Here is a 142,262-nt window from a genome sequence, read left to right on the forward strand (position 1 = left end):
TTAAACACATCATGATAAAAATTCATTAAAATCAATAGCAGTCAAATTTTAATAATATTTTATTTTTTTAATTGGTGAATTATATTACAAGTTATGGATCGATAATGATGGATGTATCACTTAGTAAGTCATTGAAATTATAAAAGAAGAAATTTTTAACATGATATGTTGGATGGAGAAAAACTTGCCGGATAAATTAAAGACGATAAGGAAAACAATAGTTTTATCCCACAATACTAGTTATGGATGATTAATGATAATAAATTTGTCATTTTATAAGTTCGTGAAACCATGAAATAAGATATCTTCAATATGATGTTTAATTTCTCTTAAAAGAACGACGACACCTTATCATAGTTTTAAAAAAAAATTTTAAAATATGTAGATAAAAAAAAAGGGTCATGATTTTTTTAAATATTTAAAAGACATTAAAAATATATGTGATAATCAAAAGTCCATTTCAAACCATTACAACATTTGTCAATTCCATATTCATTTTCACTCCTAAAAGAGTAGACAGGAAGGACATATAGAATCAAATACACAAGGATAAAAATGGACTTCAATAAATATTTCCATAGATGAAAAGAAACATTTCATATGAAACAAATGGATAAAAACTTTAAAATGTCTGTTTTTCTAAAAGAAATATTTTAAGTGATTTTGGAAAACTTTTCATTATTTATATAAAAAATAAATAAAATTGAAGGGTGAGAGTATTAGAATGAATATTGAATTCAAATGTGGGCTGAGTAGTAATCAGAGTTGAATATTGACGAGAGAAAACATCTAAACACAACTGAAATTGATGGGAAATCGAGATGTGATTTCCTTTCAATACATGCATCATCAAAACATACATCCAAACACCTCTCAAAATATTCAGAGAATCACTAACAAAACAAAGAATCCAGCTTCAACATTGGATTCACCAAAAAACACAGACAATTTACATGATTTTCTCTCTTTTTTTTTCTTTTTCATTGTGATTTGATGCGGTCAAGGCTCTCAGAAACCGTTCTCATCCTCGGCCGCAGCTCCGGGTCCAGCTCTGTGCAGTTGAGAGCAACATGGAATGCAGATAAAACTTGTTTCTTGGCATATACCTCATGCAACAGTGCTGGGTCTATGATCTCAGACAATGGCCGTTCATCCCGAAAAACCTTCCTCACAAGGCTTTCCAATCCTTTACCATCGTTCTCAGGTCCGGCGTCTGGTAGCCGAGCAGTTAGAACCTCCATAAGGACGATGCCAAAGGAGTAGACATCACATTTCTGGGTGAACCTGGTGCCGGAGACACGAGCCTCGGGTGCTAAGTAGGCGATAGAGTTGGCTGAAGCTTTAGAGCCCAGTACAGAGTTGGTGCTGACTTGGTGTGAGTTCTGCTTCTTGGAGGAGGCTCCTGAGACTAGTCGGGTGAGCCCAAAACCAGAGACGTAAGGTTGAAGATGATCGTCAAGAAGGATTTTGGATGATTTTATGTTCCCATGGACGTATTTCCGAGGGCTGCATTCATGGATGTGCATTAGACCCCTTGCAGCGCCTTGAGCAATCTTCAACCTTGCTGCCCATGACAAGGGTGGCAATGTATTGGAAGGCCCACCTGCAACAACATTTAAGCACCATAACAGAGAAAATGACTCATTAGTGATGGAAAAATGCAGTTTAATATAATGGGATTTATGCAAATTTCATATTTCTGTGGGCAAACAGGGGAACAAACATGCATAAAACCTTGATAAAACCAGAACAATGTCCTGTCCCACTCGTAGACCTCAATGGGACAAACTTGATTGCTAGTGAAAAACCATGGATGATGTTCACAGTATGGCCCATTTAATAAAATCAGGTAGATCGGCAGAGGTCTAACGTTCAGTATGAAGCTGGAATTAATTCGTTCTCTAATGAAAATAATGGAAAGATAGAAAAAAAAAAGTTTCTGAGTGAAATCAGAATTGAGTTGTTACTGAGAGAATGAAGACAAAGAACTCTGTAAGGTTTGCAGCAAGTTGTTCAGAAGACGACAACAAAATGAAAACATGTACCACATTTGATATCAGGGTATCACCATAAAGCAGAAATAGACAAGAAGGATCAATCACAAAAGGCAGAAGAAAATGGCAAAACCGACATTGTCACCATCTATTGAAATGAACTTTTTTGGTATCATCCCATGCAAAAGAAAATCAAAGAAAATGAAGCCATTTCATGAAATCCTAAAAAATTGTTGATCATATGTTAAGTAAATCAGACCTATCAAAACCCAAGCACGATGCCTGTTTACACCTGAATCAGATGTCACTATTTTGGCCTTTTAATTTTATGAGTCAAGCCCTAATCAAGCACATGAGGGATTTGAAAAAAACCGGTGGTTTAGGAGTAAAAAAAGCTTATGATAACTCATTATCACATCTGCATTACTAACCTTTTGGGTTCTTTTTCTAGAAAAAGAAAAAGCCAATCATGTTTGGTCCCACCTCACACATGAGAATGAGTGGAGCTAGTGATTTATTCAGAAGACAAAATGAAGGTGTCTGATGACATTATGACAATCATCTTGGAAATCTCGGATTCTAACCTAACGTTTAAAATAGATCATAGAAAAATGGATAATGTATATGAGTGGTGTTGATGGCACGGTGTCAAAGTACTTAAGCTTATCATTTGAGGTTGTTTTTGAGCCACCCACATGATTCAGTCCATGACACGTATCCCAAGCCTGATGTGCTTGAGCTTGTTTGGTCACCATCAAGATGCTTTCTTGGGGCATAGAAGAACAAAGGGAAAATGCCACAAAGATCAGAACTCATTCAATGGTACTGTGTCAATAAAGACAAGAAAAACCAGAACAATAATAACCGAGTCATAGACTGCAAATATCTGAAAAAATTGCAGGCAAATTAATTCAGCTGCACAAACATTTCCGAGATTTGTAATCTAAAAGTTGAAAACATATGCTCTATTCACCATCACCATAAACTAAAATTGCATAATTCAAATCATGCATTTATTTTATTTATTTTTATTTTCCACAATATCATCAAATCCTTCAAATAGACTAGGCATCAATACCATAACTACCATCATCCAATCTTACTGTTATTATTATTAATCCTTGTTATATGATTGCTATTTATGATTTTTTTCACGAAGCTACATAACTTAATTTTTTTCTTTTTTGGGTCAAAAACTTAATTCATATAACATAATAAACAACAAAACTCTTCTGGTTTAAAAATATAGAACTATTAATTCCATAAAAAATAAATGAAGAATACAAACAATTAATATTTGCTAAAAATTCAAAAGTAAAAATTATGTGCAGCGGTTTTAAATTGTACTGGCCAGTTAAGTAGGACCCACCGAGTCCCCACCATTATTCAAAATAAATAGAATGACAGCATATATTAAGAAAAGGAGGGAGTGGGGGCTATGTTACTGTGCAGCAAACACATTTTGGCTATGTTTGTTAAGGAAAATTCATAATGAAAAATACAAAAGAAAACCAAATAAAATTCCTCAAAAATTTATATATTTTAAAATTATTTGATTTTTACATAATGGAGAGAAATAAGTGAAATGAGTTTGAAGAAACATATAAAAATAATTTATTAAGGTTAAACCTATTTGTTTTTCTTTACTTCTTCTTTCCTTCTACTTTTCCTCTATATTTTCTTTCCCTTGCATTTTTCCTCAACTTTTGCGGGAACCAAACATAGCCCAAGGCATCATAATATTGTGGGGGGGAAGACATAAATAAAGTTAAGCATAATGGGATTTATGTAAATTTTGTATTTGTGAGGCAAACAATAAAACAAAACAAGCTTGATTGCGACTGAAAATCCATGGATGGTGTGAACAGGGCCCATTTACTTAAATCAGATGTTCAATCAGAAGTAGAAAATTCAGCATAAAGCAGGTATTAATGTGTTCTTCAAAGAAATAGTGGAAGGATAGATATATAACCATTTCTCAGGGTGAAATCAGAACAGAGCTATTACTGAGAAAGAGGAGAAATCACAGTGTAAGGCTTGAGGCAAGGAGACCACAAAGATGAAAAACATGTGCAGCATTTAATATCAGGGTATCACCATAAAGCAGAAATAGAAAAGAAGGATCAATGACAAAAGGCAGAAAATGGCAAAAACAGACATTGTCACCATCTATTGAAATTAACTTTTCCGGTATGTTGATTCTCATCCCATGCAAGAGAAAATCAAAGAAAAACACGTGAGTATAATAGCTATCAGATGATGAATAAATGGTCAAGAAGGGTATGATGCCATCAAAGTAAATGCAACCATTTCATGAAACCCTAAAATTAGATTGTAAGTTAAGTAAAATGAATAATTCAAATGCTACGACAACAAACCTAACTATACCCAAGCAGGATGCCTAACTAACCTAATTCTTAGAGTCGAGCTCTAATCAAGCCCCTGAGGGATGCTCAAAGAAAAGGTGGTTTAAGGGTAAAGAAAGCTTATGATAACTCATCATCATGTTTGCATTACCAACCTTTTGGGTTCTTTTTCTAGCAAAATAAAATGCCAATCATGCTCTGTCCCACCTTACACATAAGAATGAGTGGAGATCTTGGATTCCATCCTAACACTCAAAAAAGATCTCAGTAAAACAGATAATGTGAATGACTGGAGTCAATGGTACTGTATCAAGGTACTTAAGCTTATATCATTGGAGGTTGTTTTTGGACCGCTCACATGATTCAGTACATGATAGACATCTCGAGCTCAATTCACCTGAGCTAGTTCGGTCACCATCAAAATACTTTCTTGGGGCATAGAAAACCAAAAAAGGAAAATGCAACAAAAATCAGAACTCATTCAATGGTACTCAGTCAATAAAGATGAGACAAACAAGAGCAGTAACAACCAAGTCATACACCTATAGTCTCTGAAAAACTTGCAGGCAACTTAATTCAATCTCACAAACATTTACAAATTTTGTAACCTGCAAGTCCAAAAATTACGATTTATTGTAGTTGCATATAAACTAAAAGTGCATAATTCAAAGGAAAATTCTATGGTTCGAAGAGAGGGATGAGACACGAGATGTGACACCACTTGATTGGTGGGCGTTTTAGGTAGCATAAAAAAGGTACCTTCCATGACCCTAATTCAAATTTGCTTTTTATTTTATTTGTTTCCATTTTTTACTTTTATTTTCCATCATATCATCAAATCCTTCAAATAAACTAGGCATCGATAACATAAGTACCATCATCCGACCTTATGTCGTGGTTGTTAATTCTTCTCACATTTTAAAAATAGAAAATATTAAATACTAAAAATATTAGAAACGTTACCTAAAATCACGAGCTAAGGGGTTTAAGAATATCGTATTCACATGGCATAATAAACAATTAATTACTAAAAATTCAAAAGTAAAAATTAGGTGCAGTAGTTTAAGAGTTGGAAGGCCCGTGTTGAGTGGGACCCATGGAATCCCGCCATTATTCAAAATAAATGGGTTACATTCAAATTTCATATGGTATAAGTATAACAATAATAACTGAATATATATTTAAGAAATGAATGGAGTGATGGAAATGTTACCGTGCAGCGCGGTATGTAGGCTACCGTTGCGGATGAAATCAGAGACTAGTAGTTTCTCATCGTTTGCGTAGTAATAAGCTCTCAATCGTACGATGTTTTGGTGGTGGACCCTTGCAATGGCCTCCACTTCGGATTCAAAGTCCTTGAGGCGCCACGTGCCGTCGCCTTCGCTGAGGCGCCTCACAGCAACAACTGTGGGCGATGCACCTGATACCCTCCCGGCCACCACCCTGTACACTATCCCACTCCTGCTTTTTCCCACCACGTACGCTGATGCCCTCAACAAATCTTCTAATTCCAATCCAAACCCCTCATCGACCACCACGAATTTACCTTTTTGCCCTTCATCTTCCACCTCCTTCGCCAATTTTTCTCTTCCTATTTTACCCTCACCTGAGCTCCGTTTTTTCCGGAACAGCCACACCGATACCGATACCACACCAACCACGACCGAAATGCCCGAAATTAGCGGTACGGCCACCGACCCGCCTCCTATTTTTTGTCTTTCTTCGCCTTCATCGGCGGCGCCATTTGGAAAACTAGGGTTAGGTTTTCTGGGGTTTTCTGGGTTTACAAAGATTTTGGGGTTTGAAGCCTCTGGGCATGGAGTTTGCAGAGGAAAGCCGCAGAGACTCGGGTTTCCAGAGAAAGCTGTGGGACCCTGATTCAAAAGAGACCCGATCTGTGGAATCTTTCCAGTGAGGTTGTTGTGCCGGAGATCCAAGCTGACCATCAAAGGAATCTTCCCATACGAAGCGGGCACCTCGCCGGAAAACCGGTTGTGTGACAGATTCAAACTTCCGGCGAGGTTCTCCAGCTCGGCTAGCTCTTCAGGGAGTGACCCATTGAGGAGATTCGAAGAAAGATCCAAGTGCACTAGGTATTTGAGGGCTTTGACTTGGGTCGGGAGTGGACCAGAGAGAGAGTTGTGAGAGAGGTCTAGAGAGAGAAGAGTGGTGGCATTGAAGAGCCGAGAAGGAATGGGTTTAGAGAAGTTGTTATTAGCCAGACTAAGCTGGCGAAGATTGACCAGAGCTCCGAGCTCAGACGGAATGTAGCCGGTGAAGCTTCTGTTGGGAAGAAAAACCCCGGTGACTCGGCCGTGAGTGCAGGAGATCCCACCCCAGTGACACGGAACCAAGTCAGACTCGGACCATGTGTCAAGGACTCCAGTTGGATCGCTGACAATGGCCGCTTTCAATGCGAGAAGGGAGAGGCCATCAGAGTTGAGAGAAGAAGAAAGACAAGTGAAGAAGATAAGAAAAGAAGCAAGCCCAAGTTCAGCTCTGAACAACAACATTTTGGATAATGCCACTGATTCTTCAGCTTTGCTTAGGCTGCGAACATATCTCTCGGCAAAATAAACAGTAGACAGTTGAGACGAAGAAGAAGAAGACGACGACGGGGTTCGAGCTTTGCTCCGTGGGTTGTTTTCAAGGTGGCGAATACGAAGTTTTGAATTTTATGACCAAATTGCCCTCCTTTGCAATTTTAGAACTTTGATTGATTTTATATTAATATATATACAGTAATGTAGTTGGAGTTGAATTTAAATTCCGTACATTTTCAATGTATAAAAAGTATTTAAAAAGGAAAAAAAAAACGCAAAGAGCAGCTTTTCTCATCTGCAAAGTGGGGTGGTAGGGACTTTTTAGTAATTCAAAAGGAAAGTGTAACGTTATATAGAAAAAAAGAAGCAGGGACATTTTAGTAATCTAGTGCGGTGTCAGAAATCATTAGACAGGACATGTACTAGTGAGTCAACTTTTCAGGTTCCACCAACAAGGGACGATTAGGTAAATATACCCTGAGAGTCCTCGGATTCAAATTCATGACAAGGGTAAAGGGTTGCCTAGTTTTTGTATTACAAAAATTTATTGGAAGAGAAGCAGCTTTGAGTGAAAATTTTAATTTTTAACCTAATTTAAAAATAAAATAAAATTAGAAAAACAATATTTAAACATTTTTTCAAATTTAATTTCCATCTTTTTAAAAATAAAATTATAAAATAATTACGGAAATGGAACGTTAATGATTTCATGATTCAACGTTCTTCCCATTTTTATTTCTATTTCCTATCGTTAGTTGGTCACCGAGTTACCAACCAAGCAAGCATACGGGTCTAAGGATGGCAACGGGGCGCCCCCCTCCCAACCACGTCCCGTTTATTTAAAGCAATTCCCATCCCCGTCCCATTTAAAAAATTAAACGGGGCGGGGCGGTGCGGGCAGGTATGCTACATTCCCATACCCGCCCCGTTTATTTTTAATGTCAAATCAAAAACTCTTTTGACAAGTTAAGCTTACCTTCCTTGCAAGATAGGTTCTCAAATTTTATTATTTGTGGGCCCCAGATATTCAGCGTATTGCTAATGGAGATCGCTCTCCAATCTTGTCTTCTCACCCCATCTCTGAGTTCCTTACCAGGTTTGATTCTAGCCTCTGTGGTCTTAATATAAATGTATCTGTTGTGTGACTGTGTAAGTGAATGTTTTTTCATTGTTGGGGGTTTGAATCTGCAGTTCTGGGACTTCTGCTGGCGAGAGGAAGCTTATGCCAACGATTCATGAAGAGTGAGATCGTCGTCGCCAGAAGCTTATGCCAACACTATTTTATTATATATATAATTTTAATTTTATATATAATCGGGGCGGGGCAGAGCAATACCCGAACCCGCCCCGGGTTTAAAAAAAATCCCAAATCCGTCCCATACCCATTTAGAAAAATAATATCCCGCCCCATTAGGGACGGGGCGGGGCGGGACGGGTACCCGAAATGACCCGTCCCATTGCCATTCCTATACGGGTCTAAGAAACTCTAAAGGAGGCGACAAATCAAAACCCACATTTTATATTGCTACTATTATCATAATATCATATGCCAAGCGCTAGTGTTGTCGAGTACAGAACAGTCCATGGATCCCAAGCCTGACATGGGGACGGCAGTTTTTGAATTTTAGAAGGCCGTGCATTATGGGATTTCTTTAATACACTGCAACGAAACATACAAGAGTTGTCCACATATGTGTATAGGGTTTTTTTTTTTTTTTAAATTACATTTTAATTATAAAAGTAACCCGGGCAAAAAAAACTCAAACACCAAGATTTCTCATCCAAATATCTAGATAAAATGCTTCTTTTAATGCTAAAATAAATAAAATTAGAAATAATTACTTTTTTATGTTCAATTTTACATTTGGAAGTTGTGTCTTAAAAAATAAGCATAGATTTTGATATTTAAAAAAACATAATTGATAAAAGACTACTTCTCACCTTGGATTCGACCAAAATCAATGGTCTCGTAACTCTATTATAAACATATACGAGTCGACAATAATTTTAGGAACCATGTTTAACCTAAAATGTGTTATTGAAAAATAAATAAATATTTAATAAAATTTTAAAAATCTAAAAAGTCAATTCACCTAGATATAGCTTCTTTTTTTTTTTTCAACATCTTTTTCATGTTTTCGATTTGTTCTTAAAATATATATATTTTTTTTTAAATCTCAATTTACATAAAAAAGCATCATTTTATCAAAATAAATTCTCTTTAATCCAAAATTTATCAAACACATTTTAAAAACTTAAAAACTACTTTTAATAAAGCTTTAAAAGTGCAAAAAGCATATTTAACATTTTTTACCTTTTATACAGATCCATAGGGCGCCTGTATGTTTTTGTTTTCAAAAATTTATCTTTTGAGATCAGACCAAATATGCCATTAAGTTTCTCGAAACTTTAAATCCTGTTCCTGTGTTTGATTATGCCCAAAATTAATGCATATTTATATAACAACCTTGAAAACAAACCAAACATGCCCTAAGATTCGCGTTGCTTTTAATCCGGTTCCTTTGTTTGATTATGTTAATAATTAATGTATATTCTTATAATAACCTTATAAATAATATTTTATTTACAAATATCATTTTAAATAGAGAAGAAAACAAAATAAAGTTGTCTTGACTTTCCCTTCCATCTTTTTTCTCTTGGAAATTCTGAAGCAGGTGGAATGAAACACCAATAACAAAATTGTCGTTTTAAGGAGGTGGTCACAAGAAGAATATGGAAAGAAAGGCACACATCGATTACTTTTTGAGAGTGGGGGAGAGGAGGGGCACTGCTCCAAAGACACAGGGACAAGGGAAATTTTTTCTCTTCCAATGGGTATGGGGGGGCTACCCTAACAGCTGTTTCTTTTCATTTATGGTGTAGGGGCATTTGGCCTACCCTCTGCAAAACATAGGCCATTTGGGGTGAGGCCCCCTCAACTAGTAGTCTGCAAAGACCGAAAATATGTAAAGACATGGAGAGAGACCCTTAACAACCAACGCTCGTCATATCTTTCTGGACTTGGGGTGGTCCTAACTCCAAATAACGCCACACCTAACTGGAGAGAGAGCATTCAGTGTATGATTCCATGGCTGACACCATAGCAATCCATTATCAACAGTTGGCGGCTGTAAGATTACTATGCACTTCAATGTAGAAGTAATTGCAGTTGAAAGAGTCCCACGCCCAATATCAATTAATTGATATGGGCCACGACCCCACTGCCATGAACAAGAATAGGTTTATGCTAAAACTCTGGTTTCAGATATCAATCTTTCACGAGAACCCCATAACAACCAATGCCCTGTTTCAACGGCAAATTCACTTGCTTTGTCAAAAGTTTCATGTTAAAAAGAGGAAATGAACAGTCTGCAATCGTGATTCCTCCATTCATGATGGAGAAGATTCTGACTCTTATTTAAATAAAATAAAATAGGGTCTTTTGAACCAGGAATTCACCAACTTAATTTCACTCAAACTTATATCATGAAAAAAAATATGGAGGTTACAAACATGTAAGGTACTCATACCTTTCCTTTATGTTGATTATTGGTACAGTTAATCACTCTGCCATTCTGATGGTGGTACCAACGCTAAAGTCTCGATTTAGCCCCCTTCTTTCCAGGAATTTGCAAAGATTCATAATGGCCAAAGCCATGATAAAGGACCCTAATAGGATTTTCCTTGCCATATTCCTGTCCATACTCTGCAATGGCTATTAGGCCACCAGAATCCTTATCATACATGTAGACTGTGATCGGCATCCTGCAGTTATCAGAACCTCAGGTTCATGTCAGTTTAATGTCCTCAATTTTATAATATTTTTTTTAAAGGGGCTGGATGCCCCTAAATAAGCAAAACCAAAGGAAAGCACTGGGAAGATGATTGCACTCCGACACTGAATGAGATGCACTAGGATGGCAAGCAAACAAGACCGAAGGAACTGAGATCAATACTTATTCATGAGGCAAGTGTTACTTTCATGTGGATAAATATTTTTTCACAGTTTTTTAGACCAAACAAGTGCATTTCAATTGTAAAACCAAAAGAAAAAAAAATAAAAGATGAAAAATACACACACAGAGACATTCAGGAGAGGGTGAAAGCAAACAAGAGGGAGAAAGGGACTCACTGGAGAACATGTGAAGCCATGAATAATTCAGGTTCACCTCCCCATACATGCGGTTTCCTCATTTGTGAAACATAAGTATCAAAATCACCTTCAATAAACCTGTCCACATTGTTAAGTTAGCAAATAAAAAGTCAATCTGCAAGAATTTTCCCATCAGTTGAAATGGGATCACTGTCAGCTTCTTTTCTAAATAAGACGGATGTCATATACTCCATAGGAACAGCCACAGACCATAAGCCAGATTTCATGTGTATATCTGATTTGTTTGTCCTATACATGGAAACAGCCAGCAAGATTGGCAGCCTAAAGCTATTAGTCATGACCAAGGATAAAAATATTGATAATTACGAATATATTGATACTTGGATTTTACGGATATAACGAGGATATATTGGCGGATATTTTGATACAAGATATCGGTGGACAAAAAATTGATCAAAACTTATAAAAATGTAAGAAAAAACTCTTAGAAATGAAATTAGAAATATAATAGACATTTTAAAGTTGTTTTGTTGAAGAAATTGATACATGTATGATATGATTTGCGATATTAAATTTAATTATATTGTGTCTGTCAATAAGAAATGTGAATTTTGTAAGTAAACACTCATTATGAAGCTAAATTATTGCAAATGTACTAATTATGTGATTCAAATGTAATACTATGCTAAGTTAATTTTCTTACATTTATTGAAAATATACTAATTAATTGTAAAAATGTACTAATTTAATTCAATGTTATATTAATTTAAAAATGTACTAAGTTAATTTATAATCAATGGGCTATTATTACACTTGAATATCAAAATAAAATAAAATAATTGTAAATGTACTAATTAAATGATTCAAATGTATTTATAATTTTTATTTAAAAATATTGGTACATTTTGACATAAAATATTTGTATTTAAAAATATTAATTTTATTTATGATTTTATATTTGTCTTATATTTAATTAGTATACAAAATAGATTATAAGATAATTAAAATTAATTTATTTATAATAATTTTATTTTAATTAATTTATAAAATATATTATAATATATACAAATATACGTATAATAATCATATATATAAACAATTCTAAGTACATATATACCATAAAATAAGTTTGGCTTAATGACATAACTCATCCGTTTTAAGCTTAAGCACTTGAGTTTAAGTCCTTATCTTGTATGAGATTTTTTATTGCGTCAATAAGAGCATAAGGTGCTGCCTTATACAACACTTGGCCACAATAGATGGGTGGGTTGGGCCTAAGTCTATCTTTGGCCTATACTAAACTTAAAAATTTACATCTATTAAGTTGTTAGGCTTCATCCATCTTTTGGCCCATTAGAGAAGATTAAAAAGTTTGGGTATTAGACATCACCCTTTTTTTCACTGATATATCACTAATACATCTCCAAAGATATATCGGAAATTTTGGCGATTTTTTTCCATCTATGACTAATTTTTTACTTGTATTGCCAATATATCCAAAATCACTAATATATTGTTGATATTTACCGATACTTTCGTCAGCCGATATATTTTACCTATATATCGTATCCATCCTCTTTGATACACAATATATCCCGATATTGTCATCCTTGGTCATGATGAAGTCATCCACAAGAGTCAATAACTCATGGATTCTAGTTAGCTGAGGATACATGTGAAAATAAGAATACAATTCAGCTTTACTGATTCACCTACACAATCTCATTCTTTAAAATTTTAGATTGAAGAAAATATTTCTTGATGGATTCTTGTTAGCTGAAGAGGTATATCAAAACCGGAATACAGGAATAGCTTTAATGATTCATCTACACAAATCTCATTCTTTAAAATTTTAAATAGAATAAACTATTTCTTTTGGTGATAATATATTCAAATAGCAATAAAATCAAGAGCAGAATACACATTCCTCAGAATTACAAAACTAATCAAAACTTACCATTCTGTCTCAGATCTTCTTCTGATAAACTCATCCACAACCTGACAAACCCAGCAGTTCAAAGAAATCAGGAAACTCAAAAGAGTTACAAATCATGTCAAAGACAAGCTTATCATTAACCCCATAACATATGTATACAAGTTGTTACTTGACTGATTTGAAAGGGCTTGCATCAAAGAGATGGGTTTCATATTAAAAATTAGTAGAAGTTTTTAGTTGCTGATGCTTTTAAGACAAAAGAAACACAATTTGCCACACCAAATTCATAGAGGCCCACCTTGCCATCTTGACACACCAATCACCATGCCTAGGAAGAAAACTATGTTGTCCAAAAAACTAAGCCTTGAAAGAAAACTATGTTTTCCTATCTATAACAAAAAGAGAATGGAAAAAAAAAACAAAACAAAAAATTCCAAGACATGTATGAAAGAGCATGGAAAACATACCTCAGCTCGTAGTTCATCAGCCAATTCTCTTTGACAGCTTGCACTTGGAGCTGGTTTTCCAGACCGCAAACAAGCTCCATGAACAACAGAGCGAAATAAGCATCTCCCATCTCCGGGTATGCCTGCACAGAATGGAATTATCTACATCAGAACACATCCCATTGAGATAAAATCAAAATGCATAAATAGTTCTAAATAAAGGAAATTATAAAAGAAACAGAGTCAGACAACCATGGAATATAAAGACCAGCTATGTATTTCTCACCAGTAATGGAATAGTCAGTATAGACTTTCTTTCCATGTGAATTGGTATAACATTCACCTTTCTTATCCTCCTTTTTCTGGGCTGATTCAGCATGTACTGGTTCAGAACTTGAATAACAAACCAACAGTGCAAACATTAATCCAGCGGAGGCACATCCTTGTGGCCAAGACACTGATCCCACATTACATTTGATTTTAGGAAGAACTCCTTGTTTTGGCACCAAAAGCCTCACATTCATATTTTGGCATGTCAATGAAATATTAAGGCTTCTCTTTGAAGGTCCTCTGGAACCAATCAAACTTTTAACTGTTAGTGAACGTGAGCTCCCCCTTCGCTTGGAGAGGCCAGAATAAAAACAGCTCCCCTGGAATGTATGAAAGGCAGTAATGGATGAACAAGAGAATGTCTCAGAGACAGACATGAAGGTATTTTTTGGTTTGGAATGCCCTGTGTAAAAATAGAAACTAAAAGAACTGGATGGTCCTTGAGATACCAAACTACAGATATGGCTGCTCATTTGTCTCTGAACACACCCACTCAGCCGGACAATATTCCTCGCACAAGTGCTGATGGGATAGCAATTTATCATGTTGTCATAGCAAGTTACAAGTATAATGCACAGTCCCTTCAATGGCTAAACCAACTCAAGCATGGCCCTGAAAAAACGATACTTCTACATCAGTGTTAACTGCCTCATAAAATCATCCTCTATCTATAAGTAGAGGTACTTTCCCCCCAACCCCCCCATTTCATCTATATATAGAGCTTCTAAAATGGATAGTCACATATGCATCCGACAGACATGAACTTGCAAGAATAAACAAATTCTCATGAAATAACCTCCGATATATAGCTAGTAGATACTATTCATAACAACAGTATGTTGGGAGTTGATACTCCTTTGTATGATAAAGGAAGCCGCTGAGTCATGTCATCCTATAAAATTTCTTTTATGAATGCTAAACATAAGGAAAACTATGCAGGAAGTCATAGAGATTCCTTTGTGATAATGCACTCTCAGAAAAAGCTAAGCATTTAACCACAGAAATACACCTTTTAGATCTTGATTGAAGCTTGTGTCAGTTAGATAGCCTCAGATAACGGGGGGCAAACATTGAAAAAAACAATAACTCATTGCCCAGCTTTTAGATCAAGCAAACAGTGACATTTTTTCCCCGATCAAGAAAACCTACAGCAGAAAAAAGGACATGCCAATTTTCCCAGAATGAATCAGATTGGTCTTAGACTGGAATTTATTTCAGAAACATTGGTAATTTCAGCAACACCGAGTATTTTTTGCAGTGGCAGAAACATGCGAAGGATGTGTCAATGTTCACCGGATATTGAAATGTTGCCCGAAAACGAAAAAAAGGCCTTGCAAAAAAAAAAAAAAAAAAATTCTGGAGAACCAAAACAATAAAATTGAATAAGAAGAAATGCGGGACAAAAAAAAACTAAACCTGTTGAAATCAATGGCGAGAGGAGAGAGAGAGAGCGATGTGAATTGGTTGAATAAATTTAGGATTGTAAAAAGAGGAAAGAGAGAATCGAGAAGAGAAAAGAAGGGTCTAGAAGGAAAGAATACCTGAGAAAGCTTCACCGTTGAGAAGAAATGGATATTGATTTTAGGGTTTATTTGGAAAGCTTCTTTTTTCCTCTTCTTGAATCTTCATCTTTGTCGATCAAGACTCGTGATAATTGCTACACACTCTCATGTCAGGCACAAAGAGTGTGTCGTATTTGTCAACCTTCCCTCTCCATTTCTATTTCTGTCGCTACAACTTAAAACGGAGAAAGATTACTCCGTCTGTACTCTGCAGGGAGTTAGGGACAAAGCAAATCACCGACCCACCCTTACGGAATTATTAGATTAGAAGCCGGCCTTTTCTCCGTTTTTTTGTATCTTTCAGTGCAAATATCTCTATCTTATAAAACATTTTTTTTTTTTGAAAATTTATTATTAAATGTATTTTATGTATTGTTTTCATTTTTCTATATTTTAGAAAACAAAAAACATTTTTCATTTTCAACACCAAACAAGTTAAGTTTTTTTTTTTTAATCGAAAAACAGAGAATAAACAAAGTTTATAACATTTGGTTGTCCATTTTTGAAAGCAAATTACTAATTTTATTTGGAAATCAAGTTGCTCTTCGGCTATGAGAACCCATTGATTTCATATGGGCTTGGCCTAACAGGAGATAGATTTTGACCTATCATAATGTTGATAAAGATAATGCCTTGGGGTTTCAACAGCGCCAGCGAGAACCAATTCGACTAATACATGTTTTAAATGTCAGTGGAGGCAACACTGGATGGGTTTGATGAGCCAAATTAAGGTGGAAAGCTTAAATACAAGTGATTGATGAACAACATATATACAACATATATATAATATAGGAGTCACTCATCTGCTTTCCAGAGCAAATTAGCTAACCAAGACTTATTCTGATGAGAAGACCAGCTCCTGAAAGACCTTCCCCCTGTGCTCAAAATTTCTGAATTCATCAAAGCTTGCACAACCTGGACTGAGAACAACTGCATCCCCTACATTAATAACAAAAGAGGTGATGAGCTTGATGTTATTTTCCTTTTAACAAATCACCGTTCCTAAAGTGCGTGCAGTGCAGGATCTTTGAACATGTTTAGGTATTGTTTTTGGAATTCCATTACCCAACTACAATAACAGCCACAGAATCCTAGCAAAAGCGACTCCATGATATTTCCCTATGGAACAATTGAACCCAAGGAAACTAGGTGGTGTTTGTTTTTTTGGGTTTTTGCTGAAAACAATTTAATTTTAGAATTTACGTTGTTTGTTTTTCTACTTTTTCTTAACTTATTATAAACTTTTTACTAAATAGAAAAAACCAAAATATGTAACTTTTTCTAAATAGAAAAAATAACATATTGATTTTTTTTACTTTTTAATACTTAATAGAAATAAAATACTGCAAAAACAAACAACCTAATATTTAACACTATTAAGCATTATAGTTCTATTTAGAATTAAGTAAAAAAACAAACACCACCCCTCACCAAAGTATCAAAGAGAAAAAGTTGAATCCTAATAAAATACATATCCTCATAAACTACATGATTATGCTTTTATTGAAGAAGACACAAACCATATCTTGCCACACTCCTAGCACAGTTGACAGCATCCTCCAGATTAGCAGCTTCAAAACAAGGAATGCTAAGACCATCATCAGATAGTGTCTTCTGTATCAGAGGTCCGGAAAATCCAAACTGGGGAGCATTATGCAAAGATATCATCATTCTTTCACGTAATGTAGTAACTAAGTAAAAATTAATAAACCAGCACCCATACTAGTTCAGTTTCCACAAAGATGAGGGAAAAAGAAAAAAGATGGCATACAGTGATTACACATCGATGATACTTTAGTGGTTCCACCAGCTGCTCAAAACCATTAGATTCTTGTGAATTTGAAACCTGCAAAATAAAAAATAAACTTAGTAGTTTGTATCTACTGCTACTGTTGGCCCTGTACCATCACATTTTATAGTTTTATGAATTTAATGTTTCACTTCTAATAAAAACCAGGATAAATTACAGAAACCTTCCATGGGGTTTCTGACAATAACAAAGACCTGGCATTTTCCTGACAAGAAACAAAAACATTCCCTCCCTTTATGGTGCTTCATTGACAAGCAACCATCCCTCCACATCAGCAGTTGGAAACTGCTGCCAACATCTCCCTCTAACGTCTGTAAAATGTTAAAATCACCATTTAGGATTCATTGTCTTTCTATGGACTCCACATTTCTAAATTTCCCCTCCAGTAAACTGCTTCTTGTGTAAATCAAAGACACTCTTCCAACATAGCTCTAATGCCAACAGAAAGGAAAAAAAAAAAGAAAAAAGGAACTGCTCTACAGGGTAAAAACTACAATATATTTGAGTTGTACACAAGGTTTAATGATTCAATATTGGACCCACCTATCAATGCTGTCAGCAGATTTCAAAGGAACATATGGCTATATAGGGGGGATATGAATTACCAATAAATAAATGATGAGGGAGTTTTAATGAGAACTCAAGTGTTTTACAAATTGAGTCATTTTCACATTAATTTTGCAAGCAACTTCTTTTTTATTGGGAACAAACAAACCAATCATTTTAGAGAAAATGAATACTAAAGAACAAGAAGGATGAGTTATCATGCATAAAGAAGAAGAACATCAAAACACGGCAAGGATAAGGAGAGGTTTTTGCAAGTAACTCATGAATTAAAAAAACCAAAGCAAGATAAATAGCTGTATTTTTCTTTCTACAAGATAATAATCATCTTTTCAAGGTTGTGTTAGGATTCAAACCACACACAACAGAATTCTATTAGCAATGGAGGAAAGAGCCAACAATCAAGAAAATTGCATTGATAAAAAAAATTACAAAGATTGGGTAGCAGACATTCGAGAGGTCTGCAAACTCTCCCCACAGTCTCACTTAACAACCTTTTTCCTGCCTCCTCTATTTTTCCTTTTTCTTTTTTTTTATTCTCAATCCTCACTAACTCAGCCCCAAAGATCCCAATGCAGTCTAACAGAATCCAGCTCAGCACAACTAACAAAAAGCAACCAAATTACACTAAAAAGGATAAAGGTTGTTCATTGATTATTTTTGGCTCGCCTAGTGAAACGCACTGGAGGTCTATTAGGTTGATGATCTGGGATTCATTCTTTACGACTCTGAACAGTTTAACTCTTAGTTATAGAAAACACCGTTTAGAAGTAGATATGAAGCACTCATAAATAAATAAATAAAAAGAAGCTAGTAAAGTAATCTTCCTCACAAGACCATTTTAGCCATGTCACATAATCAGCAGCAATAATAAAACACAAGGGGAAAATTGCTTTCATTGGCCATATTCCAGATTTCTTTCAAACGTGAGACAAACCACATGTGCATCTACACGCATATTTCCACCACTTAAGCTTATCAACCATATGATAACAATCATGTCAATAACTCGTCATTTGGGTGTGAGACAGTTCTTTTCTGATGTGCCTATGATTATTTCGAGATCCAAAAGAAAGTAATAGACTCCAGAGATTGATATCCAAGTAGATATCGTGGGCATTCATACACTTAAAGGAAGCGAACAGAGAATTGGGTTGCCTGTACAAAAAAGAAGAAAAGAAAGAAAGAAAGAAAAAGACAAAGTAACCTTTGCAAGACCACCAAGTAGAATCACAGATTTTTGCTCCTTCAGACCCAATAGTCCTGTGTATGTTGCTTCAACATTTGTTGCCTTGCTGTCATCTATCCAGGTAACTCCATAGGAATCCTTGTGTACTGCAGAATGATACTCAAAATCAGAACATTTGAATCCAAATGATAGAATATCTAATTATGGAAATTAATAAAAAAATGCTGGTGCACAAAAAATAAAAAATAAAAAAAAACGACTGAACCATCAATGCAAATAAAAAACAGAACTACTCAAAGTTTGATTAGAAAATAAAACTTTTCAAGGAGATATGCATGGATGTTCCGTGGTTTTTAAGGTCATTCCCCTTAACGTGTTACAACTAGATTGGCTAGCAGTGTGTAGTTCCAACGGGATGGTCTAGCCAAGAGAGCTTGCTCGTAGTTTTCACAGTGTAGTTTCTTGTTCTTTTATTGTGTTGTTTAGTTTTATCTTTGGAGGGAGGATTCCTCATCCTTCTTTTGTACTTCTTTTTCTATCAATATATATAATTGTTGTTTCCTATCAAAAAAAATATGCATGGATGTTCAATGACAACAAGATTCAAAGATATTTTTGTCCATTTTTCATTTTTCATTTTTTATTTTGTGCTATGTGACTGCGTATCTAATTTTCTGCAGGGAAAACCACTTTGACCAGTTAACATATGATAAAGATCCCAAATTCAATGCAAATAATTTAAAATTGTGCTTTCAAATCAAGAAAAAATCCACAAGTAGCATTTTCACAAATCAAATATTCAGAAACTTCCTTTTAAGAGGAGGTTATAGATGTAGATTTCTATCAAATTGATTTTGCACATTTCAGATTAGTTAGACACCCAACAACAATACATATTCTGATTTCGCAGAAAAGGAGGTATATCTAACAGGTTCAACACAGACCAGTCTGCAATTTGCTTGAAGTATTTCCCATAAATTACATTCCAAATCAATATATTGTAATGCTGTCAATTCTCCCAACTAGACAATTCTTGAACAGGGAATCATGCCCTATAGATGATAACAGTGTAAAGCAACTGTTTTTTGAAATTGTCAATATAATGTAATGGTACGAGTAGGTCCAAAGGATCTTTCTTTTTGAAAACTACCTTAGTAAGTTTCATATTTATGCAAGAGTAATCCTTGCAATTAATCACAACCATGAGAATTTCTACTCAGGAAATTGCAGACTTGCAAACACAAAATAATAAATAAAAAGAGAGAGAGAGAGAGAGAGAGAGAGAGAGTCCTATTTGCATAATCAAGTGCAGATTTGATTGTTTCTATTCTAACAGTAAACATTCAGATATTACACTACAGAAACCATCAAACACATGGTTCTGTAAGGATCTCTCAAAAGAAAAAGAAGATGGTACAATATGACCAATAAGATGACCATCCATTTCCACTTACCAATTTGCATCCTATGAGGTGGCACCCTCAGTTTTTCAATAGTTGAACTGATGGCTTCAGTATCAATTCCCATATCCAGTCCAAGAACAGATAATGCAGCCACTGCAGCATTGTAATAATTGTGTGTCCCCATCACATTCAAAGCACCCAATTTAAGCTCTGATACAACACCAATAGCAGGAACTCGTAAACTGGCAACCTTTTCCTCCTTATCAACCTTGAGCACATAAGAAACTAATGTCAATGCCACATATGATGAATAAAACAATCCAAAGTGAAGATACATGATGAAGAAAATTCCTTTTCGATCACAAACTTAAAAAAATGGATTCCCAAACATATATAGACACATTGCCCATGTCGATGGGTGCAGGAATCAAGTTTAAATATGCCAATTTGGGTCATTTCTAGCGTCAAAATAGTAAGCATCAAAGAGTTTGATGTTCCATCATGAAATTGGATTGATATCTTAGATGGCAACCCCTCTTATTGGGACTCCATATTTTTGTTTTGATAGGCTGTTCTCTTTCTTAAATATTTACTTGCAAAACTACTAAGCTGGAAACATGCCATTTTTAGAGATTTGAGTACTCAAATCCAAGATTTTCCTAATATATATTAGAACTGAGACATTTCTTACTTTGACACCTGGAAAGGCTCCTATCCAAGCTAGGTTAACTTCATTCACAAGTTCCTCCATTGCTTCATTCAAGAGCTTGTTACCTAGACAAATTATATAATTGGCAGTTATAAATAAACTTTCTGTAAGTTACAGAAAAGAATGAGAACCAACAAGATTTAAGAAACTAACAAAAGAAACCACATGCTAAAAACAAAGGTATGCTAACTGTCAAAACCATGAAGGTTGTTCTTAGCACCCTCTGCTTAAATATTCACTCATGGGATTCAAAATTGCCAGCCTCATTTATGAATGTAGTCATATGCACTAGTACACAAGATTCGTGCTTCACATTCCTTAAGAATACATTCAGAAATTGTATTAAGATCAATCTAATTTAACTGAAGGAAAACTTATGTTCTATAAATGAGGGAGGGTGTGTAGACAATAGAGATCTAATTAACAATTTAAATAGTGTACTATTTTAAATCGAAAATACCAAAAGGTAGAATTCCCAGCTTGCTGTTGGTCATGTGAGAAAGTAAGCGACACTTGGTGATTGCATAGTTCTTCATTGTTTTGTGCCTTTCTAGATGATCAGATGTGAGGTTTAAAACCACAGCAACCTGAAAATATGCTCATAAAATTAATAAATAGGAAATAAAAACAAAAAACAAAGCCAATATGATGGTGCTTGGGAGGTTGTAATGCAATATCCTAGAACCCACTCACTGAAGGGCAGAAGTGCTTGTTAGGAACTTCCAGTTGATAACTGCTAACCTCCACAACTGCAACCTGGAAATTTGCTGTAACATCAGTTTAGCAAGTAACTATCTTGACCTTCAGAAAAGTAGATCAAACCTTCAAGAAGCAACTAAATCATAAACTAAACACTTTGTGGATGGTGACATGCAAAAAATCATGGCATAAATACAATCGGCTGGAAAGAAACTGTCAACCAAAACAATCAAATTACCTGAAATACAGGTTTTGGAGAAGGACACGTCAAACATTGGATAGCAGCCTCCGAGAGTGGAATCCCAAGGTTCCCCCCAACAAATACCTCAATGCCTAAATGACTAAGCATCTGGTCAAAACAACAGAAAAATGACTAAGATTTTTTTCTTTGATAAGTGAGCACAAATTATATTAAAGGGCAAGAAGCCACAAAGCATATAGGGAGTATACAACATAGCCAAACCCAAAAACAAAAGAAACAAGCAGCCTCACCGGCCCTTAAGTAGCCGCTAGCCACTCCAAAAAGACTAAAAGCGAAGAGGACTCCTCTCCCATGTACACTCTAGCCCAACTCCACAAGTTATAAACAAAAGAATTTTTGAGTTTTTGTATATCCAAAGAACCCCCCCTAAAAGTTAATCTATTTCTTTCCTTCCATACATCCAAAAAATACACAACGGGATGGAATACCAAATTTTTTTCCTCTTTCTCCCCACAAAAGGGCTCCTCCAACTAAGTAACACCTCTTTAACCGTCTCTGGGAACACCCAATGAACCCTAAACAAGGCAAGGACAATTTCCCAGAGGACCACAGTGTAAAAGAATGTGATTTGCATTTTCCTCTTCACAACCACACAAAAAACAGCAATTAGGAAACCGCCATCCTCATTTTTTAAGCCTATCAAAGGTGAGGATCTTCCCCCACGTGGCCTCCCAAGCAAAAAAGGCAGCTTTAGTTGGGACCTTGTCCACCCAAATGCATCTAACCGGGAAGGCGAGGGTATTGGGAGCAACTAGCAAATTGTAAGCATGTCTGACTCCAAAGGTGCCTTGACCCCCACCTTTCCATACCACTGAGTCCTCTTCTTGGGAGATCTTGAAGTTCCTCAGCATATTAAACAAAGCTCCTATTAAATCCAGCTCCCAATCATTAGAATCTCTAGCAAATCTGAGATTCCAGCCCCCTTGACCGAGGCTAGAGTCCCACACCTCATTAACCGTTGCATTCCTATGCACCACCAAGGCAAATAACTGAGGAAAAATTCTGGACAGTGCGTCGTTACCACACCAGTGATCAGTCCAGAATTTTACCTTAGTCCCTTACCCACCCTTAAATATTATGTTATCCCAACACCAATTTGCCTCCTTCAAAATCTCCTTCCACACCCCCACTACTCCAAATGCCCCACAAGCTTCATTAGTCCGCCAGCCAAAGCCTTCTTGACCATACTTCACCCCGATCATTTTCTTCCAAATGATGTCTTTTTCAAAAGCAAACCTCCATATCCACTTGCCCAGCAAGGCTTTGTTAAGGAGATCAATCTTCTGTATACCTAGACCTCCTTTCTCCTTTTGAGTACACACCACCTCCCAATTGATTAGGTGGATTTTCCTTTCCATTCTTCCCCCTCCCCAAAGAAAGTCTCTTTGTAATTTTTCAAGCCTTCTTGCCACTATCTTGGACATTCGAAAAAGGGACAATTGATAAATAGGAATGCTGGCCAAAGTGCTCTTGATGAGGGTAATTCTCCCGCTCTTAGAAATGTATTGTCTTTTCCAAATGGCTAATCTTCTCCTCATTCTTTCTTCCACCCCATCCCACATAGATATGGCCTTGTGGTGGGCTCCAAGGGGCAACCCCAGATAAACTGAAGGAAGAGCCCCCACTTTGCACCCAAGCTCCACTACCATTTCCTCAATTTCTTCTACCTCCCCAATAGGAATTAATTCACTTTTAGCTAGGTTTATTCTTAGCCCAGAAGCCGCCTCAAACCAAGCCAAAATCCAACTTAAAGAGGTTAGATACTCTTTCCTTGCTTCACAAAAGATGATTGTGTCATCAACAAAGAGTAGATGAGAGACATCCATCTCCATCCTCCCTCTCCCCCGAAGACTACAACCTAAGATGAAACCCCTAACAACAGCCCTTCTTATGAGTGCACTTAGCACTTCCATACCCAGGACAAAGAGATAAGGAGATAGAGGATCTCCTTGACGCAGCCCCTTGGAACTTGAGAAAAAGCCTGTTGGCACCCCATTGACTAGGATAGAAAATTTGGCAGTTGAAATGCACCACCAAATCCACTTCATCCACCGAGACCCAAAACCCATCTTGTGCAAGACTTTAATGAGAAAATTCCAATTAATGCTATCGTAGGCTTTTTCAATGTCCAGTTTGCAAATTAGCCCTTTCTCCTTATGCTTATTCCAGAAGTCGATCACCTCATTAGCTATAAGCGAGGCATCCAAGATCTGTCTGCCCCTCACAAAGGCATTCTGGTCCACAGAAACCACCTTTCCTAGGACCTTCTTCAGCCTATTCGCCAACACCTTGGCCAAGAGTTTATACAGTCCCCCTAAAAGGCTGATAGGCCGAAAGTCCCCAAGGTCCTCAGCCCTCCCTTTCTTTGGAATTAGGATCAAGAAAGTGGTATTGAGGCTTTTGGCAAAAGATCTTTGCTCATAAAACTCCTTAAACAGATCCACAATCTCCTCCTTCACAAAGTCCCAATAAAATTGCCAAAAGGTCACTGTAAACCCATCCGGTCCAGGAGCTTTGTCACCCTTCATTTCCAACAAGGCAGAGTGGATCTCTTCCTTAGTGAATGGCAACTCCAAGACTTCAGCTTCACTGAAAAATGACTAAGATATTGTCATCAATTAATTCCTATAGCAGTGAGGTGAGTTTAGAACCAACAGAAAAAACTAAGTTACAGGAACAACAAAATTGTTTCAAGACTCTTTTTTATAGATACAAAACCAAGATGAATATATCCATTTTTACAAATATATCGATAATTTCATTTTACAGATATAGGGATATATTAGGAAATATTGGTGGAAATTTTGACAAAAAAATTGATGGGACAAAAATTGATCATGGAAATGTCGGCAGAAACTCCAAAAAATGATAGAATAAGCAAAAATACGATATAATTTGTCATATTCGACAATAATATCATATGCGCTTATAAGAGAGTACATTAAATATTTGATTACATTAAATGTCAACAATCTCATCTTGTTAAAGATAATATTGGTACAAAAGACATAAAGTTTCAATAATGCTGATTGTATGTATGAACGTACAATGCAGAGGTATCTTGAGTTCTACCCACTACCTCTCCGTGGATGGGAAACTAAAGATTCTCCCATGTATTTGTTTCAAATCCTCCTTGTATTTGATATGGAATGTGGTATGACATTTTTGTAGAAGGAGGATTGTTAAAAATATCATAATCTTTATTAGTTGAATTTGAATCTATCGAATATTTTTTAGGAGGTTGATCATAACCCATAGTATAAGATGGATAGATATTGGCTAAAATTGTTGGTCACATTTGATGAGTCACTGAATTAAAATTGTATAGATGGAAATGTTCATAAAAAAAAATCAATGGAATACAAATTGATCAAAACTCATGGAAATGTTAGAGAAAGTTCCAAAAAAATAATAAAATAAGGAAGAATATATACATGTTGAAGTTTTTATTGAAGTGTAATTGACATATATTTGTGGTATTCGACAATAACATCATGTGCGATGATAATAAATATAAATTTTGCAAGTGTACACTCAAGTTAATGTACATTAAATACTTGATTTCATTAAATGTCAAATAATTTATACATATTATATTGTAATGAACCTAATGGTCTTTTAGTACCAAAATGAAGTTTGATGTGATTCCATTGCATTGTTAGATGAAGGAATCTCATCTTGTCGGAAGCAATATTGGTACAAAGACATAGGGTTTCGATAATATTAATTGTAAATACAAACATATCATGCATAGGGTATAAAGTCCCACCCTCTACCTCTCCATGGATGGGAAACTTGAGGTTCTCCCATATGTTTATTTCAAATCCTCCTTGTATTTGGTATGAAATGTGGTATGACATTTGTGTGAATACAGGATAATTAACATACCATAATTTTCATCAGTTAAACTTAAACCTATCAAATAATTTTGAAGAGACTTACTATAACCCATTTGATGAGTTATTGAATCAAGTCTTTATACTCATTGACTCAAAACTGGCTAAAAATGAGTCATCATTATATGGTGTTATCCTTCATTGTCTTCCTCTATATGGCTTTCCAATAGCTCCAATGCCTAGAGCGACTCTTCTAAAGTATGGTCTTTGTCTTGTGTATATAGTATGTGAAATCATCTTCACAAGTGAATGAGCTTAATGGATGTTTACTTTGGTGTTGTTGTTCAATATCATCATTTCTAGCATTATCATCATCTCAATCGTTTATTCTCTCCCCTCTTAAGACATCATTCTCGAGCATGTGTCGCAATTCATAAATCAAGATTTCTAACGTCATCATCAAGTGTAGAGAGTTGATTTGAAACAACTAGATGAATGGGCATAACACAAGTTAAGTCATACGACAATTGGACAAAAGGTCGAAAAACTAATATTTAACCATCCTTATTGGGACAAAATGGCAAAGCTAGTGTCACTATATGAGTCATTGTACTCCATTTTTCAAATCATGGATTCAAAAGTTGTTCCCATAATGCCATTTGTCTACGAGTTAATTTGAGTGATAAAAAAAAACCTTGATTGGATGTTACAAATCATCAAAGACCGTTAAAATAAAACACTCAAACATCCACTTCATGCGACAAGTAACTAAGAACTATCCATTTTTAAAGGTTGTTAGTTTTTAATGTATTAATTTTATTTTACAAAATATTAATTCTATTTAACTATTATAGTATACTTTCTCAATCCAAGGTTTCAATATAAACTTAGAGTTGGTAGCAATCCCGACCTACTTGAAGTAACCCATGAGGTTTTTGCCAAATTAGACCCTACAGTCGAAGCCCTTGATCAATTTGGAAATGAGGTAAATTAATAGGGTTATAATACAAAGTTGTTTAAATTACAATTTCATTTGATAGTGACATATTGAATAGGTAGTTTATATTCTTTTGGGATGCAAAGAGAGGATTTGATGATCAAGTAACGATTGCATCGAGGTTAGAAATGGTTCCCAATGAGCATTATTTATTAATAGAAATATGATTTCACTATCATATCATTGTAGATTTAGAACATAAGTATTCATATCATTTATTTGGTGGCAGTTGAATGGTGGTTCATGTATGAAAACTAGACCTTTACATTGAGGAAGTTGACTAGCAAGGTTCTATCACAAACCACATCATCTTCAGCTTGTGAGACGAATTGGAGCACATTCACTTTAATCCACACAAAACAAAAAAATTGTCTTGCTTACCCCAGACTACAACAATTAGTTTTTAATTTCTATAACATTAAACTAAATATGCAATATGAAGGAAGAAAATGATAAAGTTGTCAAGAAAGATTACCTTGATTTGCTTTACATTTCGGTTGAGAAAAATGAAGAAGAGGAAAATCAATTGTTCCAATGGGTCAAGCAAAGACACTTGGGTGATGATGTTAAAAATCCCGATCCACAAATTGCCACACATACTCGAGAATGAAGTGTTGATGTTCAAAGGGTGTTATTCAAATAAGTTTATGGTGAGAGTTGCAATAAAGACACAAAAGTTTCATTTTAGTGGGCAATCAATTCCCATCCTCTCATTGTCTCCACTGATATTAGACATAATAGACCTAGTCCTATTATTTTTTTTTTTGTTCTAGTTATGATGCTTCAAGAGGAAAGGGAACCAACAATATAGATGATGATAATGTTGGAAATGGAGGGGATATTTAACAACAACACGAAAGTAAACATCCATTAAGTTCATTCACTTGTGAAGATAATTTCACACACTGTATACAAGTTGAAGACCATGACTCTAGAAAAGCCGGTACATGCATTGGAGTTATTGGAAAGCCATATAAAGGGAGACAACGAAGGATGACACCATATAATGAGGACTCGTTTTCAGCTAATTTTGAGTCAATGAGTATAGAGACTTAATTCAATGACTCATCAAATGCAACCAATATTTACTCCCTTTATATAATGAGGTATGGTAAGTCCCTTTATACAATAAGGTATGGTAAGTCTCCTCAAAATCATTTGATAGGTTCAAGTTCAATTGATGAAAACTATGATATGTTAACTATTCTCCTTCTACACGAATGTCATACCACACTTCATGTCAAATAGAAAGAGTATCTAAAACAAACACATTGGAGAACCTCAAGTTTCCCATCCATGGAGAGGTAATGGGTTGGACTAAAGATACCTATGCATCACATGCTTGTACTTACAATCAATATTATCGAAACTCCACGTCCTTGTACCAATATTGTTTCTAACAAAATGAGATTCCTTCATCTAACAATGCGATGAAACCACATCAATCTTCATTTTGATACCAAAGGACCATTAGGTTCATTACATTATAATATGTATAAATTATTTGACATTTAATGAAATCAAGTATTTAATGTACATTAGCGTTGAGTGTACACTTACAAAATTTATATTTATTATCATCCCACATGATATCATTGTTGAATATCACAAATTCATACATATGTCAATTACACTTCAAAAACAACTTCAACATGTATATATTCTTGCTTATTCAATTTTTATTTTTTTCTCTAACATTTCCATGAGTTTTGATCAATTTATGTTCCATCGATTTATTTTTTGTTAAAATTTCCATCAATATTTTCTAATATATCCATCAAATTAAAGTACTGATATATCTATAAATATTGATATATTCATCCTCGCTCCAAACTAAGTACAAAATAATTCATCATCTCTAGTAAGTGATCATATCAACAAAACCATGCCTGCTTTAATTCGATTTGTTTTTTTTAAGGCAAAGATAGAATATGTTAAAAGCGCCAAACAAAAGGGTGCACAGAAGTGTACGCATGGTATACGAAGTCCCCAAAAGGCCAAACAAGCCTACTTTACTTCAATTCATACTCATTATATTACACAAAAAGATATATTCAGTAAACTAATAGGTCATTTCCTCTCCTTTTTTTCATTTAACAAGGAACCAATTCTTATCCTACGTTGGATGGATTGGGGTTTCAACTACTCAAAATTGAAAAACATGACAATTTAAAACTAAAATGAAATATGTTGAAGAATTAAAATAATAAAATAAATTACAAGACCTGTCCAGAAAAAGTAGCAACAGTAGATTTTCCATTTGTTCCAGTCACTGCTAATATCTTAATACTTCTTGGAAGAATTTCTGCAGCAAAATCCAACTCAGACAGTACTCTCTTCCCCTTCCATTAAACAACAATAAACACATCATACATAGCTATTCAAAAAAAAATCCTAATACCATGCAGAAACATTAGAATAGTAAGTAAAAAAAAATTCCAACCCATTCCTTCTATATCATGCAGGACGTAGGAATGATGTTTTTCCTTCTCTAATGAATAAATATCAAACAACAATATAAACTTACTGACTGCAACAAGAAGGAAAGTCCATGACTTTCCAAGGGAACTCCTGGTGAAACAACAACCATATCAGCATCCTTGAGAAGCTTTGTGTCGAAGTGTCCAAGAACGGTTTTCAAATGACCATGCTTTTCAAACAGGGGATTGAGCTGCAACCATGAAGTATTTCCACCATTTAGATGCATATGCGACAGAATGTTAGGAGAACCATGATTGAAACATAAGTGCATAAGTGGAATCATAACATAGACCTCTAACAAACTCAAATTCTCATTCTGGTCAATAGCTATAACTGAAGCACCTCTAGCAAGAGCAAGCTTTGTTGCAGCTCTACCAGATTTTCCCAAACCTATAACCTGCAATTTACATAAGATATTTTAATCACTTTGCACGGGTGTATATCCAACAAGAACATTACGAATACAAACGCAATAGAAAAAATCAATGACTAGGGGCATATAAACCGGATGCTTTGTCAAAAATACGTCCTTTGATCTCTAGGTTTTAAATAATAAGATGAATGATGCTTCCAGTTGCCATAGAAGCTTTGGATAGTCAGAAAAGATTCCAAATCTACATTGCTTTAAGGTGTTGATGCTGCTCTGCCAATTATATTCTACATATTGCTTGGTAGGATTTTTGTACAATAAAATGCTTGAAGATAAATAAGAAAGAGAAGCAGAGAAACATGCTCATGGCGATGGGATAGGTGATTTTCAGTTTTCCATCATATACAAAGAGCCTGGGAAATCTTTCATGACGACACAGCAATTAGACAATTAGGAATTTTCTTTCTCCGGTTCTCTCAGCAATCAAACATAGAAACATACTCAAATATCGCATTAGGTGATCTTTTCCACCAAATGTAATGGAGCCTAGATGACCTTTCATTTTAAGGCAACAGATATATGGCAGAAAGAGAAGCAGAAAAAAGTGCCCACTGCCTTTTCCATTCGTATGAGACACAAGAAGACTTAGCCAAGTCCATCTTTCCCTGAAAGATGGACGTCTTACTTTTCTCAGGTTTTCTCATCGCTTTTCTCAATAAACAAACAGCTGAAAAAAGGATCAAGAAAGAGAAACAGAGAAAGCCCTTACAACATGGTTTTGGATTTTCCGCTCGAAATTTGTTGAATAGTTCAAAATTGTCTTTCCTTATATTGGCCTCTGGAGAAACAGATGAATTAAATGATCTTCTATTTACAATCCGGACTTTTATTTTTGTTTTTTTTTGGCTTCTGAGCGAAGAAAAAAAATTGAAATACATTGAACAAAGACGAGCAAAGAAAGGTAAGCCCAAGGAAATGCTGAGCCAGATGATCTTTCCTGAGATATCAGAGCAACTATGCCATGAGAAAAAAATTATTCACTTTCTCAGTGACCAAACACAACCTAAGAGGGAAAATTTTTTGAAAAATGTTCAAGAAAACTGATGATCTACCTCTCACAAATCGATCCACCAAATGTAATGGAGCCTAGATGACCTTTCATTTTAAGGCAACAGATATATGGCAGAAAGAGAAGCAGAAAAAAGTGCCCACTGCCTTTTCCATTCGTATGAGACACGAGAAGACTTAGCCAAGTCCATCTTTCCCTGAAAGATGGACGTCTTACTTTTCTCAGGTTTTCTCATCGCTTTCCTCAATAAACAAACAGCTGAAAAAGGGATCAAGAAAGAGAAACAGGGAAAGCGCTTACAACATGGTTTTGGATTTTCCGCTCGAAATTTGTTGAATAGTTCAAAATTGTCTTTCCTTATATTGGCCTCTGGAGAAACAGATGAATTAAATGATCTTCTCTTTACAATCCGGATTTTTATTTTATTTTATTTTATTTTTTTGCTTCTGAGCGAAGAAAAAAAATTGAAATACATTGAACAAAGACGAGCAAAGAAAGGTAAGCCCAAGGAAATGCTGAGCCAGATGATCTTTCCTGAGATATCAGAGCAACTATGCCATGAGAAAAAAGATTATTCACTTTCTCAGTGACCAAACACAACCTAAGAGGGAAATTTTTTTGAAAAATGTTCAAGAAAACTGATGATCTACCTCTCACAAATCGAACAGACAATGAATTGCGTTTTCTCGACAACCTAATGAAAATGTTAAAGTTCCCCTTTCTTCTATTACGTTTTATCGGCGACCAAATAGAAGAAAATCAGAGAACAAAGCTCACGGCAATGGATTATGTAATCTTCAGTTTGCAATAGAACAAAAGAAAATATTAAAAAGAAAAAGAAAAAGACGAAATATATAGAAGAAAGAGAAGCAGATAAGCACTCACGGCAACCGATTTGCCTTTAAGGTCGAATGTGGAAGCACAGCATTGAACCGTCCTCGGTATCGTCTTCTCTGAGTGATGAGATTTGAAAATTAGGGTTTGGTTTTTATGAGAAGGAAATCGAATCTTCATGGCGTGGAGCGTTAGATAGCCGTTGCTAGTCAGCGTGCGCAGAAACCTTTATAAGACAAATTTGGAAGAATTTATAGTAAGGTTTTCGATGTAAAAATCGAATTTATTTAATTTGAAAGCGTTTAAGATCATTAAACACGTTAGTAACCTAGCTATGCATTGTTATTATTAAAGTGTACCGAGGAGAACATTTGGCTAACAATAATTAATACGGAAATATGTTTGTGTATTTAATAATTAAAAAAACACTTCTTTTACCAAAAGGTAACAATTATAATCATCAAATAAAGAAAATAATCTATGATTTGATACTATTATATGAACAATTTAAAGAATGTATGAAACTTGTTATTGCGCTTTGACAAAATAAAACTTTCATAAAAATACATTAAAATCAAGGAAATTTTAACTTAAAAAAATAAAAAATAATTCCATAAAAATCGAAAAGAGGGAGACACCGAAAAAAAAGAAGAAGATAACGACACATTTCTTTATATAAAAAGCAAGTAAAAGAGTTTCATGCGAAAAATAATGTAAAAATATATATATATATATCACGAAGTAATGAATTTTAATTAAAAATTAATATTTTTATTTTTAAGTATTTAGGGTATATTCGGTAATTATTTTTAAAAATAAATTTTTATTATTTATAATAAAAAATCTGAAAAATTCGTTTGAAAATAATTAAAAAAAATGTTTCTTTATTTTTTATTATTAAAAACATAAAAAAAAAAATTTTAAAAACATATTTTTATTATTTTTACTAACAATTTCAAATAATAATTATATAAATATTTAAAATAATTAAAAATAAAACAATATGTATACAAATTATTTTAAAATATATTAAAAACATATATTATAAATATCTTAGATTTTTAAATAGATTTTTATTCTATAAAACATCATATTCAAAACCTATTTTTAAAAATTATATTTTACAAGCGTATTTAAAAATAATTACCAATCAAACTCATACTTTATATTTTAGCTTTTAAAAAATGATTTAATTTTAATTATATCATTTGATTTAATTGTTAACGGGCACGAAAACAACATTTTGTTTCAAAAAATGAATGAAAATCCGACTTAATCAACATCATATCATTAATTTGATTGCCGCAGTAATTAAACACAATGTACTTTAATCACAGGAATTGTCGTTATTATAATAAAATTATAATTACCAACATAGAAAAAAAAATGGAAAGAGAAAAAAATAAATAAATAAAAAAGGTGGGTCCAAGCCGTGGTGCGCAAAGGGGCCGGTACTTTCTGACTAAGGATCTGATGGCATGTTCCATTCCATTGAGAGGAACTAAACCGAACGAAACTCCCCTCCGGAATAAGTTTCGAGTCCACCAATCGTAAAAACCCTAATCAGACCTCAAACTTCCGAGAAATTGGATGTTACTTCACTGTTAATCATGTCTTGGGAGCTGATTCTATGGATAATCTTTTTCTTCATCAACATAGCCCTTCTCGGTTCAACTTTCTATCAGGTAAATCTCTAAACCCTAACAACTAACTCACGGTTTACCCATTCACATTCCCTCTGTTAGGTTTCCGAGAAAACTCGGGAAAATAAATATTGGCGGAAATGAATTGTTTGTTTTCCTTTTTACGGTATTTATTATTTTGTTTTCCTCTGGTTTCTCGGCGACCAAACAAACGAAAACATAAGGTTTGATTTGAATTCATTTGAGGAGATTGGTATGGAGAAACAGACTAGGTTTGTTGTGAGTCATTTTTTGTAGTTTTTCTTGAAATTTGTGAATGGTTTCCGCAGATTTTATGCTTATCCGATTTGGAGGCTGATTATATGAACCCTTACGAATCATCATCTCGCATTAATTCCATTGTTGTTCCTGACTTTATACTGCAAGGAGTATTGTGCATACTTTTCCTCTTAACCTGGCATTGGTTCCTGTTCCTGATTTCGGTTCCTATCACTTGCTATAATGCGATGCTGTAAGTATCCATATGGTCAATCTATAAATGATGGTTTCTATATATTTTCTTCTTTTGTGGCTGGCAGTTCTTAGTATAATGCCCATGACATGGTTTTATCATTACTGGTCTCTTAGCAAAAATCATGACTCCTGTTAACTGTATGATATCAACTTGGCTATTAAGTCAATTATTATGAATGGATTTAATAATCTTGGTTTTAAGTTAAAAATAATAGAAAAGTATACTCACAAAGAGAGTTCAGCTCCTGAGTACGTCACTGCTCTGCATTATGCTAATTCTCCTTAAGTCCAATGAATCTAATGTGCCATTGACTTCATTTAGATAGACAAATATATATACTATATTTAACTTCTTTTCTTCATGCTAATATCTATCTTAATTTTATGACATTCTTGGAGCTATCAGATCATTGGACTATTGCTTGATGCATATGGAATTATGCACACACAATCATCCATATGGCAAGGACCACAAAAAACTAGAGTCTGCAAAAAAATATTCTGCATTAAAGGATTCATCATCTACTGTTTTTCAAATTTGAGTGGTAAAATTAATTGAATGCTTGACAAAACCTGTGCAATAAAATGTGGAAAGAATAAATCAAACTCCCAAATATGCCATGCGTAATTGTTCAACCAGAAGCCTTTTCTTTTCTTTTTTTTTTTCTTTTTTCACATTGAGCACATTCAAAGGATCAAAGGAAGTTCATAATCCACTCAGATAACATGAAAGAACATAAAGCTGAAATCATTTTTTTTATTTATAGGAAAAGGAATGTTTTATTAAAAGAGTGGCTAGCAAAAGGAGATACAAACTGCATATACGAGAAAAGAAGTAATTAAAAAGCACCAAAATGGCGAAAAAAAGAAGAAATGAAAAAAAGAGACAGACAAAGGGCTGGAACATGTCGCCCGCACTCATACCAGGAATGAAATTTGAAAAAAGAAAAAAGGTCTAAACCCCCTAAAGAACTCTTAGAGCCGACATATAGAGCTTTGAGGAAAGCCTCTTTTTAGCCACGTATTAGAATGCTCCTCTTCATTTAAAATTCAGCCCCTGTGTTCTTTTTCTCTAAATGCACCAAACAAACAAGGAGGGACAGATCTCCATATTTTCCTCCATCACTTGCCCATGCCTCACCCATTCAACGTGAACAGAAGCTCCCTGACCGATTGCAGGAACACCTAGGGATTCCCAAACCAAAGGAGCAATAGGTCTCACAACAATTGAGTTGTTTCACTGTGTATGAGAATATGATTTGCAGACTCTTCCATGTCCTTGCACAGATAAGACTGAGATATTTTCAGGGGAAGTAATTAGGATAGAATACTAAAAAAAAGTAATTAGATACTGGAGAACAAGATCCTTTTGGCAAATGGTAACATAACTTTTTGGCTGCTGACAGCTACATTATGTAAATGATTTCAGCTGAAAAATGGTGAGCTGATACAGAACCTCGTGATGAATGTGCAAATAATGCTCCCATATCAGATTGAAACTGATATTAATTTTTAATGACCGAGGATAGATGAAGTGGAGAAGGGAAGATATTGAAATAACTTTTCCATACCAAGGCATATGCTTTTTTCAGTTGATAGATCCAAAGTTTCAGTTTAGGTTTGTCTTTGCACATTGTGTGTGCATGTTGGAATTGAAATATTAGTTTATTGTCACAATTTTCTCTTTTGATGTTTCAGGTTTATGAAACGGCAGCATCTTATTGACGTAACTGAAGTTTTTAGAACTCTTAGTGCCGAGAAGAAGTACAGGGTTGCCAAGCTTGCCTTTTACCTATTTCTCTTTATCATTGTCATTATCAGGTTTGTTATCTCCACTTAGTAGGTTAATAAAAAATTTCTTTTATTTCTACATTTATTTTTGTTTTTGTGCTGGATTTTACATTCTACTCATTTTGTTTTGTCTAACGGAAGGTTTTCCCTGCTGTTTGGGTATAGAATCCTTGCTGCAGGCTCATTGTCACTCTACCAATCTGAAGAAGAATTAGACATCCGCTCCTCTTTTCTAGAGTTCTAGATACTTTAGTAGTACATATTCACCTGTATATTTTACTCACTTTGAACACTTCAATTAGGTTTGGCTATTTAAAAAGTCTACTGGAGTAGTTTACAGACCTAAAGAATTCACCATGTTTTTCTGATTGTGGCAAATATAAAAAATACTTTACCCGAGACTTAATTTTTGTACTGATAGTTGTTTGTTATTCCCATAAGTAACTTTCACACTGGTTATTTAAGTCATGACCCTATTTGTGGAATCAAACTCCACATATTATTTATAATATCTGTGTTTTCATCTTTTTCTTTTTTGTGTCTTGTATTTTTCTAGACTTTTTGTGGATTGAATTGGTATCATTCAAACCTGGGACTTGCAATCAAAATGTGGATATTCATAGTTTCAGGGGATTGAACTAATATTTGTGGGTTTTCCTTGGAAGAAGGAACTTTTGACTTGTCAATCTATAGATATTCCTTTTTCATAGGAAAAGAGCAAAATAAGTTTACTGGAGTGCCAAAATCACGGAATTCAAGTCATGGGTAAACCATGTAAGAACAAAAACACCTATGTGGGGAGCCAAAGCCAAACAGTCTAGAATCCAGAATGCCTACTTCCCCTTAGACTCGATTGCTTTGTATACAAAGAGTGGAGAACAATCCCATTGAGCTATAGCATAGGAGTCCCCAGGCCCTAAAAGATTTCCTATTCCTCTCTCAAAATGCACCAAACCTTACAATGTAGATGTCTCATGCTTTCTTCCTTTCCCCTCAAATGAATCTGTCATGCCATGACCTTATTAAGTCTCCTGAACTTTCCAGGGTATCATCACTGTAATTATGGCACAGAAAATTGATGAGATCTTGGCTACTGGTGAATCACCAAGTGGTTGGCTGTCTCCTCATTTGATTTTACACAAAGAGAACCAATTTGTGTGAATACATCCTCTCTTAGCTGATAATCAAAATCCTCTCCTCCCATATGTAAAAGCCCATTTTGAGGGAACCCAATATCTGTAAGAATGTATCATGGTTCTCCTATTCCCAGCCGCAAAATTAGATTTAATCGAGAAACACCCATCTTTAATAGCATGGGTTGGTTATCTGTGAATTTGCTAAGCTTTCCTAAGTTTGTTTTCTAATATGTAGGTACCATAGATATTGAAGATTGGCACATTCCTGCAGATTAAGATCTAATTGAGAAACACTTATCTTTAGTAATGTGGATTAGTTATTAAAATCTGTGAATTAACCAACCTTGTGTGAGTTAGTTCATTTTCTAATTTATAGATACCAACAATATTGAAGAGTGATCTTGCATTTGTGGACTTTTCTCTCTCGCTCCCTCTCTTTCTGTCATGCTGATAATGAACTCTATTGCAGGCTTGTAATATGTATTTTCAACTCTGTAATTGATGAAGAAGATGCAGTGCATATATTTTGATTACCCACTGCGTGGCAGTGTTATTGCCTCTTATTTGTAAGTTTGCTTTTTATACTTCTGATCCCGGGAATTCTGTTATTTTGTTTCTCTAAAAATTTCATGGAGACAAATGCTCTAAAAAGCTTGCCAGCTGAAATGAATTCCATTTCCCACTCTTCATGTTGGTGTACCTCTTTGATTGTTCTGATATCTGAAGGGTTCCCATGGATTTTTAGATTTCTGGGCATTTCGTAGAATGGAACTGTTGAAGGAGCGGAGAAGTGCCTATATCCATTTCGGAATCAGACAAGATGACCCATTCTTCATACATCATCTAATATTTTGTTGGCTTCACTGATTTATATTTATTACCTATATAATGCTTCCATGTTCTGTGCGCTATGTGCTTCGTTTTCTGAGTCATATTCCTTTGTTCAGCTTATGATGCATGCTCTCCCCTCCCACGCACAGGTGGCGGGCTCAATGTCTGCATAAATGGCTTCACCATTCTAGGATGGTTTTACTAGACTTCATTAGCCAAGTGGCATTTCATACCTGATAAAAAAATAAAAATACACAAAAAATGTCAGGAAAAGAACATCAAGGTTTAGTTAAAGCGGTGGTGCAGCTTAGCATGATCAATGATTAATGCCATTTTGGAATAATTCTGCTTTGAACCAGTGGCCAGTTAGTTATGTGACCTAATCTGCGCTTTGCCTGTTTTACCACTTTTGCACTATAATTTGGCGTAGATGTCTAGCATTCCGGATTGCTGCTGTCTCTATATGTATGTATACTCACACACGGGTGCGTGCGTGTGTTCTGCACAATGTGTCATTTGACTCATTTATATTGTGAGGGTTGCACATAAGTTTCAAACCATTTGCCATTTTCTTGATTTATTTTTCCTTTTAGTTTTTCCTGTGTTCTAATATTTTTTAAATTAAAGTTGAACTGATCACCCATCTCTACGAAGTAGGGCTGCAATTTGAGTGGGTTGATGGTTAATCCTAGTCCAATCAGAATTAAGAAATAATTAATTAGAACCTAATTCTATCTAACCTTCAATTGTGAAGTTCTCAATCCAAGTTCATATAATCCTATTTATTTAAGTTTGGGTTGAGTCGGAGAAGTCGGTTTGGACTTGAGTTGATTGGGATAAACTCAAGTTAGTCAAGTTGATTGGGTTACATGGTTCAAAATTGTCTATCTGGTTTTTAAATTTTTTTATATATTTATATGAAAATTTAAATAATAAATAGGAATAAATTTCAAAACAACAATATATATATTATAAATGTGATGAAAACATTAAATTGTGTTCAAGGTAGGTTCAGTTGTTTATAAATCTTAGTTTAGTTGTCTATAAATAGTAAGTTGGAGTCTAATTTAAATTAATTTCGAGTTGAAAAAATCTAATCCAAGTTAAATCTAGAATTGAAAATGATTGCATTGACTCGCTCAACTGTGGGGTGCAAGTTGCACCCCTACCACAAAACATATTATTTTCATTGTTTGTATCCCTGGTGTGATCCATCCAAGCATTTGAGCGACACATTATTTGTTGAAGTTTCTCATCTCTTGGAGGGTTCAAAGTTTTAGGGATTTTGGGACCATTCGAGAATGTTTTCTGAAAATTTGTTTTTAGTAACTGCTTTGAAAGTTGGAAAAATAAAAAAATAACTTTTTGTTTCTGAAAATAAGGGCGTTTGGCTATTTTATTTTGAAATTTGTTCAAGTGTGTTTAAAATAATTTTTCTAAAAAATTTATAAATTCAATTTAAATTAATATTAAATGAAATAAAAATTGTATTTTGTTGTTGAAAAAAAATATGTCATTTAGTAGATATTACAAAATATGAATATAAAAAAAATATATAATTGATTTTTAATGAATTATAATATTTTAAAATTAATAAGGGTTAATAATATCCTATTTAAAACGAATTCAAGTAGAGTTCACCCTTTTCTTTTTACATAAACATGCAACCAATTCAAGTAATTTGAGCTACACATTTATTATTCAATTGCTAACACATATATCGGATGAATTTTGATTTAAGAGTTTATGATATTAATTAAGTTTGGTGTTGTTTGGATATGCTTTTTGTTTTTATTTCTACAAACTTGTCTTCTATTTTTAAAATCAGAAAAATGATGACTTTTATATATATATAAATGTAAAAACTTTAAGATAAGAGTTTTTAGAAATTATTTTAAACAAATCAAAGGTATGAAAGTTTTTTAGTCATTTTAAATTTTAAAAATTTTAAAAGACAAATGGACCATGACAAGGTAAGGTGGGTCTATTGTCAAGCCCATAATCGAATATACTCGGCCCAGCCTGGCCTCTCAACTCCTACACCCACGTATGTTTTGATATTTTCAATGGATCCATCCTGAAAATGAAAGTCCTTACAAAAGGGGGCCACTCTATCACTCTTGGGGTGGACTCCGCTGACAGCTAGTCAGTCCCGACATACTATAGACAGCTTGACAGCAGCTTGTCTTTCTTTGTCCTATCAAAAAGTTTCCAATAATTGATTATTGGGCCCATCGTCGACGATTATGGGCCTTCCAATTGGTATAACAACTCCTTTCATTGCGGGCCCAACTCTCTGATTCCAAAGCCTTTTAACCACTTGACGTGTCTTCCTCCCTGCAATTGGCCCGTGACCCCATTACCAATGCGTAGGGTCATTTTCGGTCCTGGACAAGACTGGAGTTGTTTTCTTGTTTCTCTGACTGGGCCCCAGGTGTCCTACCACCACCACCATCAACCTCTGTTCTTATGGGCCTACTTCTCCGATGGGTCATTCTCAGCCAGGCCCATCGCTTCGGACAATCTCTGACGCTCCCATTGTACCAGTTACACTGGGGCCATTGCGCTTATGAAAGTTAATAAGGCATTCTGCCTCTTTAGACACTCGTTAACTTAGAAAAGCTACGAGTAGGATTTTATTTTATTTTTTATTTTTTATTTGTCTTGTTTTCATTTTCAAATCCTAGAAGTTAACATTTGAACGTTGAGTGATATTCTTAATATCGCAAATTCTACAAAGTCAAAGTAATGACGTTACTATAAAAAAAATCTAAAATATGTTTATAATAATTAAGTGGTTTTTGATTTGATAAATGAATATTGATGGAAGTGTGAGTGTGTGAGACCATTTTTTAAACATTTATGAAGGCAAGGGTGATTAGCTGGTTTCCAACCATTGTATTTGCTATTATCGGACAATGTCGGATTGTTGTCCAAATATTTTTAGTCATACCTTAGTTGTTGCCGTCACATTCAATCTTCTTTTTATTATTGGGCCTTGCGCCCCATTTTTTTAGTGTTGCTGTTCAATTACACTCCCTTTTGCCTCCCTACTGCCTTTATATGCTTCTAATATAAAATTTTCCTTCCATCCAAACAAAATCAAAACGTTCGTTTTTCAAACAATGTCTCTTGTACCACTATTTTACTTCCGTTATATAGTATTATATACGCTATCAAGTTAAATATTCAAACTTTAAATTTTTTAAAAATGTTAGTTATGACTTATGATAAGTCATGGATTTGAGCTCCATCCAAGAATCTCTTCATTATTTTAGGTTATATTTAACTTTTGAAAAATACTAAAAAAAGTAAAAAACATATATATTAAATAAATTTATTTTCTCTTATTTAGTTATCATATAAAAAATATAATTAAAATTATTTACAAATTTATATAAATAAGTTAAAATAAATAAAAATAATTTATTGACTTTGATTTTATTTTGGTTTTTTTTTTATTTATAATTTTTTCTTTTTATTTTATTTTTCTTATATTTTCTCTCAAACTTGATAAGAATCAAACATAACTTTAAGTTATTTTTTCAATTTCTCCAAAGAAATAAAATTAATAAATGTTCATAAATTTGTACAAAGATATTATTAGTTTTGTATAATTTTAAAAATTATTAAATAAGATATAACTTTTATAATTATCTTAAAATAGAGTGTATTTATATTTTATCAAAATTAATTATTGAAATATTAATAGATGGCAAGTAAAAGACTAAAAAACAAAAAACAAAAATTGTGAAATTTGATTGATTTTATGTATTAGTAAGGGTCTATTTGGAACCGTAATTGAAAATATATTTATGCTTTTTAACCTAAAAATACAATTAGCAAATTCTTTATTGAAAATCATTTTAAGTAAAAGAATATATATATATTTTTAAAATATATTTTTAAAAATTATTGAAAGTTATTTTTACCGAAAACTTTGAAAAAGTGGCCAAAAGATTTTCAAGATCCAGTGGCCAACCAAACCCTTTAGGATGTGGATGGATTCGATGGAATGAGGATTGTGTAAAAGCCATACGAATTCTCAAACCAGAGTCCAGAAAACAGAAACTGGGCCCATGAAGAATAGGGACCCACTTGAAGTTGACAGATGGGCCCCATATGTTAACGGCGCCTGGGCCTGGCGTCTTTGATTGTTGTAGAGGGGTCGCTCCAGAAATTAAAAAACAGAGTTAAAAATCCTCCAACTCAGCTAATGGGCCATTGGCATGTGAGTGGCACGCTCTCAAAAGGCCCACTGACATGGACGTTATCTGGCCCATTTATCAGGCTTTTCTGATTTCCAAATTTTCATTATTATATTATATTTTATAATATCCTGTTGTCCATGCTCCATAGTCACCATAGAAACTTCCCAAAATCACAAAAATGTACTTTTTATGATTAAAATATTCTTAGGATAATATTTCGACTTTTATTGTTGCCAAAAAATAGAAAATATAAATAAATTTTCAATAAAAATCAAATATAAATGATAAATATATTTGATAGTTTGGATTTTAATTTCTCTTTTTTTTTCAAAAAAAATAAAAAATAAAACATATATTTGAATTTTATATAATAAAATATATACAAAAGTCTATCAATATTTTTTAAACATTTGCTTATTGATTTTTGACCATTTTTGTGTTCTCTAGAAGTATTAAAAATAATAATAAAAATATATTTTTCTATATTTGATTTTACTATGAAAAATATGAAAGAAATTTAGATATAAAAAAAAAATTTAATTATATATTTTGAAATTATTTAATTTTTATAATAATTTTTTTAAAATAAGTTAATGAGTTTAAAGAAATTAATTAACTTTAATTCTTTTAACATTAGATTATTCTTTCTATTCAATTTTTTTTCAAAACCAAACATAACCTATATTAGTTGTAAGAAAGAAGTTTTGTGTTTTTTTATATCAAAAAATCAAAAATTTTATTATCAAAATAATATTAAATTTTTGTTTTTTTTATTTATATACTATTTAAAATATTTTTTCTAATAATATTTTTAATAGTCTTATCGATAACACTATTATCTCCAAACAAACCTAAGAGTACAATTAAAACCAAGCCTTAATGATTTAATTTAACCTTTTTCTTAGTCCATCAAACATATTAACACTTTGTCCTACTTTATAGGCCTTAATTATTTAATTTAACTTCTTCTTTTTTGTAATTCCAACTAATATACTAGAATTTTGTCCTATTTTATAGCCAAGCTAATAAAAAATAACTAAGACATAATATTTTATGACTCATACAAAAGAAATAAAGCAAACCTTATTTGAGATTTTGTCTTGTTATTAGAAACAATATTAATTAAAATCCACATTATATATATAAGGGAAAAGGGATTTGTAACGGGTTTGACTAGGTGGCTAAGGTATCCATCGATACTTTTTAAGTATCATACAAAAAACGCGTCACTAATTAGATAATGTTGTTAGTATTTTAATGTCCTACTTATTTGTATTTTTATACTATAATCTCATTGAATTGTGTGAACTTCACATCGTCAATGGGGGAGTAACGTGTGAACTTCAATTTGGGGGGCAAAATAAGACCAAAATGCTCTTATAGTTTAGTGGTAACCTATTAATTAGTAATAATTATTTATAAAAAAATAAAAAATAAAAAATAAAAGGGGGCACTCCCACCCTCACCCCCCAAGCATAGTTTGGCTTCACTCTTGACTTCACCACACGCATTCAATGAATCAAAAGTTGGGTTTGGTAGGTATCTTAGCATTTTCCTTATCATAAGATAGTCATTCAATTTCTATGGAAGTAGTATTATTCATGCATGGAATGAGTATGGATAAGGGACATTTTCCTAACTACGAGTTTGATATAATTGTGGGACTCTCAAGTGAAGTCATTGTCGTACCCAAAGAAAATTACACGAAAGATGGGATGAGGTGGAGAGCTAGGGTTTTCCAGGACATGAGTAAAATTTCCAGGCATTAAAAGAGGGACGAACGACAGCTGGCAGAAAATAAACTGATGTGACCACATCAGCACATTAGCTGTAGAAGGAGCAACCAACAACAATAAATAAATAAAAATAATACTAATAATGTTGATGTCCACTGTCCTCGTTGTTGTTCATTTTGTGGTGGACCTTATGGAAAAATTCAATAAATAATTATATATATATATATATATATATATAAATAATAGATGTGACAAAATATATGTTGTCACTTGTCATGCAACTGGACATGTCATTTCCAGCAATCTTGTACAACCAAATTGGCCACACAATGTCTATTCCTCACTTTTCCTTTTATCCTTTCTATTGTGCCATGGCCCCCCCTCCATCTAAATGTCATCCAGTGTGGTTATTGGCTTCTTAGGATTCTAACATTCCTCTCCAACTCCCCAAATTATCAATTTTAATACATCATCATCATTGACTCCGTTTTAAAGTAATTTAATAAAAAATATTTTTTTTTATATTTAAATATTAAAAACGTTTTCTAAAATCACTCAAATACACTATTTTTTGTTTATAATTTTTTTTTTTTTTAAAAAAAAAAATTACAACCCATTTATTAAAAATGATCTTAAAAGGATAAAAGTGCTTTTATCCTAAAAATTGCATTGTTTATACCCTGTTTGTACTTTAGAAAGGTCATGTGTTTGGTATATATCGTGGTCAAAGGAAGTTTTAAATTTTATATTTTTGAATAAAATTTTATGCCAGCGATAAAAATGTATTAAACAAAAAAACATTTTTTTTGAAAAAAATTACTCCTAAATAAGTTCTAAAATTGAGATGAAGATGCAAGTTATACCTTTTAAATTAAATAGATTTATAAGCCATTTGAAGGTGATTTTAAGAAGGCAGAAGGGTTTTTAATGTTTATAATTTATTCATTTATTTTAGAAATTAGGTATATGTCAAACTTTTAAAAATCATTTAAAAGGTATAAAGAATCATAATGAATAATTTCCTATAAAAGGCATTTTAAGTAGAAATGTTTTTTCTATAAATATTTGTAAGAGAGTTACCAATCAAGTTGTTGTCATCCTATAAGTGATTTTTTTTAAAGAAAAATGTTTTATAAATATCATTAAATATTTTATTTTTCATTAAAAAACACTTTTTAAACTAAATGTGTTTTTTAAAAACATTCAAATAGGCTTTAATAGGTTATTCTTTTTTTAAAAAAACTTTAACAAAAATATCATTAAAGCATTCTTTTTTAATATGTTTAAATATTTATACTATGTTTTGCTTTAGAAAAACACTAAGAAAATTTTTAAAATATTGAGAAAAATGATTTCATTTGGGTTTATTTAAAAAAATAATAATAATAATTATGATTAAAACTAGTTAAAAAAAATCATTTTTCAAATTATTTGGACTTAATATATGAGTGATTTTGAAAATGATTGAAAGCGCTTTCTAATTCTCACAAAATTTGATGTTTCAAATAATCATAGGATATAATCAATTGAAGTGATTTTTAGATAATAATTAGAGGATGATAGATAATTTTTTTTTCTTTTGTTATAATTTATTCTCAAATTAAGAGTGTTTCTGAATGTTACTTTAAAAATATTTTAAATTTTTTTAATACTTGAATGATAAAAAATTTCAAATGTTAGATAAATTAAAAAATTATTTATTAGATAGAATTTAAAACATTTTTAATGAAAGCGTTTTAATTAAAATAATTTCTAAATGGATTTAATATTTATATATAAAAAATTAAAATAAGTGAAATAAATTATGAATAATATATAAAAATTATATACTGATTTCATTTTTTTTAATTTTTTTAATTTACTCTCTATTTATTACTTCCTACTATTCCTCAAAATTTTCAAAAGCCTTGGTGACGTTCTTTATTTTTTTCTGGGGCTGGGTGCGTAGTGGGGGTTTATGAGCGGGAATCTTTATGGTCATTTCATGATGGAAAGCCACTGTCAAGCTGCCGGCTTCTGCTTCCTCTGCCTTGTTGGTCCCCTATTCTTTTCTCTTCATGGTGAAGTTTTTGCTTTACCATTACTACTCCCACTCTCTATTAAGGGCACTGGTGACCCCATTGCGTTGTCCCAGGGCATGTATCCAAGGAAAAAATGCAAGAGAAATAAATAAATAAAAAATTAAAAATAAAGAAAATAAATATATTATACTCCAAATTTATTTAATTTTATTTTAACTATTTAATATACAAATTATATAATTTAAAAATATATAAATGTGTAACTAATTTCAATTTTATTTGATTTATTTTTTGTATTTTTATAATCAAGCATGGGAAAAATATTTTTCTTGATATTTTTTTATTTCTTTAATACTTTTTAGGAATCAGATATAACTGAAAGGGTTTTTTGTATGAGTAGCATAAATTTCAAAAAAAAAAAAACTTATAATATTAAAAATAATTCTAAAATTATCATGCCCTTAGATTTCAAATCAAACTCATAATTTTAAAATATAGATTAATGTAAACATGAATTTATCTTTTCAAAAAATGAAAGTCATCATTTTAAATGTAAAAAATTTTAAAGTAAAAAGATGAATTCAATATAAAATGTCAATTCAAAATAGAGTTGATTGTAAAATAGTTAATTCTTTTGAAAATGTGGGGTTTAATATAAAAATAAAGGTATAATATTTTTATATTTAATTTTTAGGCAACTATTTTTAATAGTATTTTTAAAACAACATTTTTTAAATAAAAAAAAAAAAGGGAAACTAATGGGTTCCCTTAAAAGCCCTTTTTAAAATTAAAAAAGAAATTGAAAAAAAGAAGAGAAGATTCACAGTGCATTATTTGGGCTTAAAGTTAAAGCAACCCATTAATAAAAGCACCTTGTGGGGTTGGCAAGTGTCCCTAAGTTGAGTCCAATGTGTAGGACAGTGCCCTAATAGGAAAAATATGTTTGAATTCCAATAATAATACTAATAATAATAATAACAATAATGCTGCATGTTCACCTGTGTTAAATGAAAAATATCCATTATTGTGGAACATGGAAGTGAAAAAATATTTTCTTTTTAAACAATTTTTTTGTTACTCCCTATTTTGCTAAAAATAAAAGGCCCGCCAAACTGTTTTTTAAAGTAATTTTTTATTGTTATCTAAAATAAATAAAATTTAAAAAAAAAGGCGTTTGACAGCTAGAAAATTTAAATGGATATTTTGTAAGATATTTTCAAATAATATTTTTTTAGTTTTTTAACTTATTTTTTTAATCATTATTTTAAATAATAATTATAAAAATAAAATATTACATATAAAAATTATTTTTATAAAATATTTTAAATTTATTTTTTAAAAATAAAATCCTATTTTCAACTTTTTTTTCATGTAAGGTATTATGTACTTATTTACACTTCTTTTTTTTAAATCCCATTTTTATAATAATTATAAAAAAAAAAACAGTTTTGTGAATGCCCCATTCAATGATGCCACACTTCTAATGATGCCTTGCTAGACGCTTGAATCACATTTTCCTCCAATGCATAGAGACACCTCCCTTCTTAGTTCATCTGGCTAGCACTTGCTGAAGTTGATCCTTAATGATAGAACCAGTTGATGAGAATTCTATAAAGCATGGGTTATTAGAGGTAAGTTGTCTAATGGATAACAAATTTTTCTTAATTTCTAAAACAACCAATAATTTTTTAAGTTTTAGATTTCTATATTTAGTTTTTAGTCTAGCTTCACCAATATGTGATATTTCTTAAAGCTTCTCCATTTCCAACAGAAATTGCACCATGTCCTTTATATGGAATTACGTGGGACATCTTACCTGGTCATTTGTTACATGGGTTGTTGCTCTCGAGTCCACATAAAAATCAGTATCCTTATCTTCTTCATTTAGAATCATAGCAACCAAAGCTTGAGGAATCTCTTCTTTTATTTGTTTAGTGAAAAAAATGATTTTTAGAAAAAACTTGGAATCGTCATTTATTTTTATTTTATTTTAAAGAAAAAATAAAATAAGAAATAAAACCATAAGTGTGACTCATTATTTGGAAAATAAAGTTTATGAAAAGTCAAAGTAGGATTTGGGGTCAGGTTAATTATTAGAAGATATAACGAAAGACCGGAAGCACCTTCTAAGTCCTTAAAAATAGATCTCTATTAAATAAAGTTAGACAAATATGACAATTAATTAGGAGATGAATGAATATTAAAATGATCATAAATAAAAAACAAGTCATAATAACAAATAAATAAACAAAGTGAGAATGAAAACATACATTGGTAGTAGGTAATAAAACGCTATCACGGAACAATATTAGTGCATAATAATAAATGTAAAATATTTCACACAAAATCAAATAATATTAATCATACAATTCACTTGAATTATTTTTAAAAGAAATATTATGAATGTTGAGCCCACTAAAGTCCAATTAATTTTGCATGAATTAATCCCACAAATTTCAACTTTTTATTTCAAAACAATGTTCAAACTGATCCTAAAATTTTCGTCATACAGTGATAACCACCGTTAATGTGTTTAATTACCTTGTTAGCCAATACCTTACGCGTTACAACATCCAAATGAGTTTTAAAAAAAAAAAATTTAACGGTAAGGGCATTTGTGGAAACAAGCCCTAAGCAGACGGGAATCGCACAAGAGTGACACGTGTCCAATTCAGACCAAATATGCGTCGGATCACCATAAGAAAAAGGAAGTATATATATACATATAGGACCGTGACAATCTGTAAAATTAGAATTTCACCCCGTATCCAGCTAACCATATAGAATACAGTACGAAAGTTGAGAATATTAATGAAAAAAGTAAAGGGAAAAATAAGAGGCTATAAATGCAAAGAAAAAGACGCGTCACGTAGTGGGATTAAAAACCGTGTCGGGGTTGGATGGCGTCCGGTCCCCGCCCTTCCCGGACCCAAACATTAATATACGCCCTTGGTTTCCCGACATACGGTCCATTTGCACCATCATTTCAACCTTTTTTTTTTTTTTTTTTAATAAATAAAAAATTAAAATTAGTTTGAATTTTTAATAATATTTTATTTTGGAAGTACGAAATATTATAAAAATTTTAATCAACATAATAATTTAATTTATATTTTTAAAAACTCTGATAAAATGAATATTTTTTACTTAAATTTTAAAAGATTTAATTAACGTTTTAAAAAACAAATCATACTTTTTATCAAACTAATGATCCAATGTGTACTTACCAATAAAGGAAAAGTTTTATTCTTAATTTTTATATTTTAAAATATTTTCAATGTGTGATTATACTTTGAAATATTATAGTTTTTCTCAATCTATTTGCTGGAGTGAGTTTAAAAGTTCGAAAAAAAATACAAATAAAGGAAAAAAAAAATCAAAAAGTAAGGAAAATATGAAAATTTTGAAGGAAAAATTATTATATTTATTATTGGTTTAGATATTTTTTTTTAAATAAAAAATAGTAATAAGTTTCGTATTAAACACAAAAAAAAAATTAGAGTCTTATATTAAAAATATTATATTTTTAAAAACTATTTAAAAAATTGAATATAAAAAAATTTACAACTTTAAAATTTTTAAAAAATAATTTATATTTTTTTTACAAAATATTTTAATTTTATATAGAAGTTTTTTTTTTCAAAACTTTCTTAATTTTTATTTAAGAAAAATGAAGAGAAACATCTTTTTGCATTTTCTCATATATATATATATATATATACATTTTTTTGTAATAATTGGGATTTTCGTTTTCTTATCATGGCCCATATCTTTTATTTTTTTTTTGGATGTGGGGGAGAATATGCTTCATTTCTTGGCAATCGAATGCTACTAAAATACAGAATTAGGAGTGTTTGTATAATTGAATTCCATGCAAACAAAATATAACATATTACAAATTAAGAATATAATACTATGTTGGTAACCGCTTTAAAAAATAATTTTTAAAAATGGTTTTTTAAAATTGTATGATATTTTATAGAACAAATGTCTATATGAAAACCAAAAATATTTTTATATTTAATTATTTTATATGTTTGTATAATTATTTTTTAAAATGATATTAAAAAATAATAATAAAAAGTTTTCTAAAAATATACCGTTTTTAATTTTTAAGAATATAAAATAAAAAATAATTTATGATTATGAAACATATTTTCTTGTTTTAAAAAAAATATATATAAAACTGTTTTAAAAAATAATTATGAAACAAATCCTAATTTTTATTTATTTTTTACTATTTTCTTTAATTTATATATTAAATGATTAAAATATTAAACATTAAATTTACTAAATACAACCATAACAACGAAACATAGTTCATATTCAATCTATAATATAAAATAATAATACTTTTGGTTATTTTTTTATTTTTATAATTTTAACACCAAAAACATAAATTATTAACAACATTTTCTATGTTTTTATTATTTTAAAAATAAGGAATGAAGGGCACAAAAAGAGATACTTCATTCATCACTTCAATGATTTTTTTCTTCTTTTCTTTCTAATAATTGATAGTAAGAAATGTAAACTTTGGTGTGCTAATTTTCTTCTCCCTTTTTCGAAAATTGCCCCTAAAATTCATGAAAAATCCTTACCAAATTTTGATACAATATTGATTAAAATAAATGAAAAATGTTAGTTTATTTGATTTTTTATTTATAAAATGGTAAATATCATTTTTTATCGTTTCCCAGATGAGAAGAAAACTACCCTACCGAGGAAAAATGGCACCAATTATTTTATCTCGGGAAACAAACGGAAAGTAGAATAAAAATATAATATAGTTCTCTCTATAAAACACACACCTTCTCGCTCCCTCTCTCTCAAAATTTGTATAATTAAACAGGCACCGAAGCAACGTTGCTTTCTCCTTACTTCAAATGGCTGAGAAGTAATATGAGAGAGAAAGAGAGATACATAGATAGAGGAAGACTCACAGGCATTTAGAGTAAACAATTCTAGAGAGAAGGACAAGAAGAGGATTTGGGAGTTCTTTGATATCTGTTCTTCATCTCTGCAACAAATTTGGATTGGAATTGAGTCTGCAACTCTTGAACTTGGTTAGGGTTTTGGAGTGGGGTAGTTCTAGAACGGTGTTGGAGTTGAATTATAGTGATTGACTTAAGTGGGTTTTGGGAGAATTGAGGTGGGTTTGGTTTAGTTTTGGTTGGAGTGGTTCGATATAGAGCGATTTGGACTTGTTATGGAGCGAATTGCAGGAACCGGAGGTAGATCCGGGAGTACCGGAGGCGAGAAGGAGGAAATCGGAGCTGAGTCGTTCCTATTTGGCGAGGAAATTCAAAGACTGATGACTGGTCCGCCGGAGAATGGAAGCTCCTTCACGGCACTCCTCGGACTTCCGGCGAATCAAGCCATGGAGCTCTTGCACTCGCAGGAATCTGACACAGCTCCCGCCGAACTCTCCGGCGAGGCGTGGAGAGATAACCATATGAATCCTCACAAACTCTACTACTGTTCCCCGACATTTCCGGCGAACACCACTCTCATCGACCGCGCCGCGAGGTTCTCCGTCTTCGCCGCCGGCGAAAACTCGCCGGAAACTAGCTCAGTCCCGTCGAATTCCTCGCACAAAGTTAAGAATGAACCCACTGATACAGACTCGAACCCTAATTCATTACCGCCGTTGATCTCCAATCCAACGGTTGAGAACAAGAATCAGCGATCAACGAAGCGAAAGGAGCGAGAGAAGAAGGTGGGTGCACTCCAAATTAGGGTTTCTAGGGTTTCCATTTTTGGTAATCACCTTAATTTCACTGATTAAGACTTAATCAACCCCAATTTGTGATAAATTAGGCCAAAGGGTCGACGAAAAAGTGCAAAAACGCATCGAATGAGACCTCCGAAGAGGCCGAGAAGCTTCCGTACGTTCACGTTCGAGCTCGTCGCGGCCAAGCCACTGATAGCCATAGCTTAGCAGAAAGGGTAATGCCTTAATCAATATTAATTAGTCTCTAATGTAGTTTATTTGTTGTTAATTTTCAATTAATATTGCTATTGTTTTTCCAAATTTTGATAGGCTAGGAGAGAGAAGATTAACGCCCGGATGAAGCTTCTTCAAGAGCTGGTCCCTGGTTGTAATAAGGTCAGTTTTCATATTTCTTTGTCTTGACTCTTGAGTTGCTTAATTAATTATTAAAATTGTATGATTAGGATTTCAGAATCTTTGATTACGGAAATGAGTGTGATTATTCCTTAAAAAGTGCAATTGTGTCTTTGGATTAGGCTTTTAATAATGGTTTTGTCATTGTCACCCTTTACCCAAACCCAAAAGGGGTTTCCTTTTCCCTCAAGAAAAGTGTTGAAGTGGGTAAAGTGGCAATATCGTAATTTCACCGATTGCGAAACAATTATTTGTTATTATCATTATTTTTTTCATTTCTTTCTTCCGAGGAGGTTTCTTGGAAAGGGTTGATCTTGTCATTTTGGATGAACGGCTACATTTTTTGTGGTTTGATAAATTATTGCCCCAGGAATTGTGTTCTGCAGCATGGTTTGAGCTTCATTTCAGAAAAGGATAAAACTTAGTAGTATTAGAATTGGATATCATGGAATTAAAATAATTTTGATTCAAAATGACGAGAATGCCCGTCATGGGGATACACATGTAGTCGCCTTGTCAGTTGGGATGCTTATGGGTCCCTCCCCACCAGGGGATGCTTTGATCCTCTTTGTTTGGATCGAGTGTGTTTGGCAAGCATCTGGGTGGGTGCATGGTACTGACATTTATTATAAATTAGGTATCCATCCCAAATTGGAAGACTAAAAAATGGAAGACCAGAAAACACTCCTTCATACAAATCCATGTACCAGAGTCCCAGACCCAACTGCATATAGGCATGATGTGATAGTCCGAAAACAAATCAACTTAATAGAGTACAAGCATAAACCGGATCTATACCTACATGAGATTTCTTTTTTCATAATTGAATGCTTTTGAGCATTTCTTTTGTAACTTTTCCATTAATAAAAGGTGAATCCAAATCTGCTGAAATTAAATGATCAAAACCAACAATCACTTTCCTTTTTGGGATCACCAATCATGTTGTTCTAAAGATTGAAAAGTAGGCCTGTGGTTTAATAGTTGGAAATTATCAATATTAATTGTTGTCAGGTCTGGTTGAATCAAATAATGGCACTTTGGTTCTCTTTGATTGATCAGAATGTACAATCTCCTTACAATTATTAAAGTTTAGTTTACACACAATTCACAGCTGTATTCCCTTTCGAATTAAATTTGGGAGAAGGCTAATGGGGCCCCATATGTTCAATTTTTCTTTGAAAACTGTTGTCTCAGCAATTTTTGGGAAAATTTGATTCACTTGTGTTTCCAAATTCTGATTCATCTGAAGTTGAATGTGGCAGTTGAATCCTTATGTCCCTTTCACAACCCAGAGATGGATTAGAGCGCCTGTGATAGCCTTGGACTTAAATTTTCCTATATCTTTATTTGTTATTATGTACAGGTTAGAATTTTTGGATCTTCCATTTTCAATCATAAAAAAATTATATTGCACAACTGGTAGTGTGATCAATCCTTATCTGATCCAAGAAACTGACACATGGCAGCATAAACCACCCCTTATGTTCATCTAATCGGTTAAAAAATAGTCAAAAAGCTGTTTTAGCCAGGTGCTCTCTTCAGAATCATTCAATAAAACATTTACTTGAAATTTGCATCTGAGTGAAAACATCAATGTTCTATTTTCCTCCACTTTACTAGTGCTCTGTCTCTGACAAGGAGAGGTTTGCTGTCTCTCAGTGTTTTAGTGTCCCTATTTTTGAAAGTTTCCATACCTAACAAGAAAACTGCTTTGCAGATTTCAGGTACAGCTTTAGTGCTGGATGAAATTATCAGCCACGTACAATCCCTACAACGCCAAGTAGAGGTCAGACTTGCTTATCTGAGGCATCTAATTTAGAGTGTTAAATTTGAACAGTTCTTGTCTACAATATTATGGGAGATGCAGAATTTAAACTTTTCCAGGAACAATTTTGTTAATGAGGCTTTGTTTGTGTGATGAGTCCTGAAGCACCTGGCCCCCACCTCTAACTATTGAGGTTTGCCAACTGTTTTTTGGTGCCTCTCTATATGATCTGAATTCCATCATAATGATCTTTTTTTTTCTATTTATATCAGTTTGATGGGTTGCATTAATATATGGGTCTCAATCCTCTTGGATGCTAACTAAAGATTTCTGATGTGTTAAGTTTTACTTATGTTACTTTTCCTAATCTTAACATGTTTGGGTTATTGAAACAACATTATGAAATCTATTCGTTGTTAACCAACAATGAAAAAGAAACAGAAAAAAGAAAAAAAAAAGAAAAAAAAAAACGACCCTAAGTAAAACTTGATGAGCATTGAGCATTTGGCAAGCTTCAAGATTTTTAAAACATATATGAATCTGTGTTACGTATGTATGTATTATCTTCACCCCTTGATTTCATTCTGGTTGGACTTTTCTTTGGTTACAGTTCTTATCTATGAGACTTGCGGCAGTAAACCCGAGAATTGATTTCAACCTTGACAGTTTATTGGCTCCAGAAGTAAGCATCGCATAGCTCTCTTCTTACATTGTTTCCTTAATAAATTAGAGATACTATACCTCAACCAGGCAGTGGGGGGTGGGTTGGTGTGTTGGGCGTTGGGGGTGGTTGAATCATAGGGCTCAAGATGCAGCCCAGTTTGAGCCTGCATCAAATTTACTTTGAGAGGGCTCGTGATATCACGTTCTCAACAAGAACTTTGACCCTGGTGTATATTTTATCATATTTTTAATAATTGCAGCGTGGATAAGCTAAATAGTGGAGTGGAAAATAGAAGCTCTTGTAGTACTAGTGTGCTTTTCCTGACCCACACTCAAAATCAAAGAACAGTTTTCCACCATCAATGTGGGCAGAGCAGAGGTCAGTCTTGGACCACCTATGCCATCTGTCCACATTTAATCTACAACTTTTTGTGATTAGATGTGATCCATCAAAACGGTTCCCATAGCCTTATGGAATGGTGGGGCCTCCATAAAGGCCAGCCCTTATGTGTGGGAATGGGCATGGGTTATCTACAATTAACTTATGCAGTTCATGAGTTCCCAGTTGCATCATGCTGCACCATTTTAAAGAGTATTTTATCATTCAGTGAGGAGCAAGGAAGTGGTGCCACTGAACTTTATTGTTCCAGAATGGCCAAATACTCTGTATGTACTGTGGTAGTGTGCAATATGATCAGTCAAATGAAGCATAAAGGCTAATGGTATAAGGATCTGCATTGCGATCCATGGAATATATTGGGACTAAGAATCGTTCTTCTTGGTAGCTACCCCCTGAGGTCCCAAAATTTCCCTGGTTAAGATAGAGTTATGGTACTTTATAACAGTAGTGATGAACTAACCAGTGTAATACGCTCTGTCCTATTGAGTTACTACATTTTTTTGAAATTTGATCTTCATTTTACATTATTAATCTTTTCCATTAACCTTTTAAACTTTCAGAGTGGATCTCTGGTCGACAGTAACTTCCCTAGCATGGTCATGCCACTGATGTGGCCAGATGTCCAAGCCAATGAAAACAGACAACCTTATCAACAGCTATGGAATGATGACACACTTCACCAGCCAGTTTGGGGAAGGGAAGAGGACGACCCCCATAATTTCATTGCTCCAGAGCACTCGCTTTTGAGTTATGACTCCTCGGCAAATTCAGGTAAATTAGACTTTACTATGTTCAGTCTACCACTACCAACTGCTCTTTTGCATAACTGACCTAACCAGAAATTATTTCATTAGCCCTCCATGACAAGCTCGGCAACATGCAAGTTTTATTTTTTTCTTTTCCCTGCCAAAGACATAAATTCATCGTTTAGAATGGAGACCTGCAACTACAAGAAAGAACAGGAAAAAAAACTTGGAATCGATTGATTAAAAAAATAATAATTTCCTAGAAAATTTTGAGTTCTCCCAACTTTTACTTTGTCTGTATGTGGAAAACTAGATTCATGCTTGCGTGTTCCTGTCAGGGTAGACCAGAGAAAGGTGATTCAATTATTGGATCTAAAGACCTTCTCTATCTTATCATCTTAGCAAACAACATCATTTTAAATGGTACGGAAAGGGAAGCTGAATGTATTAATTTCTTAGGTGAATTGGATTATTAACTACCAAACATTTTTGGTTAAATTATTGAAGGAAAGTACTCATTTGGATGAGTTTTCTGCTGTCTCCCAAGGTCTCATTAACACCGAAATTAACACAAACTTGTTACATGTGGGCACAGGGTCTCTGCAGTCAAACCAGCTGAAAATGGAGCTGTGAAGACAAAGGTGGAGCTGCATTAGTAGCTAGTCGTGTATATACTACTATAGTATTTAGCAGTTAGCCGGGGAAGTTGAGGTGGGGTCTTCAACATTCATATTGGGTTTCCACATCTTCTATTTGTGAGTCTGTTGGAAACCCAGATTTCTCTTGGTATGTTACTCTTGAGTATATATATATTATAATATATAGATATATCTCTATATATTAATACTAACTTAGAGGGTCATTCAGTCTAAGACTTACATCTCTGAGATGATTGATTGATGATTCATATTGTAAAAACATAGAACACTCTATGCTTTAACTACTATGGAAGTCAGCTTTTTTGTTCCTTTGTTTCCCTTCAAGACAGTCTGGATTTCCTTTGAAATGGATATCTGGGGAATACAGGCCATAATTGTCTTCAGTTTATTATTCCTATTTCAGATAAGCGTGGAACCAAGTCGACAGCTCTTAACAGTTTTCTCTAATTTCATTTTAGTTCATGAAAAGTTTATGGGCAATTCAATGTGTAAATGAGCTTTATGACTCAATGGTCTTGGATGGAAATCTCCAAGAGAGGAAAAAAAAACCAAAAAACCTTTTTGGGTAACTTTTTAAAAATAAAGAGCTTGTCGTGTGATGGTTGTTATCTATAAACAATTTTTAAAAATAAAATGAGATAAAAAATAATTTTTAGAGAATAAGTAGGAGTTGTTTTTATGGGTTTTTGATTTTTTTTTAAAATTAAAAAATAAAAAATAACTTTTAAAAATAAGTTTTAGAAAGCATGGTGAAACAGATCGAAATTTTGAGAACAACTTTCAAAAATAATTATTAGTTATTCTTAGAAATAAAAATTTATATGAAAATTCAAATATAAAAAGATTTAAGCTTATTGTCTATGGAATTTTTTAAAAATATTTTATAAAAAAATATCTGAAAATATCTTAAATTTTTTCTGAAAAACAATATGTTTAAAAAAAATTATTTTTAGTTAAAAAAATTGTGCGTTTTATGAGATAGAATTTTATTTTCTGTTCTGTATAGAATAGAAATTTATTTTTGACATCAGTTTTCAAACAACCTTTGGGCCTTAGGCCCAAACTAGTCGGCTCATGTTGGAAAAGGCCCAAGCTAGTCAGCTCATGTTGGAATGGGACCATTGGGCTGGGCTTCGCACCGCATCGAGATTATGACATATGAATGCTTGTGAATCCAGTTTTTGGTGAGGTGGGTGGAACCGATGACTAAGGAGAACGATGTTTTACCAACTCATCTAATCTAGTAAGTTCGCTTACATCCACGTTTCCCCCACACTTTTAAAACAAAATAAATAAAAATTCTTGGGTTTTGTATTAAACTATTTTTTATTCTTTTAATAAAATTAGTGAAACACTTATGAAAAATATGTTTAGCGTAAAACAGGATTCAATAATATAATAATTAATTAGATACCCAATCAAAATTTAAGATTGATACTATTTTAAATATATATATATATTTAAAGATATAAGAATATTTTATGGGTTTTGATTCACTGATTTGAAAAAAATTATAAAAAAATGATATTTTTTTATATCGGTTTTATCTTCATTCATTTAAAATATATATATTTTTCTCACAATTCGGTTTGAGATAAAAAAAAAATTAAGAAATTTTAAAAATTAAATATATAATTAAAACTAAAAATATAAAAATAAAATATTGACTTTTACTTCGTAAAATCATATTAATAAAAAATATAGATTTAAAAAATAGTTGACAATACAATGAGAGACAATACTTTTATTATAATTGTATTTAATTTTAAAATATTTTAGTTTTAATTGTATTTTTTAATTTTTAAAAGTTTTTATTGTATTGTTGATGCCAACTTATGAATTTTTCTATTCAATTTTATTAAAAAAAATTAGTGGATTTATATAATACAAAATATAAAATCATTATTGATTAAGAAATTATAAATATTTTATTTATTACTTGAGTATCTTGAAATTTTTTTCAAAATGATTTGTATATCATATTATATAATAAAAATATATTTATTTGTAAGTACTTTTATCAAATAAAAATGATAAATTAATTTTTTTGATAATTTTATTTAATATTATGATAAAGTAAAAATGATATTTTATGAAATAATTATCCAACTCATGAAAAATTCATATATTTAAAAACATTTTTAAATGAATGAATATAAAATTAATTGAAAAAATGAGTTTTGACTCACTAATATGAAAATATATGAAAAAAAATTTAATTTTTTAAAATTGGTATTATCTTCATCTATTTAACAATAATTTGAAATACATGTATTTTTTAATAAGTCATATAATTATTCCATGAAATACATCTTTTACTTCTTTTCATCGAGAACTATCAACAATTAGACTCCTCTATATAAATGTTTTCCTTCATTTCACATTATTTATTTATTATTAATATTATATGTATATTTGTCGTTTTCAGATTTTCTTGGCTACCAATAATTACATCAAGAATTATATATATATAAAAAATAAATAAATACACTATGTTACTTTTTTTTTTATGTATTTCTGTGTCATAAATAGAATATGAAGCAAAAAACAATAAAAAAAAATGCCCAAAACAATCCGTCTTTGGAATTAACCTTGACTTGACATAATGAAAAATTTTCTTAAAAAATGTAGAAAAAAATTATAAACCTTCTTCTCAACAAACTCAAACTCATCTATAATTCATTAAGGTTTCACCTATTTATAATGTTCATACTCTTCAAATTACCTCACTTTTGCTATGAGATGTTTGTTTATGGAAAAAAAAAAGTCTTAACATTTTTTATATATTTTTTATTAAAGAAAAAGAAATCCTAAATAACAAAATAATAATAATAATAATAATAATAGTAATAAATAATATCTAAAATGAAGGGAAATAATTAAGTGGATAAGTCTAAGTTGTTGATTGATGTTGATGATAAATGACATTTTAGGGAATAATTAGATTATTCATTTGAAAAGTGCAATGTATTCCAAATTATTTTTAAATAAATGAATATAATATTGATTTAAAAATTTTGAAATTTTTTTTTTTTCATATATTTTGTGAATCAAAACCCACCTTTTTTTTTTCTAATATATATTTCATTCATTTTCTATTCTATTTTATTTTTTATCTTGAGATTTTTGTTTCTATTAATTTTCCAATGTCTCTTGCTTTAAAGTATCTATCTACTCATAAAAATTTAGAATCTCCTGTTTTGCATCCTTACCGAGTGATCCCGACCACTTAATTTTTGAAAACATTTTCGAATTGTTTTAAAAAATAAAGTTTTATCTGAAAACTAAAATATAAAAATAATTTAATAATTTTTCATGTTACGATTGATGGAGGTGAGACACAAAATGAAAATGTTTTTAGATGTTATATTTATTGTTTGGTTCTAAAAAAGTATTTAAGAATGGAAAAAATGATTTTTATGTTTTCATTGGAATATAAAGTATAAAAAATTAATATAATTAAAATTGGTTAGGAGTAATATTATTTTAAATTATATAAATATATTTTCGAAAAGAAAAACAATAACCAAAATAATACAAATAAAATATTTATTAAAATAAAAATATTATGGAGTGCAATTTCAAAAATAATATTTTTTATGAAATAATATTTTTCTACTTCCCTCTAATTCTTTTGTCTTTATCACAATCTTAGATATGATGGTGTTGATGACATTTATTTTTTTATTTTTTTATTTTTTAATATTTCCAAACTTATCTTTTTCTCCTTATCCTTTCCAAACATTCTAAACCTTTATCCGATCTTAATCTAAGATGATAAGATAGAATAAAATAATTAATATTTTATAATTTTTTTTCAATATTTTTAAGGAAAAAATTGTGTAACATCATAAAAGAGCCGTAACCAACCACCGATCCGTTTCAATTCGTGAGCGTAGCAGAATGGCAGCTACGCTCTTCCACATCACGCTCTTCTTTCTCCTATTTTCCATCGTCCAATCACGGCTCTACACGTTGCCACAACCAATCATTCAACTCCCCCACCTCCCCCACCTCTTCTCTGTCGCCGACTACGGAGCCATCGGCGATGGCCTGCACTACGACACAGCCGCGATCCAGGCGACAATCGACGCCTGCCACTCCGCCGGAGGCGGCCAAATCAGGTTCCCCCCGGGGACCTATCTCACCGCCACGGTCTACATCAAATCCGGGGTGTACCTGGTGGTGGAAGAAGGCGCGAAGATACTAGGCGGCACGAAGCTGGAGGACTATCCGGAGGAGAGCAGGCGGTGGTACGTGTTGTTGGCGGAAAACGCGACGGATGTGGGGATAACGGGCGGAGGAGTGATCGATGGACATGGAATGAAGTTCGTGAAGAGGTTTGAGGAGGCGAAGAATGTGATGGTGAGTTGGAACGAGACTGGAGCTTGCTTGGGAGATGAGTGTAGGCCGAGACTCGTAGGATTTCTTGGTTGCAGGAATGTTAGGGTTTGGAATATCCGCTTGAATGAACCGGCCTACTGGTGGTGCGTAGTACACCCCCCCTCTCTCTCTCTCTCTCTCTCTCAGTCTCCGTTATCTGACTTTTGCCAACTTGCACTTTTCTTTTTCTTTTTTTGCATTTTCATCCTCTTTATTATTTTATGCCTTCGATAACACATTAAAAAAAGCTAAATTTATTTTATACCAAATGACTAACAATTAAATTTTAAAATTAAAACAATACATATCAGTTAAAAATATAATAAGTTATCAAAATTTGAAAATTTATATAGAAATGAATAGATCTAAATTTATATAGAAATGCGATGCACTGAAAGTAGGACACAATAATGGAAACGTGAGGATTTAGGATTCCAATTATGGAGGGCATCGTGTCAGAGAGTGTGGTGGATGAGTATGGGTTACTAGTCACTTCTGACATAACAGATTGTGACTCAAAGTTGGATCCACTTTGATTAGGAAAATCGCTGGAAGTGAGTGACACGTGGCGTGCAGGCAGTTGGTTTTTGGAAGGAGGCAACTGTCATTTTGCTGATAGCGAGCACCATCTTGATTCAGTGCTCCACATACCTTTTAGAATAAGAAATCTGCAATTTATTTTTTATTTTTCACGTTTAGAAATAATTTTAAACAAAGAGTCAACACCCTGTTGCTAATATTTTTTATTCTAACATTTATTTTAAAAATTAGATAATATTCAACTTTTGCATTTATTATTTTTAAATTTAGAGATACAAAATAAATAAAATCAAGATATAAAGATATAAATAAATAAATTTAGGTATAAATAATGTGATATAAAAAGGGGAACGCCTCAATACCTCAATTGAAAGCCATAAGAGTGTGTCATCATTAAACTGTTAAGACCAAGGGAAGCCACAATAAAGAAGAGGAACATTATTTGCATCCCTTCCTAGCTATTTGTGAGCGCACTGCTTAGTTTGGGAATGTGTGCTTGATCTCTAAATCTTGGAATCTACCCACAGCCTCATTATTACATTCCTGAACATGGGTGTCCTGTTAGTGATGGTAACCGCATTAGCATCCAATTCAAATAGTGAAAACTATTGGATCCATTGCAGCTTCTTCTTTGCATAGGGACTTGTACCAGTGTATGCAACATATTTTCTTCTTGAAAAATATCTGGTCCAATCATCCAGGTTTCAACTGCAATCTTTAACACTACCCTTTTGGGCCTACTTTTCCCTTGTGGATCCATGGAACTGTAGGAGTTACTGGTTTATGTGTTCCATGTTTATTTGGCTTGGGTTTCTCTTTGCTTGGTAGTTAGTAGAGATCCAATCCCAGGCCTGGACCCAAAGGAGGGACTCGATAAATGCCAGACATGTTTCCCACAACCAATCCCATTTGATAAAAGTCATCACAGGTAGAGCCATGGGAGTAGTTCAGAGTTCACAGTTTCATTAAGCTAAGAAATCCTCTGATTTTTACAGGAGCTCAAGTCAGACATGCTTGACCATGGCCAAAACATTGCTGCTGTATGGCAGTCATATAGTGAGTAACCATATCAGTAGGAATCCAGATCATATCTCCCCAAAGTAGTTTGCATTAATTCTAGGTTTGCTTCCTTTTAATGTAAGGGCTCAAGACATTGATATAACTGATCCAAAAGAGCAATTTTTTTCAGTTGTTTTCATAGAAAAATGGTACAATTGAATTAGATTTATTGCCTATAATCTATTTTCAGTTGTTTGTCCATGTTTTTTTTCCTTCTATCCATGCATCTGATAAATCGATTTTCTAATTGCAGCCTGCACTTGGTAGGGTGTAATAACACATCAATTCATGATGTTTCCATTTATGGAGACTTCAATACCCCAAACAATGATGGGATAGATATAGAGGATTCAAATAACACAGTCATCACTAGATGCAGCATTAGCACAGGAGATGACTCCATCTGTCCAAAGACATCCAATGGTCCACTCTATAACTTAACGGTCACAAACTGTTGGCTTCGAAGTAGATCCTCAGCAATCAAACTTGGCAGTGGTAGTTTTTATGATTTCAAGGGTCTGGTGTTTGACAATATCACCATTGATGATTCCCATAGAGGACTTGGAATGCAGATACGTGATGGAGGTAACAGCATTTTGGTTCCCTTTTCCCTCAGATGATTAGTTTTTCTGTGTTGAATTCTCCATTCACGCTATGTTAAAACAGAAATTGTACTTGAAATTCCCTCAATATTTATGTTTTTTATTTCCTCCTAATCCAACATTTCCTGAAAAATACACCTGTTGTACACACCTATTGTCAATATCTTTCAATGTAGATTAACAGGCAGAAGCATCTTTAGAGAGGCGATCAATTGAAATCTCTATGATCTGTTTTCAGCTAATTATTAACCTTGGTGTAGGAGATGTTAGTGATGTTACCTTCTCCAACATGAACATCAAAACTAGATACTACGAGCCAGTATTATGGTGGGGAAGAGCAGAGCCAATCTACATCACAACCTGCCCACGAGACTCCAACTCAAAAGAAGGTTCCATCTCAAACATACGCTTTATCAACATCTCTGCAACTTCTGAAAATGGCGTCTTCTTGTCGGGTTCCAAAGCTGGACTCCTCAGCAACTTGAGATTCCAGAATGTGAATTTCACTTACAGAAGATGGACCAATTTTCCAGATGATTTAGTAGACTACAGACCAGGATGCCGGGGACTTGTCAAACACAGCCCAGCCGGTATGATCATGGAACACATTGATGGTTTGGAGCTGGAAAACGTTAATATGAGATGGTCTGGTGTTATCCAAAACAAGAGGTGGAACAACCCTCTAGACTTCCTGCCTTCAACTGTGAATAACATTTCTTTCCTTAATTTCCAATCTGGTTCCGATTCAGTGAGGGAGATCAGAGCCCCGAGGGAAGGATCTATAGTTTAAAGCTATTCTCAGCTTCAATTTTTTGTGAAGTATAGTCAGTGGTGCTTTCATTTCACTGTACAGGGCAGATTCTGCTTGTGTACTGATCCAAGTTGAAAACATTTTGTGTTGTATAAATAAATGATTTTGTTTTTCAAAATTATTTAGTGAGATGATTTTAGAATATAATGTCTTTACTAAATTTAAAAACATTTATGACAGGCAAGCCTCTTATTGCTCCAAGCTAAAAAACCTTTCATTTAGACTGTTGAGAGTGTGCCCAGACAAGTGCTAGGCATAGTTCCCCGAGCAAGTTAATCAACTCTCGGTGGAAGAGAAAATGATCTGGAAAATCACCAGCTTGATTTTCCATCGTCCCAAACAAGTGCTTTCTTCCATCTCCAACCCATTTAGCCGCCAACGAATCCTCCTCTCCACATTCCCGGCAAATTCACCAGATTTGAAAACCTTATGCTCCAACCGTCAACTAAAAGAGGCCCTGTTGGAAATGGGCATTCAAGGCCTTGAAGTGGAGTTTCAAGGCTACGATTCAGTCTTAACTGAGTGTATAAGCCAAACAGCCATTAGAGAAGGCCAAAGGGTCCATGCCCATATGATCAAAACCTGTTATGAACCGCCTGTGTACCTTAGGACTAGGTTGATTGTTTTGTATAATAAGTGTCGGTGTTTAGGTGATGCAAGGCGGGTGCTCGATGAAATGCCGGAAAGGAATGTAGTCTCTTGGACTGCGATGATCTCAGGTTATTCTCAGAGGGGTTATGCCTCAGAAGCCTTGCATCTTTTTGTAGAGATGCTAATGTCAGGTACTTTTTCCCTTTTTTTTTTTTTTTTTTCTTTTTTAATTTTTTTATTTTATGTTCCATTTATGATGCGCGATATGTTGGAGGAAATATCAGTGCAAGTGTGGAAGAAGAATAACATGATTTCTTCTTTCCATTTGGAAAAATGATAAGAACTTGTCAAAATAATGACTTTTTTTCTTTCTCTACGAGGGCCTGATATTAATAGTCCATCAATTGGATGAGCATTTTTCTTAGCAAAATAATTGTAACTGGATTCATAAACCAGTCCCAAGTGGAGATTAATTGAATCATTATATTTAGTAGCTGGACATATTATAAAAATATGTGGGGTATTTGTCAACCACAGGGAATGGTTCCATTTTTTTTTCTGCATATCATAAAATTCTATATAAAGTGGTGTTAGACCTACAATAAGAACACTTCTGCAATCTAGAAGTGGTTATTATTGTTTGTATTAAGTGGAGACATTTTACAACTGCTATTAGATAGTTGTGTCTGCTATGGCAAGAGAAATGGAATGATTCTATTTCCATGGATTTTCAGAATCCCTCCTTGAGTATAACTAAAAGTCCATGAGGTAATCTTAGATGGGCAAGGTTGATTTTTTTTTTGGTTCCTGCTATATATACATCAAAACTTGTTTGTCATTGCTATTATGGTTTCTAAGTCCAGATTGTAACATGGAATGATTGCAGGTACAGCCCCTAATGAGTTCACTTTTGCAACGGTGCTTACTTCTTGTACAAGCAGTTCTGGGTTTCAGCTAGGAAGGCAAATCCACTCTCTCGTTATCAAGACCAGTTTTGAATCACATATATTTGTTGGGAGCTCACTTCTGGACATGTATGCGAAAGCTGGTAAGATTTGTGAAGCTCGTCGAGTTTTTGATGGTTTGCCAGAAAGGGATGTTGTTTCTTGTACTGCTATAATCTCAGGCTATGCACAGCTGGGTCTTGATGAAGAGGCATTAGATTTATTCCGTAGATTGCAGAGGGAGGGAATGAGGTCAAATTATGTTACTTATGCTAGTGTTTTAACTGCATTATCTGGACTTGCTGCATTGGATCACGGCAGACAAGTTCACAGTCATGTTCTTCGGGCCAAACTGCCCTTCTATGTGGTTCTTCAGAATTCTCTGATCGATATGTACTCAAAATGTGGAAGCCTCACATACTCAAGAAGGATCTTTGATAGCATGCCCGAGAGAACTGTCATCTCATGGAATGCCATGCTTGTGGGATATAGCAAACATGGTCTGGGAAGAGAGGCTGTTGAGCTTTTCAAATTGATGAAGGAAGAAAATAAAGTCAAACCTGATAGCGTCACTTTTTTGGCTGTTCTATCTGGTTGCAGCCATGGAGGGATGGAAGATAGAGGGCTTGAAATTTTTTATGAGATGGTGAACCAGAAAGATGGATTTGAGCCAGAGATTGAGCATTATGGGTGTGTTGTTGATTTGTTTGGGCGTGCAGGCCGCGTGGAAGAGGCTTTTGAATTTATCAAAAAGATGCCTTTTGAGCCAACTGCTGCTATTTGGGGTTCACTTTTAGGTGCTTGTAGGGTTCACCAGAATGTTCACATTGGGGAATTTGTGGCTCGTCGACTCTTAGAAATTGAGTCTGAAAATGCTGGGAATTATGTTATTCTTTCCAATTTGTATGCTTCTGCAGGGAGATGGGACGATGTAAGAACGGTCAGGGAGTTGATGAAGGAGAAGGCTGTGATAAAGGAGCCTGGGAGAAGTTGGATTGAGCTTGATCAAACTCTTCATACTTTTCATGCAAGTGATCGATCCCATCCAAGAAAGGAAGAGGTATTTGCCAAGGTGAGGGAGTTATCAATCAAGATCAAGGAAGCTGGTTATGTTCCTGAATTGAGTTGTGTTTTGTATGATGTGGATGATGAACAGAAGGAAAAAATACTCCAAGGTCACAGTGAAAAACTGGCATTAGCTTTTGGGCTGATTTGTACACCTGGAGGAACACCAGTCCGGATCATAAAAAACCTTCGGATTTGTGTTGATTGCCACAATTTTGCCAAGTTTTTGTCAAGGGTTTATGGTAGAGAAGTGTCTTTGAGGGATAAGAACCGCTTCCATCATATCGTTGGAGGAACCTGTTCTTGTGGAGATTACTGGTGAGCTTTGACGATTCTTTGACAGGTGAATCTTCTCTGTTTGTACATTAGTTTCTGGTTTCAGCATATCACATTATTGTTTCCTATAGATTATGAGATGAGCAGACAAACCATATCTCTGAAACAGCAAGATGGAACTCAATATACTGACATATGCCATGAGAAATGAGTTGTCTTCAATAACAAAGAGTTACCAAGTGGAGAAGCTTTCAGATTCTTTCTGATTGGAGAAATTTGGTTTTGATGAATATAAGACACATAAGACAAACTGCAGTTTCCTGGTGAGAAGATTCTAAACTGGACCTTGAGGCAGTAAAGGGTGATTAAGATCATCCTGCTGCAGATGATTTTTCTTGTTTCTAATGCAAGGTTTTCTGAGAAAACTCCATGATCTTGGCTTGATCATTGCAGCAACTTGGAAGCCCAGACATCAGTTTTGCAGATAAAGATATGAAGAGCAGCATAATTATGTTGATGCAGGCTAGATTTTTTGTTTTCTCTAAATTTCCCAGCATCCAAGCATTTTTAAAATACTGAGCTTTTGTGTAGGATCCCAGTGGAAATGGTTGGGAATGTTAGCGGTTAGAGGAGAAGTAGAACGAAATCAGTATGATATGATCTTGTAGGCAGTGAATTCTGTCAAAATTTGAAATTTCAAATAAAATTGCTCTATAACAATTATAAAACATTAAGAGTATATTTGGTTCAAGAAAATTTGAGTCAATGGAAAAAAAAAGAAAGAGAAAATTAGTAGAAAAGAACAAATAGAGAAAAATAAAAATTGATTTAGACTATATTTGGTTTTTGTAAAAATTTATATATTTTAAATTATTTAATTTTTATATAGAAGAGTTAAAAAAGAAATGAGTTTAAAGTATTATATACCAATAATTTGTTAACTTTAAATATATTTTTTACTTCCCTTCTATTTTTCTTTACTTTTATTTTTCCTCTCTATTTTTTTCCCTAATCTTTTCCCTTAAATTTTTCAAAAATAAAACATAGTTTTTTTATATGTTATTATAACTTTTTTATTTATTTATAATTTAAAAATATGTAATTTTTTAATTAATTTTAAATAAATTTTAATTTATTTTTATATATTTTTGTTAGTATAATCTAGAGAAAATCATTTTTCTTAATATATTTTTTTTGAAGCTAAACATAACCTAGGAGTTTTCTATTGGTTTTTCCTTGATACTATCGGGGATGTAATTAATTTAATAATTTAATATGATGAAATAATTTAATTTAAAGAATTAAATATATTTAATAAAATAATTTAATATTATAACTCACAGAATAAATCATCTTTTCTAAATTCCAAATATTTTTTTCTTTTTTCTTGCTTCTCTCTAAACATCTCTATTTAATATCAATCAATTAAACATAAATATATAAATTTAATAGTTTTAAAAAAACTTTTAAAAAATAAAAACTAATAAGGTCAAGTATTTATTTTTCTAGTTAGAGACTAGCGTATTGGGGCTAACATTGGATTCGCTCGAGGAATTACTGGTTTAGTTAAATATCTAATACATTTTTAGATTGAAGAAGTCATTTTTTGATAAGAGACTATGAGTTTTTGTGGTTTGCATGCGTCCTAGTTAGAACTTTTAAGGGCCAATGTAATTCATTACATTGAATTTACATTATAGGCGAAAAAATTATCATCTCCATGAATTTAAATCTTGAGTTATTGCGAAAAAAAATAAAAATGAAACAATGATATTATGGAAGTAAATATTGTGGCACACCTTTAGCCAATTTGATTTGATGGAGGGATAAACTAGTGGCTCTTTCATTGTGTAGACAAGGTTGGTTAGATTAACCCTTTTTTTTTTTGTATATTATATATTCACCTATGCCGCTTTCTTGATTGCCTCCACATCACGCAAATTTAGTTAATTATTATTATTTTTTAATGTGTTGTATTTACTATAATCTCATTTCTTTCTATGGAGAAGGGGTTCTATTTATAGTAATATTGATCATTTATTCGACGTCAAAGACATTTGGAATTTCATTTCTAATGACACTTTTTTAGTTAGGGATAAGAATGTGGTAAATTATTTCATATATTTTGATATTGAAAATTCGATGTTTGAGATTGATAACAATCAATCTTTTCAGAGTGAATTAGAATGTTTTTTATTTTTATTTATTTTTTTTTTTATAGTTATCGAAATGCTAGTTATCTGAATAATGTATTTAAGAGTAATCATCCCCACTATGATAGTTATATGCATAATACTAAATATAGTTGAAATAAGTACATTCAAATAGATATAAGGTTTTATTTAGTACACGAAAATGCATATCATGATTCTTTTATCTATCAATAATTGCAAGCATTGCAAATGTAAGAAGTAGACAATTATCTTGACAATAATGAGTCAAACTAGTATTTGTAGTGAATCCCCGTGTTAAGTAGTTATGTATTATAATAGTAGTTATGTATTATGATAGGAACTCCAATTCTCCGATAAATATAACCTTTTTAAGCGTTATTAGACTTAAAATAGTTTTATACTTTCCATTAAATTAACTTAAGAATATTGAATTCTCATCCTCATCCAACACAACTTTAAAAAAATGCATGATGCGATTTTTAGAATTTGATAAACTTAAATGATATTTATTATTAGAAGAAGGGGCCCAAATGATTTAAAAATTATTATTTTTTTAATATCTTAGTTTTTTAATTAATTTTTAAAAATCATTATACTTTTAACATAAGTTTGTAACAGTTTTTATCTTTTGTATAAAAATTGCTATTTTTTTATTTTTAAAAACTTAAAACAGAAAGTATTAAAAAGTTCATTTTTACAAATATTTTTCTTATTTGAAACGACGTCGTTTCAGAAATTTAAATGTCCGCAAGAAGGAGGAGGATAATTAAATAGATCCTAACTAGCTGCTCCTCAGAAACGACGCCGTCTTGATCTGACTGCAACTCCAGACATTTGCCCTCGCTCTGTGTCTACTTTCTCATCGACCAAACATCGAAATGCCTTCTGCTAAACCCTTCACCTCAGCCGCGGGCGCCCTCCGAAACCGCCTTCTCCCCAGCCTCCGCACAAGAGGCGGTGGCGAATCAGGCCCAAGTCGGTGGACAAGCCCCGGCCATCAGGATCGCCCGAATGGCTACCTATTCAACCGGACTCCGCTACCACCCGGACAGACGCGACAATGGGAAGATTGGGAACTTCCTTGCTACGTCACCTCATTCCTCACTGTCATCATCCTTGGCGTTGGCCTCAGTGCCAAGCCCGATCTCACCATCGAAACTTGGGCTCACCAGAAAGCTCTTGAACGCCTCGCTTCCGAGTCATCTGGATCCGAGTGATTTCAAATCGGGGCTCGGATAATTGGGCTTTCCCCACTCCATCGATGGGCTGGTCATGGTGATTATGTTGATATGATGTGGTTCAATAAGGGTTTCAACTCTTGAAAATTTGGTACCTTTTAGAGATTTGTTTCTGTATTTTTACTGTTAACTTTTGGATTCTTTCAAGAATCCTGTTTCAAGAGGTTTAAGATTTTCTTGATTGAATTTACGGGTTTGTTATCTTTGTTTGGTTTTGGGAAAAGCTAGGAAAATTACAAGGGAAGAAATTTGAATCCTAATCCAACTCTGCCTAATGCGCTGATTCGATCATTTAGCTTAGCTGGGTTGATATGGTGTGGTTCGGGAAAATCCTCACTCTTGAATTAACCGTGTTAAAGCTCAATTGCTGCATTTTTAGTGTTAATTTGGGTGCTTGAAATGAGAAATATAAATATCTCTTGACCTCGATTGATCGGGGTTTTGTTGGGCCTTTTTTTTTGTTGCCGAGAAAAAGTTACGGAAAAATTGGGAATGAAAGACAGGAAACCTCCACTGAGATGTACTGCATACCAGGTCTAGTTAGTTTTCTGTGTTCAAATGTTGCAGTGATTTGTGATCTAGGAAGGGCTTACTGACCTGCCCTTTTGGGTTTTCAGTTACTTGTTAAACTAATTCAATGAGGTCCTAACTGTTACTGCAATCTTCTCTTTCAACTTGGATGTTTGACATGATAATACATGGAGAATTTTGTTGTGCTCCTGGCTCAATTTTATGTTTGGATGACAATAGAATGTTGGATTGGTTGAAAAATTGAAAATTAGACATCAAAATCAATTTCTTTAGGCATTAGTTATTTTATTTAAATGGACATTGGGCATGATAACTCCTTGAGAGATTTACAGCCATATTATCTCAACTTATGGCCATTTTCTACTGGGTTGTGGGTAGTACTAGCAAGTTTATGACAATTGTATTATATTTGTTTTTGATTTCATAAAAATAAAAAATGGGGTTGCTGAAGCTTATTCACCCATTAATGATCCTTAGTGTTTCAAACTTTGATGTTTTTCCCATTGAGGATTTCTTATATAGTTTATAACAGGCTTGACAGAAATGTCTTCCTCAATTTTGTGTTGCTAGTAGGCTGTTAAATGACATCAAGAAACTCAGTTTATCACCTGGGTGATCTCTAGGTTACATCATGAAGGTTACCTATTGTCAAAACCACAATCATGCAGATAAGCTTGCATTTATGAATAGAAGTTGAAAAACCTATAATGATGTATTGTACACTTCCACCTAATAACAATGAAGGTGTGGAGTCTGTGGACTTGTGATTAAGGTAGCACTCTTGCAAACGGGATTATATCCTACATGATTGCAAGAAGTAGGAGCAAGTTTGTGACACTTGTATTCTGAACTAGTAACAAAGGCAGTGTAGATGTAAGGACAAAGAATGATGTGCCCTTGCGTGATAGTGTTTTCTATGTATTGTAGTTGTCCATGACACCATGTATTAGAGTTGTATCACATAGCAAGGAACTTTATGTCGCAAGAACTTCATTTCTTCCACTGTTTTGGACTTTGTGAGAGATGAGGTTTTCTACATGATTGTAGGCGGTATGATAAATTAGGAATGAGGGTTTAGATGACTTATTTGAGTTGGTTGCTTATGTGGTTCAAGGCCATTTCAAGTTTAAGAATCAATTTGGACAAAAGTGAGTTAATTCTTGTGGGGAGTGTGGATAATTTAGATGACTTGGCCTTGGATTGAGTTGTGAGGTGGGTGTTCTTCCTTCCCCTTACTTGAGTCTTCCTTTGGAGGTCCTTTTTAAATCTATGACAGCTTGGGATAGGGTGGAGGAAAGGTTTCGCAAAAGGCTAATCATGTGGGAAAGACAGTATATCTCAAAAGGAGGGAGACTTACTTTGATTCGTAACACTCTTTCCAGTTTAGAAGGATTTTTTTTTGTGGGGTGATGGGGCACTTGTGCAAAAACCACGCTTAGTAAGGTGGATGACAGTCTATTCAGGTAAAAAAGGAAAGAAGAGGGAGGGGGGGGGGGGGGGGTTTGGTTGGTTTGGGCGTAAAGTGTATTTTAGTGATGAACAAAGTTATCCTTTGTAAGTAAAGTTGGCACTTTGCCAATGAAAGAGTGGCGTTTTGGAAGCAAGTTATTAGCCAGAAGTATGGTGAATATGAAAGAGGTGGCGTTCTTGTGAGGGATAGGCATGGTGTTGGCCTTTGGGAAACCATAAGAAAGGATTGTGGTCTTTTGAATAGTAGAATATTTTTCTTAGTGGACAATGGTCAAATAGTAAGATTTTGAAAGGACAAGTGTTGTGGAGACAAATTGCTATGTATTTCCATCCTCTCCTTATTTGCCCTAGTTGCTTCTAAAGAAGCGTGGGTAACAGACGCTTGGAACTCAACAGTTGAAGGGGGTTGGATAAGCTCCTCGCTTCTCTAGGCCATTTAATGATTGGGAGGTGGAAAGTGCAGAGCGTTTTTTCCTGAAACTTCAAGACAAAAGGATGTATAGACAACTGAATGATTGGGAGCTGGAATCCTTGGTTTATTAGACAACTGAATGATTGGGAGTTAGAGGAGGTAGGCATCTTTTTTGAGAGGCTGTATGATCATGCTATTTCTATGGATACTGAGGATTCGGTGAAGTGGGTTGACACAAAGAGTGGTATTTTTTCTGTTAGGTCCTTCTACTCCTCCTTGGCTAGTAGGGGAGTGGATCATTTCCCTCACAGTAGAGTCTGGAACTCCTAGGTCCCTGTTAGAGTCAACTTCTTTGCTTGGGAGGCAACTTGGGCTAAGATATTGACTCTAGATCAGCTCAAAAAGAGGGGGTGGAAGATGCCTAATAGATGCTACATGTGCAAAGAGGAAGAAGAAACAAGTGTTCATATTCTTTTTCATTGCCTGGAATCTTGTATACTGTGGCAGCTCATTTTTGCTTGTTTGGTGTTCATTGGGTGATGCACTCTTTGATGAGAGGTTTACTCTTGAGTTGGGGAGGCTTTCGTGTTGGTAGAAAAAGGAAAAAGGCTTGGAAGGTTGCTTCGTTATGCCTTTTTTGGTCTATTTGGAGGGAAAGAAATATGAAAGCCTTTGAGAATTGTGAATGTTCAGATCATTCTTTAAAAAGTTCTTTTTTTGTATCTATTTTGGGATTGGGTAAGATTGTATATTGGGGAGAGCTCCTTGTCGATGCTTGATTTTGTAGATTGGTTAGGAGCTCTGTAAGGTGCGGTTGTTTTTGTGTGTCTGCTCCTTTTTTTTTTGTTTCTTTGTATACATTGTGTATACTTTTTTAATACAATTACTTTTACCTATCAAAAAAAAGGGATAAGGAAGATAGGGTGGTTTGAACGGATTCGAAGAGCAATAAGTTTTTCAATCAAATCCCTTTATTTCACTTTGGAGCCTGGTGACCCGTTAGTGTTCCTGTAGAGCATCATCTGGAGTTTTTGTGTGCCACCTAAGGTAGTTTTTTCGCTTAGGAGGCAACATGGGGGAAAGCCTTAACTTTGGATCAAGTCCACATGAGGGGGTTTTCTTTGACCAATAGATGTTTTCTTTGCCATTCTAAAAAAGAAACCGTTGATCACATTTTGGTCTACTGTGCAAAGACAAGGATTCTGTGTCAGCTGTTTTTTACTCTCTTTGGAGTGTCATGGGTTCTTTCATCTTCAGTTAAAGATGCACTCCCTTGGTGGCATGGGTCATTCTTGAGTAAAGTTCCCAAAAAGCCTTGGAAGGTTGCCTCATTATATATCTTTTGGACTGTTTGGAAGGAAAGGAACATGCTAGCTTTTGATAATACAAAGCTTTTGGTCCAAAAGATGAAAAACTGTTTTGTTTGTAATTTATGGTCTTGGTATAGGATGTCTATAGATGTGGGCCCTATGTCTCTTTTAAGCTTTATTGATTGGCTAGGTTCTAAGTGAGGGCAGGTGTTGTTTTTTGTTCTCTCCCTCCCCCGCTTGGTTGAGCCTTTTGGCAGCCGGTGTATGCTTCCTCTATACTTTGGGAAGCTGTTTTGGCGTTTCCTTTCCTTTTCATATGTACCCTTTGTTTTACCTATCAAAAAAATGAATTAGGAAAGAAGGCAATGGTGATGCAAGGGCAAGGAAGCATGCACCGCTGTGTGAAAGTGTGTTATACATATTATAGTTTTCCATGTATTAGCGTTGTATCACATAATTTATTTTTTATTTTTTACCCACTGCTATGGATTTTGTAAAAATAACAATTGCAGTTGCTGAAGCTCATTTACCATTTTATGATCCTCTGTTTACTTATTTTCTGCCACTATGCACATAGAAGATTCCTTACATACTACCCTAACAGGCTTGAAAATTTTTCTCACTTGCTAGATTTGTATTGCTTGTAGGCTGTTAAATCATGGTGAGAAACTCAGTTAATCACCAGGGTGATTTATAGGTCATCTTGGAAATGTTACCATGTGTTAAAATGACAATCATGCAAATGAGCCTGTAGTGAACCTGACATTGATGTATAGACATCCTAATACATATAATAGAGCACTGTGGACTTCTATCTTATATGATCAATGCATGATTCTTGGAAATGAGGCAGGACTTTGTGAATCAAGCAACTTATTCCTCACATATTCCAGACAACCGGTTTGCTACTCATTATTTTGTTTACCCTTGTATCCTTGTTTGCCTTTTAGGAATGCATGCATAGGCTGCAAGCTTATTGTGCATTTCAATGTGGAGTTGTTTCTTTATAGTATCCCTCTTTTACTGTTTATTCTAAATGGATTGACACATAAGGATGTTTTATGTTGCTTGTATTATGGCTAGTATTTCTCAACTTGGTTATCAAGTTCAATTTTTCCACTCTCAATGACACTTGCAGTTGTTTGTGTCTAAATTTCAGAAAGGTGTCACATCCTGCATCAATTACCATTGTCAAAGTATTGTATTTTGTCTTTCATTTTTTCATGTCTTGTTTCCAATGACAAGACGGACAAGCTCATTTCTAAGGATAGCTTGATTTGGATGATGGTATTTAGGGTGCATTTTATGGTTGAAATATCCTGCTGTTGTATGTAATGTCATGCTGCTGTCACAATGCAGTTGGTCTTTATAGATTAAACCTTAGCGTATGTCAAACTGATTGGATTTTAGGAGGGAAAGAAAGGCGAATATATCAAATTGTTGGATTACCATGTGATAGACTTAAATGATGAATTTGTACGAGCTACCTGGTGTTCTGAATTTGTTCTCTTGTTTGGTAAAAACTTGATGTGCAAACTGCTGTCAGTGCTGAGATTAGCATTGTTGACTGGACTGTGGCCATAAATGAATTTTGGGATGGATAGATGTATGACACTTTGTGGATTTGATTGAGTAGTTTAGTATGTTTCTTGTTTTTTTGTTTATGCTTTGTGGCTTTTTTTTTTGGGAAGGGGGGGGTGGGGTTGGTCATAAGCTGGTCCTTTTACTTTCAAAGTAGCCTTTTGAATTAGGTGTGATTTAAATTAAGAGGCTACTGTATCGGGGTTGGATGCTCGTAAGGTAACTAGGAATGGGACTATTATGCCCAGCAGGGTCTTTGTACCTGCAGAGATCTGGAAATCCCAAATTCGTGGTCTGGTGAACTATGGCTTTGGAGGTCTGATCATTAGTGATCAACAGAAATTAGATGTTTTTTAAACATTTACAGTGCAATGAATGGCTTTTCCTTCAGTCTTGTTTGGATACCTTTCGGTCTGATGAAGATTCAACAATCCTTTGCCATTCATTCCTTTTGAGAAGAGAAGAGAAATAATGCTGGAACGTTTTGAATAGTTTGTATACTATAACAATATAACAAATGCACCCATAGTATCAATCCCAGCCTATATTGGAGTTGGAACCAGAATGCAATGGATACTATTACCAGAAAATAAGAATTAAAATATTTAAAAAAAAAATTAGTGTTGGAAAAGGGCATCTCACTTTTAAGGATTAAACCATTGGAAATCAAAGGAACAAGATGAACTAGGATTCAGCACTGATTAAATGACCCTGGTCAGAAGCAAAGGTCCCAAGTCCCAAACTATTGGTTTGTGCCAGACGGTAAGCACAAACTGCAGAATAAATTATGATAAAAATGCTTAATTTCCTACGGCTGCTATGGATTTTGTAAAAATAACAATTGCAGTTGCTGAAGCTCGTTTGCCCTTCTATGACCCTCTGCTTATTTATTTATTTTCCATTATGCACATAGAAAGTTCCTTATGTACTGCTCTAACAGGCTTGAAGAATTGTCATACTTCCTAGATTTTGTATTGCTTGTATGGTTAATCACATCAAGAAATTCAGTTAATAACCAGGGTGATTTATAGATCATATCTTGAAGGTTACCATGTGTTGAAGTCAGAATCATGTAAACGAGCCTGTGGCAAACCTCACATTTATGGATAGACAGCCTAAAACCTATAATGGTCCACCTTCGACTTCTATCCAACATCAATTAAGGCATGATTCTTATTCACAAGGCACGACCCTTGTGAATGAAGCTACTTTTTCTCCACATGTTTAGGATACCATTATGGCTAATTATTATGTTTACCCTTGTATCCTTGTTTGCTATTTAAATGTGCTGAGGAATGCATATGCATAGACTGCAAACTTATTATGAGATTTAATGTGGAGTTGTTAATCATAAAAAATATATTTAGAGCTGGCCTAAAATGGTGCATATGAGATGGTAGAAAAGTTTGCTTCTAAACAGACTACTAGGTTTATATGTTACCTCTTATTTCTTTTTGTGGATGAAAATAGTTTACGTTACACCATTCGCTAGAGTAGTCCAATTGGTCAAGGTTGAGAAGGGTGGTCTCAATAAGTAGTACATGGTCTTGGATTTGAATCCTGTCATTGATGATACCTTGAATTTCCCGGCGCTAGTTGTCATTTCTTTCCTTAATTTATCTTGATATTTTGATGTTGAGATTTTCTAGTAAATTCCTTCCCAAATGTTTTGCATTTTACGGGTGCCCAAAAAACACACACATTGATTAAAAAGCCTCAATACCCCTTTAGTCATACTTCAGGTCGTTCCAGAGATTAGTTGGTATTTAATTGAACTTGGTCTTTTAATGAGCTCCCCGTCCTTGATGAAGGCTTTATTGCACTCAACATATTGTCATGTGTTTCTCAAATGGGCCAATTCTTGTGATTAGATGTTTTTTCTTTTGGAGCTTTCATCTATCAATCCCAGGCTTTAGAGGTCAAATAAGGGTTTATCTATATCTAAAGAAGTTGGATTTAGTCTTAAAATTAATTTGACAGTAATTTTAGAAAATAATTTTAACTTTTTTTTATTATCAAAACACTTGTTTTCAAGTAATAAAAAGATTAAAAATGCTTCTTAGGATTATTTTCAGACAAACTTTTGAAACAAGTATCATTGTTTTCTTTCAAACAGGCAAGGATTCATGATTCATAGGATTGGAGGGTGGGGCTTGTCCTACCATGCTATTTCATTACCTCCTCCAGACCTCATCAACAAACCCATAGGCTTAGCAGATATCATATCAACATCATCAAAGTCATATATGGATATAGTTGCTTCTAATGTCATGAGTCTCTCTTTGTCCCAAGCTTTCTTGTCTTTTCCCTCTTTCCCACGCTAATCTTTTGAGTTTGTTACCTGCTACCATGTTGGCCAACTTGTGATTTTTGACCGTCTCCTAATCTCGGAATCATGTGGACGTTGCTTCTACTCCAAACACCTTTCTCCCCACAATCTCTAGTCTATAAAATATGGATTAGTGGACAAAACACATCTTTATGCCAGCCATTGCTTCACCATTCATCATAGTTCTGTTTACTAATATTATAATTTGGCATGCCCAATCATGTGAGCCCAACCGGCTTCTCGTGATGTTTTGTCTGAGATGCGTTTCTTTTTCTGAACCACAGATGACCCCAAAGGCTACAGAAGGGCACGCTTTTCTTCTATGTATTTATTATGATCCCTTCTTTTGTGTTTTACAATCCTAGGATTACTATTTGATTTAAATTAATACCAATGTTTGAATACAAGGCTGCTTACTGCCTGGCTTTTTAATTACTATGATCACTGGAAGCCCCAGTTGTGGTGAAATCCTATGATAATAATTCTCGTACTCCTTTTAGCCACGTGGCTTTTTCACTTTTACTGTTGGGCTTGCTTAGTGCTTTTGGTTCAGTGTTTGATATGCTCAATTTTAATGTTGGAGTTGGTGTAAATTATATAAAAATTTATATCCTAGACCTCAAAATTTAAACTTCCTTTTTCTCCACACGACCACTTTGTTTAGTGTGAAGTCATTCTTAAACTATGCTTTCCACCCTATTACATCAAATCCCCCACAAAAAATAAAGCTAAAGGAGTAGTTGGATGCTGACGTGGCAAGTGCATTACCAATCAGTTTGCATTTAAGTCTCCAGGTGGACACCGCTATTCATTACTTAAATTGACTAGATGCCGTTGCGTTGGGATCCACTTGGAAAAAAATAGAAAGGTTGGCTCTCAACTTTTGACTAGGGTGGTGGATTTATGGACAAAATTGACCTCTCACATCTGAAGCTTCTGTCACATCAAGTAAGGGTAATCTCGTCATAATAAATTGTGTAAGGTGTGTCGTTTTCTCGATCATTCACAAAATTTAATAGAATTGGAATATCTAGGCCCATCCAATGAATCTCCCAAAAATAAATTCGAAAAAATAAAATTGTGTTTGGATAAGAAAAAAATGATTTTTTTAAAGTGGGGGTGGTGAGCCCATGCAAATGTGTCTCTACTGTGTAAAGGTCAAGGCAAAGGCAGATTTGTTGTTCTTTTGAGGCAATTGGAGTGGTAGAAAAGTTTTTAGTACGTTGGTCTTTGTTTTTTTACCAAATAGAAACATTTTGGATATTCTTTTTTGAAAGAAAATGGTTTTTGGAGTATTTGTTTTAAAAATACGATGTTAATTTTTACCTTTTTTTTTTTAAAAAAAAATTCTAAATATTATCAAAAAATTATTTTTGGAAACTAATCACAAAAAATTATTTCGCTTTTGAAAATGTTCCAAACAAATACTAGATATTTCTAAAATATTTTAAAATTAATTAATAGATTCTTAATAAAACCAAATAACTTTTTCTTTTTATTTAAAAATATTTCACAAGTATAATTAAAAATTCAAATAGAATATAATAACTCCTCGTTACCCCATCACTAGAGTGACATTGTCCCATTACTAGAAAAAACAAAGCGTTCTCTTGTTCCCCCTCTGTTCGTGGGGTCCATTTCTAATTCAGTCCAAATTTCGGAAACATTTAATAATTAATAATTTTGTTGCCATTCATTTCATTTAATACGTGGCCCAATTAGAAATGTTATATTCTATAGCCAAGTTTCTTCAAATTTACTAATTATTTCTTTAATTTAAAATATTATAATAATTAAAATTTATTTTAAATAGGAAATTTAACGCGTTTAAATAATTGGAAATCATAGCTAAAAACCAAAAAAAATATGTGTTTGGAGCGCACTAGCAACAAGATAGGCGCCGATCAAATCAGCCAGCTGGGGTCAAAATCAAGTATTTCAAAGTCACCATGGTCAAAGGCTCTTAGTGATTTCGGCTTCGAGAGCAATTATAAATCGGTAAAGATTTTTATTTTATTTTCTTTTAAGGGTAAAAGTGAGTAAGCGTAACGTGACCGGGAACTACCGGTCATTTTCGTCCACCGACAGACTTTCCCCGTCACCCGAAACTGCTACTCCGTACAGTCCAACCTTTTAAATGTGTTCCCGCACTGAAAACTGCCAAATCATACAATCGTTCTCAGGAGAGTGTGGGAGATTATAATCCCGAAGATTATTTGAAGTTTTTCCCCGAGAAAGTGACGAAAATCGAGGATAGCGTTTTAGTGCTTGTGCTTCTTCTTCGACCTTCGGAGCAAAAGAACGCTTGGTAAGATCATTTGCTTTTTCTTTTTTGACAGATTACGGCCTTTTCACTGTTTTCTTTCCCTGTTTCTTTTTGTCGGTGTCCTTCGTCTTTTCACTTCAAGAATGGACTACACAGTAGATGATGCATTGTTTTACGCTTCGAAGTCTTCTGATCTGAACGTTTCTGCATTCAGATCTTGTCGTTCTCTGCATTTTGATTCCTTGAATTTTGGCGATTTATTTGCTGTTGCTCTGTTTCGAATGATTTTAAAGGTTTGTTGACTAATCTTGCTTCTACATATTGTTAAAGAGTTCTGGTCGAGTTTCGGTCACTAATGTTGTGTTTGGTTGGCGAGAAATCGTAAGAAAATAAGAGGAAACTTGAAATCTTACAAGAGCCACTTTCATCTCTCTTTCTATACTTTACCGGGAATCTAGCGGAGTCTGATCGTTAGAACGATTGAGGGACGAGTTCTTTTAGTTTAGTGTATGGCTATTAAAATTTTTGTATGAGGATTCAATTTCAATGGTTTTTGAATCGAATTATATGGTTTTAGTTGGACTAGTCTGTTCTTTTCTTTATCTCCCTCCTTGGAGCATATAGTGGTGTGAAGTGTCCTTTGGATGAGTTGGAGGTGTGGGTTAGAGATTATTCATGCCTATGTGAGTTCAGTTTTGCTCCAGTGAATGGATGGTTTAGTCCAGTCTTGGTCTTGCCATGGGCCCTGCAGTTCATCTGAGATGACAACATCTGAATGGTAAAATGCCGTTGAGTTGCTGGAGAGGAGAATTTAGGAATTCGATGTTTCCATGCTTCTGAGTGGTGAACAATTGGTGGTTTCCTGTTATCCATGTTTGAGATCTGATTGCATAAGAATTGCATAGTTCCAATTTTTTTTTTCTCTGTTCGACTCTGGCTCTTATATATGGTGTCAAGCAAAATTTATGTTTGTTCATTGCATCCAAAGAATGGAACACAAAAAGAAGAGTTCCAATGCATTGCATAAGCTTGAGGTCCTTTCCATTAGATTTGAAGTGGCAAGATCATGCACAGGGTATGAAAAACATCGGCCCATATTTTGTAAGCATGAACTTCCCTCACCATTTTCAGTGAAAGGGGAGAAAGGAATAATGAGTTGGTTGTGCATCATTTTCTTTGGTTCTATCTGTGCTGACGATTGTTCTTATACTACTATATTTTTGTGGTTCCTCTGCAGTAGGCTATGAATTTTCTCCCTGTGAAACTCTTTACCGTGCCAACATAATATTTTGCAAACTCAAGTCAAGTCCAACATGTCTGGTTGTAAACATCATTTTTAGGATTAAAACTTTGACTTGGTAGTATCTTATGCTAGTTGTTTCTTTGAATTCTAACTGAGCTCCTTCAAATAAAGTGCTCTACAAGAGCTGAAAAAGAGACCCTGAACTGCATCAAGAAAAATACCTGCAAAAAAAACTGAATATAAAGCTTATTATGCTGAACCAGAATCCAGTAACTCGATCAGTTATTTGGACATGGGTTCAGAACACTCTTTAGTTTACATAAGACATGTTTTTAACCTTGTATATTATGCGGTCTATGCCAACAGGTTTAAGGAGGTGCCTTGAGATATAAAGTCCTGTGAAATGGTTGCCAAAGAGAACAAGGATGAAATTAAAGATAACCATTCTAGTGATTTGGAGAAAGAGCCTAAGCCAGGAAAGGAGGAAGAGTCTGATTCTGAAACAAGAAGAGATTCGGTATCATCTCAAGGGGATTCACAGACAGCTGACGATGAGAAAGTAGAGAGAGCTTCAAGAGTTCCCAAAAGGATTGCCAAAAAGGATTCCTCTGACAACCATTCTCATGCATCAAGAGTGAGATCTGATCGTGAAACACATAAATCACAATCCAAGCCATTACATAACACTCCTAAGAAATCTCCAAAATCCAACAAAGGGCCTTCTAAAGTGACTACAAAAAATTCCCCCAATACTAATTCTAAAAATATGAAAGTTCCTCCAAAACCCTCATCAGAATCATCTGAAGGAATTGATGATAAACCTATTGAGGAGGTAAAGGAAGCAGATCTCTTGGATGGAGCCTCAAATGGTGTTCAGAGTGTTGGAAGTGATGATGAGACAGTTGATACTGAGGAAAATGGTGAGCATGAAGACAAGGTTGCTTTGGATCAAAGGATAGAAGAAATGGAAATGAGAATTGAGAAACTTGAAGAGGAGCTGAGAGAAGTTGCTGCTCTTGAAATTTCACTCTATTCTGTGGTACCAGAGCATGGGAGCTCAGCACATAAGGTGCACACACCTGCACGACGGCTTTCTAGACTCTACATTCATGCTTCAAAGCATTGGGCCCAACATAAGCGAGCCACAATTGCTAAAAACACTGTGTCTGGGCTTGTTTTGATTGCCAAGTCCTGTGGTAATGATGTTCCGAGGTACGCCAATTATCATGTTTTTAAGTCAATGCTTTGGGATGCTATGCTCAATTATTGTATACTGATCTAACAATGTTCTTCTTCCTTGTTTGTTTTCTTCTTTTCTTTTTCTTTTTCTTTTTCTCTTTCAAAATTAAGGCTAACCTTCTGGATGTCAAACACCGTTGTGCTGAGGGAGATAATATCTCAAGCATTTGGCAATTCATGTCAGTCTAGCCCAGTTGTAAGGTTTTCTGAGTCAAATGGAAGTGGGAAGAAAAGTGACGGAACATCTTTGACACTGAAGTGGAAGGGTAGTTCTGGTGGTAAACAAGTAAACAAACTTGGTTTTGTGCAATTTGTTGATGATTGGCAGGAGACAAGAACCTTCACTTCTGCATTAGAAAAAGTTGAATCCTGGATTTTCTCTCGGATTGTTGAGTCAGTATGGTGGCAGGTAAAAAATACACAAGTTACTGTATGATTAATGAATTAAATTTGATCCAAACTGTTGAAAGTAATGTAATCTAACTAAAGATCTCATACCCATAAGTCATGCACGATATGCAAAAAAATCAACCTGTTAAGTGACATGCACAATTATTAATATATATCTCCAAATATGAAAATAAGCATTTTATTTTTATTTTGCTAGTAAAGTCTATGTGTAAGTTACTATTATGTCTGATTTATAATTATAAGTGGCTTTTAATGTGCTATGTTCCTTAATTCTCTCACTATCTTATGGTTTCAGACTTTAACTCCGCATATGCAACCTCCAGTTAAGGATTCCTATACCAAGAAAACCATTGAACGTCTATTAGGACCTGCCTTAGGTGATCAGCAGCAAGGGAGCTTTTCCATTAACCTTTGGAAAAATGCTTTTCAAGATGCCTTTCAAAGACTTTGTCCTGTTCGAGCAGGAGGGCATGAGTGTGGTTGCTTGCCTGTAATAGCAAGAATGGTAAGTGCTTTAAAATAAAAATTTGCCTTTTCTATTTTTATTTTCATTTGCAAAAGCAATGGAGAATAAACCGAAGACCAAAACTTTTCATGTTTCAACTTTTTAGCAGGGCTGACTTGTTTAAGCTTTTATATTCTCTGAAGGGTTAACTAGATGTTTCTGTCTGCAGGTAATGGAACAGTGTGTTTCCAGATTAGATGTGGCAATGTTCAATGCTATTCTACGTGAGTCTGCCCATGAGATCCCAACTGATCCTATATCAGATCCAATTGTTGATTCCAAGGTTCTGCCTATTCCAGCTGGAGACTTGAGTTTTGGATCTGGTGCTCAACTTAAAAATTCTGTATGTATTGACTTACTTTACATATATGTGGCTTGCATATTTTGTGTGAAAGTTGCTTTATCTTCATCCAAGGGGTAGTTAGTCCTCTGATTTGTCAGCCAGTATAGAAGAATCCAGCCTTGATTAACTTCTAGGGTAATTGACAAACCATTATCGTGGTGAATACATGAAGGCAGATCAGTTACAGTTAGCAACCGCTATTGTAATTCATTTACTTTGCTTCTTTCTGGACAAAAATAGTGGAAACAACTCCTGATTTCTTTAAGAACATATGCCTGCCATAATAAGGGAAAAGAAGATTTAATTAGGGGAAAAATGCTTTTAGTCAAAGACACCTTAGCTCCATCACAAACAAGTGGAAAACAAATTTTCTCCAGGAATGAGTTCCATTGTGACAATGAAGCCTTCTTGGTAGATAATTTGTGGTTAAGTTGGCAATTTAAAACCTTTTCAGCTTTTTTATAGGCAATTGAAAGCTTCAAACATCTCATTGTTCCACTATTTAGAATTGATGGGCATTTCAGGGTACAGATTTATCCTCTGTCATGTAATTGTTACTAGAAAAGGGGAGCTGTTGAAAAAAGGAATCATATCCCAAATGACAATGGAAAAAATGTATCTTGGATTCCCTCTTTAATGAAAATTCTGAACTTCCACATTCAGAGATTATGTACACTCATTTAAAATGCTATAGAAACAGAATGGTCTCTTTAAATCCTCAAAACAGTGAATTTATCTCATTTTTATGAGGACATCCAAAATGCCCTCTGATTGTAAGAATAATCATACACATGTCAGCAACAGGTACAAGGAGTTAGGCATTCAAAGCGTTTCTAGGTTTATATCATCTATGGGAAGACCCTTGTTTTCTATGGAATGATCATGTTTACAAGTTTTAAAATCACATGGAGTTTGCTTCCCATGCAGGTCGGAACTTGGTCCAGATGGCTTACTGATTTGTTTGGTATGGATGTTGATGATTCCCTGGGAGAAGTTCAGATCAATGGTGAGGATGGTGAAAGCCAGGGTGGACATGATGAACCCAAATCGTTCCATCTTCTTAATGCCTTAAGTGATCTTCTGATGCTTCCAAAAGACATGCTAATGGACCGATCCATTAGAAAGGAGGTTAGCCTTATAATAATATACTTTCATTCAAGACATGTAATATTTCCTTGCTGCTCCTCTAACTTGATGCATTTTTTTGGTTGTCATGTTTTTAACATGAAAGGTGTGCCCATCAATCAGCCTTCCATTGCTTAAAAGAATACTTTGCAACTTTACACCAGATGAGTTCTGCCCTGATCCTGTCCCAGGAGCTGTGTTAGAGGCAGTGAATGCTGAGGTAGATTTTGCTTACCTTTGAAATCTCTTCCAGAAGTTTTTTAGGAGTTGAGTAGGTACACTAAAATAGTACATTGGGCAATTATTCAATATTCATTATTTTGTGGATGCTATTATTTTGTAATGGCTCTTCATAAACACCAGAAGACAAAACAAGTGGAGTTCAAAAACTTAGGTTGGGGTTGGATTTTTTGGTCTAGGTTTGAGTTCCAACAGATATGAAAGAAAATGTCAAGGGAAAAAAAATGGTTTGGAGTTTCAATGATTTTTTACCCTTTTTCTGAACTTATTGTGGGGAGAAAAATATTTCCAAGTGGCAATTAAAAACCAGAAACATCAACAATTAATCACGGTTCCAGCTCTATTAAGGGTGGCCATTTATTGTTCTGTTCCAGCTTTTCAGATTCCATTTGGAGAATAAATGATGTTCTAATGGAGGACTGAACATTTAAATTGGAGATTTTCTATGATAGGTCACTGATGATTCCCCATGAAACTTTCTTGTCTCAATAATATGCTATCCACACCTTTACTGATGGAAATGCCACCTAGGCCTATCATCTTCTGCTTCTGTTTCTAAACATAAAAAATTTCAGAATCTTGCTATGGCCGATTGAAGGACAAAGATGCTGAAATAGATGGCTGATCCATCGCTATTTCATTTTTCCAGAGTATTGTAGAGCGAAGATTATCAGGAGACTCTGCCAGCAGCTTCCCATATCCAGCTACCCCTGTTCTGTATGCTCCTCCTTCCTCTGCTGACGTGGCAGAGAAAGTTGCAGAGGCAGGTGGGAAATCACAATTGGCGAGGAATGCGTCTATGGTACAGAAAAAGGGGTATACCAGTGATGAAGAACTGGAGGAACTGGATTCTCCCCTCACGTCCATCATTGAGAAAATGCCACCATCTCCATCTGTTGTAAGAAACGGAAATGGAAAACACAGTGAGGAAACAGGCCATAATGGCTTAAATGCAAGGTATGAACTCCTTCGTGAGGTTTGGTCGTCGTGAATGGTGCTTGTGATTACATTAATACATTAATCAGTTATGCTGCTGCTGTTTGCATCAAAGAATATCATGAAGGGAATCGCAGGAGGATGTTCTCTAATGCGTCTGGGGAGATGCTCTGTTGTATATGTTATAGTGTTACACATATAGAGAGATTTTGTTGCATTCAGTAAATTATTTTTCAGTTATTTGAAAGTTATACTTGTATTCTTAAGAAAGATTCTTGTTGTACTGCTTCTCCATGGAAAAAAATTCCTTAATCCTTGTCGTAGATTGTTTTATTTGTAGCTCAGTGCAAAATTGCAAATTGCAAAATCCTGGTGCCCCTGGGGCTTTCTCAGAACATGGGCCAAATTGGGGTTTGGGCCTGATGAAATGGGCTGGCCCGTCAAATAGTTATTTGGTGGACAGCCCTGGCCGTGCACCACTGGATGTGGATGGCCCACGGTTGCACCTTTGGCCTTCTGGCTTTAGGGAAGCTAAAATCCAACATTTTGATTGATGTATTGAAGCGTTGGGTTTGTTCTCAGTAGCAAAATTAACTGCGATATTTTGAACTTCTGCCTCCAGAATCTCTCTCTCTACTGGTATTAGAAAAACTTCTGCCTTTCTTGAGGTTCACCCGCCCCTGATAAATTGCGAAAATTAACACACCCAAAGAACGTTGCAGGCAGTTTTAATACTATGGATGCTTGACCGTAAAAATCCAATGAGCATGAATCATCTTCATTCGAGAATAAACTATTATTTCATACTTGTAATCATTCTTCACCATAGGAAAGTTAATGAATATTATCTCAAACATCAGCGCACAAGGAAAAAACTAATTATCAACTCTTTTACAAAAATTCAAGAATGAGGCTTTGCCCTAATTAACCCCACCCTATGGTATAGGGCTTAAATCCGCTACTCGCCTCCACACTATTGGCCAGAGACCTTCCAAACTGAGCTGCAAGCTGGGCTTTTCGAGCATGGAGGACTCCTCACAAATGGAATATGCCCACTTCAGGAGGTCCATTGTAGACATGATCTGGTTTGTGGGCTTCCCTCTTTGCCTGTTATCTGCATGTTTGTCAGAGAGTTTGCAGATATTAGAGAAAGTGGGAGGTAGAGCTTGAAGACGAAGTTTTTTACTACCTTCCATCTTCTGGTTTAAAGTTGAAAGAACTGGAGAGGCTCATACCCATGCCTAAGCTTCTGCAATGCCTGATATTTTGGAGTTTAATATTTATATATATATATAGGTCAAGTTTGAGGAGTTAATATTTATAGGAAAACGATTGAACTCAACTTAAAATCTTTAATCATATGACATATTAGAAATTTTAAGTTCTCAAAGAAGTATTATAATGAAGGTTCATATCTGGTCACATTACTCAGGTTCATATCTGGTCACATTACTCATACTTTTCGATCAATTTTTTCATAACCTTCACATTCTACATATCCCGAATCTCTTAATACATATTTAAGTGACCTTGAAGTTATACACCATTAATAAAAAGTGATATTATGTGAAGACTAAGGTGGTGTTTGTTTTTTTTTTTTTGCTTAATTTTAAATAGAAATTTAATATTTAATAATGTTAAATATTATGTTGTTTGTTTTTATAATATTTTTTTTTATATTAAGTATTAAAAAGTAAAGAAAAAACCAATATGTTATTTTTTTATTTAGAAAAAATTAAATATTTTGACTTTTTTATTCAGAAAAAATTTTATAATAAGTTATGAAAAGGTAAAAAAACAAACAACCTAAATTCTGAAAACAAATTGCTTTCATTAAAAAGTCAAAAAAACAAACAACCTCTAACCCTTATATATTATACTTCAGTCATAAATGGACCGCTTAATTAAGCATCATATCATTATATAAAGGTTCAAGTTTAACACTACCCGTATAACAAGCTCTATGTCATGAAATTACACCAGTGTGTTCAAGTGTAGCCACATAATCTTTACATATTGAGACCAGGACGGCTTGGGTCTGCTGAGAAACTCTTAACTGAGCTGGAAGGGACATCAAACTCAGTTTTGTCTGCTGGAAAATCTTCAATCCACCATCCATCTTCTGCATTTTCCGGGGCCAAGTCTTCTCCAACAGTAGTTCCATTTGTTTGCACCACGCCACCTGCCATATCAGTAGAATTATTTCCAGTTACAGTCACTGTTGTATTCCCCTCCAACATCCAGCTCCTCCGCCCGTTGAAATCGGCGTTGGTTCTGGTTCCCCTTGCAGGGCTAGTCAATCCATCAAAGAAACCAGGGCTGGGCTGAGGAGGAGGGTTTTGGATACCACGGAGCCCGAAGAATCTAGGGTTTTGCTCCAGGGCGTCGAGGAAAAAGTTTTCGTACTGCGGGGTTGGTAGGGTCTGAAACTGTTGAGATGGTGGCAATGGTGAAATCCCCCTCATAAGTCCAAAGCTGTAAGTCTTACCAGCTCCGTGAATAGTAGAAAATCGCCCCAAATTCCCACTGGTTGTCATCCCACTACCAGTGCTAGTAAACCCAAGAAAATTATGGATAGGTTGAAAGTTAGGGTTTTGGTAGCCACCAAGAAGGAAGGAGCTAGGGTTTTGATCCTGGACCTGGTTGATACGACTGTGATTTTGCCGGAACCGAAGATACTGGTTCTCTGGGGCTGGTTGAATCGGCGTTTGTTCAACTGGGTTTAGTTGCTGAATCCCACTACCAAATCCATGGGCAGAATTGGGGTTGGTTTGAAAATTAGGGTTTTCATGGGCACGAAGAAGGGAGGAGCTAGGGTTTTGATGGTCTAGATGTTGGCCATGGTTGGCAGAAGTGTAACTCCGATGAAATTGAAGATTTTGCTGTCCCGGGGCTGTTAGATTCTGAATCTGCTCGTCAGATGGTTGAACTTCAGGGTCAGGCTGGGGGCTTCTCGAGTTTCCATCTTCCGGCACGTCCGGTACCTTCTTTGCCTTCCTCTTTGAAAGAACTTCATCCACTGAAGTATTTTTTACGTACTTTGAAGCACCTTCACCAATCGGGAGCTTATTACTTGCCAGTATGCTCATGACATTGTACTGACCAAGATCAAAATTGGTAATTGCCTCCATGCCATTAAGCCTTATCGAAGCAATGTCATAAGCCCTAGCTGCTTCATCTTCGGTCTCTGTCAGCACAATTGAAGATTGAATACTCAGATCAGTAAGGCAAAAGTGGAATCACCCCAACATACTCAAGTGGCAGAGGGTCACTCTCCACCAAACAGTTGAGATCATTTGAGGGTTTTGAGCTAACAGTTAGAGTCTAAGTCCCACCAAGGTAGAAGCTAGAGCTAATCAAAATATGTGATCCAAGAGGGGAAGGACTTACTGAATGTCCCTAAGTAAATGCCTCGCAATCCTTTGCCTCTACCTAACCTTGCTTGCCATTTCTCGCCGTCAGCATTCCTGTCCCAATGCTTGGCCATGAGAGACAGAAGGAGAAAACATGAGTGATAGGAAAGAGGAGAGAAAAAGACAGATACTTGGAAACTCCGCGATATTGAGAGGCGCCTTTAGCAAAGCCCATACTTGTCCTAAAATTCGTTTGTTTCAAACTATAGTTAATATATATGGTCTCCACAAGAAATAATTTCTTTGCATTTCAAGAAAATATAAAGTAAAAAAAGTGAAAAAAAATGTATAAATCAGATTATACATACACGTTATATATATATCCAAGTAAATGCAGTTGTAATTAAGGGATTTCAATGGAAATGAATCAAACCACACACCATTAATTTTGATAGTCTATGAAAGAATGGATTAAGTAGAATCTTACCTTCTAAGGGCTACCAGATAATCTTTTTTCGACATGTCCTTCATCACCTCCATTTCCTTCTGATAATTACTTAGCTGCAATGATACAAGTACAGATTTAAAAAAATTTGTCACCCTTGCTAAGTATAAATGAACTCTCATACCAACATACTTAAGCATCCAAATCATAAATCCAGTCTGGGTCCATCAATGTTGAGAACCATACCGGGAAATTTGTGGGGACTGATCTGCCCCAGAACTTAATGGCAGCTAAATCATAAGCCCGAGCTGCCTCATGTTCTTGTCGATATACACCTGCAGAATGAGAAAGAGGAATGAGAAACCGTTGGTGACCAAAAACTATGTTGTGCTGTCTTAGTGGGAGAACTGTGTTGAAGATTATGAACTGAAAATTAATCTTGTACTTACCAACATAAACTTCCAGATGTGAAGCAAGCAACAGAAACCAGATGAGGAAAGAGAAGGGAGTTAGTAATATTCACGAGAGGATTCTTATAAGGTGAAGGAACAAAACTTGGAAAGTAAAGAACAACAAATAATTAATTAATGAATAAAATATTTAAATGAACTCAGCTACCTGTTCTTCCTTTTCCTTCATTGTCCCACAGAAATGCCTCATAGTGTCCTGTATGCTTATATCTATTTTGGAGGGAAAGGAAGCATTTGCAGGTGAGAGAGCGGCATATGTTTTTTCGAAAACAATTAAAGATAGACTAACACCATAGACATAGAAACAAACCTACTAACTCCTCGATAGCGGGGGGTTCTTTCTCCAAAAGCTCGCTCTGGAGCTCTAGAACGGCCTCTACGTCGAGACACCTTAACTGAAGACTTGTCCTTCATGCCCTTTTTCTTCTCACCACTTACACTATTACAGCTGCTTGTGGAGATTTGTTAAAAAATAAAAACATTGAAAATTATTATGTTAAACAATAGAGATGAGATAGACCACAACCTAGCTTGTCCTGGATGTATTGCATCAGTACTACTGGTTCAGTTGGATTTTCTGGGCTTCCTTCAACAATGCCTATATTATTAACCCTCCCAGTACTCTTCTTGCCATTCAAATCTGTGTGATCACTTTCCATGGATAGATTAGATCATTTCCCATGGTATTATTATGACTTGAATCTAGGGACTTCTGCAGAGGATATGTTATTAATATACTACTGCTAATTGGAGAAATAATTAGAACATGCACCATTTTTATTTTGAGGATCCTGAATTGAACATTAATGTTCAAACAATAAGAAAGCAAGTTTACAAAAAAGGATCAATTCATTTTGGCATAGATGATAATAATGCACGCGTCATGGAGCGGTCAATTAAGGTTTTCTAGTTCATCTTCTCACAATTGTGCTGGAATGATAATGGCCCGCATCGCGACATAAAGGGGCATGCATGTCATATATTAGGGGGAATATACTTCGGTTCCACGCAGCAAGACGTGGCACCTTGCAATTGCTAGAACTTGTTCTAGCATGCATGACCATGGATTAGCCAGTTCCTATTTGGAATGTTGCAATTTCTTGATCGCTGCCATTTTCTACGTACTACATTACAAATAGTGATGGTAAGTATGATTAGACAATCAACATAATGAGAAGAAAATGAAAAAAGAGTAGGCCACAACAGTGGGAAATCCTCTGAAGATATCAAACATGGAAGCATACTGATCATCAAAGGCACAGAACAATAAAATTTGACAAACATAATCAATGGAGTCACTTGTATTATAGTAATATATGATCCTTCCCTATCAAATCAATCATTAACTAAACCAAATTAATTAATGAAACTGTCTTTAAGTTGGAAATATATAGAAGCTTAAATTACAGAAATGGGATACAAAATGTTTGCAGCTACTACATTGAAATTAATTTCCATATATAAGGGCACAAAACATAGTACTGAAGAAGGTGGCCTAAAAATATTACCCAGTTGCACCACAGTTATAATCAAGCTTCTTTCATCTTAATTTACAAAGGATATCTACCAATGAAACTAGCTAATATCAAAGTCTTATAACCATAGATATCATTCACAACTCGTGAGAACTACAAATTAAACTCACATAAAAGCAGCTGTAAAAGCAAAATTAAAAGATACATGGATTACTGCTTACGCTTAAAGCAACCTAGCTCACAGTTGCAGCCATGGGCATCTCTCTTTGATCATCAAACAGATACCTGAAAAATCAAATATACCGACAAGAGATTTTAAAGCAAGAGAGAGTTATTATATGCTGAAGATCAGAACCAGTAGAGATCTGATATTTTTCTTCCATATATAAATCCATGAAGCAATATTTGGCAAAAAAGTTATATTAGAATATCACTTGACTAGTTAGGTTTTCTAATCAAATAAACGAAGCTCATATGTTGCAGAAGATCTAACTCAAATAAAAACTAAGGGCAAGATATATATATATACATATGTGCATGATACCTTCTTGTTACTTGGAGGGAGTCCCTATCTTTCCTCTCTTTCTTCTCTAATTGAAAACCTCAAAAAAAGGAAATTAAAACCCAACAAAAAAACCAAGAAAGAAAGGGGGAAAAGCCGCAGCAAGCTCTCTGGGTGGCTATTCCAAAAGCAAAACAAGAAAAATGGTGATGAAATGAGGAAGAAGAGGATACAGGAAAGAAGATATCTTCACTCCATTAGTATCAACACATGGCACTTGAGAGGCTTGTCAACCCCTCCTTTTTCTCTCCTTTTCTCACTCACCAGTACTCCCATTTTGTCACAATCTATCTCAGTGGATACGACTCATTAATCTCTTGTTTATCTCTTCATTCATTTTTTGTCACAACATATCACAGCTTCTACACTCATTTCTCCGTGACTTGGTGCAGTCTCTTCCATGGATGCAGTGGTTAATAACTCTAGATTTCACAAATCAATCAACTCATTTCCAAACGGACCTCAGCTTGCCACGTCATCAAAATGGGGTCCACTCATCCACCAACTTTGTATAAAAGTCAATGGTCAACGCCTATGGGTGTTTCTTGTTAGTATCGATACATGCAACCTTCTTCTTAAGTGGGGTGTATAGAAATGGATTCTTCCCAAACCCTAGCTAGTCCAATTTTAGTTGTCATTTGGTTATTGTAGTTTTACATTCCAAACAGAGTCCAAGCAATATATAAAACAACATTTCAAGATAATCTTAAAAAACAAAAATAATTCTTTTAAAATTTTTTTATATAGTATATAGTTATGATTACAATTGAATTTTTTTAATCTAAACAATATATAAAATAAAATTTATTATAAATTAAAATATAAAATTTATTATATACAACTGACATTTTCAGGACAGAAAATATTTTTTAAAAACCATTTTCATTTGTGATGTCAACTGACCCAGAATAAATAGATTGGGCCCTTGTAAAGTTCGAGCCCAAGCCTTGGATATAGCTCCAGCCAACCAACATTTCTTGGGTTGAGCAACGCAAGGGCCCAAACTCGATACCCATTCAACCTTAACGTTGAATTGGGCCAGTCCAATCCAACAAAACTCACTTTCAATCAAATTCAGGGAAATTGTAGATGATCAAGACCTACTGCATTGATCATGTTCTTTAATAAAAAAATTTTATACTATGATCACTTTCATGATATCCTGGTCTCTATCATTCTTTCTTACTATGATGACATTCTTCATTTCTAGTCATATTCGTTGGACCCTCAATCATATGTTTTTTTTTGTACCGTAATCACATATTTCTTTTACTCATGATGACCCTTTTTTTTTTCCTAATGTTTTTACAGGCCTCCAAATGAAATTGACCAACAGATTTGGACTTTTGTGACATCAAAGATTAATCCGGCAAATCTCACATCATGTTTTCAATTTTTTTTTCTCAACGCTCCATACCAAAATTCCCAGAAAAACCCATGTTTTCACTTCCTAGACAATGGAATCCCACTTCACATTTCCTGAGGTACCAGGAGTTTCTTTCACTGGGAAAGGAAAAACCCTAAAATGGGAATTCCGATTCCAGGACGTATTGGAATGTAGTTTCCCAATTCTTTTCTGACTAAAAAACAAAAAATCCGTCTACAAGAAAGCAATGTTTCTAGGGTGGCACCCAAGAGTAGTATTGACAAGGAAAATATGTTGTATTACTATCAATGAGAATCCCAAAATCAAATTCTGCTGCAGAACACAGAAAACCATTTCCAAACAGGTTTTCCCCGACCACCCCACTCCAACAAAAAGAGCCCTGTGGGTTCAAACCACCATTTCCAAACAGGAAAATTACTCCAAAATTAGTGAAATCAAGTTGGATTTTTACATATAAGACAAGACATTAAACTGAACTGGTTGAAGTGTGGTTTAGTGTTCATCAGATTGGAGCTGATGAATGCTCATCTGAAGTTCCAATGGACAACTCCAAATCTGGGATGTGGGGGTCTTTGAGCTGAGGGATTGAAGTGCTCTCACAACTTCAAACATGGTCGGCCTTTTCTCAGGCATTACAGAGGTGCATCTCAGGGCCATTTCCAGAGCACCCAGCATCTCTTGCTGTGAAGAGTTTGAAATCTTGGGGTCAAGAACTTGGAGAGCTCCATCGGTAATGTTGATTTTCCGTCTAACCCACTTCACAATATCAATAGACTCTGCTGATTCTGCTTGCTCGGCTTGCCGGCCTGTCACGAGCTCTAGCAGCACAACACCAAAGCTGTACACATCCATTTGTTCTGTGGCTCTCTTGCTGTATCCATTTTCTGCATTTGAACAATGAGGGTGGATAAGAAAATTGAGATACAGAGATATATATACATATAGCAAGAAGTTTATAGACGCCCAGAAGATTTGTACCTGGTGCAATGTAACATGAGAAAGCAGATTCTGAAGCCATGGTCGATTGAAATGCAGTTTCTCCCACAATCCGATCCAGAGCGAAATCCGTGAGCTTTGGTTCCAAATCTGCATCCAGAAGGATGTTTTTGGACTTGAGGTTTCTGTGAAGTATATGTGGAACATAGTCCTTGTGAAGATATGCTAATCCTTGAGCAACCCCAATGGCAATCCTCAATCTAGTACTCCATTGAAACTGAAAATCTGGTCTGCATATCAAATCCCCCAAGCTCCCCTTCTGCAGAAACTCATATATCAGAAAGATAGAGTCACTGGAGTGGCAGAACCCCAGAAGTTTGACTATGTTCTTATGCCTGATCTTGGCCAATGTCTTTACTTCATTCTTCAGTGATTTTGAAGACTGGCTCCCAGGATTGAGAAGCTTCTTGACAGCCACAAGCTCACCACTTGGTAAGCTTATGATGTAAACTCTACCAAAAGCTCCACCACTTCCTACCGCGCTTTTCTCATCCATTCCCATGATCAAGTCATGCTCTGTGACTCTAAGGGGGTAGAAGAAAACTGATCTCCAGACACCCATTTGAGATTTCCGCTGGGAAGTCCGATAAATCACAAAGAACCCAGCTGCAATGATCAAAATTCCAGCACCAAGAGCCAGAGAGATGAGGGCACATGCTAATTTTGTAAGACCACCAGCCTTATGTATGGGCTCATCATCATAACAAGAATTGGGTAATCCTGGGCCACAAAGTTCCGGATTTCCTTGCAGAAATGAAGCCGGAAGGCCGGAGATCAAAGGGAATGGAACCTTTCCGGAGAGGTGGTTGAAGGATACATTAAAGAGAGCAAGTTTCAAGTTTTGAAGCTCCTGTGGAATTGAACCAGTGAGATTATTATCCGAAAGGTCAAGGTAAGTGAGCACAGGTAATTCAGCGAGGGATGCAGGGATTTGCCCAACAAGACTGTTGTCCGCCAGAGACAATGAGACTAATTTCCGGCATTTCTTCAACTCTGGAATTAGACCAGAGAGCGAATTGTGGGAGAGATTTATTATACTCATAACTGGTGAGTCACAGAAATTTGGAGGAAGTTCACCATAGAAGCCATTAAGAGATGCAGAAAATCTATATAAGCTCCGGACTGACCCAAGGCCCTGAGGAATTTTACTAGTGAAGCTGTTGTTATCAATCTGAACTTGCTCCAACTGAGCAGCCACTGATATGGAATCCGGTATTTCCCCAGAAAATCTGTTGTTTTCAGCTCTAATGAGCTTGATTTTGGGTAATGACCATAACCCATTTGGGAAATCACCAGAAAACCCATTGTTCTGAACTTGAAACCTCTCAAGATTCAAGCACTCACTAATGGAGTTGGGTATTGAACCACTGAAGGAATTTGTATGGAGGCTGAGGTTTATGAGGCCTTTTCCTCGGCATATGCCAGTGGGAAATGAACCCAGAAGGTTGTTTTGTGAAACATCAAAAGATACCAAGTTCTTAAGAGAAGCTCCTAGTGTCTGAGGTACCCCACCAGTCAGATTGTTCTGAGAGAGGTCCAAAATGGTTAACCCCTGCAAGCCAGCAAAGGATTGAGGAATCTCACCATAAAAACCAGAGCTTTGGAGTAGAAGCTGCTTAAGCTTCTCAAGCTTGCCAATGCCACCAGGAATCTCACTCACCAAAAATCGATTTTGAGACAAATCAAGAACAAGAAGCTCAGTGAAATTCCCAAAAACAGAAGGAACACTACCTGAAAGCAAGTTGCTTCCCAAGTTGAGAACTTGCAGATTCTTCAGTGACCCTATGGTTTCTGGGATCTTCCCTTCAACGTGGTTTCTGCTGAAATCAAGCGTTCTCAATGAACCAAACTGAGAAATTTGCTCTGGGACTGTACCCCAAATGAGATTGTTACTGAGATTCAAAGTCTCCAAAGAACTGCACTGGGAGAGATGGAGAGGAATGGGTTGGTTGAAGAGATTGTCAGCAAGGTTAAGGTAAGAGAGATTGTGGAGTCCACACAGAGAAGCAGAGATTTCCCCAGAGAGGTTCAGGCTCTGAAGGTTGAGAGAGGTGACAGAGAGAGGTGGTGTGGTGGTGCAGGTGACTCCAGTCCAGTTACAGTGGTGAGTCTCAGAAGTGTTGGACCATGTGGAGAGATACTTCATGGGGTCTTCAATGGAGGCCTTAAATGTGAGAAGGATCTCTGCTTCAGATGAAGCAGAGGCCACGATGAAGAATGCGAAGGTCAAAGAGAAGAACAGAGGATATGTGCAGAAGCTAGCCATTGGATTTGGAAGAGACCGAGTCACTCTGAGAGAGAGAGAGTGAGAGAGAGAGAGAGGGGAGCTGGCTGGTTATGTTGCCTCAGTCTTTTGTATATATTAGTGAAGTGGGAGACTGTGACTCGCTCGGAAAGAAGAGGAGATGTTGATTGGTTCTAGGGCATCTATACAAAATTGATGCAGAGTCATCAACATCATAATTAGGAGATCTTTTTTAATAAAAGATAGAATTTAAGATGGATTGTCTTTTAGGCAAAGAAAATTTCCTAAATTCCATGATGAGAAAATAGTGGGAATTCCCAAAAACTCCATAACAGTAACTTTGGAAATCCCTAACCCATAATTTAGACTTGCATTCTAATCAAATATCATCCAGGGTATGGGAAATAATTACTTGTGACCTACACATTTGTTGATATCCCCACAAACAAACAAACAAACAAAACACAATCAACAACTGATTTGAAATGTTATACAAATCAAAATGGACTAACCCAATTTCCCTATACCCTCATATTTGATGTCATCATGATTCATGGTGGAGTTGAAGAATTATGGTATTGGGTCAAGGCCACAACTTTTACCTAAAGCAATTAAGCCAAAAAAATGAGAAAGAAAACAGGGAAGGGAAGAGGGAATGCACAACCCGTGAGCATATGTAGAGACAGAAAAGGGGGGAGAGAGAGAAAGAGGAGAATGAAGACAAAAGTGGATTGAAGTCTACTCCTCATGTGGCAACGTGGGATCTGTTTTCAACGCCCCTTCTTCTCTAACTTGTACAGAAGCTGGGTGTGTGGGGAGGAGGATACTGTAATATTTACTAATGTTGTTAGTGTTGGCTGTAGTGTAAAATATGGCTGCCTGAAAATGCAGAGGAAATGAAGGATGGGGTGAGTGGTCACTTTCAAAGTTGAATAGAGTTGTTTTCTACTCCCAAAATCCTAGAAAGATAACCCGCTTTCAACGCTGAGACGCCCCTACCAACCACGTAAATCAAAAAGCCCAAAGGGGTCCTCTCTCCCCCCTTCTCTCATCTCTCATCAATGCCTGCTATGTTTATTCAATGAATCCAATGCTGTAATTATAGTGGCCCCCCCTACTTTTAATCTTATTCTTCTATACTTGTTTTTCATTTTTTGTTTTATTCTCGTCTTTTTCATTTTTCCTTTTTCTTTTGTTACTGCCATGTTCTGAATATAAAATTTGAAATTAAATTTTTTTAAATAATATAAAGGGTATAAAAATTTATTGGATTTATATATATATATATATATATATATATTATATTATATATATATAAAAGAGAATTATTAAAAATTAATTAATTAAAAGAAATGAAATAACTCCCAAATTTATGAATTTTAACATTTTTCATATTTTTATTTAAAAAATAATTTATTTTAGACATTAATATTTTTTATTATTTTAAATATTTTAAAAATGTTTATTTTTATAATAAGAAATAATGATATTTTTATCAAAATGAAATCAAAAAAATGATGAAAAGTTAAATTTCAAAATTTGGGTTTTGAACTAAACTTTTAACAATATAACTTATTATTAAATATATTCATTTGAGCTCTTTGCACATACATATTTTTCTTGTTCTTTTTTTAAAACAAAAAATGAATTTGAAGAAAAAGGAAGAAAAAAAGAAAATAAAAATAAAATTGAAGAATGTGTTTAGGGTTTGAATTAGTAAGGTTGAAAAAGATAAGGAAAGTTTGGATGAAGGATTTTAATAATTCTTTATAAAAGAAATGAATAATTAATATTAAAACCAATTTAAAAGAGACTTTTTAGGAAGATTAGAAACATTTCTCCAAACTTAAAATATTTTTCTTGTCAAAATCTAATAAAATTTTAAAGATATAAAATACTATTTAAATGATTATTAAAGTAATAATTGATGAATGTTGCTCTTAAAATAATTTTTTGTTAATTGATATATTATTAAAAATACTAAAAAAAATGATTTATATTCAAAAAATAATTAATTATTTAAAAAAATATTTACAACAAAAAGAAATTCATTTTTTTCTCTCTAAATTACAAATTTTCTTCTTTTTGGTCGAAATGGGATCCAAAACTGAACAAGAAAATCAAACAAAAAAAAAGTGAACAGAGAAAAAGGTAATAAAAAATTAATCATTAAATACTTGAAAATTTAGGAAGCAAAAGTGATTGTGAAATAGGCTGTCGTCCACTGAGACAAAATGGGATGAGTAGTGAGTACATTATTCGTACAACAGTGAAAAAGTGTAGGTGAAAATGTCAAGCTGAAGCCTGAAGCTTTCTCCATATGCTGACTTTTTTTTTTTCACCCCTGTTTTGACTTTTAACCGTAGAAATATTAAGAGTCCAGGACAGCTATTATTGCAGCCTTCGGCCAAAGAAAAATAAAGAAAATTTTATGTCACTTCATCTCTTAAATGTTGTTCAGAACTCAAATAATTAAACAAAATTCCATCCCACACCCACATGGCCCAAAAGCACATCTAGCTTGTGCTTTTTTCAAAAAGAAAAAAAAAAAAGGCAAAAATGAAAAAACTTTGTTTGTTGTGTTGCCTGCATGCCATGTTATCCCATTATTCTCCACTGAAATGGTCAACATGTCATTTACCCATCAAATAATGATCAAATGTAACTGTTAGTGGTCACTTGTTGAGAATCCAATAGTCCCAAGAAGTGGAATTTTATATGATGGGAGTTTGTTTGGATGGTCACTCAAGAAGAGTCAACCCTTTTCACGGATTGATCTTGCAGTTTGAACACATCGAGCTGTGTTTGTATGCCTTGGAATGATCAAACCCATATGCAAAAACCGTTTTATAATGTGGGTTTTTTTTTTTTTTTTTTTTGAGAATGTGACCTAATTGGAAGATGTGTTCAACCCTTAAAAATCGTCTAAAACTTTGGTGTGTAATGGGAGTATGGGTATTTGAGTTGGTTGAAATTTGGCTCATTTGATTTTTGTTACTTTCCAAAGGTTTCCTAAGCATGTTCTTGGGGTTAAAACTTTATAAAAGAGTCAACACCCCAAATCAAGTATTGAGAGAAAAAAATAAATAAACTTTAAAATAATGAAAGCATCCAAGGAACCATACAAGGAGGGAGTGTTGAGAGTTGAGAGAGAAGAAGAGAAAGAAAGGAGGCATGGGTGTTTGTGCTATTGTGTGTTTTGTGAGATATATATATATATATTCCCTAGATGACAAGTCCCAACAATGGGGATTATAAGAGAGGGCTTTTTGTCTTTGGAGAGCGAACCAGACATGAGAGTGGTGGGGCTGGATGGAAAGTGGGTGTAATCAAATTTCACTTATGGCAATGAGGAAAGCTATAACAACAATAATACGCAGCAACACTATCAAACCCACCAACACCAGTCACCACCACCCCATGCGGCCATGCCCCTTTCAGAGGGGACTCTTGACTCTCAGAGAGAGTGGGGTCGGTTTCTATTCTCTTAATTTTGCAATCCATGTTCCCAATAATCCCTTAAAGGGTCTTTTCATTTTTTTGGGTGTGGGGCGCCATAGCCCACCATTTTTATAGGGTTCTTTGGGTTTCATGAGGTTGGCCCTTTCCCGATTAGGCTTTACAAGAAAAGGATGTATAGAGTGAGGTTTCAATTCATAGTCTATGCGAGGTAGGGACAACGAGTTGTGTTTTGGTTTGGACAAGTCACTCCATCTCATTTATTTAAATTTGTTCGTATTCTTATAAGAAAAAAATAAATTTATACATATCTGCCCGTTTATTTTTTTAACCTATGTCCTTTGAAAATACTCATTTTGACTTCATCTTCCACTAACCATTCGAAACAAGTTATTAACAATTTCAGAAAAATTCTGTGGGCTTTGATAGGCAAACTGACCTATGGGCCTGATGCTGGACTGGCTTATTGTTAGGGAAGGTGGAGCTTGGGCTTGTTTTTTACCCTAAAATCTAATATGATTGATCTACGAGCTAGTTTTCTAATTTAAAAATTCACAGGCAAATTTTTTAATTACAGTAGATTTTTAAGTAGATCCAAAATGTTTAAATAATACTTTATAAGAAATTGCCTTAATATTTGTTTTTTTATGTCACATTGTTATAACTCGTTTAAAATTACATTATTATGACCATATTATATCAAATTATGTCATTATGACCTAATAATATGAATGACTATTCCCATAACCTATCTCAACTATATACTAAGTTGGCCAATCATGAAAAATGTTAAGAATGACCATTCCTATATGTGAATTAACAAATTCCAGAACTACAATAAAGCATTGGGAGAAACCATAAAAGAATTAAAAAGAAAAAGAAAATACCACATTGAAAATGGGAATTTTGGAAAGCTGCTCAGCCGAGGTGGTAGAGAAGTTTGAGATGGTGAGATGGACATGAGTGGAATTTGGAAACGAAAAGTCCCTCTTTAAACGTGAGGCGGATGCCCTTTTTCTCTGCCGTCATCCCACTCAATAACACTCATCCATCGCCGACTCATCAGTATTATGTGGCACTTGCATGGTTGCCCACGATTTTCCACCACCAAACTTGTCCAAAATCCCCCCCTTCATCGTCATCATCTCTGTTCTTACTGTGCCTGATTGAGATTACCACTTCCAACCTTTTCCAGTTTCCTTTGGTTTTCATTCAGTTGTCTCGGCGACCAAACAGGAGGCAGGCTTTCACTTCAATGCTCAATGCTGAGAACACGGCTTTTAACATCTTTTCATCTCCAACTTGTAGGAAAAGCCAAAAACAAAATTTTTAAACTCACAAGCTAAAAATATATTGAAATCACTATGACTATGAGAACATTTCAATAAGCTATTAATATATATACACCCTCATGCATTTCTCACTGAAATTAAAACTGCGGGGGGAGGTTTTTCATCAACAGCCATCCCTTCCAATCTAGAACCGCTTCCAGAAGTCCAACTACGTGGAATAAACCCAACTTTGTTTTGAACAGAATCAAAAGATTCAAACAATCAGGAAGAAAAGGCATATTTTGGCTTCCAATCTAAGCATCATTGCAATAATCATTTAGATGATGTTTGTTTTTTTGACTTTTTGCTGAAAATCATTTAGTTTTAAAATTTAGGTTGTTTGTTTTTTTATTTTTTCATGACTTATTATAAACTTTTTACTAAATAGAAAAAGCCAAAATATGTGACTTTTTCTAAATAAAAAAAATAACACAATGGTTTTTTTTACTTTTTAATACTTAATAGAAATAAAATACTACAAAAACAAACAACCTAATATTTAATACTATTAAGTATTAAGGTTCTATTTAAAATTAAGTAAAAAAACAAACACCACCTTAGTAAGTGAACACCACCTTAGTAAGTGAGAGAGAGAGAGAGGGACAGAGATGCTGCTTCCAATTTGAATGGTTCAACTAGGAATCAAACATTTTCACAATAAAAAATTTCAGTATGAATTTTGATTTTGATACTCTTTTTTTTTAAATACATTTATTACCCGGGCGTCTGTGAAATCCAGTCAATCCATGGCAACATTGATCAGGCCCTTCAGCACATTAAGAAGGGGCATTTCTTTATCTTAGGAAAGAAATGATTCAGTATTCACGTACCGGAACCCTGCTAGCAAATATACAAAGGTACTCAAGGAACATTCCAAACTGCTTCAGGAATATACATTTTTACCACAGGCAGAGAGATCTTATGGAAAACCAGTCAGTCAAGCACATATTTCATAACACAAGTCACAAGCACATAAAATGCCTGCTCAGTATATTTTCCAACATAAGAGAGGAAGTTGAGAAAACACATTTGCTGTTCAAGGAATATTTTCGAGTAATCACTGTGGGCCACAAGTACATGGCTCTGGATCCATATTTCAAACGCAGGTAACAATGAAAGATGTTGTGCCACCACCATCACCATACAAATAAACCAATAACCATAAAGCAACAATATGTATCACTCACACAACCTCACAAAAGCTTCATTCACCAACAATTAATACCACACCATATTCAGTGGGGGCGATGCCATGGGAGGAATCACACAGCTTTACATCAGAGGGAAAAAAACAGTAGGAACTATGGATCAGTATTAACAGCAATTAAATATGAAGCCATAATCATCAAAGAGAAGCTGCAACAATTTACCTAATTGGCTAATTAACAGATTTAGTTGAAAGCATTTCAAACCTCCCACTTGAGTCCATTACATAATTTTTTGATTCTTAAATCATTAAGACACTTGGCAAACCTCTTGACCCAAATGTTTGCATCAGCCACCTATTAACATGTCACCCTTCAAAGTATGATTAATATTTAAGACAAATAAAACACAAACTGAGAACACAAATTGATATCCACAAAGTTACACTTAAAACAGGCAGAAACAAGCAGTCATTTCCCCATGTTTCTATAAATCAAATAATATCTCTTGTGCACCTTCAAACTTAAACAGGCCTAATTGAAAGAAGACAATTTTGTTAGACCATAAGTGCATTTTGCCACTTACCACCCTATTTCTATAATTCTCTTTCCTTGCTAAGGGTTCATTTGGTTCTTGGAAAGGAGGGGGGAGCGCTTAAAAATGGATTTAAATCTTAAAACATTCTCTCATTTTCATTCTTTCTGAGAAATAAACAAACCTAATAGACCGAGAAGAGGGATTTAATGAATTTTCCTCTTCTTCATCCTCAAGCAGTAGTGTGTTAGAAAATGTGATACATTTCATAGCATCATCAAGCAGCAGTGTGTTAGAAAATGTGATACATTTCATAGCATCATCACCCATTTAATTGACGTGAAAGGCTTCCATGATACTCCACTTCTTTGTTCCCTACTCATTTAATCAGTAGTGTCCTCCTCAATCTCAACCTTCACCATGGGCGAGGACTCCAAGCCAAAAGAGACAATTTCATAGCAATTTAAACACAGCACAAAGAACTTGGCTCTTGTATCTGATATTTTTTTTCTTAGGTAATTCTTTTTCTTTTTCCATTTTTCTTGTCCCCATTGGGACTTCAACTTGGAACCTCCCATAAAACTTCCCCAACCCTTTACCACTTGAGCCAAGCCTGAAGGGCTCTTGTATCTGAAAATTTTAACAAACTAATTAATCACCATTTTTCTACACAAGATTAAAATAGAGAATCTCGATACAAAAGAGCTTACAAGACTACTAAACTAGTGCATTTGATATGATAACAAAGCATCAAGTAAGTGACATTCAATCACCCTAAAAAAGAGCAGTGTGTGAAACCTAGGATCAGAGAACCCACATGAATGATAAAACCAGAATCTACCAATATAGTCCTTAATTTTATCTATTAAAAATTTCCAATTATACTTTACAAATGATCAAAATAAAGCTAAAATGCACATTCTCTACCAAAAACCAAAGTCCCTTACTCCAAATAATAGAACCCTAGCAGGTGGAGACAGTGGACAAGGGAAGATGCTACAACAGTCACAGGAACTTGTAGCTTTATAAAAGTTCTTCACCCTGAAGAGAGCCTTGTAAAAATAATTTTGTATCACCCAAAGCCCAATTAATAGTAAGAGTGCACATTTTCCCACATGCACCTAAGGAGGTCCTGATCCACCCAATACTCCCAAAACCAAAATACAGAAAGAACTTTTGAATGACCTAAACAGTTGAAAACAAAAATTTTATAAATATACTTCTTGAATACTAAAAACTTGGAACATCTGCAGATCCTAAAATATCCAATGCTTATACAACATCAACCAACCTGCTATAATTTCTGAGCATCTGCTGAAATAACCCACCACTCCTTGAAGAAACCTCAACCAACCATCTTATTTGCATAGACCAGATAACAGAAACCTAGAATAAAACTAGAAAAGCCCAGTGGTGGATGACACTTTGACTGCACAGTGGATGTAAAAAAAAAAAATTAACTTTGGACCAGAATTATTATATGGGACAAACATAACATAAAAAATACTTGCTAAAAGGGAACAAATAACTGGCACATCACATCATCTCAAATTCAGGTCTCTCCCCCCATGGTTCCTATGGATTGCCCAGTCACGCTTTGATTACCGTCTGATTAGTATAGTGCCTATCCATAACAGAAAAACCTTCTTAGAATTGCATCAGTGGAGTACCTCCAATAAGTCTATTAGAAGTATCAGTGGGCAAAGATAACAAGATGCATCTATACTAGTAAAAGATGAATAAATATTCATAAATAAAGCCTAAAAAGGAAACATAAAAGTGTAATAGAGCCAATAGAAGCATATACCAAATCTACAGTCCTAGTCTGAACTGTGATAAAGACATCCAAAATCCAGTAATCCTCCAGATGAATACAATAACAGGAACAAAAGATTGAAGTAAAAACATGTCGATTTACAACCAGGAAAAAGAAAGATTCACCATTCGTATCTTGATGACATGGTTCCAAATCTATGTTGAACACATCAGTGAAGTATGAAGTTAAAAATGGACCACCACCAAGAGAAAAAAATAAAGAAAAAAATATTAACACACATATATGTATTTCATACTAATAAATGGGGCAAATACCATTTAGCATGTACTACCAGAGAGAATGCGTAACAATCAGTTGAGCAAAATACAATGTAACCACAAAGATGTTCATCAAACCAGCACAAATAAAGACTTACACACAGGAGCCAACATACCAATCCTCGCCAATCAACAAGGAATATAGAGTTCTTTAGACTGCAAAGATGCCCTCACTCTCACAACCTGAACCATTTGTATCAATAAAGGACACCTAACAAGACAAGCAGCCAACTTAGACAAAGACACATGGATGACAAGAGAAGCATTTTACTTCAGACATAAACCATGGTACTTAGATTTTATCGAGCTTTTCAGCTTTGACAACAGGGTTGGCTTTAGCAATAGCATCCCGTGCAGCAGTCCGGTAATCAAAGGGGCAGTCATGTTTGTCAGAGTAGCGATGAACTGCACAAAAGAGGTTACCACATTTGCAATTGAAACCCGTTAAACCTACACGCTTTCGACATGCGGTGCACCGATTTGGTCCCTCCTTGACCTTGGACTCAATGATCTGGTTTGAGGATGAGTCATTGGAAGCTTCAGCAGAAATGGCCTTCACCTCCACTGGTCCAGCTTGCACATCCACGGTACCAGCAACAATGGGCTCCTTTCCATTGCCGCTAGAGCTTCCATTCACAATGCTTCCAATGGATGATGCTGCAAGTTTGGCTTGTTCTTGCTTCAGGGCCAAGTCCTTGTGGCACTTGGAACACATATTCATGGTGGCAGCACTCCCAAAGAAGCCACAGTTATTAATGCAAAGAATTGGGCCTTCTGGAGCTTGGCATCCTGTCTCATCATGAGACTCCATCTTTTAACCCTCCTGCACATCATGATCCCAACATATCCAGATATAAAATGTGAGCCAAACCCAAATACAACTATGTATGAACAAACATGCATGCATTTCTTGCATAAGAGCATACATATTACAACTCACACCAGATGTTAAAACTAAGACAAGAAGACATGAAGCTGTCAAGAATGAGCACTTGAGTATAAAAGCAGACAAAACATGGATAAAGTGATATAATTTTATAATCATTCCCAAATAAGTAATGTTCACAATTCTGAGTGGTAATTATATGTTCATCATTTCTCCTTTCAATTCAAGCAAAATGAGATCATTTCATGCTAGTTTCAATACTATGCTAAGAAATAATAATAATAACAGCAATAACACATGGAACATATTGTTTATAGTCCAGACCCTCAACTCTAGTCTGCCAACAAAAAAAAAATCCAAACCTTTCATTTAATGTATATAAAAATAAAAAAGCAGGTTAGTAATCCTGATCTATAACAAGAAGAAAAGGGTCCATGGCCTCGGTCACATCCAATAAGAACCAAACATGAACAAGAAGCTCGTCATCTCAAATAGAAAACAACAAATCAACACATAAAACGTAAAGAATCCCCTTTAAGCAACAATCTTAATCAAAATGGGTAATATTCCGAATGTGTTGATAAAACATTTGGCCACAATATTACAAGCCATATCATCGAAAATTAACAAAGCCCATTGACATGATAAAAAATTCAGCTTCTAAAATAACAAGCAAAAGCACATATATATAACAAGGAAATCATCACAATATTAACCAGTACAGCGGATATTCCAGATGGGTTGATTAAAAACCCTAAATTCCCCAACCCAGCGATGAATTTGGCCCAAGCTGTACAAGTCATATCGTATTAAATTCAAAACATGTATATCTAATATATTGAACACACATCTTCTAATAACATTCAAAACATGTATAGCTAAATACATCTTCCCAAACGTATATAAATCGAATTTTAAATATATTTCATACTGATATATTTAAAATTCGCAGAAGATAGAAAAGAGGCAGGAGTAAAAACCCTATGAGAGAGACATAGAGAAACCCTCACCTGATTGGTTAGGTTTGGCCGATCTCGACTCACAAAATCGAACCAGAAGATGATTCCTGGCTCAATTTTAAAACCCTAATTCAATTATTTAAATTTAAAAGGACAAAAAAAACCGGAATCAAAGTCAAATCGACATGAAGAAATTTGAAACTGATTTGATGAGATAGCAAAAGCTTAACCTAATTGAGGAGATAATCGTATATAAATCGGAGAAATAGAGACCAGCAGGAGAGAGGAGGAAGGGGTAGAGAGAGAGAGGGGTTGGGTTGGGTTCGGAAAATGTGTCCCTGGTTCTATTTAAGACTTTACCTTTTCTTTCTGCCAACGATCCCTTTGAACTGAGTCGGTGCTTTCTCATTTCCTAACCTTCATTCTCCCTTTATTTACTCAATTGCCCTTCCCTTGTATTTTTTAAATATTGTAGAAAAATATTAATAAATATATAATAAAACTTTTTGAAAATTTGGAGGGAAAATGTTATAAAAAAAAAATTAAAAATAGAGTTAGGGAAAAATGAGTTTCAAATCATTAATTTTAACAAATATAAAAAAACAACTTCGACTTCTTCACTCATTTAAAAATATTTTAAAATATTTACTCTTTTTTATAATCGAATAATTATTTTCCAAAAATTATCATTTTCCTTTATAATGTTAATAACATCGATAGACAAAAAAACTGAAATTAGATTTAATAAAATAAAAAAATTTAAATATTTAAAAATATAATTAAAACTAAAAAATATATATATATTAACTTTCATTTAATTAAAATACTCTCCCAGATATTATAGATGTCGAAAAAGAAGTATAAATATAATGGGAGTAAGTATTTTATTTTTTAAAATTTTAATTATATATATATATATATATATTTTAGTTTTAATTGAATTTTTTATTTTTAACATTTCTTATTTTATTATTGATATTAATTAACAAAATTTTTATTCAATTTTATTACAAAAAATATGAGAAAATGAAGGGATTTATATAATATAATATATAAAATCACTATTAATTAGGGGATAAGAAATATCTTATTTATTACATGAGGTCTTAGAAAAATTTTGATAAATTAAATTTGAATAATTTTATTTAATATTATTAAATGGTATTTAAGAAAATAATTATTTAACTTATAAAAAATACATATATTTTTAAATAGATGAAGATTTTTTTTATATATTTTAAAAATTGTGAGTTAAAACTCACTTTTGTTATACTTTTTCTATTATTTTTTATATAAAGAATTAAAATTTATTTTCAATTATATTTAATTTTTTCACAATATAAAAATGAGTATAATATTTTTTTTTTTTTTAAATCAAATATAGCTAATTTTGAAACCTGCATTTTATTAGGCAAAATTATATCTTAATATAATTCATAATAAAAAATAATACAATTTTATGTGAATATAAAATATTTATTTATAGTGATTATTTAGGAAAAGGGCAAATCGGGAAAAACCCATATAAAATAAGCAGTTTTCTCCTGAAAAGGACAAAATTGGGTATAATGTCTGTGGCATTATTATTGAGGGAGAAGGAGTAATGATTTCACTTTTTTAAAAATAAAATTATTTAACTAATTATTTTTATAAATAAATTATTTATGGAAACAAATTATTTTTCATAGTTTTATAAATAAATGAAAATTATTTGTCAAAATAATTATTTTTAAATTAAATATATTTCATAAATTTTCAAAAATTTTAAATAGTTTTCATTTTTTTTTTTTTTTGGTGTGTGTATAACAGAAGCGACATTTCCAATCGAAATATCTATAAATGGCAATATCTAAATGGATGAGATATTTGATTATTTTTCTTCGTAAGGTGATAATTTTTAAAAAAATATGAACAATGGCAAGATCAGAGCCGCTCATCTTAACATTTAGGGCCCACCTACATGGACGGGCCAGATGGATCAAGATCCACTAGTCGGCGGGAAAAGGGAAAGTGAAGGTAGAAATGGCGGGAACTCAACAAAACCCTATAAATTGAACCCAGGTTCATTCCATCTTCGAACCTTCGGTCTTTCCTTAGAAAAGAGAGGAAAACCAAAATGGGGAAGAAAAAGAAAACTAGAGTTTCTGATAACATCGCCGAAGAAAAAGAGTATGTTGGTCAGTCTTCCAAAGAAGAAGAGTATGTTAGTCAGTCTTCCACAAACGAGAGGAGCCTGTACGAGGTATGTGAAAATGTTTCCGATCCCCATTTTCATGGTAGGAGATTTCATTACTTGTTGACTGGTGTTTGGGATTTTTTTTTAAATTTTTTTTAGGGTTTTGGATGATCGTCTTTCTTGATCTGGACTTTTTTTTTTAAGATTATTTTATTTTTTGTAACTGGTAATATCAAAATGTATGGTTGAAATTTGTTAATGAATGAACAGATGCATAAGACAACTTTCCTGGGTTAGGTGCGACAGTTAGTGGTTTGATTGCAAAAGGGGTCGATCCAAGTGAGTATGAGTAGCGTACACAGCTCATAAAAGAAAGAGAAAACATTTTAGTGAGGGCAAATTTAATTCGGAAAATCCACAATCATAAATTCATTAAATAAAATCACGGGATCCTAATGACCAAAAGAAACAAGGGTTTCAGAATGAAGTTTCTTAGGGTTTAGTGCCGTTTTGGCAGGAAGTTGTGGAACTTATTTAAGGGAGTTTCATTACCAACTCTTGGGAGCTGGTTTTTGAAGGTATTCCTATTTCGCCAATTCTTTGTGACTGGAAAGGGGTTTTATTTTTTATTTTATTTTATTTTTATATTTTTTGTGTTGCATGCGATCCCTTCATTTTGTATGCTTTTTAACCCTTAATCAAATCCAACTCCAGCAAGGCTATCGATTTGTAGAAAATCCTGGCCGGTTTGGAGTTAGGGTTTTGAAATAGTGGAGTGGTTCATTCATCAAGCAAACACAAAGCATAAATAATGCCTGCTTTTTTTGCAAAATAGTAAATGGCACACTACAGAATTTGTTTTTAGATGAATATTTTGGGGAATTAGTCATTTTCCATCTAAAGGATTATAGGAGCTGCTTACCCTTCAATTATTCAATAATTGAAGGCCACTCAGAGTGGGATTAACTAAGCCACAAGAAGTTGATGTCTTGTGGTAACTATTATTCTGTGGAAGGCAATTGCAGTGCTTTGATTATGGATTAAGAATTTTAGCAAAGTGGACAGCTGGTCTTTCCAATACCTTGGTTGGACTCCTTTTCTGGATTCCTGGGACAGAATCTCTCCCAATGTGGGCTGATCTTGCTTGTAGGTTGCCATAGGTGGTTAGATGCTGCCTTCCAGTTTTGGTGTTGCTTTCATTTGACCTTTGCATGGCTATGCGTATTTGTTCCTATCTTCTGATGCAAATTATTCTCATTGGAATCATGTCTCCGTTCCCTGCAAGGGGGGGAAAATGCCTGCTGTGAAACATGCCATTTATTGTGGTTGCTGATTAGATTCAATGGTGTCGTTGTTTTGCATGGTTCCAGACATTTATCTGGTGACACTGATTTACCCTGGACTGAGAGCAATAAAATATCCCATGCTGTTGATCCAAGTGGAGGGCATTTTACAGAAAATCTTCTCACATGGTACTTGGACAGAGCACTTGAATGTGTTCTCTTGCAGAGGATATTTCTTCTTGCATTGCCTGTTTGTCTATGCCTTTCCATTCTTAAATGATAAAGGGTACAAGCTTCAAAAGGGTTGCTTTGGCCCTGTTTAGAAAGGATTTTTATTTTTTGGAAGGGGTGGGGATGTGTGGGTGTTATGATGTATGATGAGAAAACAAGAGCTTCTAGAAGGTAAATCCAGTTTCAACTCTTGAAATTCTTTAGGCTTAAATCCTGATTCATTTCAAGCTCTCTAGTTCTATATTTTGGAGTTAAATTGGTATAATTAGCCTTTGATTGGTATTTTGATAATTCTAGTTTAAATCCCTTGTATCAAATGCCAAATTATGATCAGCAGAGTAGTTCCTGCATGTCTACCCTTGTTTAGATCAATTTCATATATGGCTTAACATGTTTAATCTCACTCTAGCAAATAATTATTATTTTTTTTATAAGCAAAAATGCATATAAATTAAAACATGCCAAAAGGATGCACCACAGTACACAGGATGTATACAAATATTGCCTAAAAGCACAAGAAACAAGAGAGAACACAAAAAACAATACCCTCTCTTAACAAGAAACTAACCATTCTACAAAATCTATGTCTATGTATATCTTTACCCAATTAAACAAATTACTAAATATTGATCCAAAGGCTCTTTTCCTTCCAAACAGTTCAAAAAATAGACAAAGGAGCTGCTCTCCAAACCTTATTATCCCTTTTACCTGCAAAGGAACTAGGCCATCCCAGGAGAGCCTCCTTAACGATAGCAACTTCCACCCATTGGATTCTGAAAAGAGCAAACAGCACCTGCCAAAGGACCCTGTCTTAGCACATAGTAATGATCTTATGACTGTTGTAAATCTATTGTGGTTTGAGGCTAAGTTGCTGATTTTAATTTCTCATCTGCGATTCCTTATCTCAAGTTTCATATCCAAGCTCCATGTTACTCCCTTTTTTAATGTGGAATCAGTAGGTTAGTGTTCTTGATTTTACTGGGTCTTTAGAAGATTGTTTTGGCTTGGTTTAGTTTTCATGTTTGTCTTTTCTAATAGCTGCTATTCTTTGTTTGGTTCTACCATCAAGAATCCTTGGGAAGATGATGTTGATGCATGAAAGTTAACTACACTACATTAAAAACATAATTAAAGGGATTTTCTTGCTATGAATTATCAGAATAAAGCTGTCTTTGACTTCTAATTAACATGATAATGGTTGTTTGGTGCTTGGTCCTCATTTATTTGTCTTCCTTTATTCGATGTCCCCCTGTTTACTTTAATAGACTTGATTGCAATGAGTTGCATGTTCAAATTTCATTTCATATTTTGTAAAAGATCTCCCTGTTCTCCCATTCTCCCTCTTCTTGGTTTACTGATGTACTTTTTTTTTATTACAATAAAATTTCAAGTGGAGCAAGAGATGCTGAATAATAACCTTGTGTCTTACAGGTTCTTGGTGTGGAAAAGACGGCATCTCAGCAGGAAATTAAGAAAGCTTACTATAAGTTGGCATTGCGGCTCCATCCTGATAAAAATCCTGGTGATGAGGTGCATTTGATTTCTAATGATGCCAAAATCCTATTCTCCATATATCCGTTGCAAGGGTGGTTTTCTGGTTGTTACCCTTTGTTTTTTTCCCTCATGTAGGAAGCCAAGGAAAAATTTCAGCAACTACAAAAGGTGATATCAATTCTTGGTGATGAAGAGAAAAGGGCACTCTATGATCAGACTGGTTGTGTTGATGATGCTGTAAGTGAATATGAAAACCTTTTGTTTTGTATGTTCTTTTTTAATGGCATTTGAGGGCACAAATGTGTCCATAAGAATTGATGATATCTATTGATCAGGAAGTGTGCATCTTATTTCTCAATTTTTTTATGATCAGGACCTTGCTGGTGAAGTTGTTCAGAATTTGCATGAGTTTTTCAGAACCATGTACAAAAAGGTCATATCATTTTGCCTTATTATGGAAAATTTCTGATTTCACGTAATCCTCCTATTTATTTTCAGACTGGAAAGATGACATGTGAACACTTGCATTGGTAGCAGGTTACTGAGGCAGATATTGAAGAGTTTGAAGCAAACTACAGAGGATCTGATTCAGAGAAGAATGATTTGATTGACCTGTACAAAAAGTGCAAGGGTAATATGAACAGGTACAATAGCAAATGTGTTTCCCTTCTTTTTTTTTTTTTAGGCTTGCCGGATCAGCCTCTAATCTGCTTTCCTTCTCAGGCTTTTCTGTTCAATGCTTTGTTCTGACCCTAAGCTGGATTCACACCGATTCAAGGATATTCTTGATGAGGCAATATCAGCAGGTAAGGGTTCTACTAGCTTTCTTTTTGTTTTTTTCCCTTCCTGAGATAAGTTGTCTGATATTTAGCCATTCTATTTTCTTGGAATTAGTGAAAACCCCTAATGTGAGGCCTCAGAACTAGCTATAAACTAATAAGTAGAAAATAAGCATATGATAAAAATCAGAAAATAAAGATCTGATGACCCATTGGCCCCACCCTATAGGTCCACATAGAAAAATAACATGGTGAAATCATTGTTATTATCTTCTTTGTTGGGGACCCATTTAAGTTGTTGGCCTGTACTACTTGACTGTTGTTTTGTTTAAGAAACCATATTTATAGCCATGCTTCACATGTACATTGCTGACCATGCACAGCATATTCTGCCACAATTACACTTAATCATTCTCTTTTTCACATAGGAGAGCTGAAGGCAACCAAAGTCTACCAGAAATGGGCAAAACAAGTGTCTGAAGCAAAACCACCTACTAGTCCTTTAAGGAAGAGAGGAAAGTGAGTCATCTCAACTTCAGAGTTGTGTTTTCATGCTTACAGTAGTTTTAACTTTTATGACCCCTGGATGAATAATATGCCTTTGACAGATCAAATAAAGAGTCAGAATCAGATCTATTAGCAATTATATCTCAGCGCAGAAGTGAAAGGAAAGACCGTTTTGATTCAATGTTCTCATCTCTGGTGTCTAAATATGGTGGGAGTGGACAAGTTTCAGAACCCACTGAAGAAGAATTTGAGGCCACACAAAGAAAGTTAGAGAGCCTCAAGGCATCCAAAAAGTCCAAGCGGAAGTAACTGAACAACTCAATAGAATTTCTGTGTACAAATTTTGTTTGCCTGTGAGCATTTTGTGGTTTCCTTATTCTTGGTACTTATATATAGCTTTCGGATTGTATGATTATTGTAAACTGTCTTTTCTTAAGGATTTTGGATGATTTCTCCTTTGATTAGATGGTCTGTATGTCAGGTTACACGAAAATAGATTGAATAACAAGACAAAACCAACAAAAAGTGAAGTAGAATTGCATTGCATTGAAGAACCGTGGCATTAAAAGGAGTGTAGGCCATATGATAATGTTAAAATGATATTGTGGTAAGACAGGAAAATATAGATTTAGAAATGACCTGCATTTGTGGAAGTTTGAAGTAGCACTAATATTGGACAGGGGAAAGTTGATTAAGCTGGTTTAATGATACGCATTAAGAACCAATTATTGCACCAATTGAGGTGTGGTCCATGGTGATCTGCTTTTTAGGAGATTGATGAAACGGAGCTGTAATTTGGGCGGCTGTCATATGATTATGTACAACCTCTATAGATGGCCCTCTTGCAACCAAAATCAGGTGGCATCAAATAAAACTTATCCATTGGAATGAGCTATGAGCTATGAGCTTGGGCAGAGAAGAAGTAATGACTAAAGACCATTTTTTTCGCAGATTTGTTTGCATTCTTTGCCCTCTAACCCAAAATGAAGCTAGAAAGAAAGGCCGAAAAGTGAACAAAATGCTTTACCCAAAACTCATGCCTAACAAGGAAGAAATTCTCAAATTGATCCATTAGGTCTTCAGCAGTGTTACAATTCTGTCCTCTACCCGCTTAGGACATAATGAAAACAACTTCACCTATGGCATGCTTAGATGAATGTTATGTGAAGTGTAGGCGGATGGACCATTTGGTCTCCCTCCCTGTTTGTTTGCACTTTTTGATGCATCTGGGTCAAATCACCAAGAAAAGCATTAGGATCCAAAACTTATATCATCTTCCTTCGGCTTTGCTTGCTGCATGTGTTCCAACATCCATGCCCTCTGCTTTAATTTCTTTTCTATTTCCTACCAAACATGTTTACAATAAGTATGTCACATTCTGATAATTTGGGGAAAGTATATAATCTTTCAGCATTCAGCTTGCCAAATCAAGGCTAGTTCTTTTAATACAGAAAGATTTGCATCAGACCCATCTTTCACAACTAAAACATGACCACTACTTACAATAGTTACCTCTTACCTTATTATTACTTAGAGCAGAAGTAAAGATTAGGAGTTCTTATGAATTGGGTATCTATTTCCTTAATAAAATGACTGTTGTACAGCAAGTTTGGATGCTCAACTGGCAGTTTCCATATTGGGGCCCTATGTACCTCAAAAAAGATTCCTTTACAATTGAAAATGGATAGCACATACACCAAAAGTCTCATTGACGAAGGGAGGTGGATGATGACAAGGAGTTGGTGGTCTAGCTTAAACCATCAGGCAGTTCAACCACAGCATAATTTCAGCTATTGCCCACCATTTGGATGAGCTGATGAGGGTCAGGTATGCTTTTCACCTTTCTACTCAGTTCCCTTTTTTCCAATGCATTAGGTTTATATGCTCATTTAGTAAAGGTTTTGACAGTTGATGGTGGGAAAATTTGAGTCAACTCAATTGAATTTGTGGCAAAAAGTAAATAAAATTGCCCACAATTTGCATATTCAGAAGCATGATTACACCCAAAGATGGGAAATCATGAAGTGTTTCGGTGTGTGAAAAAGGTTTAAGGTACCCATGATTCCATAATGGGTGTGGCTGGCCAGCACATCACAGCGCAAACCAAATGACTTTGTGGGCAGATCCTAGCAATTGGGGTAAGTCTAAAATTGGATGAGAGCTTCAGTTGGAGGATGGTGACATCACAACTGCATGCTGTGAAAGAATTCCCCTGGTCTTCATGATCCTCCATGAATCTGCAAATGCAAGCAAAGCTTTGCCTCTTCTCTAGTCTTCCATGCCTGTCACTGAAATAACTTTTTTGCCTTTACTCTCTCTCCCCCTCTCCCTCTCTGGGGTAGATAATCAACTTTTCAATTAAGTATCATACTTGGTAAATAATCACCTTTTGAATTAAGTATTGCATTTGAGCTTTGTTGCTTTTCTTGGGTTTTCCCTTCCATCTGTCTCTGTCTCTCTCTCTATCTATCTCTATTTTTGTTGGCCAGTAATCGCCTTTTCAATTATTATATTAGTGCTATGTCGCTTTTACTTGAGTTTGTCTTCCCACCTTTTTCTCATTTATGTTGTAATTAATATCATTTACTGTGGAATTAAGCTTTACTCAAGTTCGTCTCTTCCTACCTATAAGACCCCTCAAGGTTTCTGGAACTTCATTAGTCTCAAGAGTCATCCCTTGGAACCTTTTACGCCCGTAATTGTTGCTCCATGCACTCAAATTTCCCTTTTCTGTTTATTTTTGCTACAGAATTGTCATCCAATTGTGAGATTTCTGAAGTAGATCCAAATTGCAGACACTTAGGTTTACTGCTCGAGCTGGACTTTACCTCTCTGTGATTCTTTTGCTTTTCTTGAAGGTCTTCATGGAGACGGAGGAAAGTGATACGAGGCTGAAAATGGAAGATTATGAAGTTATAGAGCAAATTGGAAGAGGAGCATTCGGTTCTGCCTTTCTTGTTCTCAACAAGACTGAGAAAAAGAAGTAAGATGATTAATACCCTACCATGTTTGTCTCGGTTTTGTTCTTTTCTCTACCTCGGTGGATCTCAGAATTATGTGAATTTTTAATGAGATTTGACTACCCATCTTCTTTTTCTATCCTTTCCTGTACAGTCCATTCCTTAGATGATGATTTTTCAAGGAACAATGGAGGAAAATCAAAATTCTGTGTTCAATCACAGAAATTATCTTCAATAAAAACACAATCGTTTTCTCAAAGCTGTAAATTCAGATTCCACTTTGTTTGATTGTGTGTTTTTCTGTTTAATAGATATGTTCTAAAGAAGATTCGTGTGGCTAAGCAAACAGAGAAGTTCAAGCGTACAGCACACCAAGAGGTCACCTCGACTAAACCCTTTTAATATGTTTTCTATATCTTCCTTTTGAGCATTGGATTCAGCATCTTTTCATACCGTCTACCTGTATTGCTTTAGGCATTATACATGAATTCAATGCTTGTTTTCTGCTTACCTAACTCAATCTTAGTCTCGATCGAATCATCCCCAGTGCATTAATAGGAAACAGCTGCAAATATAAGAATGCAATACGTAGGAAATCATCACAAACTATGAAAAAGGACCCAAGCATGTAACTAATCCTTGATGGTGCCCTTTTCGCAGCAAACAAACTTCTTATCACTTGCTACTTGAATATGTTCATAATTGATTGATATTAGATATTCTCATTTACAATAATTGTAGATGGAGCTGATTGCCAGACTAGATAACCCATATATAGTGGAATACAAGGATGCTTGGGTGGACAAGGTAAGTGCATGATGTCTTTGTGTTTAGTTGCTTTTGGAATTTAAACAACATAAAGCATTTTGTAGCATGGAAAATTGTCGCTATTTCAGCTATTTTTAGTCCGATACAAATGGGTGTTTTGCTTTATATTTGGCAGGGATGCTCTGTATGCATTGTGACTGGCTACTGTGAAGGAGGCGACATGTAAGTAATCACCATCTCTTTGAGCTGTCAATGGCACAAATGGGATATAATGGACCCACTTCTCAGAGATAAAGCAGCACTTTCAAATGATTGACTAAGCCAAACCACCCACCCTACTTCAATTCTTCCCACCTTCAACTCAATATATCAGGATAAACATGTCTGACAACTAAAATATGCCTTAAATAGTCTGTTAGAATGAAAAACTAATGTTTTTGGATGAATAGGGCTGGGGCCATAAAGAAGGCCAGAGGAGCATTGTTTCCAGAGGAGGTAAACAGAAAGTTCCTTTCTGAAATCAAAATCCTATATATGTACCTACATGATGCTCATATTCTACATGGCTCTTTTTTTTGGCTCCTTAGAAGCTCTGCAAGTGGCTGACTCAGTTGTTGCTAGCAGTGGACTATCTGCATTCAAACCGTGTCCTTCATAGAGATCTTAAGGTACAAATATACACTAATTCCTGAATAAAATTGATTAAAACAGCACTGTCAGTGACAGAGTAACAATAATGTTGCTTAATTTCAGTGTTCCAACATATTCCTCACAAAGGAGAGCGACATCCGGCTTGGTAAGAAGACAAAAGTCTCGCTGAAAGAGAGGGAATTTTTTCTGCATCAAGTTTGGGTTCCCTTGTCTTGACGTCTTATGAGAAATATTTATCTTTAATGGAATATACAGGTGATTTTGGACTTGCAAAATTGCTCAGCACGGAAGACCTTGCTTCCTCGGTAGGTACCTGTTTATCCACCTAAAATGTTGTTCTTATGCTTCATGTCAATGTCTTGACATGCAAACTCTACCAACTTGGAACTGTTCCAAACTCCATATGGATCCATCACTGCACCCAAACATGGTATTTTCCTAATCTAGTTGTTCACTTCAACCTATTTTCAACATCATCTGTAATTTATATAGGTTGTGGGTACTCCCAACTACATGTGTCCTGAGCTTCTAGCAGATATACCTTATGGATACAAATCTGATATATGGTCACTAGGTAAGAAACCCAAAAACATAGTTCTCATTTTTATGCTGTTCCGTTGATGATTCTGTTATGAATAACATGCTTCCACTACTTCAGGTTGCTGCATGTTTGAAATTGCTGCACATCAACCAGCATTCAGAGCCCCTGTAAGTTTAAGCATGAGCCATATTTTATGGCGTCAAATCACTTGGCCACAGTTGGAGCATATGAAATTTACTCACAGCATGAACTTCATGGTAACATAAAATCTATTCATAACTCTTTCTATCAATCAGGATATGGCTGGACTAATCAACAAGATAAACAGATCCTCCATTTCTCCTCTCCCAATTGTATATTCCTCCACATTGTAAGTATTTTCTTCTCTGAAAAAGATCAATCAAATAAGTTTCTCTTAGTAAATACTGAAAATGTCTATAGCAATCATGTATGATGTGCCTTTCTTGTCAATCCTGCAACTGAGTTTACAGGAAACAGATTATCAAGAGTATGCTGCGGAAGAATCCAGAACACAGGCCAACTGTGAGTTCAAGTAGCCTGTAGCCCTAGCCCCACCCTTGCATATAATCAATTTTAACACCATCCATTCTCTTACTGGCGCATTTTAAATTTCAGGCTGCAGAATTGTTAAGGCATCCTCATTTACAACCATACCTGGTCCGCTGCCGCAACACATCATCCATCTTTCTTCCTGTAAAGTCTGAGCACATTTCAAAGGATAAAACACCGAGAAAACCATCACCTATCAAACATAGTGCTGGAAAGGACAATAGAGACAAAGAGGGAAGAGTACTCAAAATGGCGGGTAGTGTTGAGCCATTGGAGGAAAATGCAAATGTTCAGCCAAGGAATCTACAGAACAAAGCAAAGCCAACACCCATAGTTCAAACTGAAGAAAACCTAGAGACCAAGAGAGTGGATCCTACAAGCTATCCTGAGGAAGTATCCAATGCTGTTGAGAGTTCAAAAGGTGGGTCTACAAGCTGTGCCACAACCATTACCAATGAAGATGAGCAGGTGAACGGTATCCTTTTAGCACAGAAGGAAAGCCTTGACACCGAAACTTCTACCGGGAGTACACCAAATTCTCAGCCTGGAGATGAAAAAGAACAAGACGAATCAGAATCCGCTCCCAAACATTTTGCGCAAATTCAAGATGGTGATATCAAGAATGTAACCTCAGAGGATGATGCAATGGAATCCAACACACAAGTTCCTGCAGGGGCTGAAACAGAGAGCAAGAGTCTTCAGCCTGGAAATCATGGGGCAATGGCAACATCCAGTGCCAACTCTACAGATAAAGGTGGCTCTCTTGATGATGAATCATCAAATTCATCATCAGCCACACAAGGTATTGAATATGAACCTAATGCAGAACCCAGTTGCTGTCTACAGAAAATGGAAAGCCCCGATTCCCAGGCAGAAGGCGGGGCTCAAATTGACTACATCTCATCAGAAAGCAACGACATACTCCCATGTAAGGATGAAGCAGGAGCAAAAACAGACAATACTAGTTGCTCCATGGTAATGGCGAAAGACGATATGAATACGATGAATAAAGCTCCAAGCGAAGTTTCATTGCTGAGCACACTGACTGCAGTTGGTGGAGATGAAACTAAAGGCGAATGGGATAACCCGAGCCAGCAGAGGGCCGACGCGCTAGAGTCCCTGCTTGAGCTATGTGCACGGCTGCTTCAACAGGACAAACTGGAAGAGCTTGCTGGTGTGCTGAAACCTTTCGGAGAAGAAGCTGTCTCGTCCAGAGAAACTGCAATTTGGTTGACAAAGAGCCTCATGACTGCACAAAAATTTCTTGGAGGAGCCTAATTTATCAACAACTGAGATGGTTTGAATTTTTTCAATAAATTATTGTAAAGGAAAATGGCCTTCTGTTAACTATGTTTCTTCCAAAATGTTTGCTTGATTCTCACATATTATCCTGTCCTATCCTCCACATGAGCTCACCCCACCTGACTATGTCATAAAAATTTGTTTGTGTAATCTCCATTTCTGTCTGTTGTGTAATCGTTTGCAGCATGGATTAAAGCTTTCTGAAATTGATTATATATAATCTTGTCTGGGATCAGTCTAGGTGATGAGAAAAATGGGAATCCTGAGAAACCCATATAGCAAAATCCTTGTTTTATTTCAATGTATCATAGAAAAGTATCCAGACTAACAAACACATGATACCAACAGAATTCAAGAAACATAGTGATAAAAAAGTTCAACCACCATTCTCTTCTCTAATCATTCCTCTCTCTCCTTTCCATGTCTTCTCTTCTGAGCTGAGAGTTCAGTGCAAGTAGAAGGCGAAGAATGAGAGGACGGAGGCTCCGACCAACGACCCCAGAACAGGCAAAGTTGCTTGGGCAGCATTGGATGGTCCTGGTGCGGGAGACATGACCTCATCTGAAGCCATGGCGGCGCTCATGGAGGCGGCAGCGATGAGAACAGCGCATGAGATCTTCTTCATGTCCATGATGATATTGAATTCTGAATTTGTTGTTAATTTAGAGTTTGGAAAATAAAAGGATTTGAGAGAATTTGCAGAGACCCGCCTCGGTGACTAATAAATTTTTGGAGCAGGTCTGAAGAAAAATGAAGGTGGTGGAGAGGATTTTATAGGGAGAAATTTGTGCTATTTTTAGGGTAGAAGAAGCTGTTTGTTAGAGGTGCTATGTTTAGTAGGTTTTGCAAGGAGTTAGTGGCTTATGTTAGTGGGTCAATATGGATGGTTCCTAGTGGTATCAATGGTTTGACCATTTCAAACGCCTAGGGAAATAACGAATGGTACCAATTTTTTAATGTAGAACTATAAATTTTGAAATACAAACATTTAGGATTAAGTAAAAAAATATATATAAAGTAATAAAATCAAAATAAAAAGCAATGAAATAAAATATAAAATAATAATTACACATATTACATATAATATAATGATATTATTGATTAAGGGTGATAAACTTCAATATAATTCGTTAACACAGATTCAAACCTAATACATTTTTCACAAATTTGGATTGAGTATAATCATGTTTGAATATAATTTATAAGGTATGGCCTAAAGTATCATCATTGTTACAAAGACGAGATAAGGTGACAGATACTTCTTTGAAGTGAACGAGTTGTTCCAATCTAGCACGTAGAATAGATATCGGAAAGATAAGACAATTCTTATAGGGCAAAGGAATACATAAAGATAAATCTTCATCCATGTGCATGGAAATAACTACAAGAGGGTTTGGTCTAGATAAATAGGTTGTTATATCTAGAGTTTGACCTCGGCTATCAAAATGCAATAGTTGGCCTATAATTGGATCAAAGAATACCTTAAGATTCAATGATTGCAGATAATATAATTAATTTAACTATAATTGTAATGTATTTAACCCATTCATTTCAAGCTTACATTTAAATAAATAAGTTAAATTAAATCATTAAAAATGTGACGTTAGGAGGCTAATCACATAGACTTATAAAAAATCTAAATCAACTTAATTATTAAACAAGATAACCTAATTATTATTAAATAGGTTAAATGGATAACATGATATATTACTTATTTAATTATGTCATATTTGATTTTATATTTTTAATTTAATTATTATTTAGGTTGTGGTATTTAGAAAAACGCTTTAAACTTTACTCATCATAGATACAAACCACCGAAACTAATTTCCACTCTGCTGTTAATGCATATATATCGACGTTTAAAAAAGTAGTGGTCATTATTTGAAGGGCTTCATCTGGAAACCAAGAATAGATAATTTTAATACAAGATTGAAATGGGTTTTCAAAAATTAAAAGTTACTTGGACCTAGAAAGTCTTATAGGAAGGAAAATGATATCTCACAATTATGATAATGCGAAGACCATGGAAGAGATGAGTAAAAAAGTTTCTAATCCATATCCTCGTAAGAATATTGAGAATGTTTCGACAATTTTTATATTATGCATTAAGTGTATAATATGTTTATGAAAAGCAAGTAAAAAAATATATATTTTTGAGGTAAAATAGAATTAATTAGTAATTATTTTCAAATTTTGAAAATTAATTTTGAACCTATTGCCAAAAATAACCCTACCTCTCCACATTACTTGGTATCCCAGGCCCAGCCCCCTGAATTATTGAAAACTAATGAGTGATGAGTGATGTCTGAATTCAAAGGATGTGGCGGTTGAAGTGAAAGCCACCCCCTCTCTGCTTTGGCCCACGATGACCAGAAAATTATCATTTCTGACAGCTTAACGGCTAGTTTTCCTTTCCATTTTATAACGCCACCTCACCTAATTTCACCTTCGTCGTGGACATGCCACCTCGCAATGCATCCTACGCCTTCCCCCCTTCTACACCCATCATTTTTTTTATTCCTCTAAAAATAAATCACATAAAAAATTTAAATCTCTCCTAAAATTTTTAAAAATAATAAATGAAAAATAATGAAGAAAATATTTAATAAAATTCCAAATTAATGAAAATTCAATGTATTTAATTAAAATCTAAGAAATTTTTAGTCCAAAATAATAATAATTAAAAGTATTTTTGACAATAAAACAAAAAATTATTTTCAAACAGATCCGGCCCTCTCATTCCACGTGTTTAAACGACTAATATACCCTAATACCCCTCACCCAAATCGAGGTAGATCTCAGTGATTTGATGTGACGCGGACTACGAAACGATTCGTGTTCCGAATCCAACGGACGCCATTGCATCTACGCCACGCCAACCCTCGCGATGAGAACATCGGGGAAAGTACACTGCATCGTAAACCACAAAAAGCTTCCGAAAAGCCCAATAAATCACTGCCACGTATGAGTACAGCCACGTGTTATCATATCATTACAAATGTCGAATTCAACGTTTGTGGCTTTGGGCCATTCTGGGCCCCAACGTTTCGGACCCGATACCGAACTGTCTCTCGCCGCGGGCCCACCGTAGTAGTATCCCAAAAGGCATAACAAAGCAATAAAAATGAGGATTTAAATCCCAATATTTCTCTATAAATTCAATCTCTCCGGCATCGAGCCAAACACACCTCACTTCTTTTCACAGAACATCCTGCATAGCATTCAATACAGTATTCAACAGAATGCATCCCGCCACTTTCGCTGCAATCCACATAATGATGATCGCATTTCTAGTGTTCGCGTTCGGATCTCCGGTTACGGCACAGGACGCCATAGCGCCTTCACCGGAAATGGACACCGGAGCTGCTTTTGCGCTGCCGGTTTCTGGTATTTTGGTTGTTTCTTCTGTTATAATATCTCTGAGCAGGGCTTTGTGGTGGTGAATTTCGAAGTTTTGGTACGTTGTCTGTAACTATGCCTCTGTTGCTGAGTATTGTGTGGATGTGTGGTGAAGGTAAAAGAGGCTTTGTGCGATGTTTTTATGTTTCTGGTGGAGAGGAGGAGAGATGTGATTATGATTTTGCAATTGATGTGATTTTATGAATGATAAATAAATTCACATTAATTAATTCTTTTTTTTTTTCTCTGTTCTGTTATCAAAGTTCTTCCAAAATAAATAAAAAATAAATTCTAATTAAAAAAAACACACTTACACACAAAAAAGTTATATATTAAAAAAATTAAAATTAAAAGCAGTTTCTTTATAAGCCAAACTAAGCTGTGTACCGGCTTTAAGATGTTGTTGGCTTTTCTTAAATGTGAATTTTCAGGATCGAGATATTTAGATTGTCATCAAATCAAGTGGATCTTCTGTAAATCCTAATCGAAAATATATAATTAAGAAAAATTCATATTTATATATTCTTAAAACAAATTATCATTATGCATTAGCATCTAAATATAAAAATATAAAATAAGAATACAATCAAAAGTATAAAACTTATTTAAAATTTACAAAAATGATAATATATACCTAGAAAACATTAATATTTCTAATTTCAAAAAGGCAACAGCAGAGGCATATACCCCTCCACCTGATTAATGTATTTTTAATTTATTATGAATAAAATTAAATAAATTTAATTTAAATAAATATAAAGACATAAAACTTAGAAACCAAACGATCAATCTATGAAAAAAATTCTTGACCATGTTTGTGCTAATATTATATAATTAAAAATAATGAAAAATAATCCCAAATAATTAAATTAAATTAGATTTGAAATAATTTTCCATCATGTCTCTTCGAGGAAGAAATTTTTTTAAGAAACGATGGCACAGCAAAGTAAAATGTCACAGAGCCCACCACCAACCTGGTCAGCTATTTGTACACGTGGCAATTATACGTGGCTGCTAAATTTTCACACTGGGGTCCACAGTTCCTCTAAAATCCCCTATTTATAGACTCCTTGTTCACAAACCCTGGTCATACTGTCAGTGTCCGATTCCTGAGTCTGTGTTTCCTACTTTCCTCTGAGCTTTGGAGTTGGTTCATCTTCATCATTCACCAATGGCGTAAGATAGCATCGGCCTTCGTGCTCATTCTCGCGGTGGCGATCTTTGCGGCCGCTACCACTGTCTCGGCGAACAATGAGGCTCCGGCGCCTGCTCCGTCTGCTGCATCATCGTTCTACTCACCGGTGTCCAGTGTTTTTGTTGTCTCTTTGGTCGCCTTCTCTGTTTTTGCTCTCTTGAAACATTGAGTTTCGATGCGTTGAAGATTGCGTGAGGCGATTTAGGATTCCATGGGATTCATTCATTCGCTGCATTAGTTTTATAAATGAATTTATTGTGATCGCTGCATTAGTGTTAATTTATTCTAATGTATTGATCTGTTATTCCCTTTCTGGATCTCTGTTCTTGCCTCGGCAATTACTGTGATTAATAAAGTATCCTTTGTCAGTCTCTGCAATAGATTCTAAAAATATGAATGATCTATTCTTGATGATTTTGCCACAATTTCTTGCTGTTGATTCTTTTATTACAAGCAGAACTAGGCAAAACAAAAATTAAGTGCTTGTTTGGAACCTCTTAATGAAAACAGATTTATGACCTTTGGAGCAGAAAAATTATCCTGAAAACAAACAGTGTTTTATTAGCGTAAGTTGTATGTTAACCTTTTTTTCTGGCACGAAAACATTGAAGTATTTACAAAAGGATTGGACTTATTTTGGTTTCTCAAATTTAAGAAATTCAATCTATAACGAAAAGTGAGAGAATAGGTTTTCTCAAATTGTGGAATAGCCTAAACACTTTCACATATTTTTTATTTCAGATTTCAGTAATAATAGGATGGTTCCCTTTCTTTTGATTTTACCGAAATCAAGCAAATAAGCCATTAGAGTGTTTTGTTGTATATGTAGATTGATGCATATTATTGTAGTGGATAATAAAACAAATTAATTATTATTTTTTTGTATGTATTTTTAAGAGAATTATTTATTGTGTTTTTTCATAAAACATTGCAAATAATTTTTTAATATTATAAATGATTTTTTAGATTTTAAAACTATTTTTAAAATTTGGTTAAACACCAATTTTTTGTTTTTTAAGTATATATTTTTAAACTAAAAACACTTTTTAAAATTATTGTCTAAAGCAAATGATACTATGATAAAACAGTTAAAAAAAATAGTACTTTGAAAATTTTGCTTTTAAAAGTTAATTATTATTTCATTATTTTATAATTTAGAAGCGTTATTTAATTAAAGTACTTTTGACTATGAGCTTCTTAAGCTTTTAAGAATATACTAATATAATTATTTGTCAACTTAAGCCTTTTAAACTTTTAAGAGTATAAGAATACAATTTTCAAAATTTGATTTAGAGTATGTTTGATAGTTATTTTGAGAAGTGTTTTTAGTTTTTTTATTTTTTTTTTATTTTTTTATTTTTTTATCTTTAAAATATAAAAAATATTATAAATACTTCATAAAATTGCTATGAAACGCACTCTTATTCAAATGTTAAATGTGAGTTAAGAAATATATTTTTATTAAATTAAAACTTTTAAAACAAAATAAAAAATCTAATTTTTTTAATAAGAATATTTTTAAATATAATTACTAAACATAAAATTCAATTTCCTATACTAGATTAAGATATTTCTTCTAATATAATTATGAGATAATTTTGACGAAGAGATTGTCATGAACAAAATTTATTGTTTACGAAAATACACTAATTTTTAGTTATTAATAGGGATGACAATGGGGCAAATTTTTTCGACTACCTGTCCTGCTCCATCCCTAATGGGACGATGTTCAATTTTAATAAACGGGTTTGAAATTTTTTTTAGAAATCGGGGGCAGGGGATTTTCCCCGTCCCATCCTAATTATATATAAAAATAATTTAATTTAAAATTTTAAATTATTTTAATTTAATTTTTATTTTAGTATTTTTAATATACAGATAATAATAAAATAAGTTATAAAAATATAATAATTTAATTATTTATAAATATATATTTATTTTAATGTAATTAAAAATTTTAAAATAATTTTAAAGAAAATTAAAATTCAAAAAAAAGTTAAACGGAACGGGACGGGACGGGGCGGGCATAAGAATTTATCATACATTTAATTTTTTAAATGGGACTGGGATGAGAATTATTTTGAATAAATGGGGTGGGATTGGGATGGAAGTGACCCGTTGTCATCCCTAGTTATCATCTTCTTTAAATGTTTTTTTATATTTATATTTATTGAAAGTCCACATGTGATTGGAGCAAGTAATAACTTCTTATAACATAGATAACCCTATTCTAGTTATTAGTTATATAAAAAATTATTTTCTTTCAATTATAAGTGCTCATATTTTTAAAAACACAACATTTAGTTTGTGCTCTCGAAAACACGATGTTTAGTTTGTGTTATTAAGAACACAACTTGGTTCGAATTCTCAATGGCATGACTGATTACTAGGTATTGTTTCATGTGATCATAGGGGACTTTTTATTAATGGTACTTTAGTTAATTTTGATATTGATTAATTATAAAAAAGAATATCAACATTAAATAGTTACATGCGATGAGTACCCTTCTACATTTCACAATTTTGTATTTTCTCAAATTTCACGCTTTTTTCATTTATTAACAATAATAACACTTTTTATACTACAATTATGTTACAAAACACTTTATATTCCCTATTAATTTAATTATTTTTTAAATATAATTACAGAAAAAAAAAATTAGTTTATGATGTTTATGTTTAAAATAGAAATATCCATACCATATCTATAGGTCGGTCATTAATGAATTTAAATTTGAAAAAGCATAATAATTATCCTTTTTAAGAAAATTGGATAAAATAATCTCTGAAGTAAAAAGGACGACGGAACTTCAATGGTAAATCTTTTGTCTTTTGGCCCAGTCCTAGAGAGACGTTAGGTGGTTCTTAAAAGACAAAAGGGAAAAGGTTTGGCGCCTTCTCAGTTCTCCCACCCAACCGACCTCGGTGTGGACCAATCGGCACATGCAAAATGAGCTGTTGGTACAGGTGGCAGCATCTGACCATCTGTCACTATTCACTGTGGGGTCCATACGTGATCAAACCGCCTATATATAGACCCCTCGTTCTAAAGCCCCAGCCAGATCTAGTCGGTTCTCCAGTCCTGAATAGTTCCTCCTGTTTCTCCGTCTCCGGTTGGTTCTACTTCTCTGTTCTCTTTCAGATTTCGAGTTGGCTTTGCTCTATCCTTCATCAATGGCGCAAGTTAGCATCGCGAAGGCCTTAATGCTCGTTTTCGTAGTCGCGATCTTCTCTGCGGCTGCCACAGTCTCGGCGCTGGATAACTCACCTGCGCCGGCCCCATCGCCGGACGCTGGATCGGCGTTCTCCCTCCCGCTATCCGGCGCTGTTGTTGCCTCCTCTCTCGTTTTTTCTCTACTCGCCTTTTTGAAGTACTGAGTTTGGCTATGAGAAGTTTTTATCGTGGAGATCGTGGATTCATTCTGTAGAGACTTTGATGATTGTATTTGATTTATTCATGATCTACATTATTTATTTATTTTTAAGTAAATAAAATTTTAATTAATTTTGTTACATTGATCTGTCTATTCCCTTTCTGATTCCCTCTTACGCAAATTTTGCTTGCTTTTGATTTAAAAAAGAATGCTTCAGAAATCACAGTGAAAAGAATATTCATCAGGATTATAGATTTCAAAAGCAACTCCAACAAATTAGTATATTGTTATCAATCAATATTTGAAGATTAATTTTTTTTTAAATTTAATTAGGAGATAAATTTGCAATGTAAAATTCTGGATAAAAATTATTTAGCATGAATCATTTTTTATGATGCAACGCCCCTGGAGGTGTAAAATGGAGAATTAAAAAGGAACTAAAGCATCAATGGCAACTTTTTTCTAGAAAATGACATTAAAATTTGAATTTAAGTCACAATCCACTATCCACATTGGTTATTAAGATTAAAATAGAGTTATTGGATGAAAGATTTTGAGTGTACAAGAATTTTAGAAGATTTAATGTTCTTCTACATTGAAAGAAACATATTTAGGAACATTCAAATCTAAAGTAAATTTTTTTTATTTCTTTAAATCTAGGTCCGTTTATATTTAATAATGCATGCTTTCTTCCTTTGCTTAGGATCTAGAGGCCTAGGAAAGTTTTTTCTGCTCTTAATGTGATAATGGGATAGGGAATGAAGAAATCTAAAATTTCCTACAACAAGAATATCATAGCCTAATTTGAAGTTGAGAAATGTATGTTAATGTTATACTTTGTGCAATAAATTTAGTAAAATAGTCACCAAGAATGTTATTGCTAATTTGATAAAAGGAGAAAAATTAGATGACAATAATTATGATATATAACGTAGAAAAATTCATTACCTATTAAGTGAACAAGAGATCTTGAAGACCTTAACTAATGTCATGATCCAATCCAAAGAAGAGAATTTAGCTTAACATCACCATGATTTGGAAACTTATTATTCTTTGTGTTAGAAAAAAAAAAAAAAAAGACTAATCCAACCTACGGTAATCACCCTAGGGGGGTGAATAGGGTGATGATCTATTTTTCTAAATTTAAACTATGTGAATGTTAGAAACATATATATGCAAGTATATAATAAAACAATATAAAAACAATTACAAATAAAGTAAAGGAATGGGGAAAAGATAATGTAAACATAAGATTTTTATAGTGGTTCGGCGCAACCCGACCTACATCCATTCTCCTCCAACATTAATCCCAAACTTAGATTATTCTTTTCAAATATATGCAAATAATTTCACAAACTCCTAGTATAAAACTTTAGACTCAAATGATACATGTAAACTAGGATTGAATAGTGTACTAAAGATATACAAGTTTTAGAACAATGATGTACTAAAAAACACTTTTCCAAAGCTCAAATATATTTAAGAAATGTTTAGGAAGGTTAAACTCATAAAATAATAAAGATTTGAGTCTTTTTATAAAATAAAAAAGTCAAACTAGTCATTGGGGGGTCGACCGATCAATTTGGGGGTCGAATGATTAACTAGGCGTTAGTATTTAATATTTGGCAAGTGGTCGTTGGACCTCGATTGGTTACTATTCATACATTGACTGGTTTAGGTGGGGGTCGATCGGTTATTGTTTACACATTGACCGATAGAATAATTGTTTTGGAAGAGATATAAGGTTTTTTTGCACCCCTTGACGGATTAAGCTAGGGGGTCGACCGATTCCTCATCCAGTTCAACCAGTTGAGCCGTTTTTGGCTTAATAACCAACCTTTTAAATAAGTTTGGAAAACATTTGATATAAGGATTTAGTTGAAAACATGGAATCATCTAAATTTAAAAAATTTAAAACAAAATAACTCTTAGATGATTTTGGTGCATAAGTAAAGAATATAATGCATGAAAATCATAGTGCACCAATAACCTTACAAAGAGATCTCATAAAATTTGGGTTTTGAAAAACACTTCTCTTTGAGATCTTCTTTTTCTTCGTAATTTTTCTTTGACTTGATTTGTCTTTGTAATTGTCATTTTGAAAATCGTCTTACCTAATCACACTTAAAATATAATTATTAGTTCTAAACCATATTTTGTTATCATCAAAACCAAGATTAATCAAACTTTGGTTTCACACTTGTGTTAAAAGAGACTATTGTTCATGTTTCACTATAGTAACATGCACAATGACTTAATATGGGAGTTTGAGAATTGTCCCACTGCTTAAGACATGTGGAATAAGCTTAAGATTGCCTATGGTTTGACATATGCAACTAGGTTGCGAGTGCTCACTTTGTAGTTCGAGTAATATGTCTTGGACCCCAAACACACCATGTTTAAACATTTTAGGATAATGTCAGTAATAATTCGTGATTTAAAGGTAGTCAATAATAACCTAACTTATGAGTAACAAGTCACAATTGTTATTTGTTATTTACTTGAATCATAAGGACAAATAAAACTTAATACTCATGCATAATGAGAATATTAAAACTTTTACTAATATTTTTCACCAGATTAAGTTAGAAAATGAGTGTTTAGGGCTATGACATACCACACTTGTCGCCCATGCAGGGTACAACATGGTAATAAGCCTAAACATAAGGGACAAGGAAAACACGGTTAGACAATTGGAAACTTGGGCCGAAAAAAAGGAAATCATAATAAAAATAGAAAAAAAAAAAAAAAAAAAAGCAAATGAGGTGAAAATAAGGATAAGCATAAAAAAAAATGCTACAACTATGGAAAACTAGGTGTCTCTGCTCGTGAGTGTATTAAGCTAAAGAAGGTATAGCCATATCCTAATTTTCGACATGGTGGACTGTAGGCTTAGGAGCAATAAAACATGTAACAAGGAATAAAGTGACATTGGGTGGTTGGCGCCGTGTTTTTACTTGACGTGTTTTATAGTTTCTTAAAAAGTTTTTTCCTCCTCAAGGAGACAACGATGGAAAATTAATTCATATTTAATTTATATCAATTGGTATTATTTTTCATTTTTTAATTATATAATATTGGCACAAATATGGAGAGATTTTTTTTCATAGATTTGTTTCTAAGTTTTATTTCTTTATATATTTATTCAAATTAATTTTATTTAATCTTATTTATAATAAATTAAAAATACATTAATTAGGTGGCGGGGTATGCTTCTACTGTTACCTTTTTAAAGTTAGAAATATTAATGTTTTCTAATTATATATTTTATTTTTGTAAATTTTAAAAATGCCTCTTATTTCTTATTTTTTATTTTTAAAAATAGAAAATAAAAATAAATTTGACAATCATATATAAAAAGGTACATTTGTTTATGTTGACACATCATAGATGAGTGTTGTTTGTTGTACAGGAAAAAAATAAATATTATTATAGAATTCTTATTTTACAACCTTTTAAAAGCTTAATTATTGTGAAATAATATTTAATGTAATTTAATAATGAATATATATATTTACAAAATTCATATTTTTTTATCAACATACCCCATATTAATATTAAATATAACAAATTATATTATATAAATATTAATTTTTTCAACAACATAACTTCAAAATATCTATTATTATTTCTTATATCATTTTTAATTATTTTTTAAGTTTTTATTAATTTTCATTTTATCAAAATTATGTCTCAAAATATTTATTGATATTTTTATTTATATATCTATAAAATCAAATTACTAATACATCAATAAAAATCAATATTTTTATCCTTACTTACAAAGCGCTTTATATTTTCTATCAATTTAATTATTTTTAAAATATAATTACTGAGAAAAAATAGTATATAATGTTTATATTTAAAATAAAAATATCCATATATCTAGGTCAGTCAAGATTACTAATGAATTTAAATTTCAAAAAAAAAAAAATATATATATATATATATATAAACAGGCACAATAATTATCGTTTTAACAAAAATAAGATAAAATTATCTCTGATGTGAAAAGGAGAACAGAACCCTGCTTGAATGGGAACTCTTTTTCTTTTGGTCCAGCCTAGAGAGACGTTAGGTGGTTCTCAAAAGGCGAAATAAGATTTAAGGAAAAGGTTCGGCGCCTTCTCCCACCCAACGGATCTCGCTGTGGACCAATGGGCACATGACAAATGAGCTGTTTGGTACAGGTGGCAGCATCTGACCATCTGTCACTATTCACTGTGGGGTCCACACGTCTCCCCCACACGGTCACACCGCCTATATATAGACCCCTGATTCTGAAGCATTAGCCATATCTACTCATTCTCCCGAATACTTTCTTCTGCTTCTCTGTTCTCTTTCAGATTTCGAGTTGGCTTTGCTCTATCCTTCGTCAATGGCGCAAGTTAGCATCGCGAAGGCCTTTATGCTCGTTTTCGTAGTCGCGATCTTCTCTGCGGCTGCCACAGTCTCGGCGCTGGATAACTCACCTGCGCCGGCCCCATCGCCGGACGCTGGATCGGCGTTCTCCCTCCCGCTATCCGGCGCTGTTGTTGCCTCCTCTCTCGTTTTTTCTCTACTCGCCTTTTTGAAGTACTGAGTTTGGCTATGTGAGAAGTTTTCATCGTGGAGATCGTGGATTCACTCTGTAGAGACATTGATGATTGTATTTGATTTATTCATGATCTACATTATTTATTTATTTTTAAGTAAATAAAATTTTAATTAATTTTGTTACATTGATCTGTCTATTCCCTTTCTGATTCCCCCTTTCGCAAATTCTATTTTGTCATTAAAAATTATGCTATAAGTTTAATAAATAATAAAACAATATGGATTTGAACCTCCTTTAAACTAAAATTCAGTTGTGGTGCAAAATGGACTAAAAAGGGACTAATGCATGAATGGTAACTTTTTTTTTTTTTCTTAAAAAAAAAACATTAAATGAGTATTTTTGTCTTTTATGTTTCCTCGTGGATGCTTGCTATTGAAAATCTTATTTTTTTTATTTTCCTCTTGTATTGAACAACTAGGTTCCATTTTTTTCCATCCCAACCACGAATGGTTAGGGGTCTATTCTTATGGTATGTTTGAAAAAAATCAATATTCAATACATTCATGTCTTACCACTCATTAAAAATAGCTAAAATATCTTTTAAAATTTATTTTTAAATTTTGAAATAGTAAAACTTTTTTACCCCTTCGATTTCTTAAAATAATTTTTTTTTAAATACTTGTCTTCGTTTTACTTAAAGACTCAAAACAATTGAACTTAGGTACAAAATAACGAAAAGTAAAAAAAAAAAAACGCACACACAAATATACATATAAATAAATAAAACTTAAGTCCAATAATCATCTATTAACACCACTTTTATTTTATAACACTATTGATCGTCATACATTCTACATAATTAAACTATGATGGAAAACTATTTCTTGAAGTTTAATTCTGAGATAATTTTAACAAAGAGATTATCATGATCAATGATGACGTGGATTAATTGTCAAAAATATCAAACATCGGATTAGGGCCCTCCTAAGTAATTAAAGATATCCATAGGTAAAAATAGGAGAAAATAATCCCTCAAGGGTAAAAAGGAGAACACCGGTTCTCTGGTGACCTTTTCCCTTTGGGCCCAGTCCTAAGAGACGTTGGGTGGATCTCAAAAGGCAAAACAAGATTTAAGGAGAAGGTTCGGCGCCTCCTCCAACCCAACCGACCTAGCTGTGGACCAATCGGCACATGCCAAATGAGCTGTTGGTACAGGTGGCAGCACCTGTCCAGCTGTCACTATTCACCGTGGGGTCCACACTTCTCGCGCAAACCTCCTATATATCGACCCCTCGTTCTGAAGCCCAGTCACATCTTCCAGGTGCTCTCCGCTCGAATAGTTTTCCTGTGTCTCTGTCTCCGGTTGGTTGGTTCTATTTCTCTGCTCTCTTTCAGCTTTCGAGTTGGTTTTAGTGCTCTGTCCTTCATCAATGGCGCAAGTTAGCATCGCGAAGGCCTTCGTGCTCCTTTTCGTTGTCGCGATCTTCTCTGTGGCTACCACAGTCTCTGCGCAGGATAACTCCCCTGCGCCGGCTCTATCGCCGGACGCTGGATCTGCGTTCTCCCTCCCTCTATCCGGCAGTGTTATAGTCTCCTCTCTCGTGTTTTCGCTTCTCGCTCTCTTGAAGTACTGAGTTCGGATATTTGAGAAAATTTTAATTTTTATGTGAGGATTGAGGATTGTACTTGATTCATTCATGATCTATATTATTTATTTATTTTAAGGAAATAAAATTTATTTTATTTTATCACATTGTTCTGTTTATTCCTGAGAAATGGAGAACTTTTTGTATGCTTGGACCTCACGAAACATTGCACAAACTTCATGTGGACCAAATCTAATAATGAATTTGAATTTGAAAAACAATAATAACAAATTGGGATCATTCGTCATGTTGTGGGTAATACTTTTCTAAGGATTAAACATTTGAAGCGATTTCTTGTCCGAAACCACTTATAATTACGCGTGTTTGACCCTGTTTCAGTTTTGTAATTTTTGTCTTTGTTTTTCCTCAACATTATATTAAATTTTTTTGAATATTTAAATTGGGTTAGAAAAACTTTTTATATTCCCAATAATAAGATCGAAAGTAATTGCCATACGTTTAATATATATACAATTTCTAATAATGAATATAGATTTTTAAAATACAAATATCAAACGCGTATTTGGAAATTGTTTATTTTTAATAATAAAAAACAAATCTACAACTTTAAAAATAGAAAGGAAATCAACGAAAATTAATCTTATAACTAAGAAAGCGGTTTGACAAAATTTTGATAAAAAAAATATGTTTTTTTAGAAATATTTTAAAAATAAGTAAATTTCATTAGTGTTTTTAATGTTTAAAAAAAATATGGATTTGAAATTTTATTAAATGTTTTTATTATTTTAAATTAAATGGAAAGTAAGAAAAATAATAATAATATTTGATAAAATTTTAAATGATTGATGATTATATAGATTTAATTCAAATTTTAAATGAGATAAATGAAATTAATCTGTTTATTATTATTTTGAGGAATATGGAATGATTTTTATATTTTATATAAGTATATAATATTTTTTTTTAAAAATGATCATCAAAATTAAAAATATTTGAATTTTCAATGATTTTTTTTATAGAATTTTTAATAATAATTTTGTATAAATAATGCCACATAAACGACAAAATATCTTTGGTGATTGGGCTTTACGTGTAAAAAAGAAAGCTGAAAATGGATCACCTAGCTTTGGTGACTTTTCGTCAGTTCCACTTTCCAAGAGAGCCGTTATAGATTTTTCAAAGTAGAGATATTTTTGAAAGCAACGTAAAACGGCCACTTCTTGGCTTTCGTGTTTCACACGTAATTAGAAATTTAGAAGAAGCATCTTTTTCTTTGTTTTGTTTTGTTTTTTTTCCACACCCATGAATTGAATGGTATGTAGAGAGTTGAATGGATCGAATCATAAAAAGCCAGCCCCTGACCGAGTCACTGAGTCATTATGTCTCAATAATGATTCCTAACGGTGAATCGTCGAATTCAGATTTCTTCCAAACTAAATAGTTTGTAATTTATATTTCTATATTGAGATGTGGGGCATTAGAGACAAGGAACGTGTCAAATAAGAAGTACTGCGCCACCCATCGCCAGCCCCGCCGTGGACCAATCAGCACATGCCATTAATGAGCTGTTTGGTATACGTGGAAACCTATGACCAACGGTTCCCATTCACACTAGACCCACGCGTCTTTCCAAAGCTACCTATTTATAGAACTCATCTTCTCAAACCCTAATAGCATATTCTCTCAAGAGTTCGAAAACACTTTCATCTCTAACCTCTCTGTTTTCTCTATTTCTCGTTGTCTTACGGAGTTTATTCAAACATGGCCCAAGTTAGCACCGTGAAGGCCACTATGATCCTCTTTGCTATTGTGATGTTTGCTGCAGCTGCTACAGTCTCGGCACAAGAAGTTTCTCCGACTCCATCGCCGGATGTTGGATCAGCCTTTTCCGTACCTCTCCCCAATGCCATGATTGTTTCATCTCTGCTCGTTTCTCTCATCGCTCTCATAAAGCATTGAAATGGGATTCGAGATGTCGAAATTATCTTTTATGTATTGATTTTATAGAAGGATCGAGTATTGTATTGTACTTATTATTGAGGATTGTATTTGATTTATGGATGATTCTCATTATTTTATAAATAAATAAATAAAATTTTAATTATCTTTGATTGTTATCATTTTTGTTTTATTATTGCACTTTTTGATTGCAAAAAAATGCTTTAAAGCATTGATTTTATTATATGTCTCTATTTTTCTCATTTGATAATTTGGATGAGAATTGAAATATTATAGGATCGCATATTAACATTTAAACATGTATTTAATAGCAAAAATTCAACCGATTACCTTGATTTATGTCATGGGAAGTCATTTCTTCTCCCTCTGATATCCAATAAGCTGCTTTTTGGGTGTGTGATTGTTCGAGAATTATGGATCAATGAGCTCTTCCCTTACCTTCCAAAATTCAGTCCAAAGTGCAAATATATGTGTTTGAGTCAGTCAAGTAAATTAAGATGAATCCATAAAAAATAAAACAATAATATGTATCTAGTCCCCTTATGGATCACAATACAAAAAATAAATTAACACTTATTTATGATATTATCAAATTGATTATGTAAGTCCATACATAAAAATTCCAACAAATTTTACATGTTTTTTCTTATTTAATAATTTTAGATATTTTTCTTTAATTTAAAATAAATAAGATATTTAACAAAATATTAAATTAATGAAAGTTAATTATATTTAGACAAAACTAAGTGAAATTATCCCTTAGTTTAAATTGGTAAGATGCTTGTACTTTTTCTTAAAGTAGGTGTCCTAGTCTAGAACAACCAGCTTTACAGCTTACCAGATTTCCAGAATTATTACCCATGTGCCAACCCAAAATTTGGCACCAAAATCATTTTATTTTATTTTATTTCTAAATGTTAATGGGTAATTACAACATACAAATTTTTTTGGAGAAAATTATGCTTTATAGAACTTGAAATTGACCATATGAATGACATAATTGACAGAAAATATATGAAATTGTAAAAGATAAAAATACCAAAGAAAATGACACATAAAATCTTTTTAAAAATTGATTGATTGCACACATGGTAATGATCCCGAAAAATATCTTAATTTTTTATTTGATTAATATAAGAAAATGTTATTTACAAAATATCTTTCTTTTTTTTTACAAAAACCAATTTCTATTTGAATTAGAAAATATTTATAAAAAAAATAATTTTATGTTATAAAAAAAAACTCTCAAATTTATTAAGAAAATAACTATAATTTATTTATTTTTATGTTTCTAATTTTCGGTTTAGATTTTTTACCCAATTGGTCAAAGCACAATTTTCCCCATTTTTTATTCACATTCATCATTAAATGAATCAAATATTTGAAGGCCTTTCTCCTTCAATAATGTGCTACAGGGGAATTGAACGTTGGGCTAATGCCACCCTCACCATTTGCGTGACAACAAGGATTTGAATAGCAGCAATTAACTATTGCCAGCTTGGAAAAAGAAACCTTAGAAAGAAAAAAAAAACTAACGTTCATTATTCAAAATTAATCAGTCTTTTTGTATTTTATATTATTAAATTAATAATAAATATTATAAAAGAACAATTGGGTGTCACATGCCGACATGAGGAGTCTAAGACCAACTGGCACATAACACAATCAGTTCCCGGGAAACTCGGCTTTTATCATGTTTAATAATAAATAAATAAAAAATGATTTAAGATTAATATATTACATTATTTTTCTTATTCTTACAATTTAAAATTGAATTTAAAAGTAAAGTAATTATCGAGGAAGAATCCACCACACTGTACCCACTCAGCCACATGCGCCCGTTGAGCTGTTGTCTAGTGGCTGCCTGGCTGGGCCGCTTCACCAGCTGTTATTATTCGCAGTGGGCCCTACTTGCCACTCCAACGTCCTATATATTTGGGGTGGCTTCCTCTCTCGGTCTCACCAGCCCTAAGCCACTCTCAAAATCACTCGCCTCCTTTCTCTCTCTAACTCTCCCTCAGTTTCTCACCGCCGATCAGCTTCTCCACTGTTCACCAATGGCGCAAGTTGGCATGACGAAAGCCTTAATGCTTGTCTTCGCAGTGGTGGCAATCTTCTCTACGGCTGCTACAGTGTCGGCTCAAGATGGCGCCCTGGCACCGGCTCCGTCGCCAGACGTCGGATCTGCGTTCTCCGTACCTCTCTCCGGCGCTGTTATGGCTTGCTCTCTTGTCCTCTCTCTTCTCGCTCTCCTGAAGCCTTGAGTTCCGATCCATGAGAGATTGCAGATTTTGTATATGGATTGAAATTTGAGGATCGTATTAAATTTATTCTTTGTTCATTTGGGAGCATTATTATTGTTACCATTTTGTGTTATTATTTTATTATCATAATGATATAAGAGATTTATACTTATTATGTCGGATCCGATCTGCGTGATGCTCTCTCTTCTCTTTTCCTCAAGAGATTGCCATTCTGATTTTCTTCCAACGAAGCGAATTGTTCTTGCAAAAGAAAACACTAAACCATAAAGTATTTTTATATTTAAACACGCATGCATATGCTGTTTTCCATATTTATTTTCATTGAAATATCATAGAGAATTTTTTGTAGGTAATTTTATTTAATATTTTTTAAAAATCTAATCACTGATATCTTCCCTTTTAAGCTTTTAATTTATTAATGGAATTATTAAAATTAGAAGTTAAATAGAGATGATTACTGACTTAGTAATATGTATTATAATAAGAAAAATATATTTAATGTAATAATTGTAAATTTATTTAAATTTAAAAATTTTCACTTTATTCAATTAAAATTTCTTATACTAACCTTTTATTTATATATTTCTGGACCCCGGCCGCATGATTTGCGTTGATGCAAGATAAAGTCTACAAATTAACGGATATTTCCAAAAGAAGAAGGGTAACGGTCATCACCAAATGTTATTTTATTATGTTAATATTTAATAGTTTTTAATTTCCTTTTTATAGAAAAATAATACAGAGGGACCCACCAACATAGCTGTAAAGACACCAACACTGCACTTCACATGTCCATTTCAGCGTACGGTTGAATTGTGACACGTCATCAGAGTTGGTCTCCAAAGTGGGCCCCACACGCCGCTGCAATTCACGAACGCTGTTGCTTATTATTCTCTCCCGGTTTCCAGATTGTTCTGTTGTTTATCTTTCAGTAATGGCGCAAGTTAGCATGAACAAAGCCTTGATGGCCGTCTTCACAGTCGCGGTAGTCTTATCTGCGGCCGCTACAGTATCGGCGCAGGATACTTCGCCGGCCCCGGCTCCATCTCCAGACGCCGGATCGGCGTTCTCCCTACCTCTCCCCGGCGTTTTCATTGTTTCCTCTCTCTTCTTTTCCCTTCTCGCTCTTTTGAAACCTTGAGATTTATGGATTGTATTGGATTCATTCTTTGTTTATTGAATGATAATGTTTATGAACAAAAATCATGGTATTATTTTCGTTGTTCATGGGAGGGCTTAAAGCTTCGATTCACTTATTGCATAAATAGAAGCTTGAATCTCAATTTGATAGTGCAATAGCACAAAAATAAAATAAAATAATTGATCTATAAACGTATTCGATTGGATCAGTCATAATTATAGAAAGAAACCACTTCTTGGAGGCTCCTTTTCAATATTTTTTCTTAATGAGAATACCAAATAATAAAATTTAATATATATATATATATATATATATATATATATATATATATATATATATATATATCAATTGAATAACAATTATACTAATCGAATTGAGTGGTTGAATTTTCCCTTTTGAGAAAACAAAAAAAAAGAAAAAAAGGAAAGGAAACGCTAGGTAAGATTTTGGGATCGGAAGATTATTCAAGGTTTTTTAAATTGGGTCAAAAATTCATATTTTATGCACATTTAAGCTTAAAATCCAAATAAAGTGTAAAAATTAAGTTGAATGATATTTTTCATTAATCCTTAAAATATTTTTAAACCCTTTGCATTGAGTGTAAATTTTATTTATTTTTCCATTTTTTTTCATTAAGTATTAATCATTTATAACTTTTTTTTTTTAGAGATATTGAATCTTTTTATTCTTATTATAAGCAAAGATAAAAAAATTTCATATAAAATTTAATGGATAATCAATAAATGAAATTTAATTATTTTTATTATTTTCATATAAAAAATACTACTAAACAAGGTTTTTAATTTTTATTTTTTAATTAAATGTTTTTTTAATCATATTACCATTTTTTAGAAAGTATTTTTTAAAATAGTTTTTGAACTTAATTTTTATTTACTTATAATTTAAAATATAAAATAATGTTGATTTTCAATTATTTATAAAAAAAAAATTTTAAAAATAATAAAAAATTCAAATGGTTAAAATATAATTATTATGGTTACATGAATAATGGTGCGATAAAAAAGAAACTTATATGAAAGTTTAATGGGTATTTTGATATTTTAATATCTTATATGATTTCGATATGTTATGTTATACTTATCAAACTTTAATTTTTGGCCCAAAACACAATTATACCTTTTAAATTTAACCGTACCAATCACGGACTAAAGTGTCAGCTAAAAAAAAACATAATGGAACTTTTGGTTTCGCCGCAGAGATGTGTTGAATAGCTTTTTTTTTAACGTTTCTTCTTTTTCTTTTCCTACGGTAAAAATTAGGGTTTGAAAACGACATACAACGGTTGGTTATGCTTTATATTGAAAATAAATATTGTCTTTAAATATTTTTATTCAAAAATTCAGTTTTCAATTATTTTTTTTAGTAGAACAGATGGGATATTTTTTTTATATCAAATATATTTAAGTTCTAGTTTTTAAAATAAATTTCCATTTACCTTATCGTCTAAAAATATTTTGCATTTTTGAAAAATAACCTGCATTTCTTATTTATTTTTTTAATAATAATAAACGAATACACAAAATGTGATGAATGTGATGATGCTAAAAGCATAGCTGAAAAAGGAGAGGGAAAAAAAAAATTGTTTCCATATTTTTTCCTTTCCTTTCCAACAAATACTTTCGGCGTGAGCCACCGACATCAACGCTGGGACATGCCGAAGTTGAGCTGTTCGGTGAAGATTGTGGCACGTCACCATATGTCACATCATTAGTGGGGCCCACACACTGTTTTTAAACTCCTCTGGCTCTATATATTTGACCCTCTAATGCTAGGCGTGACAGACGTTCTAATCTGCTCTCAAAGTTTCTAGATCATTTCCCTTTTTATCGTTCACTAATGGCGCAAGTTAGCATCATCAAAGCCTTAATGCTCGTCTTCGCAGTCGCGATTATCTCCGCGGCCACTACAGTCTCGGCGCAAGATGGTTCTCCGGCGCCGTCTCCGTCTCCAGACGCCGGATAGGCATTTTCCATTCCTCTCTCCGGTGCTGTCATTGCTTCATCTCTGATCCTGTCTCTTCTCGCTCTCTTGAAGCAATGAGCTCCGATCCGTGAGAGACTCTCATATTGCATTGCTACCGGTTGATTTTGTATGGTGATTGTATTGAATTCGTTCTTTTTTTTTTTTTTTTTTTTGTTTTTTGTTATGAAGAATTATAACAAATTTACATTTCTTGCTTTGGATTTGGTCGTGCTGCACCTGTAATCTCTTGTTCACGCTTCACAAGATTTATTTTAAAAAAAAATTTACATCAAGGATCTGATTGAACTTTTGGGGGATCCGCGCGATCGACTTTCATGTATTTTGTATCTCTCGATGAAGCTAGAGGAACAGAAATAGGCAGTGTTTATACCTTCTTGCTTGTTCACGCAATATCTAATAATAAGTTAATAACAATGTTTTCAAAAGCAGTTTCACCACATTTTCAGTAGCGCATGTATTTGATTGAATTAGAAAACTCTTTACTGATTTTTAAAAAATAAAAAAATTGTTTCAAAAACTTTTTTAAAAAAAATATTTTACCAAATTCAAATTCATAGCGACAGATATTCATCAACGGTTGCTGAAGTACTTATATTTTATAATTTTGCTTTACAATGAAGCATAAATAAAGTTTACAAAAATATGAACATGTATTGATATAAGGGGCATAATAAATTTATTATTGATAAATAAGAGGATAAAAAAAAATTATAAAAACCGTTGAACTCACATTAATTTGAGAATACGAGATTTTAAAAACAACATAGACAACTCTATTTGGAGTTCATTTGTTTA

General features: G+C 34.0%; 14 protein-coding genes across 39 annotated transcripts; 8 read left to right on the forward strand and 6 right to left on the reverse strand.

The window, feature by feature from the left end:
- Positions 1-772: 772 nt before the first annotated feature.
- Positions 773-7,154, reverse strand: LOC100262317 (receptor protein kinase-like protein ZAR1). Its single transcript, XM_002277255.5, has 2 exons — positions 5,574-7,154; positions 773-1,603 (listed from the first exon to the last, which is right to left on the reverse strand). Exons 1-2 carry the CDS (start codon positions 6,871-6,873, stop codon positions 981-983), a joined length of 1,923 nt encoding a protein of 640 aa, XP_002277291.2. The 5' UTR covers positions 6,874-7,154; the 3' UTR covers positions 773-980.
- A 3,119-nt stretch (positions 7,155-10,273) lies between these two features.
- Positions 10,274-16,219, reverse strand: LOC100853500 (OVARIAN TUMOR DOMAIN-containing deubiquitinating enzyme 4). 12 transcript variants are annotated; one of them, XM_059739311.1, is made up of 8 exons: positions 15,271-15,629; positions 14,739-14,874; positions 14,179-14,341; positions 13,686-14,049; positions 13,421-13,542; positions 12,975-13,015; positions 11,036-11,134; positions 10,274-10,668 (listed from the first exon to the last, which is right to left on the reverse strand). In XM_059739311.1, the coding sequence occupies exons 3-8, from the start codon at positions 14,272-14,274 to the stop codon at positions 10,497-10,499; spliced, it is 894 nt and encodes a 297-aa protein (XP_059595294.1). In that variant the 5' UTR covers positions 14,275-14,341; positions 14,739-14,874; positions 15,271-15,629; the 3' UTR covers positions 10,274-10,496. The 12 variants fall into 12 exon arrangements, with proteins under 12 accessions (XP_059595294.1, XP_019077380.1, XP_059595295.1 ...); XM_019221835.2 differs by lacking the exon at positions 14,739-14,874 and having other exon boundaries at positions 15,271-15,798; XM_059739312.1 differs by lacking the exon at positions 14,739-14,874 and having other exon boundaries at positions 13,743-14,049; positions 15,271-15,634.
- LOC104880112 (uncharacterized) lies at positions 15,890-31,789 on the reverse strand. 3 transcript variants are annotated; one of them, XM_010655520.3, is made up of 13 exons: positions 31,566-31,786; positions 29,534-29,638; positions 29,288-29,431; positions 28,986-29,102; positions 21,904-22,014; positions 21,660-21,722; positions 21,427-21,553; positions 20,949-21,031; positions 20,309-20,525; positions 18,873-19,000; positions 17,063-17,137; positions 16,812-16,932; positions 15,890-16,230 (listed from the first exon to the last, which is right to left on the reverse strand). In XM_010655520.3, exons 1-13 carry the CDS (start codon positions 31,692-31,694, stop codon positions 16,127-16,129), a joined length of 1,524 nt encoding a protein of 507 aa, XP_010653822.1. In that variant the 5' UTR covers positions 31,695-31,786; the 3' UTR covers positions 15,890-16,126. The 3 variants fall into 3 exon arrangements, with proteins under 3 accessions (XP_010653822.1, XP_010653824.1, XP_010653823.1); XM_010655522.3 differs by having other exon boundaries at positions 29,584-29,638; positions 31,566-31,624; XM_010655521.3 differs by lacking the exon at positions 28,986-29,102 and having other exon boundaries at positions 31,566-31,789.
- A 1,157-nt stretch (positions 31,790-32,946) lies between these two features.
- On the forward strand, positions 32,947-38,023 carry LOC100246981 (protein cornichon homolog 1). Of its 4 annotated transcripts, none has more exons than XM_059739316.1 (5): positions 32,948-33,199; positions 33,487-33,668; positions 35,369-35,491; positions 37,067-37,163; positions 37,545-38,023. In XM_059739316.1, exons 1-4 carry the CDS (start codon positions 33,125-33,127, stop codon positions 37,125-37,127), a joined length of 441 nt encoding a protein of 146 aa, XP_059595299.1. In that variant the 5' UTR covers positions 32,948-33,124; the 3' UTR covers positions 37,128-37,163; positions 37,545-38,023. The 4 variants fall into 4 exon arrangements, with proteins under 4 accessions (XP_010653820.1, XP_059595299.1, XP_019076954.1 ...); XM_019221409.2 differs by having other exon boundaries at positions 37,578-38,023; XM_010655519.3 differs by lacking the exon at positions 37,545-38,023 and adding an exon at positions 37,343-37,508.
- Positions 38,024-50,145: 12,122 nt separating this feature from the next.
- Positions 50,146-56,064, forward strand: LOC100241856 (transcription factor bHLH48). Its single transcript, XM_002282861.4, has 7 exons — positions 50,146-51,115; positions 51,217-51,345; positions 51,440-51,505; positions 53,241-53,309; positions 53,899-53,970; positions 54,912-55,122; positions 55,693-56,064. The coding sequence occupies exons 1-7, from the start codon at positions 50,606-50,608 to the stop codon at positions 55,728-55,730; spliced, it is 1,095 nt and encodes a 364-aa protein (XP_002282897.1). The 5' UTR covers positions 50,146-50,605; the 3' UTR covers positions 55,731-56,064.
- Positions 56,065-59,310: 3,246 nt separating this feature from the next.
- On the forward strand, positions 59,311-63,269 carry LOC100257213 (uncharacterized). Its single transcript, XM_010655516.3, has 3 exons — positions 59,311-60,243; positions 61,992-62,323; positions 62,601-63,269. Exons 1-3 carry the CDS (start codon positions 59,660-59,662, stop codon positions 63,128-63,130), a joined length of 1,446 nt encoding a protein of 481 aa, XP_010653818.1. The 5' UTR covers positions 59,311-59,659; the 3' UTR covers positions 63,131-63,269.
- Positions 63,270-63,373: 104 nt separating this feature from the next.
- Positions 63,374-66,755, forward strand: LOC104880111 (putative pentatricopeptide repeat-containing protein At3g13770, mitochondrial). Its single transcript, XM_010655517.3, has 2 exons — positions 63,374-63,933; positions 64,629-66,755. The coding sequence occupies exons 1-2, from the start codon at positions 63,450-63,452 to the stop codon at positions 66,071-66,073; spliced, it is 1,929 nt and encodes a 642-aa protein (XP_010653819.1). The 5' UTR covers positions 63,374-63,449; the 3' UTR covers positions 66,074-66,755.
- Positions 66,756-68,953: 2,198 nt separating this feature from the next.
- LOC100258968 (uncharacterized) lies at positions 68,954-69,625 on the forward strand. The gene has a single exon (XM_002282878.5). The coding sequence runs from the start codon at positions 69,080-69,082 to the stop codon at positions 69,416-69,418; it is 339 nt and encodes a 112-aa protein (XP_002282914.1). The 5' UTR covers positions 68,954-69,079; the 3' UTR covers positions 69,419-69,625.
- Positions 69,626-79,231: 9,606 nt separating this feature from the next.
- Positions 79,232-85,703, forward strand: LOC100253823 (uncharacterized). 4 transcript variants are annotated; one of them, XM_019221759.2, is made up of 8 exons: positions 79,232-79,380; positions 80,948-81,793; positions 81,932-82,229; positions 82,527-82,736; positions 82,906-83,079; positions 84,007-84,207; positions 84,311-84,424; positions 85,020-85,219. In XM_019221759.2, the coding sequence occupies exons 2-8, from the start codon at positions 80,985-80,987 to the stop codon at positions 85,038-85,040; spliced, it is 1,827 nt and encodes a 608-aa protein (XP_019077304.1). In that variant the 5' UTR covers positions 79,232-79,380; positions 80,948-80,984; the 3' UTR covers positions 85,041-85,219. The 4 variants fall into 4 exon arrangements, with proteins under 4 accessions (XP_019077304.1, XP_002282962.2, XP_010653816.1 ...); XM_002282926.5 differs by having other exon boundaries at positions 79,234-79,380; positions 85,094-85,703; XM_010655514.3 differs by lacking the exon at positions 79,232-79,380 and adding an exon at positions 79,536-79,631 and having other exon boundaries at positions 85,094-85,703.
- Positions 85,704-87,270: 1,567 nt separating this feature from the next.
- Positions 87,271-88,946, reverse strand: LOC104880175 (uncharacterized). The gene is made up of 2 exons (XM_059738826.1): positions 88,771-88,946; positions 87,271-88,567 (listed from the first exon to the last, which is right to left on the reverse strand). The coding sequence occupies exons 1-2, from the start codon at positions 88,865-88,867 to the stop codon at positions 87,390-87,392; spliced, it is 1,275 nt and encodes a 424-aa protein (XP_059594809.1). The 5' UTR covers positions 88,868-88,946; the 3' UTR covers positions 87,271-87,389.
- Positions 88,947-93,328: 4,382 nt separating this feature from the next.
- Positions 93,329-96,491, reverse strand: LOC100248724 (probably inactive leucine-rich repeat receptor-like protein kinase At5g06940). Its single transcript, XM_002282974.4, is given in 3 exon segments — positions 93,329-93,637; positions 93,640-93,956; positions 94,051-96,491. Coding segments are annotated over 3 exon segments (2,664 nt in total). The 5' UTR covers positions 96,335-96,491; the 3' UTR covers positions 93,329-93,574.
- An 8,356-nt stretch (positions 96,492-104,847) lies between these two features.
- On the reverse strand, positions 104,848-107,161 carry LOC100243583 (zinc finger A20 and AN1 domain-containing stress-associated protein 8-like). Of its 3 annotated transcripts, none has more exons than XM_010655513.3 (3): positions 107,083-107,161; positions 106,774-106,848; positions 104,848-105,700 (listed from the first exon to the last, which is right to left on the reverse strand). In XM_010655513.3, the coding sequence occupies exon 3, from the start codon at positions 105,686-105,688 to the stop codon at positions 105,170-105,172; it is 519 nt and encodes a 172-aa protein (XP_010653815.1). In that variant the 5' UTR covers positions 105,689-105,700; positions 106,774-106,848; positions 107,083-107,161; the 3' UTR covers positions 104,848-105,169. The 3 variants fall into 3 exon arrangements, with proteins under 3 accessions (XP_010653815.1, XP_010653814.1, XP_002283050.1); XM_010655512.3 differs by having other exon boundaries at positions 106,953-107,101; XM_002283014.5 differs by having other exon boundaries at positions 106,774-107,101.
- A 1,453-nt stretch (positions 107,162-108,614) lies between these two features.
- LOC100265910 (chaperone protein dnaJ 6) lies at positions 108,615-113,656 on the forward strand. Its single transcript, XM_002283024.5, has 8 exons — positions 108,615-108,964; positions 111,844-111,942; positions 112,042-112,143; positions 112,280-112,339; positions 112,444-112,550; positions 112,630-112,712; positions 113,114-113,204; positions 113,294-113,656. The coding sequence occupies exons 1-8, from the start codon at positions 108,839-108,841 to the stop codon at positions 113,499-113,501; spliced, it is 876 nt and encodes a 291-aa protein (XP_002283060.1). The 5' UTR covers positions 108,615-108,838; the 3' UTR covers positions 113,502-113,656.
- Positions 113,657-114,899: 1,243 nt separating this feature from the next.
- LOC100246952 (serine/threonine-protein kinase Nek6) lies at positions 114,900-120,219 on the forward strand. Of its 5 annotated transcripts, XM_010655510.3 has the most exons (15): positions 114,923-115,019; positions 115,101-115,330; positions 116,051-116,175; positions 116,464-116,530; positions 116,894-116,959; positions 117,096-117,142; positions 117,370-117,415; positions 117,508-117,588; positions 117,674-117,716; positions 117,827-117,876; positions 118,064-118,145; positions 118,230-118,279; positions 118,409-118,482; positions 118,604-118,655; positions 118,749-120,219. In XM_010655510.3, exons 3-15 carry the CDS (start codon positions 116,057-116,059, stop codon positions 119,958-119,960), a joined length of 1,989 nt encoding a protein of 662 aa, XP_010653812.1. In that variant the 5' UTR covers positions 114,923-115,019; positions 115,101-115,330; positions 116,051-116,056; the 3' UTR covers positions 119,961-120,219. The 5 variants fall into 5 exon arrangements, with proteins under 5 accessions (XP_010653813.1, XP_010653812.1, XP_059595300.1 ...); XM_010655511.3 differs by lacking the exon at positions 115,101-115,330 and having other exon boundaries at positions 114,900-115,019; XM_059739317.1 differs by lacking the exons at positions 114,923-115,019; positions 115,101-115,330 and adding an exon at positions 115,548-115,566.
- The last annotated feature ends 22,043 nt before the right edge of the window (positions 120,220-142,262 follow it).

This window comes from Vitis vinifera, chromosome 8 (assembly GCF_030704535.1).
Source record: "Vitis vinifera cultivar Pinot Noir 40024 chromosome 8, ASM3070453v1".
NCBI lineage: Eukaryota > Viridiplantae > Streptophyta > Magnoliopsida > Vitales > Vitaceae > Vitis > Vitis vinifera.

Excerpts from the sequence above, each read along its gene's own strand:
- LOC100241856 (XM_002282861.4), top strand. The coding sequence starts at position 50,606 with ATGGAGCGAATTGCAGGAACCGGAGGTAGATCCGGGAGTACCGGAGGC. Across the intron at positions 51,116-51,216 it reads GAAAGGAGCGAGAGAAGAAG|GCCAAAGGGTCGACGAAAAA; the intron begins GTGGGTGCACTC and ends GTGATAAATTAG. Across the intron at positions 55,123-55,692 it reads TGACTCCTCGGCAAATTCAG|GGTCTCTGCAGTCAAACCAG; the intron begins GTAAATTAGACT and ends ATGTGGGCACAG.
- LOC104880111 (XM_010655517.3), top strand. The coding sequence starts at position 63,450 with ATGATCTGGAAAATCACCAGCTTGATTTTCCATCGTCCCAAACAAGTG. Across the intron at positions 63,934-64,628 it reads TGTAGAGATGCTAATGTCAG|GTACAGCCCCTAATGAGTTC; the intron begins GTACTTTTTCCC and ends GAATGATTGCAG.
- LOC100257213 (XM_010655516.3), top strand. The coding sequence starts at position 59,660 with ATGGCAGCTACGCTCTTCCACATCACGCTCTTCTTTCTCCTATTTTCC. Across the intron at positions 60,244-61,991 it reads AATGAACCGGCCTACTGGTG|CCTGCACTTGGTAGGGTGTA; the intron begins GTGCGTAGTACA and ends TTCTAATTGCAG. Across the intron at positions 62,324-62,600 it reads AATGCAGATACGTGATGGAG|GAGATGTTAGTGATGTTACC; the intron begins GTAACAGCATTT and ends ACCTTGGTGTAG.
- LOC100246952 (XM_010655511.3), top strand. The coding sequence starts at position 116,057 with ATGGAGACGGAGGAAAGTGATACGAGGCTGAAAATGGAAGATTATGAA. Across the intron at positions 117,717-117,826 it reads GGAGAGCGACATCCGGCTTG|GTGATTTTGGACTTGCAAAA; the intron begins GTAAGAAGACAA and ends TGGAATATACAG. Across the intron at positions 118,280-118,408 it reads AACCAGCATTCAGAGCCCCT|GATATGGCTGGACTAATCAA; the intron begins GTAAGTTTAAGC and ends TCTATCAATCAG.
- LOC100243583 (XM_010655513.3), bottom strand. The coding sequence starts at position 105,688 with ATGGAGTCTCATGATGAGACAGGATGCCAAGCTCCAGAAGGCCCAATT.
- LOC100262317 (XM_002277255.5), bottom strand. The coding sequence starts at position 6,873 with ATGTTGTTGTTCAGAGCTGAACTTGGGCTTGCTTCTTTTCTTATCTTC. Across the intron at positions 1,604-5,573 it reads CCTACATACCGCGCTGCACG|GTGGGCCTTCCAATACATTG; the intron begins GTAACATTTCCA and ends ATGTTGTTGCAG.
- LOC100258968 (XM_002282878.5), top strand. The coding sequence starts at position 69,080 with ATGCCTTCTGCTAAACCCTTCACCTCAGCCGCGGGCGCCCTCCGAAAC.
- LOC100265910 (XM_002283024.5), top strand. The coding sequence starts at position 108,839 with ATGGGGAAGAAAAAGAAAACTAGAGTTTCTGATAACATCGCCGAAGAA. Across the intron at positions 112,340-112,443 it reads TCAGAACCATGTACAAAAAG|GTTACTGAGGCAGATATTGA; the intron begins GTCATATCATTT and ends CATTGGTAGCAG. Across the intron at positions 112,551-112,629 it reads TGCAAGGGTAATATGAACAG|GCTTTTCTGTTCAATGCTTT; the intron begins GTACAATAGCAA and ends TTTCCTTCTCAG.
- LOC104880112 (XM_010655520.3), bottom strand. The coding sequence starts at position 31,694 with ATGAAGATTCGATTTCCTTCTCATAAAAACCAAACCCTAATTTTCAAA. Across the intron at positions 21,032-21,426 it reads GCTGGGAATTCTACCTTTTG|GTAACAAGCTCTTGAATGAA; the intron begins GTATTTTCGATT and ends TAATTTGTCTAG. Across the intron at positions 19,001-20,308 it reads ACCTCATAGGATGCAAATTG|TACACAAGGATTCCTATGGA; the intron begins GTAAGTGGAAAT and ends ATCATTCTGCAG.
- LOC100246981 (XM_010655518.3), top strand. The coding sequence starts at position 33,125 with ATGTCTTGGGAGCTGATTCTATGGATAATCTTTTTCTTCATCAACATA. Across the intron at positions 33,200-33,486 it reads TCGGTTCAACTTTCTATCAG|ATTTTATGCTTATCCGATTT; the intron begins GTAAATCTCTAA and ends TGGTTTCCGCAG. Across the intron at positions 35,492-35,626 it reads TTTATCATTGTCATTATCAG|AATCCTTGCTGCAGGCTCAT; the intron begins GTTTGTTATCTC and ends GTTTGGGTATAG.
- LOC100253823 (XM_002282926.5), top strand. The coding sequence starts at position 80,985 with ATGGTTGCCAAAGAGAACAAGGATGAAATTAAAGATAACCATTCTAGT. Across the intron at positions 83,080-84,006 it reads GTGCTCAACTTAAAAATTCT|GTCGGAACTTGGTCCAGATG; the intron begins GTATGTATTGAC and ends CTTCCCATGCAG. Across the intron at positions 84,425-85,093 it reads TAGAGGCAGTGAATGCTGAG|AGTATTGTAGAGCGAAGATT; the intron begins GTAGATTTTGCT and ends TCATTTTTCCAG.
- LOC100853500 (XM_003632647.4), bottom strand. The coding sequence starts at position 14,274 with ATGATAAATTGCTATCCCATCAGCACTTGTGCGAGGAATATTGTCCGG. Across the intron at positions 13,543-13,685 it reads TACTGACTATTCCATTACTG|GCATACCCGGAGATGGGAGA; the intron begins GTGAGAAATACA and ends CATTCTGTGCAG. Across the intron at positions 11,135-12,974 it reads AGAAGATCTGAGACAGAATG|GTTTATTGAAGGTGATTTTG; the intron begins GTAAGTTTTGAT and ends CAATGTGGACAG.
- LOC104880175 (XM_059738826.1), bottom strand. The coding sequence starts at position 88,867 with ATGGCCAAGCATTGGGACAGGAATGCTGACGGCGAGAAATGGCAAGCA. Across the intron at positions 88,568-88,770 it reads CATTTACTTAGGGACATTCA|AGACCGAAGATGAAGCAGCT; the intron begins GTAAGTCCTTCC and ends TTGTGCTGACAG.